At 45.4% G+C, this 128476-nt stretch overlaps 5 protein-coding genes and 1 pseudogene across 11 annotated transcripts in view; 2 read left to right on the forward strand and 4 right to left on the reverse strand.

The window, feature by feature from the left end:
• Window positions 1-2905, forward strand: part of C16H17orf50 (chromosome 16 C17orf50 homolog) — a 4090-nt gene extending 1185 nt beyond the window's left edge. Inside the window, 3 exon segments of the mRNA XM_025362009.1 lie at window positions 1851-2031; window positions 2033-2155; window positions 2256-2905. Of these exon segments, the coding sequence (XP_025217794.1) occupies window positions 1851-2031; window positions 2033-2155; window positions 2256-2448 (497 nt within the window). The 3' untranslated portion in view covers window positions 2449-2905.
• MMP28 (matrix metallopeptidase 28) overlaps window positions 1-33992 on the reverse strand; it is a 40493-nt gene extending 6501 nt beyond the window's left edge. Inside the window, exons 1-9 of one of the 4 annotated variants that reach the window (XM_025362008.1) lie at window positions 33552-33992; window positions 16690-16769; window positions 16334-16521; window positions 10597-10821; window positions 7881-8126; window positions 6039-6188; window positions 5558-5725; window positions 4785-4847; window positions 3692-4727 (exon numbers count right to left, since the gene is read on the reverse strand). In XM_025362008.1, the coding sequence (XP_025217793.1) occupies window positions 4825-4847; window positions 5558-5725; window positions 6039-6188; window positions 7881-8126; window positions 10597-10821; window positions 16334-16521; window positions 16690-16769; window positions 33552-33662 (1191 nt within the window). In that variant the 5' untranslated portion in view covers window positions 33663-33992 and the 3' untranslated portion in view covers window positions 3692-4727; window positions 4785-4824. Of the gene's footprint in view, window positions 1-3691; window positions 4728-4784; window positions 4848-5557; window positions 5726-6038; window positions 6189-7880; window positions 8127-10596; window positions 10822-16333; window positions 16522-16689; window positions 16770-33551 lie in introns of those variants that run through there. The other 3 variants (XR_003116195.1, XM_025362007.1, XM_025362006.1) reach the window with 3 other exon arrangements.
• A 12529-nt stretch (window positions 33993-46521) lies between these two features.
• TAF15 (TATA-box binding protein associated factor 15) lies at window positions 46522-84707 on the forward strand. Of its 3 annotated transcripts, none has more exons than XM_025361443.1 (16): window positions 46522-46637; window positions 54603-54642; window positions 56618-56669; window positions 56758-56842; window positions 56926-57031; window positions 59517-59710; window positions 60836-60956; window positions 70962-70996; window positions 71617-71649; window positions 73214-73323; window positions 75532-75661; window positions 79469-79561; window positions 81134-81215; window positions 81336-81424; window positions 81533-82094; window positions 84371-84707. In XM_025361443.1, the coding sequence occupies exons 1-16, from the start codon at window positions 46631-46633 to the stop codon at window positions 84408-84410; spliced, it is 1779 nt and encodes a 592-aa protein (XP_025217228.1). In that variant the 5' UTR covers window positions 46522-46630; the 3' UTR covers window positions 84411-84707. The 3 variants fall into 3 exon arrangements, with proteins under 3 accessions (XP_025217228.1, XP_025217229.1, XP_025217230.1); XM_025361444.1 differs by having other exon boundaries at window positions 56758-56833; XM_025361445.1 differs by having other exon boundaries at window positions 60836-60857; window positions 84371-84699.
• Window positions 84708-93003: 8296 nt separating this feature from the next.
• Window positions 93004-108846, reverse strand: HEATR9 (HEAT repeat containing 9). 2 transcript variants are annotated; one of them, XM_025361447.1, is made up of 15 exons: window positions 108619-108846; window positions 106404-106453; window positions 104898-105079; window positions 104566-104578; window positions 104185-104241; window positions 103934-103990; window positions 103188-103245; window positions 102681-102811; window positions 96486-96668; window positions 96032-96124; window positions 95800-95919; window positions 94774-94847; window positions 94241-94292; window positions 93722-93808; window positions 93004-93468 (listed from the first exon to the last, which is right to left on the reverse strand). In XM_025361447.1, exons 1-15 carry the CDS (start codon window positions 108704-108706, stop codon window positions 93121-93123), a joined length of 1593 nt encoding a protein of 530 aa, XP_025217232.1. In that variant the 5' UTR covers window positions 108707-108846; the 3' UTR covers window positions 93004-93120. The 2 variants fall into 2 exon arrangements, with proteins under 2 accessions (XP_025217232.1, XP_025217231.1); XM_025361446.1 differs by having other exon boundaries at window positions 104446-104578.
• Window positions 100671-102219, reverse strand: LOC112609192 (annotated as a pseudogene).
• A 3524-nt stretch (window positions 108847-112370) lies between the features above and the next one.
• Window positions 112371-121210, reverse strand: CCL5 (C-C motif chemokine ligand 5). The gene is made up of 3 exons (XM_025361448.1): window positions 121068-121210; window positions 119365-119476; window positions 112371-112892 (listed from the first exon to the last, which is right to left on the reverse strand). Exons 1-3 carry the CDS (start codon window positions 121141-121143, stop codon window positions 112805-112807), a joined length of 276 nt encoding a protein of 91 aa, XP_025217233.1. The 5' UTR covers window positions 121144-121210; the 3' UTR covers window positions 112371-112804.
• Window positions 121211-128476: the final 7266 nt, after the last annotated feature.

Raw genomic sequence — 128476 nt, forward strand, 5'->3', positions numbered from 1 at the left:
AGCTGGGATTACAGGCATGCACTGCCATGCCTGGCTAATTTTGTATTTTTAGTAGAGACAGGGTTTCTCCATGTTGGTCAGGCTGGTCTCAAACTCCCGACCTCAGGTGATCCACCTGCCTCAGCCTCCCAAAGTGCTGGAATTACAGGCATGAGCCACTGTGCCCAGCCTAGAAAAGTTTCTTCACTTTTCCATAGCAAACTCCACGAGTTGTGTCTTCCCTGCCCTCCTCCCCCCTTTCCTTTACATCCTGTGACAGACACAGGATGCAAGAAGCCTGGTGAATGTTTGCTGAATGGGCGGGGGACACCTTCTAGGGGAGGCCAGCTTAGCTTCCATGTCAGTCCAAGAACGTCCTGCTGGGGCTACTGCTTGTGGTATCTGTGCCCTGAACAAAGGCACCAGCAAGAGGGGACAATGGTGGCTGAAGTCTGAGGCACGTTTTCCTAATCAGCTCACCCTAAGGACAGCCTTTTCCCAATTGGTCTGCCCATAGAGGGTCCTTTTTCCATCTCCCTGACTATAAGGCGCCTTTTCTAATCATACAGAGGTGCTGTAAGCCCACCCGCCTGCCCGCCCCACCAGCGGAGATGCTGGGCTTCCTTAAGGCAAGACCCACTTGGAGGAAGGAAATCTCATTCAGAAAATAAAATATTCTACAAATAACCACCTGTTAAAATGGGATCAGCGACCGGGCGCGGTGGCTCACGCCTGTAATCCCAACACTTTGGGAGGCCGAGGCGGGCAGATCTTGAGGTCAGGAGATCGAGACCATCCTGGCTAACACGGTGAGACCCCGTCTCTTCTAAAAATACAAAAAGTTAGCCAGGCATGGTGGTGGGCTCCTGTAGTCCCAGCTACTCAGGAGGCTGAGGCAGGAGAATGGCATGAACCCGGGAGGTGGAGCTTGTAGTGAACCCAGATGGCACCACCACACTCCAGCCTGGGCGATAGAGCGAGACTCCGTCTCAAAAAAAAAAAAAAAACAAAAAACAAAAAAGGGATCAGTAAGCCAGGGGAGGTGGCTTGTGGCTGTGATCCCACACTTTAGGCGACCTAGGCAGGAGAGCTGCTTGAAGCCAGGAGTTCGAGACCAGACTGGGCAACATAGTGAGACCCTGTCTCAAAAAAAAAAAAATTTTTTTTTAATTGTAGAGAAGGGGTCTCACTCTTACCTAGGCTGGAGTGCAGTGGTGCGATCATGGCTCACTATAGTCTCGACTTCCCTAACTCAGCTTCGTCTCACCTCAGCCTCCCAAGTAGCTGGGACCACAGGTGTACACCACCATGCCGTTTTTTGTTTGTTTGTTTTGTTTTGTTTTTTGTAGCGAAATAAAGAGTCTCACCTTGTTGCCCACACTGGTCGCAAACTCTTGAGCTCAAGCCATCCGCCTGCCTCGATCTCCCAAAGTGCTGAGATTACAGGCGTGAGCCACCATGCCTGGACTTACAAATTTTTTTTGAAAAAGTATCCAGGGCCGGGCACGGTGGCTCACACCTGTAATCTCAGCACTTTGGGAGGCTGAGGAGGGCAAATCACCTGAGGTCAGGAGTTTGAGACCAGTCCGGCCAACATGGTGAAATGCCGTTTCTACTAAAAATACAAAAATTAGCCAGGCGCAGTGGGGCGTGCCTGTAGTCCCAGCTACTTGGGAGGCTGAGGCAGGATAATCGCTTGAGCCAGTGAGGCGGCGGTTGCAGTGAGCAGAGATCACGCCACTGCACTCCAGCCTGAGCAACAGAGAGAGACCCTGTCTCAAAAAAATAAAATTAAACATTAAATAAAATGAAAAATTATTCTGGACCCTTTCTCGGGGACAGCAGGACTGCCCTGACCTTCTGGCTCGCAGGTGTGAAGACTCCCTTGTGGAAGAAGGAACCGGAAGAGCCCCGGGCCGAGGAGGCGGAAGAGGAAGGGAAGGAGGGGTCGGAGGACGAGGACGAGGACGAGGACAACCAGAGGCCGCCGGAGGAGAGCGCAGCGGAGGGCGAGGAGCCGCCGCGGGAGGAAGGCGAGGGCCGCGAGCGGCGACTGCCCGCTGCGCCAGGAGTCCAGCACCCAGCAGGTGGCGCTGCTGCGGCGCGCGGACAGCGGCTTCTGGGGCTGGCTCGGCCCCTTGGCGCTGCTGGGCAGCCTGACGGCTCCCACCGACAGGTGAATGTGCGCTCCTCGGCGGGGGCACGAGGGACGCGGTGCCTGGGCCCCAGGGAGGAGGGGCGGCCCTAGGCACTGAGCGCCGGGTCCCCGCCGGCAGGAAGCGGAGCCTCCCGGAGGAGCCGTGCGTGTTGGAGATCCGGCGACGACCGCCGCGCCGCGGGGGCTGTGTGGGCTGCGAAATCCTTTTCTGCAAGAAATGCAGGAGTCTGCACAGCCACCCGGCCTATGTGGCGCACTGCGTTCTGGATCACCCGGATCTGGGTAAGGCGGGGGCCGCTAGGAGCTCCTGAGCGCCCCCACTCCCAGCCTTTGTGCCCTCCATCCTTTCCTAGTCCCAGACTCCATACCGACCTTCTCTCTTCGAACGCGGACTCCTCTCTGACACATTCCCAGAACCGCCCCTTCTCACCTGCTGTCCAGAGCGCCCCCATCCGGCAAGAAGGCCCACTGTTGGTGCTTGGTTCCCACCTGTCACCTAGCGCCCCCAGTGCAAAGCCCAGCATAACCTAGAGCCCACTGTCAACAGCGCCCACCGAGGGCTCCCCGCCCCACGCAGCACCAGCGCCACTGCACACCTGACTCTGTCGGCTCACACAGCCTCACCTTCACCTCTTGGGTATTTCAGATCTGCTCTGGCCCGGTGGGCAGGGGCATCGCCTAGAGAAAATAACCTCCGGGTTCCCTCATCCCTCTTGACAAACCTGCCTCTTTCCCTGAAACCATTCAGTAAAACCTCTGATCAAAGTGTCAGTGCTTTGAGGTGGGGCACGGTGGCTCCGGGTGGGGATGATCCTCCTGGGGTTCAAGCCAGAGGTAAAAGTGTGGGCAGGGAGCCGCTTCCCTCTCTACCCCAGAACAGTACAAACATTTGTATCCAAAGGTAAATGCCCTTCTGCTCGCCGCAGAGAAGAAAATGAACGGGCAGGGCCAACAATGGCCCTGGGGAGCTGAGGGCTGAACCCTTGCCAGACCATTCTCCCCTCCCCTAGACGCCCTGGCTTGCTGAGGTCAATGCTGTGCATATGAGGCACTAGCAGGTGTGGAAGGGTGGGGGAAGCCTGGAAAACCAGATGCTAAAATAAATGCTGGCATGGGTGGAGGCTGAAGACAGGGAGGCTGGGGAGCTGGTTCCTTCTCCAGGAATCCCAGCTATTCTTGGCCAGACAGCAGGAGCTTTGGGAATGCCGCGTGTGTGGCCTGGAGAATGCGGCCATTGTGAGAGCACAAGGCCACCCCCAGCCTGCAGGGCTGCCTGTTGTGGAGGCTGCATCCCCAGCGCCTGCAGCGTTGCAGACCCCCAGGAAGGCCCCTTGACCTCTCCCTGCTGCACAACATTCTCCATCTGGCCTGGGGGGCAAGGACATTTTGCTTTTTGAGGAGAGGCAGGCACCCTCTCCCCATCACAGCTCCACACACACACACACACACACACAGCTGGCTGGTCCTGGCTTGGATGGAAGAGCATGGCCTTGGCCTCCCCTGCACCCATGCCCACCTGCTCTCAAAGCAAAGGATGGAAGAACTGCTCCAAAGAAGGCTGCTTCCTGCCTCTCGGCCCACCAGCTGAAGGCCCCTCTTTATTCTAGCCCCGGACAAAAAGCCAGGGACTGGCAGGCCTGCATCAGTCTCCCTCCCACTCTGCGTCCTGACCCCACAAAGGGCCCCTGAGGTTGGAGACACCTATGCCCTCATCCCCATCCATGCTTCCTGGGGGTGCGGCCTCTGACTAAATATGACACCGTTTTCTAAGAACTGAGCCAGGAGGTCCTGAGGAGAAGGGCAGTCTTGCAAAATGGTCTCTAATCTCTCTGCTGAGTTTTTCATCCCGCTGTTTGGATCCCAGTGCTGTCACCTCTTGAAAGGAACTGTACCTTTAGCAGAAGAAACAAAGGCCTGGGGAGGACAGAAGTCCTTGAAGGAAAGGGCCAAGGGATCTGGGACCCTTTTTTGCTTTTCCTAAGATTGATCCCACCCCCACCTCCATGTGGTGGGAACAGACAAAGACAATGCTGCATTCTTCAAGGAACAAAGGCACACAGACTTCCAGATGGGGGCTTTGCTGCCTGGTCTTCTGCAGAGGGACTCAGAGGCTTCTAAGACGGGTTCTGCCCCAGGGGTGGGGAACACGATTTTGCCCTGAGAGCACCACCAGTTTCTGAGATGAGGAGGTGCCTTCAGAACAGGGTACTCCCTGAGTTGGCGTGCCAGCAGCCCATCCAGGGCAGCTCGGTGCCCCAGCGGCCTGAGGTGGTCGCCCGCAGTTTGGCCTGGTCGAGGCGCCAGTAGCGGTCATCTCGGAAGAAGATGATGGAGCCGTCGGGCCTCGGCAGGGCGCCGCTGACCTCCTCAGGGATGCCGCCCCAGTCCTGCAGACTTCGGGGGTAGTAGGGCTCCACTTGCAGTCCCCCTTGGGCCAGCACGTAGTAGCGGGCACCCTTGAAGAGGATGAGGCGGCGTAGAGGAGGAAAGAAGAGGGCGGCGTCCGGGTGGTGGGGCAGGCCCCCTGCACGGCACAGCTGTGGGAGACCCCACACTGGCTTGGGGCCCCGGAACCTCCAGCATCGACCCCCTGTGGGAAATTGGGAGAGCCAGGGTGAGCTCTCTACCCTACCTCTATCCCCCATACCTCTGCTCTCCTTTAAGCTGGAGCCCACGATGGTTGGTATTCATACCAATCGAATGGATTGCACTACTAATTAGTTATAAATAGCAGGGCGGTAGTAGCGACCACTGTTATTGTCTAGACTTCCAGCAGGTGTCAGCAGAGGGCGGATAGCCTCGAAAGGAAAGCCCAGCGCTTTCTCCACTGCCATCACTACTAATAATTCTATGAGGGCAAGGATTTTTGTTTCGTTCACTCCTGTATCCCTAACATATCCAACCGTGTCTAGTGCATACAAGGCACTCAATATTGGTTGAATGAATGAAAAATGAATGAATTCTATTTACCTAAGTATTACCATGTATCTAGTAAGATATTGTACACTCTTCAAGCAATATTCTCTTTTCATACTCCTTCCTCAAAAAATCTGAGGTATTGTTTTCCCCATTCGAGAAATGCACACTCCAAAAGTTAAGCGACATGTCCAACCCCACATGGCTAGGATTCCAAGGAAGATCCACTCTTTCGGTGGAATTGCAGAATTCTAGAGCCGTCCTCTGCTTCCCTCTAGACTCCTCTCTGAAACTGTCCCTGGGACCTTGACACTTGCTGCTCCCTAATCCATCCCTGAAAGGTATCTTCTGATAGAGTCTCCCCTGGGGTCACAGGTTCAAATTGGAATAGAGACTCCACGATGGACTCGTGTGAGAGTCTTCCCCTCTTTTGTCCTTTTGACCTTGGGCAGGACACCTCCCCTCTCTAGGGCTCAGTTTTCCCAGCTGCCCTAGAGCCAGTACCTTTGAAGAAGTAGAAATCTCCATCCTCCAATGACACTGCAGCAGCCTCAATGTTGGGGGGCAGCCCGACCCACCTTTCCTGTAGTGGACGGGGCTCTGAGACGTTGCCATCAGGTGCCACCTCCCAGAAGTGGCTCCCTTTAAAAATATATAGTCGCTGTTGCCTGTCTGCCCAGAGACAAGAGAGAGTTGAGGTGTGACCATCAGCTTTCTGCTGGCTTTCCAGGGAAGATGCTGTCCTGGAAGCCAGTTTCCCAAATGGACAAGGGTAGGGTATGGTGTGTACAGTTGACGCAGAGGGGAAAGTGGGCAGGAAGAAGCAGTGTTTTGCTTGGTGTGGGGTTGCTACTTGCAGCATGCTTGTGGCTTGGGATTTCTGGCTTTTACAATCCATCCCCCCACCTTGTACTCCAGCTCTGGAGACCCTAAGAGATGTGGAAGGAGAGAATAAAGAAGCAAAGCCCCAGTGGGACCTTCTTACCTACAGTGATGGCATCGAAGGAAGAGTGGCAGTATTTAGGGCCCTGGGTTTCAGGGTGCCTTCCCTGGGGGCTGTGGGAGTCCCAGGCCTCAAAGTCAGTGAACAGCTTTCCTGGGAGCTGGACGGCCATCGAGCCCCCTAGGGGCTTCCCTTTGTGAGTAAGGAAATGAGAGAGAGAGAACACACATAGAGTGGAGGGTATGCTGTGCACTCAAGACCTTCCCTTGGTTACTTTCATGATTATTTAATATGAGGGGCAAGGAAGGAGAATGGGAGTGGGGGTTAACAGTTGTTGCTGGGCCAGGAGGGGTGTTTCACACCTGTAATCCCAGTACTTTGGGAGGCCGAGGCAGGCAGTTCACTTGAGGTTAGGAGTTTGAGACCAGCCTGGCCAATGGTGAAACCCTGTCTTTACTAAAAATATAAAAATTAACCGGGCATGGTGGCCCACACCTGTAGTCCCAGCTACTTGGGAGGCCGAGGCAGGAGAATCGCTTGAATCCGGGAGGTGGAGGTTGCAGTGAGCCAAGATCATGCCACTGCACTCTAGCCTGGGTAACAGAGTGAGACTCCATCTCAAAAAGAAAAAAAAAAAAGAGTTGTTTCTGGTTGTCGGTGCTAACCATCAAACTAAACTCAGGAATCTTCTCCTACCCAACATCCTGGGACAGAGGAACCTCCTGAGATAAAATTGGAGTGGGGTATCAAGCAAGGGTTTGGAACTAAAAGGGGCAGGGAGTCCTCTTCCCTGATTCCTGGGCAACACAAGTGTCATGAGGGCAGAGTCCAGAGACCCAGGCTGTGATAACTACAGCAATTATAATAATTACATCACTATCCTTCACTTATGAGAGGAGTGAAGCAGAGTCCAACCAGCTTCTTATTTGGTGCCATCACCTGAATCCCAGTCTGCAATTTCCTAGCTGCATGACCCTGAGCAAGTTACCTAACCTCTCTGAGCCCCATTATTTTGATCTGTGGACAAAAAGAAGCATACTTCATGAGTGTGTTGCATGTCAAGTGCCTTGCCCACAGTAGGTACTCATGAAATAGTAGCTGTTCGTATTATGGGGCATAAGTTTCTCACGCTACAAAGCATGCACATACCCAGTAGCACAACAGCCCTGTGAGGTAAGCAGGGCCTCAATTGTTATCCCTTTTCACAGAAGGTGAAACTGAGGGCTCACAGAGGGAAAATGCCCAAGAGCATCTGCTAATCAGGGATGGAAGGTGACTTGAACCCAGGCCTCCTGGCTTTGCCCATGGCACTCTGAGAGAGACAGCCCTGCGCTGAGATAGGTCCCAGGGCAGGAGCACTGGCCCACCCTGGGAAAGAAGACCTGGTCTGAGCCCATCACCAGGCAGAGGTGGGCAGGTTTTGGGGGTAGGGGGCATCAGCGTCATGGTGAGAGAAAGGCTCGGGGAGAGCTAGTGGCTGGGGCAGGAATGAAGGCTTTGGGGTCTGGGATGGGGGAAGAGGTGGGCCCGAGGATTGGGTATGGGTGAGGGGGCCGGGACATGATGTGAGCGGGAGCTCCGGAGGCTGGAGGTTGCGCAGAAATCCAGTAAGTGGAACGCAAGGGGCTGGGGCTGGGGGGACTGTGCACAGGAATTGGTTGGGACTGATGGAGAGATGAGGGCCATGGACTCGGGGGAGCAAGAGTCCGAGGTTTTTCAGATTTGAGGGGGGCATGGGGCTTTAGAATTGGGACGAGTCGGCGACAGGGAGGCCAGATCTATGCGCTTAGGATGGGAAATCATATTTGAGGAGCTGGTGTTCAAGGACAGAGGGCCCGGGGGGCAAGGGTGGGACCAAGAGTGGGGCATGTCCGGAGGCCTTACCATACAGGCTCTGCACGGCCAGCACGTCGTCCCAGCTGAGCAGCGCGTCGCGGCCCAGCCTCTTGTAGTAGGGCGCCATGAGCGCGCGCGGTGCGGGCGAGTGGGTGAGGCCGAGCGTGTGACCGATCTCGTGCGCCAGCACCACGAACAGGTTGCGCCCACGGCGGCGGCTCAGGGACCACCGCTCGTCTTGGTCGAAGTGCGCTTCGCCGCGGCGGGGCAGGAAGGCGTGTGCCAGGGCGCCCCCTGCAGGCGGGGCAGAACGTCAGGGGGTGCCACGGGCCCACGATGCCCCCAAGTACTCGCGGCCCAGCGCAAATGCCACTGGGGTGTGTGTGGCTGTTTTCTGCTGTATAGTTTCCCTCCTAAAGTCTGACAGAACCTGATGTGTGCAGAGGTGAACAGATGACTAGGCTGTGGAGGCCTAAGAGGCACTGTGGTGCAGATACGGCATGGGCCCACCAATTTGGGTGCCATACCTACTTTTACAATCTACTAGCTGTGTGACCTTCAGCATTTAGTTTAACCTCTCTCTGTCTTAAATTCCTGATCTGCAAATGGGAATGATGATGGTGAGCTTCTTCCTCACAGAGTTGTTCTGAATAATAAGTGTGTATGTGCGTGTGTGTGTGTGTACATGTGTATTACAAATCATGCAGCAGGGTGCGGTAGCTCACGCCTGTAATCCCAGCACTTTGGGAGGCTGATGTGGGAGTAACACTTGAGTCCAGGAGTTCGAGACCAGCCTGGGGAACAAAGCAAGACCTCCTCTCTGCTAAAAACCAAGAGCATTAGCTAGGCGTGGTGGTGTGCACCTGTAGCCCCAGCTCCTTGGGAGGCTGAGGTGGGGAGGCTCTCTTGAGTCCCAGGAGGTCAAGGCTGCAGTGAGCTGTGATTGTGCCACTGCACTCCAGCCTGGGTGACAGAGTGAGACCCTGTCTCGAAACAAAAACAAAAACAAAAAACCAAAAAAACATGAAACAACAACAACAAAAAAGTGATCCTTGGAACAGTGCCTAGCACATAATAAGGGCTACATAAGAATTACTTTCAAAAATATCTAGAAGTAGGTAGAGTATAGTTACCCCTAAAAGGAGGCATGATGGGACCTTCTGTTTCTTGATTTGGGTGCTGGGAGTGTTCAGTGTATGAAAGTTCATCAGGCTAAACTTGAGATAATTCACTTCTATATTATGTATATTTTCTTTAATAAAAAGTATATATTTTTATTATTTTTATATATAATTATAATTAAATATAATATTTATAATTATAATTAATTATATATATATATATATATTCTTGCCCTCCTCTGCCAGGGCACCTCTGGGGGGCCTCTCTCTACTTATAATAGGAATGAGCAGAGGGAGTTGGGCTGGATCAGTGATTTTCAAGCTTTTAGTGTGCCCCAGATGGAGCTTATTACATGTGCAGGTGCCAGGGTACCACCCCTAACGATTCACCTTCCACAGGGGCAGGTGACCCTGACACAGGAGTCAGAAAACTGCGCTAGGATAGTTTGCATAGAAGCTTGTTGAGGGTTCCTCCAGCTTTGCCTTCTTGGACCCCAGGCCAACTGGGACTGACAAAAATAGGGGGGCTGGACTAAAAGGAGAGCCTCCTGGGGGCATGGAAGGTCAGCCGTGTGTAGGAGGAATACATGCTTATTTTGAATACGCCTCCAGCTGTTTCAAGCACTGTTCACTCTATTCAGCTCTCACTGGGAGACAGATGGGCAGCTTTGGGAGAGGAGAAGACCACTATTCAAAAAGACAAGGTATCTGTCCCAAATCAGAGAGTTGCTTGGGGATCCCAAAGTCCTCACTCCCAGTGCAGTGCTGTCTTAACTAGGTATGGATAGAACCATCTCAGGTAGATCACATGGATGAAGTCAGTTACAAATAAGTGCATGTGTGCACTACATGTGGATTCTTGCAAAGCCTAGATTTCTCTTGGTCCTAATCCAGGTCCCAGCAGCAAGGCCTGGATGTGGCCTTTGCTGTAGGTGGGCTTGACTGAAAGCAGGAGGGTGCGAGGGAGATGGGGGCTCAAGTTCCCAGGCCATACAAGGGCTTAAGTCCCCAGCCTGAAGGGGTCTGATCAGGTTTCCTTTCTTCGTTAGGAGAGGAAATATGCAAATAGCCTATATTCAGGTTCTGAAGGCCAGCGTTGGGCAGAAGGGGAAGAGAGTGGTTTAAATTGCAGCCAGAACCTTCAGGTTGGGGACAAACAGAACTATCTGTGGTGTAGGTATATAAAGCACTTCCCTGTCGGGGTTGTCAGGAGTAGGGTGCCTCTTGCCCTGTGGCAGCAGCTGTGGTAGTTGGGGGTGGGGGAGCAGTGATGGGCAGTGGATGTGTTTTAGGGCTCTGGAGTGAACATCCACTCTGGAGAACAAGAGAAGCACAGGACTGTCTAGAGGCAGAGGATGGATGATGGGACCTTGGGAGATTCTCCCAGAATGCATAATACTCTTTAGAATTTGCAAAGCATTTTTCTTGCAGAGCTTTATCTGACTGTCCGTTCAGACATGTGACACATAGTAGAGCAGGGACCACTGTTCCCATTCTAGGATGAGGAGACTGAGGGTTTTTTGCAGGGAGATGTGGCTCTGCCAAGGCCACAGGGAGGGTGAATACTTCATTGCCACCCCCAAACTGCCTCTCCAAGTTGGGTTCCCCTCCTGCTGTGTGGGAGGGAGGCTTTGTGTCAGCACCTGGGCCATCAAAGGCATTCCCCAGCCCATCGTTGTGGTCCCCTTGGAAGAAGGTGAGCCGGATGTCAGCGGGGCCTGTGGCTGGGGCCTCCCAGAACTCCAGCGCTGAGACGTTGCTCCACAACTGGAAGGCGGCACGCACGGCGCCCCGAACTGCCGGCTCCGGCAGGCGCTCAGGCCAGTTCACCAGGCGGTAGGAGAGGTGCTGCTTGTACCATTTGTTACCTGCCACCCAGAAAGCCCACGTCAGTCACACCTGCTGCAGAGCCTGAGCCTGGTCCCCACAGACCCAGTATGATGGCGAGGTGTAGGCCTTCTCCCAGCAGCCCCTGGTCTGATGGGGAAGACATAGTTTTTGCCCTGGGCAGCTCAGGCTTTGACTAGGGCAATACTACCTTGCCGAGGGCAGCCCTCAGACTGAGAGGACTCCCCTTACCCTGGACAGTCCCCAATACAGTGGCTTGGACTGTGGAGGTCCCAGTGTGTTGGAGGGGATGCAGCCTCTGCCCAGGAGAAGCCCCCAGTCTGAAGGAGTCTGTCTGAACCCTTGGTCTAGGGTCTTGTTCTTCCCCACAGCCTGGACTGAGTCTGAAAACAGTTCTGTGTCTGTTGCTACCAGCAAATCCCAGCCCCCGCCTTCAGTGTCAGAGCGGAGGAGAGTGGGGCCACAGAGGCCACAGCTGTGACTCCCCCAGCTCCCCACCATCTCTCTTCAGGCCTCACACCCTCCTGCCACCTCTAGACACTTCACTCTGCCCTTTCCAGGGCCTGGGGTCTATGGCCAGCCAACAACCACAAGACTCATTCATTTGAGGTTCTTTCCTGCCCCTCTCCTCTTCACTTCCTCAGGGACTCTGGAGAGCTCTGAGGTGAAAACAAATAAGAACAAAGGGTGTGTTTTGTCACTGACTGAGAGAAAGTTTTCCATCTCTGCTTAGTTAAGGGTTTTTCTCCCTTTGCTCCAAATTACAACTCCTCCCTGAGGGCTGAGACTCTGGCCCCTTGCCCCAGCCCCCGTCAACTGAGTCTGGGCCCAACTGCAGCTCAGCATGAACCCGGCAGCAGCATGGCTGGAAGGGCCAGATCCCGAGTTTCTTGTGGGCTATTTCTGAGCCCTGCAAATCCCAGGGGCTGGGATTGTAACCTCAAGTGGAAGACTCATGGCTTGGAGGCAGGACTCTTGGGCCAAGGGTGTGATAACTGAGACCTGAGACCCCAGGACAAGGGGCCTGCCCAGGGTCCCAGAATGAGTGAGTAGCTGAGGCAGGCCCTGACACCTAATCCAGGGCTCTTCCATTATCCCACATAGACAGGCAGGCACATTTGCCAGGACTCCAGGCTTATAAATCTGCCCAAACATCATTCCTTCTGGTCAAAGCACGAGCTGAGATTCTCCAGATGTAAGGGAGGGTCTTGGAGAGCAGAGGAACTGGATTCCCTTCTCCTCACCAATGCAAGTGGGGGAGGGGCACATCCCTTCTCCCACCCCTGAGTCAAGCTCCATTCAAGGCAATGCCGCCTCCCTGGGCCTGTTTGGCCTGGCAACCACCCAACCTCTGCCTCCCAGCCAGTGACCAACCCTTAACGAGGGGAGAGGGAATGGCTCTAAGGAAGCGAGGGAGACAAGGAAGGCAGAGGGAAGGCCTGGGGTCCAGAGGTGCAGCTGAGGGTTTGTGATGTGCCAGTCACACTTCTGCTGGGCACACTGTGAGTCTTCACTGGGCACCAGACTGTCTGGCGCTGGGCTCTTTCACACCCTGCTGTGGGGACAGACTCCCAGGCTCTTTCTTTCCCCTCACAAACCTTTAATCCACTAGCATAGTGTGAGATGGCTCCTTCCGCCTCTTTGCAGCTAGCGGGGCCCCTCACTTCCCAGGCAGAAGAGGGGGTGGTGGGCAGTTTTCTCATTCTAGGCCGCCAGTGAAGGTGACAGGTCTCAGAATAAAATCCTGTAGGAAACTCTGAGTGTGTGCATGTGTGTGTTTGGGGGAAGGATAGAGAGGATGAATAGGAATGGAACTTGAAAGAAAATGACTGTTTTCCTGAGAGAGGAGCAGGGTAGGGGGTGACACTAGTGTGTCTGCCAGGAAGAAAGGACCTGGCCGGGGGCCAGCAGCCTGAGCCCTTGCCCCTGTCTCCCTCCAGATTTGCTCCCATGGAGAAAGCTAACCGCTTCAGGCCCTGTCCCAAACTCCTGGCCAGGGAGGGCTGGTTTTCGTGGTGACCCCCAGGCCCTAGTAGCACCTGGCATTGTACCCCCTGACACCCTTGCTCCACAGTTCAAAAAGGGAAGGAAACAGTATGGGAAGGGGGAGGAGAGCTAAAAGCTTTGCCTGGACAGAACCCTGGAGTTCTGACTCCCAGCAGGGAATTGACACTGTAGAAAGAACATGGGTTAGAATCCCAGTATCTCTACTTGCAAACTTACATAACAAATTATGGAATCTCTCCAAGCCTCAGTTTCCTTATGTGCAAAATAGGGTTGATAAGACTTTCCCCATAGTAAGATGTGAGGCTTAAATGATATAGCAACGTGGAACTGCTGGGCATGTAGTGCATACTCAATAAATATACATTCCCCTCTTCTTTCCTTTTCTACCCAGATACACCCTGGTGCCCCCAGCCTCTGCCAGCTCAGTGAAGGAACAGAAGGCCTGCAGGTAGGTAGGAAGAGCAGGTACCTGCAATGAGGTTGTCAGATGAGTTTCTTTTTTCTTTGTTTTGAGACAGAGTCTCACTTTGTCACCTAGGCTAGAGTGCAGTGGCACAGTTTTGGCTCACTGAAACATCTGCCTCTCAGATTCAAGGAATTATCCTGCCTCAGCCTCAAGTATCTAGGATTACAGGTATGTGCCACCACACCAGGCTAATTACTTTTTGTATTTTTAGTAGAGACAGGGTTTTACCATGTTGGCCAGGCTGGTCTCAAACTCCTGACCTCAGGTGATCCACCCGCCTCGGCCTCCCAAAGCGCTGGGATCAAAGATGTGCACCACTGTGTCCAGCTGCCAGATAAATTTCTTTTTTTAACTTTAAAAAACTATTTGTTGTTCATCTGAAATTCAAATGTAACTGGGCATCTTATATTTTATTTGGCAACTGAGTAATACTATCCTCTATCAAAAAGAGATGCTCTGACTGGGCACGGTGGCTTGCGCCTGTAATCCCAGCACTTTGGGAGGCCTAGGTGGGCAATCACCTAAGGTCAGGAGCTTGAGACCAGCCTGGCCAACATGGTGAAACCCCGTCCTTACTAAAAATACACACACACACACAAAATTAGTCTGTCATGGTGGCGTGTGCCTGTAATCCTAGCTATTCAGGAGGCTGAGGCAGAAGAATTGCTTGAACCCCGTAGGTGGAGGTTGCAGTCACCCGAGACTGCGCCACTGCACTTCAGCCTGGGCAAAAGAGCGAGGCTCCATCTCAAAAAAAAAAAAAAAAAAAGAGAGAGAGAGAGAGATATGCTCGAAATTGTATAGTGATGAACTCTATTAGATCTAATACCTTCCTTTGGGGCATGAGAAGGTGAGATACAGCCAGAAGGAAGCAGCCCCAGAGCTCAGGTCAAAGTATAGCTGTTGGACTGTTTCTGGGGCTGCCCCACTTTCCACTGCATTCTCACAACAAGCCCCTTCCACCTGGTAATCAGGGACCATCTCTCCTTTGCAACCTGTAAGGGCCTATGTCTCGGATGAAGGAACGGAACCTCAGTGAGCAAAGTGACCTGGCCCAGGCCACACAGCTGAGACTTGAACCCAGGGCCTCTGGCTCCAGGGATGCTGCTCTCTATTCTACCAGTGCCTCTTGAACTCACAGCTCTCTGCTCTTCTACTTCACTCTTCCTCTCTATTGCCCAGAAACATGGTGGGACACAGAACATGTTGACACCAAGGGCATCTTGACTCTGGAGCCGGACCCCATTGCTGACTCCTTGCTTTACCAGGAAGGCAAGCAGTCAGTACTGAGGACCTAGAGTGGCTGGGCATATAGGTGAAGCAGAATTGGGTTGGCAAACACCTGGAAACAGCTGCCCTCCAACAGTGAAGGGGAACTGCCCACAATTTCCTTACAGGTTAGTTAAGAAATGAGAACAAACTATGTGCCTTCTGTCCTGTTCCTAATGAATACTATCAGTGAAAGTAGTCAATTAAACACATTAAAAGTGGCAATGGCCCAAAGTGTTCACAGTAAAATTGATGATAGATGAAAATCTGGTTAAAAACCCCCATCTTGTTAGAAATCTTGAAAGCTGCAAAAATTGAGCAGAGAAAATTAGACTTAGTAAAAACAATCAGGTTGTTAATATTAGGCATGGTAGGCCAGGCGCGGTGGCTAACGCCTGTAATCCCAGCCTTTTGGGAGGCCGAGGTGGGTTTGAGACCAGCCTGGCCAACATGGCAAAACCCTGTCTCTACTAAAAATCCAGAAATGAGCCAGGCATGGTGGCATGCGCCTGTAGTCCCAGATACTTGTGAGGCTGAGGCAGGAGAATCGCTTGAACCCAGGAGGCGGAGGTTGCAGTGAGCTGAGATTGCGCCACTGACTCCAGCCTGGGCGACAGAACAAGACTGTCTCAAAAAAAATTATGCATAGTAAAACTCGCTATTTGTGAAAAACTGACAAAAGAATCAAATCTTCATAAATCTTAGATCTGTACCATTTAACCCCTGGAATATTAAATTTGGCTAAAAGAAGGAGGAGGAGAAAAGGAAGAAACAAAATAAAGCTACAAAAGGAAAATCATGACAGCAGAAACTGTAATGTGCAAACTGTGCTATGATGAAATGTTCAAAAGAGGCAAATCCACTGAGACAGAAGTGGATTAACGGTTGCCAGAGGCTAGGGGAAGGGGAGAAGGGGGAATGACTGCTAATGGGCATGGAGGTTCTTTTCCGGGTGATGAAATGTTCTGGAATTATATTGTGGTAATGGTTGCACAATTCCACAAATATCCTAACCACTGAATTGTACACTTTAAATGGGTAAATTGTATGGGATGTGAACTATAGCTCAACAAAGTGGTTAAAAATATGCTATGGACAAAGTAAATCTTATGAATCACAACTTTGTTTAGTAACTGTTTGAAAAAGAATGAATTCTAATCCCAGCACTGTGGGAGGCCGAGACGGGCGGATCACGAGGTCAGGAGATCGAGACCATCCTGGCTAACACGGTGAAACCCCGTCTCTACTAAAAAATACAAAAAACTAGCCGGGCGTGGTGGCGGGCGCCTGTAGTCCCAGCTACTCAGGAGGCTGAGGCAGGAGAATGGCGTAATCCCAGGAGGCGGAGCTTGCAGTGAGCTGAGATCATGCCACTGCACTCCAGCCTGGGCGACAGAGTGAGACTCTGTCTCAAAAAAAAAAAAAAAAAGAAAAAAGAAAAAGAATGAATTCTGATGAAAATAACTTCAGTAAATATAAATGAAAAATGTTAGCAACAATTTAACTGCCCTGCATTGAAAATTGATCAAGGAATTACGTGGGTTTTGTGGGGTTTGATCTGGAAAAATACTTGTACAATGAAAATTCATCAATGTAGGTGTCATTCCGACTTAAATGTCTGTATTCACAATCATGGTCCTCAAGCCAAGAGGTCCTATTCACCCACTCCTCCCGTGCCCTAGGGAAGAGAGGTTACCAATAAAGTCCAGTCCCAGGCTCAGCTGTTTTCCTAGCCATTGGCTTCAAGACTTTGGGAAATCTTAGCCTAGCCAGATTTTAACAGTGCTCACCTTGCTTTGCAAAGCGTTTCTTACGCCTCATTTTGGTCCGGTGTCTAGCAAACAGGTCACTGATCCTCTCAGCCCAGACCGCATAACTGTTGGTATCTGCAACCCCGCAGCGGGGACGAGTCATCTGGCGCAGGGTGGCGCGGTCCAGCACACCGCTGACAGGTAGCTGGGACACCCACTGAAACGCTCTGTCAGGAGGAAAAGACCACAAGGGGAAGGTGAGTGGTAAGGGTGAGGGCAGGGAGGTCTGCCTCCCTGGGGTGTGGCCAGCCAGGCTTCCAGAAGGAGGGAGGAAATGGCCAGAGCTTGGCATCCTAGCACCCCTACCCCAAGTCCTCCACATCCCTCCACCCTACCTGATGGCATCGCTGAATTGAGTGGAGGTGGGAGCTTTGGGGACCTGTTCATTGAGGTATCCATACTTCTCTAGGAATGCCTGCGGGAGAGAGGAATATCTGCTGTTTCCATAGCATACTTTTCCTTTCCTTGGTCCCCAAGGGCCCATGGCGTATACATCCTGCCCAGTCTCACCTCTTGTCTTTTGCCCAAGAGGGTCTATAAGCTATAGCAGAATCAGTCCTGGGATTAAAGTCAAAAGGACTTGGACTCAATTCCAGGCCACCACTAACTAGCTGATGATCTCAGGCAAGTCACTCAATATTTCTGAACCTTTGCTTCCTTATGCCTAAAACTGGGCCACTAGTACCTGCCCTGCAGTACCTACTGGGCCAGTGGTACCTACCCATATCTTATGGCATCGGTAGGAATCTAGCAGGACATGCTAGACAGTAGAGTAACAGGCTCTGGAATCAGGCCCACCTAGGTTTGAATTCCAACTAGTAAGATACTTCTCTAAACCACAGGTTTCTCAACTGTAAAGTGAGCGCAATACTAGTACTTACCTTACAGGGGTTTTTTGTGTGTGAGGACTAATCACAAGAGTGCTTATAAAGCACTTAGCACAGTGCCTGTCACATAGAAGGGACTCCATACAGAGTAGCTATTATAATATGTGTTATGTGCATATACACTATTCATATGCATCCTGAAACAACTACATTCTCTAGAATATCTTCTGGTATTGATTAGGAGCTAATCAGGTGCTAGCTCTGCCATGGCTGGGTTGTGAATTGTCTAATTCTGGCTTTAAAAAAAAACAGTTATCTTCCCCACCAATGTAGATATATTTATTTTGTTTTTGTTTTGTCTGAGATGGAGTTTTGCTCTTGTTGCCCAGGATAGAGTGCAGTGGTGCCATCTCGGCTCACTGCAACCTCCACCTCCCGGGTTTAAGCGATTCTTCTGCCTCAGCCTCCCAAGTAGCTGGGATTACAGGCATGCGCCACCACGCTTGGCTAATTTTTTGTATTTGGTAGAGATGGGGTTTCACCATGTTGGCCAGGCTGGTCTTGAACTCCTGACCTCAGATGGTCCACCCACCTCAGCCTCCCAAAGTGCTGAGATTCCAGGCATGCGCCACCGCACCCGGCCCAAATGTAGCTCTATTAAAGGTCCTAGAACAAGAAATGCACTTACCACTAACCTTATAATTGATATAAAAACTTGACTCTCTAAAAGATGTATTTTTTGAATTAGAAAGCTTCTTTTAGTCATTCATTTGTTAATTAATGCAGTGTACTAGGTACCCTGCTAGGTACAATAAAAAATAAGACATCCCTAAGCCAGGCGCAGTGGCTCATGCCTGTAATCCCAGCACTTTGGGAGGCCGAGGTGGGCACATCACCTGAAGTCAGGAGTTCAAGACCAGTCTGGCCAACATGGCAAAACCCCATCTCTACTAAAAATACAAAAATTAGCTGGGCGTGGTGGCGGGCACCTGTTGTCCCAGCTACTCTGGATGCTGAGGCATGAGAATCACTTGAACCTGGGAGGCAGAGGTTGTGGTGAATCAAGATCACACCACTGCACTCCAGCCTGGGCGACAGAACGAGACTCTGTCTAAAAAAAAAAAAAAAAAAAAAAAAAGGAAATAAATAAAGGACATAAATTGGTACTATGAAGAAAAGAAACCAAGTGATGTGACTGAGAATAATTTAGAGAAACTTCACATCGGAAGGTCAGGAAGGGGTCGAGTCTCTAAGGAGCTGATACATAATCTGAGTCCTAAAGAATGAGAAGCTTGCCATGCAATGAGGTGGGAAAGGGTGTTCCAGACAGAGGAAAAGGCAAATTCAAAAGCCCGAGGCTAAGAATGACGGTGTCATGTTTAAGGAACAGAAGGAAGGCTGGAGCACAGTAAGTGTGAAGAAACAGAGTGTGAGATGAAGTCAGAGAGAGAGGCAGGGCTGTCAGCCAGGACAAGAAGTGTAGGTTTGTTTTAGTCGTGCTGATGGATTAATTGGTGGGGAATGAAAGAGAGAAATCCAGGATGCTCCTAAGTTTTTGGCTTGGAAGGTGATGCCATTTAATGTATGAGGAAGTCTGCAGGAGGTACAGATCGGGGTGCCTGGGGATAAGATTACCCTGGAGATTTCAAAGTGGCACTGGCTGTGTGATCCTAGAGCTCAAAGCAGCAGCCTAAATATTTCAGCATGTGGGTGACATAAAGCCATGGACCAGGACGAGCTCCTCTGGGGAAATTGGTATAATCAAGAACATCTCAGCGTCCAGGTGCCTTTGACTCTGCCTGCCCTAACATACCTGGAAGCTGTTGTCTCAGTAATCAAGTGATTTGAAGCCAGTGGAGGGAAAAGTGTGACTATTATTCTCACCTGTCACCAGTTCTACCCTTTGGGCAGACGATGCACTTGGCTCTCTGCTTGCCCTTCTCACTGATAAAGTTACATAAATGTCACCTTGGATGAAAAAAGAATGTTACCTCAGCTGCATAATTCCACACGGAGAATTCTTGTACCTACATAGTCTCAATTTTTACCCCTCCTTGTTGTGCTACCTATACAGAAACAATTTTCTGTCTTCTTCTCTTACCCCCACTTTTCTTTGCTGTATTTATTTTTTCTTTTCTTTTTTATGTTTTGTGTTTTAGAGATGGGGGTCTCACTATATCACCCTGGCTGGAGTGCAGTGGCTGTTCCCCGGCATGATCATCGCGCACCACAGCCTCAAAGTCCTGGACTCAAGTGATCCTCCTATAGCCTCTTGAATAGCTGGGACTACAGGTGCTGCATGCCACCATGCCTACCATGCTGTCTTTCTCTCTTTTTTTTTCTTTTTCTTTTTTTTTGAGACGGAGTCTCACTGTGTCACCCAGGCTGGAGTACAGTGGCTGCGATCTCGGCTCACTGCAAGCTCCGCCTCCTGGGTTCACGCCGTTTTCCCGCCTCAGCCTCCCGAGTAGCTGGGATTACAGGCACCCACCACCACGCCCGGCTAATTTTGTTTTTGTATTTTTAGTAGAGACGGGGTTTCACCGTGTTAGCCAGGATGGTCTCGATCTCCTGACCTCGCAATCCGCCCACCTCATCCTCCCAAAGTGCTGGGATTACAGGCGTGAGCCACTACGTCCGGCCACTATGCCGTGTTTCTTAACTTAAAATAATTCCAGTCATAGCTGCTGTCTTAAGGAAAATGCACAAGTTGGCAATGAAGCTAGATACTAAGACCAGCAAACCCTTAAATCTTTGCAAGTATCCAACCTCCCCTTGTGGATTTAACTCACATTCATTTTCAGCAACCTCCACATCCTCTTCTCAATAAAGTAACTTTTCATAGACTCCTCTTTCTAGATAACTTTCCCAGTCCATTTCATTGTTTTTCTACATTAATTCATTAGTATTTCAGAACTATTGTTTCCTTTTTTCCCTTTGCAAATGTACACTATTTTTGGATGCATAATGGATAAAAAGTGTTCTAGTGGCTTAATTTGGGAAGTTATTTCCTGCTCAAAATCGTGTGGCATCACGGTATAGCCGCCAGGTTTGGGAATGAAAATCTGTTCCCAACCTTGACTCTGCCAGATAACTGGGGACAAATTATTATTATTTTTATTTATTTTTATTTTTTGAGACGGAGTCTTGCTCTGTTGCCCAGGCTGCAGTGCAGTGGCGTGATCTCGTCTCACTGCAAGCTCCGCCTCCCGGGTTCACGCCCTTCTCCTGCCTCAGCCTCCCGAGTAGCTGGAACTACAGGCACCCACCACCACGCCCGGCTAATTTTTTGTATTTTTAGTCGAGACGGGGTTTCACCATGTTAGCCAGGATGGTCTGGATCTCCTCACCTCGCAATCCGCCTGCCTCGGCCTCCCAAAGTGCTGGGATTACAGGCATGAGCCACCATGTCTGGCCAGATGGGGACAAATTATTTAATCTCTTTGAGCTCCTCTTTCTTTATCCACAAAGTGAGAATAAGTTCAATTTATTCTTGATCTTATTCAGGGTTCTCAGAAGGACTAAATAAAAGAATGCACATTTAGCATAGTGCCTGGTACATAGTAAATGCTCAATAAACAATTGATCTGGTTGATTTACCTCAGAGGGAACATTAACTACAGACTTTTGGAATGCAATCCATCTGTAAAAAGGGAACTGCTTTGAACATGGCAGTTACACCTCTGTTCTCAATTCAGGTGCTTCTATCTCGGACTTGCCTGACCACATCTGGATGCCTGGTTCTCTTCCTTGTCTCCTCCCTTTCCCTCGGGGAGGATGGACAGAGGACTTTCTAAAGGTAGCCAGGGAATTAATGTCTCCTTAGAGGCAGTTGTGCTAGGTGAGTGACTTGGGAGAGACCAGGTCACAGGTCGGCATGGCTGGCACTCCCTTGTGCCTCTCTCCACAAACACACCCAGCCCTTATCAGGGAGTTGGCTCTGGTTCTGGAACTCTGAAGCCTTGGCCAGAGTGGGAGGGAGGGGAAATTAACTGGCGGCGTCTCCTGTTTCCTGGCTGGGCTGCTGTGCCTAGTACTCTGGCAGGCAAGGTGGGGTGGAGGGCAGGATGGGGGTTGGGAGTGAGGGCCTTTTTCAGGGGTCGCTCAGAGGGGAAGTCCTGGGCCTTTCTTCCTAACTCGCCTCTGGGACCCTGTAGGGTTGCAAGGCAGAGTTAAAAGTCTCAGTAAACAGAATGAGCATATGCCTGGGACACCAGCCAAGCAGAGCCACTGAAAGAATGAGAAAAAGAAATTTTAAGCATTTGACATTTTATATTTCTATAAAAGCACTGAAGTGGCTGTGCGCAGTGGCTCATGCCTATAATCCCAGCACTTTGGGAGGCCGAGGCAGGTGGATCACCTGAAGTCACGAGTTCGAGGCCAGCCTGGCCAACATGGTGAAACCCCATCTCTACTAAAAATACAAAAAATTAGCTAGGAGTGGTGGCCAGTGCCTGTAATCCCAGCTACTTGAGAGGCTGAGGCAGGAGAATCGCTTGATCCCAGGAGGTGGAGGTTGCAGTGAGCTGAGATCACTCCATTGCACTCCAGCCTGGGGGGCGACAAGAACAAGACTCCATCTCCACAAAAAAAAAAAAAAAAAAAAAAGGCACTGAAGTATTATAACAGGGATTATCAGGATTTATGGGCTCTCTTATATTTTTATACTTAACGTGCGTATATTCCAAAAAATTTCAAACACATGCAGGAAGGGGCTCCTGCTCCTTACTGATGTCAGGGCTGAGTGCTCTAACATTCTGTGGGGTGGAGGCAGATCCACATCCCCGGGTGAGGAGGTAGTGGGGCTGAAACTCCCTCTGCTCCTGGAAGTGTCCCTAACCCTTTTCTGTGAAGCTTTTTTCATGCCTCAGTTTTCCCCTGCAAAGGCGAGAGAAATGGTCTACTCTGCATGGGAGAAGGAGCAGGGCTGTGGGGTCAGGGTGGAAGAGTGGAAGCATGACAAAGGGATCCCAGGAGAAGACACAAAACTGGCAGGTGGAGCTCCAGTTCTCATCCCAGCTTGACCACAAACCCTCTTGGGGGTCATTTTCCTTCTAGGCTTCCATTGTCCTGGGGACTTGTTCAGTGGTTCTCTTTAGGACTCTCTGAGTTCCATCTGGGATCATCCCTGCCCCACTTCATGGAGGCAGGGTCTAGACTGCTCCTCCTGGCCTTGAAGTTCAAGGACCAGGTTTTCTCTCTTCTCTATTTTCCACCCGTCCCCTCTCTTAGGGAGCCCAAGCCTTGAGCTGAATGGAGAGGAAGCTGGAAGGCTGTGCCCCTTAGGTGACTCACCCTACTCTGGCCTAAAAGCTTGTGCCAACATGCCTTACCCCCTTGGTTAGGGCTGGGACCACTTTCCTGGGGAGTCACCTCTGAAAGTCCCTGGGAGTGGCTGTGGAGTCTGGGTAAAATGGAACTAGTTCTCCCGGGACCCAGCCAGCTTGGTGGAATCACACAGTGCTAGGGATTTTATGCCTGCATCAGTCCTGACTTGTTCTGGGAGGGTGCATACAGCCAAGCCTATTTAGTGCCTGAGGGAAGGGAAATTTTGGCCATTTCTGCGCAGGGCAGGACCAATGATGAGGTGTAGCAAGATGAACCCAAGACCTGAGTCAGGAAGTCTGCATCATTGAACTGGCAGGGCAAGGGCACTGGACTGAGAGTCTTGAGTTTTATTCCTGGTACTATGGCTAACTGTGTGTTCTTAGGCAAGTCCTGTGCCTCTCTGGGCTTCAGTTTCCTCCTCTATAAAATTAGGAGTTTGGATGATTATTATCATTTTTGAGATGGAGTCTCGCTCTGTCACCCAGGCTGGAGTGCAGTGGCGAGATCTCAGCTCACTGCAAGCTTCGCCTCCTGGGTTCACGCCATTCTCCTGCCTCAGCCTCCCAAGTAGCTGGGACTACAGGTACCTGCTACCACGCCCGGCTAATTTTTTGTATTTTTAGTAGAGACAGGGTTTCACCGTGTTAGCCAAGATGGTCTCGATCTCTTGACCTCGTGATCTGCCTGCCTCGGTCTTCCAAAGTGCTGGGATTACAGGCGTGAGTCACCGCGCCCGGCCAGGAGGTTGGATTATTAGAGCTCTAATATATATTTCAGCTCTATTCATTATTCTAGCCCTGCTTCTGCAACTGACTAACTGTGTAAGCTAAGACAAAGTTACTTAATCTCTCTGTGCCCCAATGTATAAAATGGGAGAAAGAACACTGTTTACCTTTCTCACAGGAGCATCGTCAACATCTAAGAAGATGGTTTGGGAAAGCTTTATGACAGTTGCCCTATTAACAATGTTATTTTTACCTCTATGGTCATGGAGCTTTATTGCTGGAAGGGACATTTGGTAGGTGAGTGTGTAGTACTCACCTTCTTTTTTTTTTTTTTTTGAGATGGAGTTTTGCTCTTGTTGCCCAAGCTGGAGTGCAATGGCGCAATCTCAGCTCACTGCAACCTCTGCCTCCTGGGTTCAAGGGATTCTCCTGCCTCAGCCTCTCGAGTAGCTGGGATTACAGGCGTGGGATTACAGGCATGTGCCACCATGCCGGGGTAATTTTTTGTATTTGTTGTTGTTGTTGTTGTTTGTTTGTTTGTTTGAGACGGAGTCTTGCTCTGTCGCCCAGGCTGGAGTGCAGTGGCCGGATCTCAGCTCACTGCAAGCTCCGCCTCCCGGCTTCACGCCATTCTCCTGCCTCAGCCTCCGGAGTAGCTGGGACTACAGGCGCCCGCCACCTCGCCCGGCTAGTTTTTTGTATTTTTTAGTAGAGACGGGGTTTCACCGTGTTAGCCAGGATGGTCTCGATCTCCTGACCTCGTGATCCGCCCGTCTCGGCCTCCCAAAGTTCTGGGATTACAGGCTTGAGCCACCGCGCCCGGCCTATTTTTTGTATTTTTAGTAGAAATGGGGTTTCACCATGTTAGCCAGGCTGGTCTCGAACTCCTGACCTCAGGTGATCTGCCCACCTCGGCGTTCCAAAGTGCTGAGATTACAGGCGTGAGCCACCATGCCCAGCCAGGACTCACCTTCTTAGACATCCTCCATATCATAGAATTTCAGCAGCAGAAATGAAATTAAGAATTTAAAAATTGCCAAATGCATGCAGAAACTGTCACTTTACCTATGATATACTCCATCTCATGTTACATTTTATTATTATTTTAGTTCTCATAGTGACTATTTGAGATTGTGCTTATCATTTAAGTGTATCTTTGGCATTATTAGCCAAGTCAAGATGCAGAGAATGGCAAGGGGTAGTGGCTCACGTCTGTAATCCTAGCACTTTAGAAGGCTGGGGCGGGAAGATTTCTTGAGGCCAGGATTTCGAGACCAGCCTGGCAACATAGTGAGATCCTGTCTCTACAAAAAAAAAAAAAAAAAAAAGAGACGAATGATAGCTGGTATTGTGCCTTGATGTGTTCTATATATGAAAATATCGGGGCTGGGCACGGTGGCTCAAGCCTGTAATCCCAGCACTTTGGGAGGCCGAGGCGGGCGGATCATGAGGTCAGGAGATCGAGACCATCCTGGCTAACACAGTGAAACCCCCGTTTGTCTCTACTAAAAATACAAAAAATTAGCCGGGCGTGGTGGTAGGCGCCTGTAGTCCCAGCTACTCAGGAGGCTGAGGCAGGAGAATGGCGTGAAGCTGGGAGGCGGAGCTTGCAGTGAGCTGAGATTGTGCCACTGCACTCCAGCCTGGGTGACAGAGCGAGACTCTGTCTCAAAAAAAAAAAAAAAAAAAAAAAGAAAATATTTTCTGGTAGTCAGGAACACAATAAGCCCTAGACAACTGTAGAGCTTTTTGAAGATATCACACCTTCTTTGAACCTCACAATGACCTTGCAAGAATATAGACAGGACAGGTGTTGCTATTCCCACTTTAAAATGAGGAAATTAAGTCTCAGGGGAGTGTAGTGTCTTACCAAAGTGACCTAGTGTGTGACAGAACCAGTACTCTAATCTGAATCTTCTGATATCTACCCTAGGATGTTTTATTTTACATTTAAACAAGTGACTCAGAGGCTTTAAAACTAAAGGGGCAAGGGCCAAGCTGCTGTCTCTACTGGCGAACTGATTCTCAAGAAAAAGGTCAAACTGGGGTGTTTCTGGCTGGATTTCTCTTATCTGCTTTACAAGAAAGTCCAGGGTTAGAGCAGAGAAAAGAAGTTGCTCAGGCAGTGGGCGCTGGCTTTCAAATAGGGGCTGGGATCCTGTTTTCCATCACACCCAAAACAGGTTGTTTAACAGGCCACAGGCATTGGACTGGACTGAAGCATGTTTCTGCGTAAAGACAAACATCTGCTACCAGAATGATCTGCTTTCACTCTCTAGCTCCTGGGAGCTAGTGAAGACCTCAGGGCAGTGGGGTCAACTCAGCTCCTTTCCTTTATTTTGGGCAAAGGCTTCCCCTTCCCTTCCCTCTGCCTGACTCCCTTTCTTTTCTCCTTCTTTCCTTTGTCCTTCATTTTTCTTTTCCTTTCTTTTTTTTTTGAGTCAGAGTCTTGTTCTGTTGCCCAGGCTGGAGTGCAGTGGCATGACCTCGGCTCACTGCAACCTCTGCCTCCTGGGCTCAAGCGATTCTCCTGCCTCAGTCTTCCGAGTAGCTGGGATTACAGGCGTGCACACTGTGCCCGGCTAATTCTGTATTTTTAGTAGAGATGGGCTTTGCCATGTTGGCCAGGCTGGTCTCAAACTCCTGACCTCAAGTGATCCACCTAACTTGGCCTCCCAAAATGCTAGGATGACAGGTGTGAGCCACTGCACCCAGCCCCTTTGTCCTTAGTCTTATAGTCACAAAGTTCTGTCTGGGTATAACCTAGATACCTCTTGCTATAATCCCTGCTCCTTCTTCTTTCTCTCTCTCTGTCTCTCTTTTTTTTCTTTCTTTCCTTTTTTTTTTTTTTTTCTTTTGAGATAGGGTCTTGCTTTGTCGCCCTGGCTGGAATGCAGTGGTATAATCACAGCTCACTACAAACCTTGACTTCCCGGGCTCAAGTGATCCTTGTACCTCAGCCTCCTGAGTAGCTGGGACTACAGGCATGTGCCATTGTGCCTGGCTAATTTTTCAATTTTTATAGAGATGGAGTCTCTCTATGTTGCCCAGGCTGGTCTCGAACTCCTGGCCTCAAATGATTCTTCTACCTTGGCATCCCAAAGTGCTGGGTTTACAGCCATCATGAGCCTTTGTGACCAGCCCTCCTTTCATTTTCTGTCCTTAAGGAAGATGGAAAACAGTAGCCAGTTAGTCTTTATCCAGACCACATCTTGTACTCTTTCTCTAATGCCAAATAAATATACTGTGTGGACTCATGGTTCTCACTAGACTTGTGGGGCTAAGTTTAGGGCACAAAATAATGCCTTGATCAAGGGTGGGTTTAAGGAGATATTTTCCAACCATCTCTCGCTGCTATTAGGGTCATGCTTCCACTCCCCAAATCCTGGTAATCGGCTAGACAAGTGCTTTTCCACCAACTGTGGTCCTCTAGAACCCTTCAGAGCCTCTTCTGCACTTCTCTTCACCCTGTACCCATGAGTCACTGAGCCGAGTTCTTGGGAACAGCTTCCACACCCAGGCTTCTGGGTTTCTGACTCACGAAAAGTCAAATGAATGGCTCTGGGGTATGAGAAACAGACACTGCATCTGGGGGTGGATACTCCACAGAAGCTCCAGTGTCTCCCTGGAGAAACAAACTATCCAGCTCCTTGTACTGGCACACTGGGAGTAGCTGTACAGATATAGCTAGACCACCCAGTGGAAGGCAGGTCCTGAAACTACTGCCTGGCTGTTCTAAAGAAGGTCCAAGCAAAGCAAATATTAGATAGATCCCTTAGGAATCTGTGTCACCCAAGCACAGGACAGTGTCTGGCTTGGAATGGGAGTGGGGGACAGGGTGATGATGTCATCCGTTAATTCTCAATCTTGCAACTCAGCAGTGTATGCTCTTCCTACTTACTAGTGCTGTCAGCAGCTCTAGTTTTCCTAAGTGGGCAACAATGAACTTGTTTGTTCACAACACAGCTTTGTAAGCAGTTAGTCTCCTCCCTGGCAAAGCCCACTCTGGAAAGGCCTCGACTTTGTTACATTGTGTGCACACAGGGGACACATAGAGCCATGTACACAGGGTACAGGAATACACCCAGAGACTTGAGAACACAGGCACATCCAGACAGACAGACATGGACACAAAGGCAGATGATGTAAACACACACACAAGCACACACATACATAGAGGCACAAGCATACAAGCACACCAAAGCCAAACAGTGTTAGAGCTAGAGAGAATCTTAGAAGTCATTTAAGAAATTTAGCCCTCTTATGTTACAGGAGAGGAAATTGCAGCCAAGTGAAGGAACTACCTATGATCACACAGCTGCTTTTTATTATTTCTTTCTTTCCTGTGCCCTTTTGGTTTAATTTGTTCTTTCTTCAGATTCTTAAAGTGGAAGCTTAAATCATTGACCTACAATTTTTCTTCTTTCTTACTATAGGAATTTAAAGCTGTAAATTTCATTTAAAGCTCTGCTTTAGCTGCATCTCACAAATATTGATATAAATGTTGTATTTTCATTATTATTTAGTTTCATTGCTCTGATGATTTCTGAATCAACTCATGAGTAATTTAGGAGTGTGTTGTTTAATTTCCAAATATCTGGGGCTTTGCTAGATGGCTTATTGCTACTGATTTTAAAATTAGTTCTGTTTTTGGTAAGAAAACACAATTTGCAGCATTTAATTTTTTTTTTTTTTGAGACGGAAGTCCCGCTCTGTCGCCCAGGCTGGAGTGCAGTGGCCAGATCTCGGCTCACTGCAAGCTCCGCCTCCCGGGTTTATGCCATTCTCCTGCCTCAGCCTCCCGAGTAGCTGGGACTACAGGCGCCCGCCACCTCGCCCGGCTAGTTTTTTGTATTTTTTTTTTTAGTAGAGACGGGGTTTCACTGTGTTAGCCAGGATGGTCTCGATCTCCTGACCTCGTGATCCGCCCGTCTCGGCCTCCCAAAGTTCTGGGATTACAGGCTTTAGCCACTGCGCCCGGCGTTTTTGGGTTTTTTTTGTTTTTTTGTTTTTTTTTTGAGACAGTCTCGCTCTGTTGCCCAAGCTGGAGTGAAGTGGCGATCTCGGCTCACTGCAACCTCCGCCTCCCGGTTTCAAGCAATTCTCCTGTCTCCGCCTCCCGAGTAGCTGGAATTACAGGCACACACCATCACGCCCAGCTAATTTTTGTATTTTTAGTACAGACGGGGTTTCACGATGTTGGCCAGGCTAGTCTCAAATTCCTGACCTCAGGTGATCCACCCGCCTCAGCCTCCCCAAGTGCTGGGATTACAGGCATGAGCCACCGCATCCGGCTTTTTTTTTTTTTTTTTTTTTTTTTTTGAGACAGAGCCTGGCGCTGTTTCCCAGGCTGAAGTGCAGCAGCGCAATCTCCGTTCACTACAACCTCTGCCTCCTGGGTTCAAGAAATTCTGCCTCAGCCTCCCGACTAGCTGAGATTACAGGCGTTTGCCACTATGCCTGGCTAATTTTTACTATTTTTAGTAGAGATGAGGTTTCACCATGTTGGTCAGGCTGGTCTCCAACTCCTGACCTCAAATGATCCTCCTGCCTTGGCCTCCCAAAGTGCTGGGATTACAGGCATGAGCCACCATACCTGGCCTTTTGCAAAATTTAAATTTTTTAAATGAACTGAGACTTATTTTATGGCCCAGCCTAATGGTCTCAGTTGGTAAATTATTGATATGCACCTGAAAAGAATGTGTATCTGGAGTTCTCAAGTGTGGTTTTCTATCAACATCAATTAGGTCAAGAAGGTTTACAGTATTGTTCAAGTCTGCTACATCCTGACTGATTTTTTTTTGTCTATTTTTTCTATTCTTTATTGGGAGAGTAGTGTTAAAGTTTCCAACTATCCAGTTCCAAAAGGCCACATATAATATGATCCCATTTATATGAAATGTCCAGGATATCCAAATATATGTACACAGAAATTAATCTGTAGAGGCTGAGTATGGTGGTTCAAGTCTGTAATCCCAGCAATTTGGGAGCCCGAGGCAGGCAGAACATTTGAGGTCAGGAGTTCAAAACCAGCCTGGCCAACATGGTGAAACCTCCATCTCTCACTTCCCACTTGACACATCCCATTTCCCACTTCACACTGACATTCCAATTCACAAATGTATTAATTTTTTTTTTTTTTAATGTGTAGAGACAGGGTCTCTCTATGTTGCTCAGGCTGGTCTCAAACTCCTTGGCTCAAGCAATCCTCCAGCTTTGGCCTCCCAAAGTGCTGGGATTAAAGGCATGAGTCACTGTGCCTGGCCACAAATGTACTAATCTTACAATAGCAGAATTCCATTTACCTGCCCCCGCTTGCCTTGTGCCATTGTCATAACTGTTACTTTTACATGTGTTTTAAAGTCCAATTATGGCCATAAGGGGGCATAGTCATAAGTTGGACTTTAAAATACACATAAAAGAAGAAGTTACGACAGTGGCACAGCACCTGGCCAAGGGAAGCAGGGGTGGGTAAATAAAATTCTACTGTTGTAGAATAGTAGAATTCCAGCCTGTAATCCCAGCACTTTGGAAGGCTGAGGCAGGAAGATTGCTTAAGTCCAGGAGTTTGAGACCAGCCTGGGCAACATGGGGAGACCTCATCTCTACAAAAATATTTTAAAATTAGTTGGGCATGGTGGTGCGTGTCTGTAGTTCCAGGTACTCAGGAGGCTGAGGCATGAGAATCACTTGAGCCCAGGAGACTGAGGCTGCAGTGAGCCACGGCTGTCTCAAAAAATAAAAATAAAGTCCAATTTACAATGTTATTATTTTGCTTTAAGCAGCAAGTTGTCTTTTACAGAAATTATGACGAGGGAAAAAAGTGTTTTATGTTTACTCATTTCCAAGCTTTGTTGGAGTAGGTCTTACTCTAGTTCATGGTGCTTACACCTAAAGCATGGCATTGCTGTTGTTTCAGATAGATGCCCAGGGTGCTGAAGAGGTTTCTCCATTTTGGCTGGCCCAGACTGCCGATATCTTCCAGAACTGCTCAACTTCTCCAGTTTTATTTCCTGTTCTCAATCACATAGCAGCTGTTCTCTGGTAAGTGTCACACAGTCTCACCCTACACGTGCTAGCACAGTCCCCAGGCAAGGACTTGCAGTGAACCCCATACAGACTTATGGGAACCCCCTTCAGTATAGCTCCCTCCTCTGTAATGCACCGCTCCACGGATTCTAGCTACTTCAACAGCCCTGAACTCTGAGCTTTGTCCCTCAGCACGGCAGGACTACTGTGCTCTGCTTGAGGTCTAGTTCCCCGCACTGCAGTCGGGAATTGTCTCCAAGCAAAGGACGGGGGCAATTGTGGGGCTCACTTTCTGGGTTTTCCTTCTGTGGATGGTTGTTCCCTAAATGACACAACAATATCTCCCATTCCTACATTCTTCTCACAACATGACTTTAACACTCCTCCCAGCAATTGTGGGGTCTACTTTCCCTACCCTTGAACCTGGGAGGGGGCTGTGACTGCTCTAGCCAATAGAGAGCAGTAGAAGCAATAGTAGGTCATAAAAAGGATATAGTTCCTCTCTCTTCTCCCTACTCCCAACACTCATCCCCAGGGGCCAGACACCATGTTATAAGGAAGCCCAAACTAGCCCACATGGACAGACCATGTGGATAGGTCCACGTGAAAAATAACTGAGGCCACCAGCCAACAGACAGCATCGACTGCCAGATATCAACACACTTCAGATGATTCCAGTCCCAGACACTGTAGAATAGAGACAAGCTGCCTTGATGTGCCCTATTTGAAATTTCGACTAACAGTATCTGTGAACTCAATAAATGGTTGTTTTACTTCACTAAGTTTTGGGGGTAATTTGTAATGTAGTCATAGTAACTAAAATACTCTCTTAAGGAATTGCAGCTCTGTGCTGTCTGCTGTCCAATGCTGAAAATAATCGCCTTACATATTTTGTCCTGTATTATTGTCATGAGGGAGCTAGTCTTCAAGCCCAGACTTTAAGCTGAAGCTGTATTCTCTAAAGTCATGATAAGGTAATAACAACATTGAGAGCAACTTCCTTTTATAGACTGCTTTCTATATCCTATGAACTGTGCTAGGCATTGTACATATGTTATTTCAGTGAAACCATACAACAATCCTGTGAAATAGGCATTATTAACCCCCATTGTATGGAGAAGAAAACTGAGGTTCATAGAGGTTAAATGAGTTATCCATGGTTTACATATGGGTTTGTCTGGCACTGAAGCTCATGCAATTACCCATATAAAAAACACATATAGACACATTCCAAGTTGTGTGTGTATATATGTAATATACGTATACATACACACACATGTGTACATGCATAGGCATATAGAGACACACACACACCCATTACACATTCCAGAGTTTTTATGCTTTTAAAATATTTTCTTGTTCTCAGAGTTAAAAATCCCCTTCCCCCCAATTTATGTTAAATAGACTGAAAGAAAATCTGCTGGATATTAAGTTTCCCAAGCATACCCCAAGATGAAATTCTCTCCATCTGGGGCCACCACAGGCATGGGCAGCAGAGATATGCCTCTGTTCCCTTGCCAGGGATTGCCTGGGACCCGAACTTGCAGGGAGGTGGGGTGGGACTCTTAAACAAGACTTGGCTTGGCAGACAGAAGCCTTCTCCTGGGGCTGCAAGGACTCTGTACTTGATGTTGTAAGAGTCTCAATTCAGAGAAACAAAGTGCTTCTCTGAATGTGCAGAGAAAGCAGAGAGCCCAGAGCAAGAGCCCAGTGCTAGGAAGGGAAGGAGTGGAAGGCGACGAGAGATAATCCCTTGTTGAAGCAGGGTCATTTCCAAATATTCCCCAGTAGTGATGGGAGCTGGCTGATGGAAGGATGAGGCATTCAGAGAGGGCCCTCTTCATTCTGCAGTTTCCCCAAATTCAGCTTGCCCTTCTAGGGAAGGGGAGTAGGGAGGATACTGAGAAGCTCTCAATGGGCAGTTTGAGGGCAGGAAAGAAGCTCTTAGAGGAGCAAGAGTCTCAGGGCAGAGCGTTGAGCTCAGTAATTCAGAACCTGTTCATATTCCAGCCGGGCGCGGTGGCTCGCGCCTGTAATCCCAGCATTTTGGGAGGCTGAGGCAGGCGGATCACTTGAGGTCATGAGTTTGAGACCAGCCTGGCCAATATGGTGAAACCCCGTCTCTACTAAAACAAAGCAAAACAAAACCTGTTCAAATCCCTTCTCCTTAAAATAGTGTAGACCCTGGTCGTATTCTTGAGAAGTAAGAACACAGGCAGACATGCTTCTCTAGGGGGAGAAAAGAAACGATACTGTTGTGTTATTACAATCATTTTGTTTTGTTTTGCTTTGCTTTGCTTTTGAGACAGAGTCTCGCTCTGTCGCCCAGGCTGGAGTGCAATGGCAGGATCTTGGCTCACTGCAACCTCTGCCTCCCGGGTTCAAGTGATTCTCCTGCCTCAGCCTCCCGGGTAGCTAGGATTATAGGCGCCCGCCACTACGTCCGGCTAATTTTTGTATTTTTAGTAGAGACGGGCTGGTCTCGAACTCCTGACCTACGGTGATCCGCCCACCTCAGCCTCCCAAAGTGCTGGGATTACAGGCGTGAGCCACGGCGTCCGGCCTACAATCACTTTTATCTAGAAAATAGATGCCCCATATTGATCCCCACCCCTACCTCACAAAAAAATTCCCCTTGCACAACCTGCAGCAAGCAAGTTGGGTCCAAAGCAAGAAAATGGAAAGGGAGCTCTCTAAGGTTCTTGCCCCCTTTTCTCAAGTTCAGTCCTGAAGCTCCGTTTAAAGCTCCTTAGAAGCAACTCTTGAGAGTATACTGCTCTTGCATTTTACACACAAAGAAACTAGTTCTGAGCAGTTTCAATGGCTTGCCCAAGCCTGAGGTCAGCGGCGGTCCCCGGCCAGGAAGCCAGCGCTGTGTTCCGCGTCCCGGCCAGCCAGCGGTACCCTCTCCACAGCACCAAACTGAGGCTTCCACACCGTTCGGGGGCACCCGACGAATGAACGTCATTCTCCCCAGCCTAGGTGGTAAGGGAGAGTGGCCCCGTGCCAAACTAGGGTAGGAGGTCCCCTCTGGGCTCTTGTCTGTCTGTCCGGTCTCGTCTCTGCACCCACCCCAGCCCATCAGTGCGGATCCGCGTGCCTGTGTGGTTCCAGCCCGGCACGGGGAAAAAACTGCCCAGCTCTTTATGTTCAAGTGCGAAGGGGGCGGAGGACGGGGGAGGGTAACGCAGATTGTCTGCTCACAGGGGACTGCCAGGTGGCCTGACTGCCGAGTTCTGACAGGTCTCAAGCACGCGCACCGCTCTGCGCCAGGTACACACCGCGTACCTCCGCCTCCTTGCGCAGCTCCTGGCCTCCGCGCTCCGCGGGCTGGGCGTCCAGGCGGTCCCATAGCAGCAGCGGCAGGGCGCGCAGCAGGAGGCCGACGCGCGCGACCATCTCGCTGCCTCTGGTGCAGCCCGACTCGAGGAGCTACTGCGCGCAGGGAGCCAGCCGGCAGTCAGCCGCGTCCGGGACCCCAGGGATGGCAATGCTCTGCGCCGACCCCGCGCGGAGTGGGACTGTTCCGGGGTTTCGCCAGTGCCCCAGCTCCGCCTGCTGGGCCGCTCCTCCGCCGCGCTTCGCCGGGAGCCGGCCAGAGGTCGTCCAGCCTGGGCAGTGCCTGCCCGCGGGTCCGCCGGCCCCGGGGACCGAGGGAGGGAGGAAGGAAAGGCAGGCGGAGGGGGCGGAGGCCCGGCACTCCCGCCCCACCCACCCCGCTCCGCCGCTGGAACGCGCAGCGGTCCCAGAGCCTCTTCCGTTCGCTGCACGGCCTCGCCCTGCGCCCGCCACCGCCGTACGGATCAGTCCTCTCGCCCGCCACCTCCAGTTGACCCGGATCTGTCCAGGGAAGGTGAGGGAAGAAAGGCCTTCTCCTGGCAAGCGTGGCTACCTAAGACTCCGATGAAGAGAGGTCTTGGTCTACCTGAGGGTCGTTGATTGTTTCAGCTGGGTGGGGAGCGAGGCCCCCCACCCAGGGTCGGGGTGTAAGAGAAGGAGCACAGGGCTGGGCTCAGAACTGGGTTTGAGTTCCAGACTTGCTCCTTTGCTAGCCCTTTGAGTCCTGCCTCAGCCACCTGCTGGCTGTGTGGTGTTGGACCAGTCACTCACCCTCTCTGAACCCACTTTTCTCATCAGTAAATGGGATAATAAGAATATCGTTATCCTGTGACTGTTGGGGAGATTTAATGAGATAATAATGCCTGTAAATTACTGAGCAGGGTGCATGGCATCATGAAGTGTGCACTTAATAAGGGGTAGGCTGCAGCTGTGTGATCTTTGGTGAAGGATTTAACTACTTCGAGCATCAGTTTCCTTATCAATAAAATGACAGCATACGATATTTAGTGCCCAGCGTTGCATGAGGATGAAAAGAGAAAATGAGTGTAAAGTGCCTGATTTTATATACCCCACAAGGATGGAGTGAAACAGTTTACGCGTAAGCCTTTGCTAAACTCACATTGAGCAAAAAGTAAACTGTTTTCATTATCTGTCTGTGTAACTGAGAGCTGGTTGCTGTCTCACTTCTACTCAATTCACTACTTTGTAAAATGCAAATGGAAAATGATACTGAGCTCTGGGGGTCATTGTGGATTTAGATGAGTTCATGTGTGTAAAAATAATCTGGAATCCCTAAAGTGCTGAACAAAAATAATGCTGTGTTCCAACCCTAAGGCTCAGGGCCTCGGTATCACACAATGTTTTCATACTATTTAGAAAAATACACCACTTGTGTGGAGGAATTGGAAAAAGCCCCCCCATCCCCACTTTTTTTTTTATGAGATGGAGTCTTGCACTGTTGCCCAGGCTAGAGTGCAGTGGCTCCATCTTGGCTCACTGCAGACTCCGCCTCCCGGGTTCAAGCAATTCTCCTGCCTCAGTCTCCTGAGTAGCTGGGATTACAAGCGCCCACCACCGCGCCTGACTAATTTTTGTATTTTTTAGTAGAGACAGGGTTTCACTATCTTGGATAGACTGGTCTCGAACTCCTGACCTCATGATCCACCTGCCTCGGCCTCCAAAAGTGCTGGGATTACAGGCATGAGCCACCGCCCCCAACTGGAAAAAGCCCTTTTAATAGACATTTTATGTGTGTATATATGTACATATGTATTTTTAAGACAGGGTCTTGCTCTGTTGCCCAAGCTGGAGTGCAGTAGCACGATCACAGCTCACTGTAGCCTTGACTTTCAAGGCTCAAGCAATCCTCCCATCTCAGCCTCCTGAGTAGCTGGGATTGCAGGCACGTGTCACCATACCCGACTAAATTTTTAATATTTTATAGAAGAAGGGATGGAAAGATTCTGCCTGGAGAAAAAATTGGCAAACCTAGGTCTGACTCCAGCTTGGTCCACAGTGTCCTTACCAATTGATGATCATCAGAGCTCCCTGCCCAAAGCAGGGCTATCTGGCCTGTCAAAATTCATCTATTGGTAAAAGCCACCATATGTCATGCCATACCTATAACCACCCACCCACACACACACACACACACACACACACACACATTCTCTCTCTCTCCCACTTTCTCTCTAAGGTTGCCAGGTGAAACAGAGGATGCCCAATTAATCTTGAATTTCAGATTAATGATGAATAAGTTTTTGGTATTAACTGTCCCAAATATTGCATAGCACCCATTTACTTTTTAAAATATTCATTAATCTGAAATTCAAGTTTAACTGGAGTCCTGTATTTTTATTTGCTAAATCTAGTAATCCTATCTCACTCTCCTTCAGAAGCTCCCTCCCCAAGGTCCATTGCAGGGTTTTGCTTGAATCGGCAGCCATGTTACAGTCTGTTCTTTTTGGGGGGATATATGTTGAGTATAGGGTCTTGCTGTGTTGCCCATGCTGGCCTGAAACTCCTGGGCTCAGACAATCCTCCTGAGCAGCTGGGGCTACAGGCATGCATCACCACACCCACCTCACAGAAGGAAGGAGAACCTTCCTACTAGTTGCCTGACAAGGCTGGAAGCTCTCTAAAAGCAAGGGGCAGTTCAGCCTCATATCCACTATCTCTGGGGCACCAACCCAGGCAGGGATGCTTCTTACAAATGTGCACAGGGCATCCTCAGAGAGGGGGCATAGATGGCAAAGAGATCCATCCTCAACTCCAGACACCCTACGGCTCCCTGATGGGGATGCATCTGCACATCCTTTTTCTCATTGGTTTGCCCAGAGAAGTGCCTTTTAAAAATTGGTATGCCCAGGATGGATGCCCCTTTTTCATTGGTTGGTTGGAAAGTGAACAGGGCCTGTTTCCAGTTAGTCTCCCTCAAAGGAATGCCTGTTTCTTTTTATTTCATTCTTTAGAGACAGGGTCTTGCTCTTATTCTCAGGCTCGAGTACAGCAGCATAGTCAGGGTTCACTGCAGGCTTGACCTCTCAGGCTCAAGCCATCCTCCCACCTGAGCTTCCAGAGTAGCAGAGACTACAGGACACACCACCACACCCGGCCAGGAATGCCTGTTTCTAAAATGTTTATTCTGGCTGGGAATGCCTGCTCTAAAATATCTATTCTGACCGGGCGCGGTGGCTCATACCTGTAATCCCAACGTTTCAGGAGGCTGAGATGGGAGGATCATTTGAGCCCAGGAATTCAAGACCAGCCTGGCCAACATAGTGAGACACACTATGTCTGTGTCACATCCCAGAGGTTCTCCATTTCAGCTTCACTGGGAAGAGAAGGTACGAGAAGTCATGGTTCTCTGGAGGGCTGAATGTCTGGGAGGAGACAGGCTTGGCCACTTGGAAAGCTGATCCTGCCTGTCTCTGCATCCCAGCGTAGCTCTGGTCCCTGAACCCCTCAAACTAGCACCACTGTGCATTTGAAAGTTGACTTTCTCTGTTTTCCTTTTGTGTTCTTGTTTGGATTATTTCATCCCATCCTTTCCTCTCCCTATGCCATCTCTGCTTGTGGTCACCTTGAAGTGCCATCCAGACTTGAAACTGCCTGCAAGAATTTATGCAGAACAAAGCTTTCTCCACCCATACGCTTACCCCAGACTTCAACCCTGCCGTTGCGTAGGATGTCGCTTTCCCGGGAAGATAACATATTTCCATGGTTTGAATTTGGGTAGCAGGAGGTTCCGGTTCCCTTCTTCCTCTGAAGATTACTCATAAATCCCAGAGCACCAAATTCTGTGATCTTCAAAATCCATGGGGCTGTGAAGCCCCACAAGTGACTTGCTGTATGTTTTCATGTCTAGTACATATCCTGAGCCAAATTCACTTTGGATGGGGTGGGGAGGGTGGGCAGCAGTTTGCTGTGTGGATGCTGGGAGGATGGGAGGGGGTCCAAGGAGAAAAGGAAGATGAAAGCAGGGCAGTTTATTGACAAGAGACTCAATTCACAGGAAGGGTACCTGGAGAGTGACTGGAGAATGGCTTTGGATCAGGGATTCTCAAACCATGACCCAAAGATTACCCACATCCAAAAGAATACTGTGGTGGCAAGTCCCTACGTTAATCCAATACCATTATTTCCTCCTCTGGTAGGAGTGGGTGTGGGCATGGGAATGAGGAGTTGGAACAAATGATAGTGATTAATACTTGTTGGGGGATTAACATGGGCCACATATGTGGTATGTACTTTACATAAATCATGTCATTGACTCATTGCAACTTCCTTATGAGAAAGCTACTATTATAAGCATCCTAATTTTAAATATGAGGAAACTGAGGCACAGAGAGATTGTATCACTTGTCCAGAGTCACAAATCTTATAATGGTTTTTCGTGTTTTTTTTTTGTTTGTTTTTTTTTTTGAGACAGAGTCTCGCTCTGTTGCCCAGGCTGGAGTGCAATGGTGCGATCTCAGCTCACCACAACCTCCGCCTCCTGGGTTCCAACAATTCTCCTGCCTCAGCATCCCAAGAAACTGGGATTACAGGCACCTGCAACCACACCTGGCAATTTTTTTTTTTTTTTTTTGTATTTTTAGTAGAGACGGGGTTTTGCCATGTTGGCCAGGCTGTTCTCAAACTCCGGGCTTCAGGTGATCCACCTGCCTCAGCCTCCCAAAGTGCTGGGATTATAGGCGTGAGCCACTGCACCCGGCCGCAGATCTTATAATGGAACCTGTAATTCAACCTGGATGCTGTAACTCCAGATCTAGGGCCTATAAATACTACACTATCCTGCCTCAAGTCAAATTTATAAAATGTGATTCTTAGATCACCTGCATTGAATCACCTGAAAAATTCAGATTCCAGAGCCCTATTCCAGACCTACTGAATTACTGATTAGTAAATACCAACTTCCAGGAGGAAGATAGGTTTTCCCAGGGTCTGTTTCTCTCCTTCCTTCTCTCCCTGTTTTGGCTGAGCAGATTCCTGACCCAGCTTGGCTGGTAGTTCTCTTCACACCTCCTCTTCAAAGAGAGCTGCTTCTCCTGCTTCCCTCTCTCTGCATTGGGGCTTGGCTTAGATCCACAGTGCCTCCCAGCACTCCCAGAGTGGACAGGATCCTGTGGAACTCATGCCAGGGCCTGGGCACATTGCCTGCCCAGGGGAGTGTCTGGCAGCTGCTGCTTCCCAGTCCTTCCTCCTGCTGACAGAAGACAACAGCAGAACCCCTTGAATCAGGCAGGATGTGTGAACCTGGACAAGGTTCCTCTGGGCCTCAGTTTCTCACTTTGTAATATGGGGAACAATCAGCTTTGTCTCTGCCCCTTCCTCCTCCCCAGGAAGCATGTGGAACACAATGTAGATTTTCTCAGGAAGAATTCTGAGCTCCGGAGACAGGCACTCAAGAGTGCCTGTCTCAAAAACACATAAGCAGAGGAATAATTAGCGGAATAATGAAGACATGAGGTTAGGTTGGGAGCACTGACGAGGAGGCTTTCCTGAGTAGTGAGGACTTTTGCTGTCAAAATTTAAATTCATTTTTGACCATAGCCTCTGCATTTTTAGCTGTGATTCAATTCCAGAAGCCCTGACTAACAACCGTCTCTGCCTCTGGATGGGAAATGTCCTCTCTCTGGCACCGGGGGATATGGTCTCAGCAGTCTAGGTCACACTCACAGGCATACATCGCTGTCTGCTCCCCCTGTACATGTACACACACGCTCATACGGGACTGGAAAAAGTAAGAAATTTGGAGCAAGATAAACCTGGGGTTGAATCTCAACTTTTTCACATTCTGTGTGACTTTTGCAAGTCAACTAACCTCTCTGAGTTTCTGCCATTACAAAATGGGAGAGAAATAACTCCTGCCTTTTCTGCTATCCCGTGTGTAATGGGGAACAAGCTAGACAATCAGAAAGTATTAAATACAGCCGGGCGCGGTGGCTCAAGCCTGTAATCCCAGCACTTTGGGAAGCCAAGGAGGGCAGATTACTTGAGATCAGGAGTTCGAGACCAGCCTGACAAACATGGTGAAACCCCGTCTCTACTGAAAATACAAAAATTTGGCCAGGTGCGGTGGCTCATACCTGTAATCCCAGCACATTGGGAGGCCAAGGTGGGCAGATCACCTGAGGTCAGGAGTTCGAGACCAGCCTGACCAACATAGAGAAACTCCATCTTTACTAAAAAATACAAAATTAGCCGGGCGTGGTGGCGGCGCATGCCTGTAATCCCAGCTATTTGGGAGGCTGAGGCAGGAGAATCGCTTGAACCCGGGAGGTGGAGGTTTTGGTGAGCTGAGAGATCACGCCATTGCACTCCAACCTGGGCAACAAGAACGAAACTCTGTCGAAAGAAAAGAAAGTTAAATCCTACAAAGTGCTGGATATTGGGTGCACAGACCTGAGAGCACAGTCATGCATTCTGTGCACAGGTTCACACTGGAGCACGCTCACATCCAAATGACATACACAAACCTGCCCCAGGACAGTCACACGAGCATCTCCGCTCCTGGCAATGATCTCTGTCTCAGAGCAGCCCCGTCTTCCCTAACTCTCATCATGGTCTAGCAGGGCGTCAGCCTCTTCTTGTTTTTTACTCACACCAGGACCCAGGGGACTTGCAAGGAGCACAATAAAAGCCTGGCCAATCTGGCGCTGTGCCCCACTTCCCTTCCACATAAAGGCTGTCTAACCACCAGGCATCTGGCCTGAAAGGCTGGGCCAGGACCTACTCAGCATCTGCTGCTTTGCTTAAAAGACCTGCTAACAGGAAAGTGTCTGGTTCCTTTCTACCCCAAACAGGAAGCGCCTGCCACTGTCGGGAGGATGGGGTAGCCTGGTCATTTACAAGGAGCCTCCCTCTCCTGCACTGGAGCCTCAGAGTAATTATCCTGGCAGGGCCGCTCTCTAGGAAGGCCAGGGGAGAAGGGCTTCAGGGACGCCTCCACTGGGGTGGGGCTGGGGTGGTGACAACAGCTACACACTGCCTGTGGCAATTGGCACCAGGTGGTTGTCGTTCTTTCAACAAACACTCACTGAACACTTACTCTGTGCCCCGTGGGAGACATAGGGAAGTCCTAGATAAGGCCTTTGAGCTTGAGGAGTTTAAAGACAAGACAGAAAGACAAGTCATGCTCCTTTTTTTCCCCCATTTATTTATTCATTTATTACATGCCATTGTTTTTTCCTTTTTAAAAATGCCTAGTGTTAGACTGGGTGTGGTGGCTCATGCCTGTAATCCCAGCACTTTGGGATGCCAAGGCAGACAGATTGCTTGAGGCCAGGAGTTCGAGACCAGCCTGGCCAACATGGTGAAACCCCATCTCTATTAAAAATACAAAATTGGCCAGGCATGGTGGCTCACGCCTGTAATCCCAGCACTTTGGGAGGCCGAGGTGGATGGATCACGAGGTCAGGAGTTCAAGACCAGCTTGGCCAAGATGGTGAAACCCCGTCTCTACTAAAAATACAAAAATTAGCCGGGCACGGTGGCAGGAGCCTGTAATCCCAGCTACTTGGGAGGCTGAGGCAGGAGAACTGCTTGAACCCAGGTGGCAGAGGTTGCAGTGAGCCGAGATTGAGCCACTGCACTCCAGCCTGGGTGACAGAGTGAGACTCCGTCTCAAAAAAAGAAAAGAAAAGAAAAGAAAATTAGCCAGGTGTGGTGGCACATGCCTGTAATCTTAGCTACCTGGGAGGCTGAGGCAGGAGAATCTCTTGAGCCTGGGAGGCGGAGGCTGCAGTGAGCTGAGATCACCCCACTGCACTGTCTGGGTGACAGAGTGAGGCTCCGTCTAAAAAAAAAAAAAAAAAAAAATGCCTACTGTTTCAGGCATTGTGCTGGGACCTGGATGTTCAGAAAGGAATTATGCAACCCAACTAGAGAGCAAACAGGCAAGGCATGCAAGCCTTGAATTATGCGGTACAACTGTGAGTTCCAGAGGATTTCAAAAAAAGCAAAAAATCATCATGATCCGGTTTTTACTTTGGTCAGAGCAATAACCTTTCCCTGCCCTCTAGAGTCTATGTTCTAAACAGCAGGCAGAGTAATCCTGGTAAAACAGGTCAGCTCTTGCTGGGCCTCTCTGCTCAAATGGCTCCCTCTAATGGTTTCCCCTTTAAGTGAATCCTTACAATGCCCTTACAAGGTCCTATACCATTGGTAGAAGGGTTAGGGGAAGCCAAGCAGGGGATGGAGGCAACTCAGAAATGATCAATAGCAAGATGACTATAAGCTGTAGGTGGGGGGACAAAGGGAGGAGGCAAGTTACTAGGGCCAAGGAGCCAGGGTCACCAATGGAAACTGGAGCTCTGAGACTTCCCTGAGGCAGAGTGGGAGGGGGAGAGATAACCCTCTTCTTTCCTTTCTTCCTCTCTTCTTCCACCTAATTTCCCACCAGGTCTCTCCTTGGCCAATTCAAGCTGAAAGATACCGCCAGAGGAACTTTCTGAAACTGAAACAAGGCAACCCTGTAGGGGTCTGCTCCCCTGTGAGGACAGGAAGAAGGGATCCAGGGCCAACAGGCCCAGTACCAAGACTCTATTTTTTTTTTTTTTCTTTTGAGATGGAGTTTCACTCTTGTTGCCCAGGCTGGAGTGCAATGGCATCATCTCAGCTCACCTCGACCTCTGCCTCCCAGGTTCAAGCGATTCTCCTGCCTCAGCCTCCCGAGTAGCTGCGATTACAGGTATGTGCCACCATGCCTGGCTAATTTTGTATTTTTAGTACAGATGGGGTTTCTTCATGTTGGTCAAGATAGTCTCAAACTCCTGACCTCAGGTGATCTGCCCACCTCGGCCTCCCAAAGTGCTGGGATTACAGGCGTGAGCCACTGCGCCCGGCCTGAAGACTTTCTCAGATACATTCTGCTAAAACTGATGTGTAAAATGTACCTGCTGTCTTCCCTAAATATGCAGATTGAGGCCAGGAGAGAGGATGTAGAGGGAGCAGGATCCTGCAGCATGAAGAATGCCTGGATGATTGCCGGGCACAGTGGCTCACGCCTGTAATCCTAGCACTTTGGGAAGTCCAGACGGGTGGATCACCTGAGGTTGGGAATTTGAGACCAGCCTGGCCAACATGATGAAACCCTGTCTCTACTAAAAATACAAAAATTAGCTGAGTGTGGTGGCCCCACACCTGTAATCTCAGCTACTCGGGGGGCTGAGGCATGAGAATTGCTTGAACCTGGGAGGTGGAGAGCCAAGATCATGCCACTGCACTCCAACCTGGGCAACAGTTGAGACTCCATCTCAAAAAAAAAAAAAAAAGCCTGGGTGATGGCAAAAGTTTGTTGCAGATAACCATTCCAGTGGAATCACTCCACTACAGGAGGGCACAGGAATCAATCTATGAGTCAGTCTGTGGTAGAGAAGGACCCTTGGAAAGAGGCCCCAGAGCAATGCAGACCTGGAAGGAGTTCTTTGCATCAAGTGTGGGAGAACAGGGACACTGCGAAAAGAACACTGAGCATTATCCAAAGGCCTGGCCATGAGTTCTCATCAGCTTTGTGAACTTGCTCAAGAATTTCACCTCCCTGAGCTGCAGTGTCCTAACTGACCAAATGTGGATAGCAGCACTACCTGTTTCACAGGCCCATTCTAGAAATAATGGATATAGAAAATGTCAGTCCTTTGATTATATTCCTCAGAAGTTCCCCATTGTTTTAAATTTAATGTTCAAACTCCTCTGTAAGGCACACATGGCTCTTTGGAACGTGGCTTCTGCCTACTTCTTTCATTCCATTTATTACAACTCCTCACTCCTGCAACTCCATAGACCAGCCAGACTGAACCACTTGCAATTCCCAGATCTTTGCTCTCTACCAATCTTTGCAAATACAGCCCTTTCTGCCTGGAGCATGATGTTCCTAGTATATCCTTGCTGCCTAATTCCTGTACTTTCTTCAAAGTTCAGTTTAGGGGGCATCTCCTGCAGGAAGCCTTCCTTGATACCCCCACCCTTCGTGTGGGCAAGGTGTCCTGCTTTTGTGTTTTCAGAGCACACTCTGCATCCTCCAATCCCAGCACATCCAGCAGTTGATTGAAATCACAGGTTTGGGCCGGGCGTGGTGGCTCAAGCCTGTAATCCCAGCACTTTGGGAGGCCGAGGCGGGCGGATCACGAGGTCAGGAGATCAAGACCATCCTGGCTAACACGGTGAAACCCCGTCTCTACTAAAAAATACAAAAAACTAGCCGGGCGAGGTGGCGGGCGCCTGTAGTTCCAGCTACTCGCGAAGCTGAGGCAGGAGAATGGCGTAAACCCGGGAGGCGGACCTTGCAGTAAGTTGAGATCCGGCCACTGCACTCCGGCCTGGGCGACAGAGCGAGACTCCGTCTCAAAAAACAAAAAACAAACAAACAAAAAAGAAATGACAGGTTTGGCAGGACAAGATGGAGTTAGTGCAGGTCCTGATGTGTGGGTGGCAGCAGGTCAGCAGACACGCAGCCTCTGAGATGATCTACAGACTTTTTTCAGGGCAAATGATGTGAGGGTTGGTACATTAGTAGGGGAAGGCAAATACGGAAACAAATACTATGAAGACAACAAGAAACTTTTTGGAACATGGATGGAACCGGAGGCTATTCTCCTTAGCAAACGAACAGGAACGGAAAACCAAATACTGCATATTCTCACTTATAGGTGGGAACCAAATGATGAGAATTTATGAACACAAAGAAGGAAACAACAGACACTCGGGTCTACTTGAGTGGGGAGGGCAAGAGGAGGTCGAGGAGCAGAAAAGATAACTATTGGGTACTGGGCTTAATACTTGGGTGATGAAGTAACATGTACAACAAATCCCTGTTACATGTGTTTATCTGTGTAACAAACCTTCCCAGGTACCCCCAAACCTAACATAAAAGTTAAAAAAAAAAAAAAAAAGAAATCACAGGTTCACACTGTTCCTGTTATGAGACTGTAGTTCCTGGAAGGCAGAGGCTCTCCTTCCTATTTTTGTCTCTCCAAGGCCTTCCAGAGCCTGTCACATAGTAAACCTCCAGAGATGGCAATTGAAGGAGGAATGAATGAATAAATGGTGGTACAAACTTAAGGATTCGATGAGTAACACTTTTGGTGTTTCCTTCTTTGAAAAAATTCTCAAAAAAAGAAAATAAATAAAAAAGAACAACCCTCTAGGTCCCTCTAGGGATCTTCTAGAATTACCTCTTCCCCTCCCCTCCATAACCCAATTCTCTTCTGTTGGACATGCCCATCTTCTCTGCTGGGCTGCCTTCCTCAATATATATGCTAAACAGTTTAATGGTTTTCAGTCATGAAATACTTTTTAATTCCTTTAGTCTTGCTTGTTTGAACTTATATAGAGCGTTCTGTGACCCTCTTTATCTAGAGTTGAGGGCACAATCACTGCTGGTATAATGGTGGAGAGATGACCTCATGTCTTTTTTCTGACCTGAAAGCATTAATTCTGAACTTCCCTTTTCACCTCCATTGCAACCTGCTCCTCTTTTTGTTCTCTATCACAGTCAATGACACTACCACCGGGACCCCATGTCTACGCCGGAAACCCAGAGTTCACCCCAGACTCTTCTCTCTCCACTACCCTCTCCAACCCAGCTCTTGTCTAGTCTACCCCGGGGTATCTCTGGGATCGCTTCACTTACCTCTGTCTCCGGAGCTACTACCTAAGTCCAGGGCACTATCATCTCTCACCAAAATTACTGCATTGGCCACCAAATTGGTCTCTGCTTTTAAGCGCCTCTCATCTCCGTGCATTTTTCATTTGGCAGCCAGAAAATACAAATCTGATATAACTCCTCTCCTACTAAATCTGGTGAGTGGTTCTCATTTCCTTCAAGATAAAGTGCAAACTCTAATGCATTTGACAAGGCCGCAGCTATTTAACCCCCTCCTTTTCGGGCATCATCTCCTTCTACTCTCCCTCTGAACAACTACTTGTTCCACAACTAGTCTGCAAAGTACTTTGCTCACTTCTTCACTCGGTCAACTTCTGCACATCACTTACGGTTTGGCTCAGATACCATGCCCTCCCGGAAAAAGTCTTTGTTGGCTCCCTGAGCTTTTCCAGCCCGTTTTCTGCTACAGAGCCCAAGCGGCCTTGGGCCCACCCCTCTGGGCCGTGCAGCATTTTGATTAAACTCACATGCAATGGCGTCGGGTTACCAGGCTTCACATTCCGCCTTGGCCGTTTACTAGCTGTACGACCTAGGTCAAGTGAATTCTGTCTTCTCATCTGCAACATGGGGAAAATATTTCATCAGTCTGCTGTGAGAATTAAATGAGATGATGTAAAGTGCCTGACAAGAGTCAGCTATTATTACAGTGCTGAAAATAAAAGCTCGATCCCTCCGCCCCGCCACATTCTCAGGGTCAGATTTGTGTACGATTTCGTCTTAAGGCACCCTTTTGTTCCAGCATCCTTGTTTGCTACTCGGCGAGACAGTTACAACAAACCGGGAGGCGATGAGGTACGCGAGCTGGTCACGACTCGCTGTCCCCTAGCTTGCCGACTCCGAACGCCCCCAGGTGGCCCAAGCACTCTGCAGCAAAAGCACGCCAGCTAGGACGTACCATTCGAAATTGTAGGGAAAGAAAAGCTTTGCATAACCAAATAGTCTGTGTTTATAAGGTCCCTCCTCTTTCGTTTCCTAACCGCAAATTCCATCAGACCCACTAAAGTGAGAAATGGGATTGTAAATAAGACGGAGCGAGAAGGTTCCGTCTCCTCCCCGATCGTGATCTTGGCATTGGTACTTTCTCTTCTCAATTCCCTCTCAATAATGGTACGGCTAGCGGAGGGGGGAATAGAGGGGCCTGAGAAGGCCTCAGGGCTCGGCGGCTAGTACCAACGCAGAAACACCCCTCCTGCCGCGGCTTTGTGGTACCACCCGCTGTCCGCTGATTGGCTGCCGGAGCGCCGCAGTCCGCCTCAGCCCGCCGCGCCGCCCTCAGTACAGCTCCGGCCGCCGCGCCGCCTGGCTTTCGTATTCCTTGTTCTCGGCGGGCTGTGGGGCCTTCGCGCCGCGGCCGTTAGTCATGTCGGGTAGGTGACTCCTTCAGCGAGCAGCGGCAGCGACGAGAAGGGCCTGGCGGGGTTGGGCTGTCTTCCCGCCCACCGGAGGGCCCTGAGGAGAAGCCTCCGGCCCTGAGGGAGGCTTGGGGTGGGGGGGCGGCCGCTGCCGCCGCCATGTTGGACTGGAGGCACGCACGCTCCCAACGCTCTCCGGCTGCAAATCACGGCGGGAGCGCCTCGGGCCTCTTGTGTTTTGACCCTGTCCTTGGAACCCGAGGAGACTTACCGTTCCCGGGGGAGGGTGTGTGTGAGTCGGGGGGCGGAGGCCGTCTACGCCATCGTAGGGGCGGGGGGAGCCGAGATCAGAGCATCAGCCTAAGAGAAGCGGTGCTTCTGGTTCTCCGCTCCGCCTCGGATCTTTCAGCGAGGCCTCGGGCCAGTCATCTCGCCGCCTCGTACCTCAGTTTTCCCATCTGTGAAGTGGAGCTGGGCCTGCCTGACTCACCCATTCATCAGGTGGGGGCCTTGACGCTCTGGGAGCCCTTTCAAAGGACGTTGCCTTACACCAAATCGTACTTATCGTTATTCACTCTGCAGTAACCACCCGGACTGGAGTTGGGGGTGTTTTCCTAGTAATTCAGCTTCCTCTTCACCTTCCTGCCATTCGTCTTCCCCTCCAGTTTGTCTCCTGAAAGAGTTTGAAAGTGAGCCTTGTCTGTCTATTATTGAGAAGTTCCTGTAGGTGTATGTGGCATTTACCTTAAAACATGCAGACCGAAGGAAAGGCAATCTTTTTCCTCCCACGAAGCAGTTAACTTGGCAGAGGCCACCCATTGTGTGGAAGAGAAAGAGAGGCATTAGTCTCTTCAGGGCAGCCAGTTTGGATCCTGCTAAACCAGAATAAAAAGTCTAGAACATGGATGTCCTCCTGCTTTAGCAGACCTAGCTGATCACACAAGGTCCTCTACTGTTAGACTGCATCACGGGCCGCAAAGACCCAGGTATCTATCCACTTGCTAGAAACCCTCATGAGAGTTAGATACCTCTTTTCTGCTGGAAATACAGAACATTTCCTGAAACCATATGGTTGAGGTGAAACAGGCCTTTTGCAGTCTTGTGTTTTGAGTAAGGCCAAACCTGCCTAGTGTTATAAAACCAGGCAAAAAACCCAGGTACCCAGTCTTGCAGGATAGAAGTGTGTGATCAAAATGAAGCATCGATCTGAGAAGACTACAGCTTAGCGGGAACGTTTGGACAGGAGCATGCCGTACATTACTTAGATTAATGTTGATACTTAAGGAGCCAGGATATTGGTTTGTTTTTGAGGGGTGCCCATCTACTTTATGTAAGAGGCTATAAACTGCACTTCTTTCAGTTTCTGCTTAATCCTTGTTCAAACAAGTAATAATTTCTTATTCCAAGTAGACATTGGTATATCTTTTACTAGGTACATAATTTGGAATGAATTCTGATAAAGCTGCTTAGAAGTACTTACAGTACACCCTCACAGAGTGTGTCATAATCTACCCATGGTTTAAACAGAAATTAAAATTCTACCCTTGTGGAGAAATTTACCAAGTTTTAATGGTTTGTTTCACTGCTCATTAAAAACTTTTAGCTTGTATTGATCTTTAACATAATCATTGATATAAAACAATGGCTTCTGTGGAAAGTTAAAGTTTTAGTGGTTTGCTCTTTGTAAAATACAGGCTTTTTCATGTATCATATTAGCATATAAGCTGGCTTAATCGTTAGTACTGATCTTGAAGCTACTAAGACACCAGATATTTGTTATTTTGTAATTTGAGTTTTTTTTTTAATACGAAATTGGCTTTTCGATGTGTGAAAAGGACTACTTATTAGATGTGTGTTTTTAAATTAACATTCAGTTAATTAAAACTAGACTTTATATTCTTAGGCTTGGTATACTATTTATATGTTTTGTAATAAGTGTATAAAAATAATACCTTTGACTTTGTATAAAAATAATGCTTTTGACTTGCTCTTTGATGCATGTTTATTAAAATCCCCCAAAACAACTAATGCCATTAATAATTTTAGTTAAGTCCTTTAAACATTCCAGACTACATATGTTTGATATATCCAGTTTAATATATCCAATTGACTCAACCACTCCAAAAAACCTAATAAAATATAAGCACTTAAGTAATCAATAAATCAAAATTGTAGAAATTATAAGTCAGAGTCTTATATTCAGATACTGTTTACAAATGTGAATTATCTAACACCTTACAAATTCAGATTAGTTACACACATAAAATTACAAAGTCAAGATACCTTCTCATTCTGGCAGCATGGCAGACCACGATTAACTTGAAAATCTATCTACAAAGATTTTTAAAAATGCGAAAACTAAGGACAAACCCCCAGTACCAAAAATGAAGTAGGAGGCAGCATGGTAGGCAAAGAGCTAACTTGACAGTTACACTGGAGAGGAAGGTGTACACCTCTTTTAGAGACCTGAGTTTTATTGCTCAAGTAACTGCATAAGGACCAGAGATAAAACGTATGGACCATTAATGACAGGTAATGGGAACTGAGACTCTTAACACAAATTGTAGACTTAATGTGTTATGGAGTCGAAGGACTGCACGTTTTGTGAAGGAATGAACTGGAGAAAACCTTAGTACCAACATAAGAGATAACAAGGTAGCATGGACATTTAGGCTCCAGGAAACCTTAAGACAAATTAATGTAAAAATGGTTTCTGGGCTGGTAATACTCTTGGTGTTTCTGTTAAAAACATGAAAAACGGCCTGACGTGATGGCTTACGCCTGTAATCCCAGCACTTTGGGAAGCCGAACTGGGTGGATCACCTAAGGTCGGGAGTTCAAGACCAGCCTGACTAACCCTGAAGAAACCCCGTCTCTACTAAAAATACAAAATTAGCCAGACAGGGTGGCGCATGCCTGTAATCCCAGCTACTCAGAAGGCTGAGGCAGGAGAATCGCTTGAACCTGGGAGGTGGAGCTTGCGGTGAGCTGAGATTGTGCCATTGCACCCCAGCCTGGGCAACAAGAGAAACCCATTTCAAAAAAAAAAAAATCAAAAACATTTTCTGGAGGACATTTCACAGTTTAGGTGACAAGGAATTTCAGATAAAGCAAGCCTTGCAAAAGATGTGTTCATAGTAAATTGCAGAGCTTTAGGAAACATTTCACCGAAATGAGAGTCAATGACAGGATTAGAGCCTCTAACATTATCTGAGAGAATATTTTTATGTTTAAAATTGTTAAAAAAAAAAAAAAAAAAAACCTAAAGGAAGGAATCAACCCTAAGATTAAGGTGTTGGCCGGGCGCGGTGGCTCACGCCTGTAATCCCAGCGCTTTGGAAGGCCGAGGCAGGTAGGTCACCTGAGGTCAGGAGTTCAAGACCAGCCAGGCCAACATGGCAAAACCCCGTCTCTACTAAAAATATAAAAATTAGCCAGGCGAGGTGGCAGGCACCTGTAATCCCAGATCCTTGGGAGGCTAAGGCACCAGAATCGCTTGAAGCTGGGAGGCAGAGGTTGCAGTGAGCCGAGATCGAGCCACTGCACTCCAGCCTGGGTGACAGAGCAAGACTGTCTCAAAAAAAAAAAAAAAAAAGATTAAGGTGTTAATAAAACAAGCCACATAGATTTGAAAAAGAATAAAGTAAAACGTTTAGAATTAGAAAAAGTGAGTAAGTTGGATAGCAGACCTAGTAGAAGAAAGAATTACAGATATAATGGATGTGATTTATCTTTCAGATGTGGAAGGTAGTTTTCAGAGGCTGAGGTGGGTAGATCGCTTGAGTTCAGGAGTTTGAAAACAGCCTGGGCAACATGATGAAACTCCCATCTCTACAAAAAGTACGAAACAGATCAGCTGAACGTGGCAGTATGCGTGTGTAATCCCAGCTACTCGGGAGGTTGAAGTGGGAGGATTACTTGAGCCCAGGAGTTCGAGGCTGCAGTGAGCTGTGATTGTGCTAAGCACTCCAGCCTTGGCAACAGAGCAAGACTCTGTCCTGCAAAAAAAAAAAAAAAAGAACAACTATGGGAAATAGATTTAAGAACTCCTGTCATACATCTAATAAGAGGTTGAGAAGGATAAAATGGAGGAAGAATCAATAATTTCCAAAGTAAATGAACATTTTGAAGTGAACACTAGTTTAAAACATGAAACAAATTCATACCTAGATACATTGATGTGAAAATGCAGGTTATGAAATACCAATAATCTACTAGAGAAAATAGGAAGCAGTGGTATGATTGATAACAGACTAATTAAATATTTTAAGAAGCTGGAAAATAATGAAATGATCCTTAGAGTTTAGAGAGAAAGTACTTTGAATTTTCTTTTTTCTGGGTTTTTTTTTTTAATGGAGTAGCTGGGACTGACAACAGGTGCACACAGCCTTACCTGGCTAATTTTTAAAGTTTTTTGAAGAGATAGGGTCTTTCTGTATTGCCCAGGCTGATCTTGAACTCCTCAGCTCAAGCAATTTGTAAACACCAACTAAAAGGTGAATTTTTTTTTTTTTTTTTTGAGACAGAGTCTTGCTCTGTTGCCCAGGCTGGAGTGCAGTGGTGTGATCCCTGCTCACTGCAAGCTCCGCCTTCCAGGTTCACACCATTCTCCTGCCTCAGCCTCCTGAGTAGCTGGGACTACAGGTGCCCACCACCACACCCAGCTAATTGTTTTGCATTTTTAGTAGAGACAGAGTTTCACCATGTTAGCCAGGATGGTCTCATCTCCTGACCTCGTGATCCGCCCACCTCGGCCTCCCAAAGTGCTGGGATTACAGATGTGGGCTACCGCACCCAGCTGATTTTCTTTCTTTTTTTTTAAGTTATGTTACTAGCCAAAATAAAGTTCAGATGTAATGTTAAAAGGAAATTCACCAGGAACATAGGCCTATACTTTTATGTGCCTAATAATATAGAAAACAGGCCAGGCTTGGTGGCTTAGCACCTATAATCCCAGCACTTTGGGAGGCTGAGGCGGGTGGTTCACGTGAGGTCAGGAGTTTGAGACCAGCCTGGTCAACGTGGTGAAACTCCATCTCTATTAAAAATACAAAAACTAGCCGGGTGAGGTGGTGGGCACCTGTAATCCCAGCCATTCAGGCGGCTGAGGCAAGAGAGTTGTTTGAACCTGGGGAGCAGACGTTGCAGTGAGTCAAAATCCTGTCACTGCACTCCATCCTGGGCGATAGAGCGAGACTCTGTCTCAAAAAAAAATATGTGTGTGTGTGTGTATATATATATATATGAATACACTATATGACAATAGATCAGGTAAACAGTAAGAATATGACCAAACATTATTAAGACTAGACCAAACATTAGTAAAATATGAGTGATACAGCTAATGAGCATAATGTTATAGTCTGATAGAATTCACTTGAAATTTAGAAAATACATAATTCTTTTCAGGCACACAGGGGACCTGCCAGGGGGGAAAAACAAAACCAGAAATCCGAACAAATACCAAGAATAATAAAATAACTTTTCTGGCTGCAGTGGAGTATTAGGAAAAAACACAAAGAGAATCAAAACTGTACACTTTTGGAAATTCGAAAGCACTTTAAATAATTCATAGGTCTAAAAAAAAAGCACAAGTGTCAAATAATCACAACAGTTGTTTGGAATGCCCTAATTTATAAACTGATTTTCTCTGGTGAATATAAAACGTCTACACTTTATCACTCAAGAATTTATACCAAGGATCAGATTTACTAGTCAGTATGCTTATTTCTAGATCATCTTGGAGTTTTTAAGCTAGCCAGCTAAAGAAGTTAGATTTATAATTTCAGAGGGCTGAAATGACTAGGTTAAGATTAAGGACCTTACTGTTAGATTTGAGATAGGGTTACAGGACCTATGAGCTGTACCCTACTAAAACTTTGCCTGAACCTAAAGAAAATATGCTACGATTATATACTTTGTCACTGGGAGAACCTACATCCATGCTTCAGGATATAGTTTAAAGCTTCATGCATCCGCAAATATCTTGTTTTACTCATTGTTTTCCCCCTATAGCCCTTTTGATCCTTTGATTTAGGAGAATCTGATTTCCTGTCATTTCATAGAGGCATCTAATCTCTTAATGTCCTAATTAGATTGTGTATTCTTCTGTGATTTTTCTTATTTGGTTGTTAGCTACAACTCTAGCTATCTTTTCACGGGACTGGCAATGATTTTAGCTAGTTTTATGCCCTCCATATTCCTAGTAGTAGTTGTGTCAAGATTTCATTTAATAATCTTTTTTTTTTTTTTTCTTTTGAGACAGGGTCTCGTTCTGTCGCTAAAGCTGGAGTGCAGTGTTGCAATCTCGACCTCCTGGGCTCAAGCAGTACTCCTGTCTTGGCCACCCAAAATGCTGGGATTACAGGGATGAGCCACTACATCTGGCCTTCATTTACTATTCTTAAAATTAAGCGTTAAAATCTTGTTTGGTCTAATTGGAGAGCTATACTGCAGAAAAGTGGCAAATTTGGTATCACCCACTTATATTCGGTGGCAATATTTTCATATTGTAGCTTTTTATAAATTGGATGAAAAAGTTTGTTACAGGGACATATTGTATAATTAAATTTTAAAAAGAGGAAGTTACTGAGACCCTGTCTCTAAAAATTAAAAATAGCTTGGTGTGGTGCTGCACACTTGTAGTCCCAGCTATGCAGGAGGCTGAGGCAGGAGAATGGCTCAAGTCCAGGAGTGAGCTGTGATGGTGCCACTGCACTCCAGCATAGGTGACAGGAAGACTTCATGTCTTAAAAAGAAGAAAGAAAAAGTTACCAATTTCATTAGGTTTTGGTGAGTTTTAGAACAATTTGACAGCAGTGATTTTTTCAAATTGAGTGAGGTTGGGCCTGATGGTCAACAGTTTGCAACTTAGAGCCATTTTCTGCGGTTGCAAAAGTGTTTCATATAAAATTGCTTTTATGCATCACATACTTAGGTCATTCATTTGAATCTGAGTAAAGCCTAAAGGATAGATAAATAGAACCTCTTCACTAATTTTTGATATGATCGACACTTTGAAGTATTGAGAACAGCTCAGAGTTCAAATTCTGTATTTATTTTTTATATGTTACCATCCCCACCCCACCCCACCTTTTTAAAATTTTTTTTGAGAGTCTCTTTCAGTCATCCAGGCTGGAGTGCAGTGGCACAATCACAGCTCACTGCAGCCTTGACCGCCCCTGGATCAGGTGATCCACCTCAGCCTCTCAAGTACCTGGAACTACAGGCACATGCCACCATGCTCAGCTAATTTTTGTATTTTTTGTAGAGATGGGGTTTCGCCATGTTGGCCAGGCTGGTCTGAAGCCATCCACCTGCCTCAGCCTCCCATGGTGCTGGGATTGTGTGAGCCACCATGACCGGTCCCTTGGTAGTTTTTTTAATTGCTCAATTGAAGCTACAAGCAGATATTGCTGACTTGCTATGCCAATTGGCTGAATCCCTGAAAGCTTGGTAAAATCAGAATAGAGCAACTAACTTAGCTGCTTTTTTTTTTTTAGCAAGTCTTTGGAAATATTTTTGTTGGTGCTGACAGCCAAAGCAGTCCAGTACAGAGGAATGGTGTATATCTTGGGGTGGTAAGGATATACAAGTAGATGTAATCCTGAGGATGTCATAGTGCATGTCTTTCCCTTTTTTGGACCTGATTAGTTTTAACAGATGTCTTTTTATATATAATAATATTGCTTAAGCTCTTGAGTCTGTTTAAAGAATGGATTTTCACTGATTTACATTTGTTCACTGGCTTCTTGTGACCCTCAGCACACATGTAGAATAGTAGTTTGCAAATATGTCGTTATTGTAAAAAGTAAATACTATTTGTACAAATTTCTCGTTTCATAGTATTTAACTTGGGTTAGTTTTTCTTTCTGCAATTCTTCACGTTTTCTTACCATATTTCTTCTATATGAGCTAAAGTCATCCTTTGAAGGAAGCATAATTTTAAGTAAGATTTAAAATTCTTTTTATGTGTTCTAGATTCTGGAAGTTACGGTCAGTCTGGGGGTGAGCAGCAAAGGTAAAGTATACATACATTTTAATAATATGAAAGGGTATAACTGAGGTGAATTTTGTCAAGCTTCTCTTGAGACTTGATGTCTGGATGTCATAAGTTAATTAAATATTAACTTGTCACAGAGTGAAGAGGGTCAGTGTAAATAGGTGCTGTAAAACATTTATTCCTTTTCTGTTTTTCTTTATGTTTTGAGACAGTTTTGCTGTGTTGCTCAGGCTGGAGTGCAGTGGCTATTCATAGGCAAATCATAGTGTACTACAGCCTTAAATTCCTGGACTTAAGCAATCCTCCTGCCTCAGTCTCCCAAGTAACTGTAATCTCCACTACAGACGTGTGCCACTGCGGTAGGCTTCTTCGTTTTCTTAAATCTGTCTGCATCAATGAATATACCTCCTAGAGATTAAAACAAATTTCCTTGATATTGTAAAGTTTATGTTTTATTTAGGAAATCTCTTAGAAGAAACAATTATTAAAGAAATTTAATGCCAGACACTATGGCTCATGCCTCTAGTCCCAGCACTTTGGGAGGCCAACGTGGGAGGATTGCTTGAGGCCAGGAGTCAGAAACCAGCTTTGGTAATATAGCAAGACCTTGTCTCTAAAAAAATTTTTTAAATTATCCAGACATGGTGGTGTGTACCTGTAGTCCTAGCTACTTGGGAGGCTGAGGCGGGAGGATCACTTGAGCCCAGGAGTTCAAGGTTGTTACAGTGAGTTATGATCATGCCACTGCACTCCAGCCTGGGTGACAGAGCGAGACCCTGTCTCAAATAAATAAATAAATAAAATTTAAGCAATTGGACTCAACAGTTTTTTAGAGAAAGCGTTTTATGATGGTGTGTAATATGTTAATGTGTTTATTCAGAGCATATGTTTTTTAAATACCGTAAAATAAATATTTAGCGTTGTTTTTTAGTGTGCTTGCCATGCTCACAATAAAAATAAAGTTCTATTTTTATGTGAATGTATATATGCAGTGGGCTTCTCTTATGAGAAATACAGACTTCAACTTACAGGATAAATGTTTTATAGCTCAGTGTGAGGTATTCAGAATAGCACCTCAGATATCAAATTTTAAGCTTCTTGAAAAACAAAACTGATTTGACTTTTTTGATCTCATGAGATAGTGCTAACTTCCTAGTAGGTATCTAGCAGAATGTTTATTTGATGAAATATATTTTCAGAAGTTAAGGAATCTTGTTAGCACTTGATACCTTTAAAATGATAAAAAAAAAAGTTTTGCAAATGTTTTAGTTTTCTTTGGATATTAGGAAGTCATAGTATAGATTCAGAAAGTTTGTTTCTGACCTGTTAGAGCTTATATACTATAAAATTAAAATTCAAATCCCAGGAGGGTACATTTATTTAGTCAGTCAACAAATATTTATTGAGCTATGTGCCAGGCCCTGCTACAACACTGAGGATACGGCATAATTTCATTCTATAACTGTACTCTAGAGATAAACATGCCTCTAATTATTGAGGCTTTTAAACTGGACTTCTAGTGCCTCCCTGTGCATCTTTTAGGAAGTTAAAGACATTTAACTAAGGCAAATGGTAGGAAAAAGTTAATCTGTCAAGATGTAATTAAATTGAGTAAGGTATTCATTTTTTGTGTAGTCATCATTTTTGTGCTTCAGATATTTATTATAGGTCTTGCTATGTAGTTGTTATTACCCCACACCCAAGCATAGTTCTCTTGGAATTTTCTAGCTCTGATCAAGTTTTGTTTCTGCGAGACTGTCAAAACAAAACTTTGGGGTATTTGACATTCAGGAGATCTGGGAGTGACTTCATATATTTCTTTAACAGTCTTTGGTCATCACCTTTCAATTTAGACTCTAGAGACAGGCAGATTGATGATTTCTCAGCAAAGAAGCTTGTATTTGAGTTGAAAATTGAAAATGCAGGCAAGGTCTTCATTTAAACTTTTAAATTTTAACACGTTTCTTTCAAGTACTACATTTTTCTTTTGCAGTTATTCTTCCTATGGAAATCAAGGCAACCAAGGCTATGGACAAGCATCACAAGTAGGTTGAAATATAAATTGTATTCTTCATAAGTAGTTATTTTTATCTTAAGTAGGTGATGAAACTTGAGTATTTACCTAAATTTCAGAGCTATTCTGGCTATGGGCAAACGACTGATTCCTCTTATGGACAGAACTACAGCGGTTACTCCGGTTATGGACAAAGTCAGTCAGGTTGGACTAGTTTGTTAAATTTGTTGTTTCAGAGATTGAAAAATCAGAGCCTTCACTAAATGATATACTCATCTAATCTCTAGGTTATTCACAGTCCTATAGTGGTTATGAGAATCAAAAGCAGAGCTCATATGGCCAGCAACCATATAATAACCAGGGACAGCAGCAGAACATGGAATCATCAGGAAGGTAAGGAAATAGTAAAGTACTGAGATTGTTTTGGGCAGTGGGAATAACACTGATATTAAACAGATTTAACCAACAAAATCCTAGCTTTAGACTTTTTTTTTTTTTTTTTTTAAGGAAAGTTTTAATGAAGTGTGGATTTCAAAACTGTATATTATGGAGAATGTGGAAATAGCATTGTCATTTGATTCTTATTATGTATTTGTGAAATCATTGTTTAGCTATACATTGATGTCCTTAAAAATGTTAGAAAATTTTGGACCTCTGCTTTATACCTGAGATTAAATAAAAACCTGCCTTTAGAATGAGACTTCTCAATATCTGTTTTTAAATTTCCATTTTATTTTTGAACCATTTGAATATATTACCTTTTCTGGGACAAAAATATTTTTTAAAAGGGTCAAAACTTACACATATATCAGATATCCTAAAATGTGTTTTATTTGTTGATATATGTAGGTGAATATTTACTGATAAATTTCAGGTTTTATAAAGTTGTTACCTTTCAGATTTGAAGAGCTGGTACTTAATTTTATGCTATTTACTTAATAATAGCAAGTTACTTTTTGAAAATTGTGCTTTACATTCTGTGAAATGCTTTTGCATTATCTAATGTAATTGATCTTCAGATACCACTATAAAATAGTGTCAGTAATTATTCCCATTTTACAGAGGTAAAGAAATTATTTGGCCTATCAAGTGACGTGGCTAAAAACTGAGGTCTCTAGTGTTTTCTCTCTACGATGAAGACATTTATTCTAAGTGAAAATTAAATAATAATCCCAGCACTTTGGGAGGCTGAGATGGGTGGATCACGAGGTCAGGAGATCGAGACCATCCTGGCTAACACGGTGAAACCCTGTCTCTACTAAAAATACAAAAAACTAGCCAGGCGAGGTGGCGGGCGCCTGTAGTCCCAGCTACTTGGGAGGCTGAGGCAGGAGAATGGCGTGAACCCGGGAGGTGGAGCTTGCAGTGAGCTGAGATCTGGCCACTGCACTCCAGCCTGGGCGACAGAGCGAGACTCCATCTCAAAAAGAAAAAAAAAAAAGAAAATTAAATAAAAGCATTGAGGAAAGATTTGTGAGGTCAAATTACCACCTTTACAGATGTGAGAGTGTTTTGAAAAGTAGAAAGTAGAGTACAAATGTGGGGAATAATACTCAGAAGACATACTACATTAAGAGAATTAACTCCTCAAGCCTTATTGGTTAGTCTTAAATTTAAGGAGAATCCTTTTATAAATGATGTATTTTTGGAAGCATGACCTATAAATGTGGTCTGAAAAGAAATGTTAAGTTTGATTTGACAGCCATTTTAAAATGCTAGGGTTTGGACTGTGGTCGTGTTGTGCTTTCAATAGGGAGTTAGGGAACATACTGATCTTTTATTAGATTGTTCTGATCCTCTGGTAAAGAATAAAATGTAACTATTATGAGATCTTTTTTGTCCTCCCTCCAGCCCATTTTTTAAATAAGTAAACCTATTGGAACTCAAATCCAATTAAATGTTGCCTTTTAATATTCCCACCCTGAGAGCATGTAATTAATACAGTAATATTGTTCTGAAGATACTTAGAATTTTCCTTTTGAATTGATGGAATAAGCAGTCTCATTACCTGATAGACTTCTTTTCAGATAAAAAAATTGCATTACAAAGCAAGTTCCTTTACTGTTTTCTAAAATGTACTATCACTGAAGATGTTGAGAAGACTATACTGTAGGTTCTAAAGATAATTCTAAGAGAAAAGATCTAAAAATATTTTAAGAGATGACGCTTGTTAAAATTAAGTGATATAGAGTATTTTATTGTAACTATTAAAAGGACTCAACTCTTGTGGCATGTTTATTAAAGAGTCAGACATATTCCTGTACTTTGTAGCATCTTTTACTTTTTTTTTAATTCTAGGAGACAGACTGAGCGCGGTGGCTCACGCCTGTAATCCTAGCACTTTGGGAGGCCAAGACGGGTAGATCACCTGAGGTCAGGAGTTCGAGACCAGCCTGACCAACATGGAGAAACCCTGTCTCTACTAAAAATACAAAATTAGCCAGGCGTGGTGGCGCATGCCTTGTAATCCCAGCAACTTGGGAGGCTGAGGCAGGAGAATTGCTTGAACCTGGAAGGCGGAGGTTGCAGTGAGCCGAGATCACGCCATTGCACTCCAGCAGCCTGGGCAACAAGAGTGAAACTCTGTCTCAAAAAAAAAAAAGTTCAGGGAGATAGTAAAAACTGTAGTAATTTTTTGCTTTACTACAGTTTTCAAAGATACATTTTTTTTTTCATAATATAGCACCTCTTCAATGTTAACAGAATTGTCTTTTGAAGGGAATTCCAGGAGACTGCAGATAACTATTTACCATGAGAAGGTAGTCATAAATATGGTTAATGTCTAACTGGTCAGGACCCTTAACATCAGTTTCAGTCAACTTGCTTCAGCAAATGTCATCTTCCTATGAAGTCTCTTAAGTTCTCCATTTCTATTTAGCCAAGGTGGAAGAGCACCTTCCTATGACCAGCCAGACTATGGTCAACAAGATTCCTATGACCAGCAGTCAGGCTATGATCAACATCAAGGCTCATATGATGAGCAGTCAAATTATGATCAGCAGCATGATTCCTATAATCAAAACCAGCAGTCCTATCATTCACAAAGGGAAAATTACAGCCACCACACACAAGGTAAGATTTACTGACCTCTATTAATTATTTTTCCCCCTCTCAGATTTATTTGTATGAATTTCTGATTAAAAGAACCACGGAGGATTTCACCTGTTTGTCAAAATTTAGGGTAACTTTAAAGATATGTTCCCTCTCATGGTAATCAAAATTAGTTTATCAGATTTCTACTTCTGAACTTGGAGACCTCCAAATGGTCATGACTTTTGATGACTGATTACATGAATTTCCTTTTTGTCTCAGTGAACTCTGATCCTTTGACAGTACTGCTGGTACCAGTTCTTTTGGTGTTGGTGGTGTGCTTGATTTGGGGCACTTATTTTTATACCTTTAAGGCCTAGTACATGGTTTGGTTCATAACAAGTGCTTAGTAAACATTTGTTGAATAATTGAATGAATAAGTGAATGAATAAAAGTGGAAGCACATTCACTAATAATCTTCTCTCAGTTTGAAGATTCAGTTATTCCTTGTCCATGCTCAATTTACATTTAAACGTTTCCGAAGTGAAGAAAGAAGTAACTTTTAAGATTGAGGGGCCGGGTGCGGTGGCTCACGCCTGTAATCCCAGCACTTTGGGAGGCCAAGGTGGGTGGATCACAAGGTCAGGAGATCGAGACCATCCTGGCTAACATGGTGAAACCCCATCTCTGCTAAAAATAGAAAACACAATTAGCTGGGCGTGGTGGCGGACGCCTGTAGTCCCAGCTACTTGGGAGACTGAGGCAGGAGGATGGTGTAAACCCAGTAGGCGGAACTTGCAGTGAGCCGAGATCGCACCACTGCACTCCCGCCTGGGCTACAGAGCGAGACTCCATCTCAGAAAAAAAAAAGAAAAAGATTAGTGCTTTTCATCTAAGTTACGAAGGTTCTTGTAGCTAAGATTGTATTTTAATTCATACTGTTCCACATTGCTGTTTTGCCATATCACTTTAGCAGAATGGAATTTGACACAGATATAATTCTGAAAAACATGTAATTCCAGATGATTTTATGATGACTTGCATTTGAGTTGTGTGCACATATGCCATTTTCTATAAGGATATGTGTGGCCTAAAGAGCCATGTAAGATTATTTGAAGCCTTAGAAATGAGAGTGGTTATTTGTGTGTAATATTTTCTTTTTTGTAGATGACCGTCGTGATGTGAGTAGGTATGGAGAAGATAATAGAGGATATGGCGGGTCACAGGGAGGAGGTAGAGGGCGTGGGGGATATGACAAGGATGGAAGAGGTCCTATGACAGGATCAAGGTAAGTATATAGATAAAGATACCTACATTTTTTATTATTCCTCTTTTTTTTTTTGGTGTTACTTGGCTGGATCAATTCCAGCATCTAATTTAGTTAAGAGACTTAAAAAAGGGATTATGTATTGGAGAAAAAAGCAGAAATTAAAACTGTATTTTCAGTCTTAAGATCTCACATAAATGACCTTAGAATTGGCTATGTTAGCAGTTAGTTTATGTGGTACATGTTAAACACTAGTAGAGAAACAACTATGGTTGTGATTAACCACTTGACTTTCCTGCCAGAGCTAGAATCTAAACTCCTTTAAAAGACAACTCTGGGAAATCCAGTGTTTGTATGTAAAAATAAAAGGTAAGTTAATTCTAGATTGAAGGGCAATGGCTATTTCTTAATCTCAAATCTCCTTGGGAAGGGAAAGTATTAGGAGGCAGTAATGGAGTAGAAAGGTGGGGATGGCGAATAAGAGAAAGATTTAATGTAACGAAACTGTTTTGTCCCTCTTCTTAAGTAAATAATTATTGGAATAATTAGTGTAACATCACATAGTAATGTGTGTTTTGTCTTGACTAAGTTGTGTAAAGGAATGTCTTTCTAATTCAGCTTTTCTTTTCTCCATGCTAGTGTTACCAGGTTTTGGTATTTATTTACTTACAGCATATGTTATGAAGCTGGTTTTAAAATTGGTTTTAGATACATCTGTAAGTTTACTACTTTGACCATAAAAACAAAAATGAAAAAGTAGTTGACATCTGTCCTCAGAAGAAGTTTGCAGGTTGCATATTTGTGTGTAAATACACAGGCTAAAAGGTAATTTATGTTCCTTGGGAATTGAAATGGTCAGTGGCCTGTTGCTGAAACTTATCAGTCATATATCAGCACCGGTTCATTCTTTTGCACCTTAGGGACCATCTGTCCCCTGAGGTGACCTGAGAAACAACCAGTTGCCCACAGACTGTTACTTCTTCAAGCCAGGATTTGATTTCACTGCCTTGTATTTCTCTATTTTTAGTGTACAGTGGTTTGATTTTATGGAAAACCTAAATTTTAAACATATTTGAAAAATGTTATAAGACTTGGACATTAAGTCTGTTGATTGATAGCCAAAGTCAGTTTACCAAAGTAAAACAAGTAGGTTCTATGCCTCTTCATTGTCGAAGAGCAGTCTGCCATCATGTGGATATGAATGGACAATGTAAAGTGACATGGTGCTTACTCTCTACCTAATAATAGCCTCCATCCTATCCCAAACAAGATAACCAACAGGTATATTTAATTTACCAGTTAATATGTTTTGGATAATTGGCTGCCTTGAAATGCTTTATGTTTTATAGTATATCATAGCTTTAGTTTTCTTCATAAGGAAATTACAGTTATATCCTCATCGATTATTAAAGTATCACTGTGTCTAAGAACGGAGGAAAAAGATAGGGAATAGGTAGGGAAGTCATTATAAATATATTTTCATTGGCCGGGCATGGTGACTCACGCCTGTAATCCCAGCACTTTGGGAGGCCAAGGCGGGCAGATCACGAGGTCAGGAGATCAAGACCATCCTGGCTAACACGGTGAAACCCCGTCTCTACTAAAAATACAAAAAATTAGCCAGATGTGGTGGCGGGCACCTGTAGTCATAGTCCCAGCTACTCAGGAGGCTGAGGCAGGAGAATGGCGTGAACCCAGGAGATGGAACCTGCAGTGAGCCGAGATTGCGCCACTGCACTCCAGCTTGAGTGACAGAGCGAGACTCCGTCTCAAAAAAAAATTTTTTTTTAATGTATTTTCATTTGTGACTCATCTTGTGACTAGAAGGTTGAAAGGACTTTGAATGATCCTCCTGACAAAGAAGGGAAGGAGTACCTTAACCAACTGTGGGGTCCAATTAAGTACTTTTATAAACTCCTGGCAACATACTTCATATAATTTGTGGCCTAGATACTGACTTATAAACTAAGTTTTTTATTTTCGTTTAATACCCCTTCATACAAAATCATATGCAGAAGTCCAGTATGTAGTTGGTCAAAATGATGCTGATCTGGTTTCAGTGGGGGGGAAAGATTGGCTGAGGAAGGGATCTTCAGTCTTGCCTTATACTCTGTTATTTGTTGAGATGTTCATGAAAGGCCTTTTTTAGAAATCCATGTGGATGCCGATTACTCTTATATTGAGTTGGCAAACTGTGTGAAAGGCCAGATAGTAAATGTTTTGGGTTTTGTAAACCATATGGTTTCTGTTGTAACTATTCATTTCTGCCCTTGGAGCACCAGAGCGGCCGTAAATAATATGTAAATGAATAAACAGGGTTGTGGTCCAGTAAAGCTTCATTTATGGGTACTGAAATTTGAAGTTCATATAATTTTTTTTTTTTTTTTTTGAGATGGAGTCTCGCTCTGCTGCCCAGGCTGGAGTGCAGTGGCACCATCTCAGCTTACTGCAGCCTCCACCTCTGAGGTTCAAGCAATCCTCCTGTCTCACCCTCCTGAGTAGCTGGGACTACAGGCATATGCCACCACGCCTGGCTAATTTTTTTTTTTTTTGTAGAGATGGGGTTTCACCATGTTAGCCAGGATTGTCTCAATCTCCTGACCTCGTGATCTGCCCGCCTCGGCCCCCCAATGGTGGGATTACAGATGTGAGCCACCGCACCTGGCTGAAGTTCATATAATTTTTATGTGTCATAACATATTTTTAAAGATGTGCTTTTTAGCTTATTTATTGGGATAAAGTGTTTTGAATTTGAATGTAAATGACCTGTTTTAAGATTTATTTTTTCCACACAATTTTGCGCTTAAGTACCAAAATACCCAAACATTTTTCATTAGTCTTCATCAACACTCCCATTTGTGTTCTCAGTCATCTTAAAAATAGCAATTCTTGGCCAGGCGCAGCTCATGCCTGTAATCCCAGCACTTTGGGAGGCCAAGGCGGGCGGATCACAAGGGCAGGAGAATCGAGACCATCCTGGCTAACATGGTGAAACCCCGTTCCTACTAAAAATACAAAAAAAAAATTAGCTGGGTATGGTGGCGGGTGCCTGTAGTCCCAGCTACTCGGGAGGCTGAGACAGGAGAATGGCGTGAATCCAGGAGGTGGAGCTTGCAGTGAGCCGAGATCGCGCTACTGCATTCCAGCCTGGGCAACAGAGCAAGACTCCGTCTCAAAAAATAAATAAATAAAAAATAACAATTCTTTTGGGGGCTGTTTGAAGAATATCTGGCATTAGTTGGTTTATATTAGAAGAAGGGGCATAGACTGGGTGTGGTGGATCACCTGAGGTCAGGAGTTCGAGACCAGCCTGACCAATATGGTAAAACCCTGTCTCTACTAAAAATACAAAAAATTAGCCGGACATGATTAGCTGGTGGGTGCCTATAATCCCAGCTACTCGGGAGGCTGAGGCAAGAGAATCACTTGAACCTGGGAGGTGGTGGTTGCAGTGAGCTGAGATCATACCATTGCATTCCATCCTGGGCAACAAGAGCGAAACTCCATTGCCAAAAAAAAAAGGGGGGGGGCATAATTTGTGGATGAAGATTGGCTGTAAGGTAAAGGATGGGACATTCTGAGACTTAAAGATGGTGTGATTGCCTGGCTAGAAGAAGAATTCCGGTCAAAAAGAAGCCATCAGCTTTCCAAGTGTGAAAGAGAGATAAGTGAAGGTTATAGGGACTACAGGAAACTTAATCTTTTTCTTTGAAAAAGCAATTGTAGCAAAAAAAAGACCATTTCTTAATGTCATCTATAATTAATATGGACATCTTAGTGGACTAGAAGCTAAGGGCATAAATTCTCCCAGTGATTTTTAGTTTTAGCATTGTGATTAACGCCTTGTAAAATTGCCAGAACTTAATAAATAATTGCTTTTCATTATTAGTATGCCATCAAATTTAGTAACTGTTTCAGGCTTTAATGTGTCAAGCCTAAAATTATCCAGATTTCTGAGGATCTTCTCCCCCTTGAAAGGGCATTCAATTAGCTCCCGTAAAAATATGCATGTATACAGGGGCACTGTATACATGGGTCTAAAAAATAAATAAAAATATGCATACGTTCTGGTGAGTCTAGCATTGCCCAATAGAAATACAATAGAGGTCACAAATGTGACCCATATAGTTAATGTAAACTTTCTAATAGCCACATTGGAAAGAAAACAACACAAATAAACAATGAGAAAATATATTTTATTTAACCCAATATATTAAAAATACTTCATCATGCAATCAATATAAAAAATTTCTTTTTGTTGGTCATGATGGCCTGCGCTTGTAATCCTAGCTACTTATGAGGCTGAGGCAAGAGGATTTCTTGAGGCCAGGAGTTTGAAACTAGATGGGCAACATGGTAAGACCTCATCTCTTAAAAATGAAAAAAGTTAGCTGGGCACTGTGGCATACACCTGTAGTCCCAACTACTTGGGAAACTGAGGCAGGAGGATTGCTTGAGCCCAGGAGTTCAAGGCTGCAGTGAGCTGTGATTGTGTCTATGAATAGCCACTGCACTCCAGTCTGGGTAATAGTGAAACTGTCAAATTCCATTTCCCCTCCGCCCCATACCTCTTCAAATGTAACAAAGGGGGAAAAAAAGCGTAGTGTACATTCCTTTTTTCATACTAAAATTTAGAAATCTGTTTTGTATTTTGCATTTAGAGCACATCTTAATTTTAGACTAGCTACATTTCCAGTGCTCAGCAGGCCACATGTAGGTAGTAGATACTGTGGACAGTGCACCTCTAGAATGATAGATTCTTGGCCTCCTGAGATGTTGATAGATGCTGATTCCAGAAAGCCTTTTTACCATGCATATAAGACATAGGAGGAAATAAAATGTAAATACAGCTGTTATTGAGAATAGTACTTAAATCCATTGAGTCACTTAAATGTGGAATTAGTGTTGTTCTTTTCCTCTTTTCCTCACACTCAGAAAATTGTATTCTGGATTTAGTAGTCTGAAAACTGAAGCACAGCATGGGTTTTTAAGCTAATCTTTCTTCATTTTTAGCTAAGCCCTTTCTCTCTAGTTAGTGAAATTTTCTAAGAATAGAGATTCCTGCATTGTCCTTTTACTTCTTGGCAATTTTAGTCCGTAAATAGATGTAGTTAGATTTTTTTTTTTTTTTAATTAAAGATTTGGAGGCCGGGTGTGGTGGCTCACGCCTGTAATCCCAGCACTTTGGGCGGCCGAGGCGGGCGGATCATGAGGTTGGGAGGTAGAGACCATCCTTGCTAACATGGTGAAACCCCATCTCTACTAAAAATACAAAAAATTAACCGGGCTTGGTGGTGGGTGCCTGTAGTCCCAGCTAGTCGGGAGGCTGAGGCAGGAGACTGGCGTGAACCCAGGAGGCAGAGAGGTTGCAGTGAGCTGAGATCATGCCACTGCACTCCAGCCTGGGCCACAGAGAGAGACTCCATCTCAAAAAAAAAAAAAGGTTTGGAGTGGAGGTTCTGTCAAAGAACTTTTTCTTTCTTGAGAAGCATCTGAAATGGAATCTGTTGTCTATTCTAAATATATACTGCTGTAACAGTGAAAGAACCTTCAGAGTATGCCTTCGTGTGGGCTGCTCTTTGTGGTTTTGAACTTGGGGGAACTGTCTCTGTGTTTGGGTCAAGAATATGCAACTGGCTGGGCGCACTGGCTAATGCCTGTAATCCCAGCACTTCGGGAGGCTGAGGCGGGTGGATCACCTGAGGTCAGGGCTTCAAGACCAGCCTAGCCAACATGGTGAAACCCCGTCTCTACCGAAAATACAAAAATTAGCTGGGCATGGTGGCGGGTGCCTATAATCCCAGCTACTCAGGAGGCTGAGGTGAGAGAATCGCTTGAACCCAGGAGTTGGAGGTTGCAGTGAGCCGAGATCGCACCATTGCACTCCAGCCTGGGCAACAAGAGCGAAAGTCTTGTCTCAAAAAAAAAAGGCCGGGCACGGTGGCTCACGTCTGTAATCCCAGCACTTTGGGAGGCCGAGGCAGGCAGATCACGAGGTCAGGAGATCGAGACCATCCTGGCTAACATGGTGAAACCCCGTCTCTACTAAAAATGCAAAAAATTAGCCCGGTGTGGTGGCGGGCACCTGTAGTCCCAGCTACATGGGAGGCTGAGGCAGGAGAATGGTGTGAACCCGGGAGGCGGAGCTTGCAGTGAGCCAAGATTGCGCCACTGCACTCCAGCCTGGGTGACAGAGTGAGACTCCGTCTCAAAAAAAAAAAAAAACAAAAAACAGTATGCAACTATCTGGGGACTGTGGCGTGTACCTGTAGTCCCAGCTACTTAGGAGGCTGAGGTGGGAGGGTCACTGATGATCAGGAGTTCGTGACCAGACTGGGCAAAATAGCAAAATACCATCTGAAAAAATAACAAAAAAGCAGGTAGTTTTCTTATGCAGGTGGTACTCTGCCAATAAAGTTGAGTATACTTATGTCTCTGTTAAATATCTCTGCTACTTCAGGAATTATTTATGTGTACATGTTCTCTCCTTTTTCTGGGAATTAAAGCAAATTTATTGTGTCAACATCTTGACTCATAGATGTTCAAGTACCTTTGTGTCTTAATTTGCCTTAGCATGTAGAAAAGGGATTTGTAACATTAACGCAGATTTTAAAGAAAGATTGTTAACCTCAGGCACATTTTCTGTTAATATCTAATAGTACTACTTGAAGGTTATTTTTTGTATTTAATAAATTCCTAAATAAGGATTATTTTCTATTAAGGAGAGAAAATGATTGAAATGTTTGAACTTGAAAGAAAGCTTTGCATAAAATTACAGATCATCTAGATCAGTGCCTAAACCAAATTTCTAGACATTTTAGACTTAAATGTGTGTATGAATTACTTGGGGGATCTTATTAAATGCAGATTCTTATTCAGTAGGTCTAGAGTGGGGCCTGAGATCCTGCTTTTCTCAGAAGCTTCCAGGCTATGCTTACGCTTCTCTTCCATGACATTTTGAATAGTAAGGATACAGACCCTTATTTTGTTAAGGAGATTGAAGCTTATGGAGAACCACTGACATGCCCAAATTTTCAAGATTGATTAGTGATAATTAAGACTATACCCTGAGTCTCTTGGTTTGAAGACTAGTTCTTTCTCCAGTGTACCATGGTATTTCCAAATTTATGGCCATGTGTTGAAATCTTCAGCTTCTTTATTTGCAAAGGAAATGCTCAGTAAAGATGACATTCAAGGTCAGGCTTGGTGGCTCACGCCTGTAATCCCAACACTTTGGGAGGCCAAGACGGGAGATCACGAGGTCAGGAGATCAAGACCATCCTGGCTAACACAGTGAAACCCATCTCTACTAAAAATACAAAATAAATAAATAAATAAATCGGGCGTGCTGGCAGGCACCCGTAGTCCCAGCTACTCGGGAGGCTGAGGCAGGAGAATGGCATGAACCTGGGAGGCGGAGGTTGCAGTGAGCCGAGATCTCGCCACTGCACTCCAGCCTGGGCGACATAGCGAGACTCTGTCTCAGAAATAAAAAAAATAAAAAAAAATAAAGATGATAATGTTCAAATGTATTATATGGAGGAATAAGAAATCATAAACCTTTTTAAATGTCATTTGTTTTATATCCCTTTATTTTTGCCAGGGGTATGTCCTTTTTCTGTTGTTCAAAGTTATATTGCTGGCCAGAATGGAAATTATAGGAACTAGCTATGTATGAAATTGCATGTTTTCCATCCATTGTGGCCAGATTAAGTATTCCCTTAAGATGACAACAAAGTAAGAGGCATTTCTTCTAGCACTTATTTGTGAACCCAGTGACCTCCAATTTCCCATTTTAAAAGTCATCTTTATCCTCGGAACTTTAACCTACTGGCATAAGAATGTGGGCTTAATATTTTCACTAGTTCTTTTGTCTCACTTTTTGGAGTTAAAAAACCTCTTGAGAGGCCAGGTGCGGCAGCTCACACCTTTAATTCCAGCACTTTGGGAGACCGAGGCGGGCAGATCATGAGGTCAGGAGATCGAGACCATCCTGGCCAACACAGTGAAACCCCATCTGTACTAAAAATACAAAAAATTATCCCGGTGTGGTGGCGCCTGTAGTCCCAGCTGAGGCAGGAGAATGATGTGAACCCAGGAGGCGGAGCTTGCAGTGAGCCGAGATCACGCCACTGCTCTCCAGCCTGGGCAACAGAGCAAGACTCCCTCTTTTAAAAAACAAAACAAAACAAAACAAAAAAACCTCTGAGATACCTTGGTTTCTGATAATAATATTTTCAGCAGTTTAATCTTTTAATCTCAAATCTGTTGGCTTCCCTTTCTTAAAGAGTTAAGCAGCGATATACATGTCATTTAGAAGTATAGGGAGGGCTTCAGTACTATTTGTTCTGAAGTAGGGGGTTTAGAAAATTCAGTGGTAAACTATATAGGAAGGGCCTGAGTTTCATATTGTCTATATTGCCTTGAAATAGCCTTAGACTCCTGCTTAAAAAGGCATCCTGGAAATCATATAAAAAGTAACAACAAGTTAAAATGCATGTGTCTTTACCCAAGGCAGTTGTAAGTGGAAATATTTTTACCTTACAGTGAAATAGAATAGATTTATTAAGAAGGGAGAATTTTTTCTCAGAGTGTTTTATCTCAATGTGGCTCAGAAAAGCCATCTATAGGGAGGGTAATCACTAGAGTTGAGGGTTCCTCCTCCCACCCCCTATAAGATAGGTATCCATAAAGCAGAGATTTGTAGGCAGTGAGAGACTTCAGTATATTAGATTAACTTCTTGGGTTATAGTGGAATAAGATCATTAGTAGTAGAAGATCTGATATCAGAAAACTTTTGAGTGTTTTTATTGCCATATTAGCATATAAATCTTAAAGGATTACAGAATTCAGTTAAGAGAAGCAAGCTTTTATTGGAAGAGTATCTTGATAAGAGAGACCTTAGATTTCTTACATAAAGCCATACTCACAAGGACTACTGTCCTTGTGATTGTAATTTGCCAGATAAAAGTCTGTGTCCTGGAGTGGTGGCTTGTGCCTGTAATCCCAGCACTTTGGAAGGCTGAAGTGGGCGAATTATTTGAGGCCAGGAGCTGGAGATCAATTTAGGCAACATGGTAAAACCTCATCTCTACTAAAAACACAGAAATTAGCTGGGTGCGGGGACACATACCCGTAATCCCAGCTACTAGGGAGGCTGAGGCAGGAGAAGCAACTTGAACCTGGGAGGTGGAGGTTCAGTGCAGTGAGCCGAGATCCCACCACTGCACTTCAGCCTGGGTGACAGAGCAAGACTCTGTCTCAAAAAAAAAAAAGTTGTCCTGTGGGGAGTTGCATTATTGGAATATGTTGCCTTCTGTCTGTAATATGCACTACTGATAGTGTACAGAGCATGTGGCAGCATGAACCTCTGTAGCTCTGATGTGAAGAGATGTAGTCTAGTGGGTATGGAGTAGGAGGGCGGTTTTTAAGTGATGCTCTTTTTAGTCTTTTATAAGGGTTTTGAATGATTTGAAATTTTAAGACTGCTTTTATTCAGTCTCACTTTTGTGTATATTTGTATTTCACTTTTAAAATTCATCTCATAAAATCCACTATTTGGTATCGCAGCAGAACCTAATACTCAAGTTTTAATCCTCTCCTGTTCTAGCATCAAAATCTTAACCTTGCTTTATATTCTTCTAGTCTTTTTTCTTTTTCTCATATTTAGAAAATACCCTTTTGGAAAAAATACTTGCTCTAGTTTAGTATTCTTCATGCTGTGCCTCCAGTTTTATGTTATGGTTTAATAGTATCCCTTTGGCTTGGGGTTGGGGAAGATTTCAAAATAAGAGTGTATTAGATATGTAATAAGCTTGAAAAGACATCTTGTGGAAATAAATCCTTGGGAAAACACTTAGATGGAAACAACATTTAGAACTCTGTGAAATGGAATTTACTGAAAACTTAGAGGTGCTACTGTTTTCCTAAGCACTCTACTTGTGACAGTTAAGTGTAGATTGAGCCCAGGGCTCAGCACATTAGAGACTTAAGGAAGAAATCATTTCTTCAATTTTTCCTCTGCAGTGGTGGTGACCGCGGTGGCTTCAAAAATTTTGGTGGTAAGTGCTGAGTATCCCAAAATGTTTCAGTGGAAATGCTATATAAATCTAAAAGCCACCAATATCCCGCAGATGTAGTCAAAAGTCCTTTCTTACTCTGTTGAGGCTGGTGTGTGTTGTGTGCTTTAAAAAAAAATTTATATATATATATACACATATATATATCAAAGTAAACATTAAAAAGCCAGAGCTGATCTCAAACAGTACAATGGGTTTCTACACAGTGAATTTGCATGAAAGAGTCTGTGGTGACCAATGAATGACACCTTCACTGGATTTTGACAGTTTGTTTTTATAGAGGTAGCTGACATGGTGTTTTTAAATTACTAGGGTTGTCCAATCAGCCTTTACAACCAGAGCTTAACAAACGTGATACTAGCATAATGCTAAAGTGGCAGGTGCTGTCTAGGACAAGTTAAAGGGAATGTTGACATTCATCTCGATTTCCTAAACTTTAAATAAAACATAATTTATATATTTACTTTGTAAATCTCTGATGGTTGACTTTCAAGGATTTTGGAAGTATTGACTTTTCATGCCTTGGTTTATTACTATTTTTTTGGTTAATGATTTTAAATGAATTGCCTTAAATAGCTCTCTTTTCTTTTCTTTTCCCTTAGGTCACAGGGATTATGGACCCAGACCAGATGCTGGTAAGGTTTATGGTGGTTTGTCACTTTGCCATTAAGAAAATGTTAGTTTTCCATTTTTTGGTGGGAAAAGTGTGTGTTTGGAGGGCTTAGTATGGGAGGAAGATTTAATTTGATAGTGGTGCCAGAACTGGGGAGCTTTCTTTCTTTTCTTTCTTTTCTTTTCTTTTCTTTCTTTTCTTTCTTTCTTTTTTTCTTTCTTTTCGATGGAGTTTCGCTCTTGTTGCCCAGGCTGGAGTGCAGTGGCGCAGTTTTGGCTCACTGCAATACCCACCTGCTGGGATCAAGCAGTTCTCCTGCGTCAGCCTCCCGAGTAGCTGGGACTGCAGGTGCACACCACCATGCCTGGCTCATTTTTTGTATTTTTAGTAGAGGCGGAGTTTCACCATGCTGGCCAGGCTGGTCTCGAACTCCTGACCTTGAGATCCGCCTCTCTCGGCATCCCACAGTGCTGGGATTACAGGCGTGAGCCACCACGCCAGCCGGGGAGCTTTATTTCTAAAGAAATGTCAGAAAAATTCAGGAGTATTGATGGGACAGTTTGCTAGGGAAAATTGCTGTTTGTGCTTTCCCATATTCTTCTGTGAAGAAATATTTGAATTTTTACTGCTAGTTAGCATTAATTATTGAAAATTATTGCAAATCAGATTTAATGAAAGAATTTATATCATTGTGGAATTAGAAGTAGAAAAACTGTTTAAGAAAGAAAATCCTACGTTGGATTGGTAGTCTGCTTAAGTGTGCTGACTTAGTGAATTCAAGAAACGTGAATTCATACATGAGAGAACTGTCTTGTTTTGGGTAGAGGTCACTAATTTTATGTGGCTTTTTATTTAAATGAAATTCAAGGCTACAGATTTACCTGTGGAGCCTGTTGAAAGTTATAATTTAGAGGTTAAAAATCTATTTGAGCCAAAAATTTAAAATCAGAACTTTTGTTTTTATTAAGATGCCAAAGTATTCTATATGGATGGCAATTCTGAATTATCCCTTCATGGACTGAATTTTTATACATCTTTCTTACTTTGTTGTACTAATCCAAAAGTGTGCAAGTAAGGTAAGGTGTGTGTACAAGGTGCCTCTGCCCTCTGGTATATACAAAGCTTATTGCAATGAATGGGAAACCAGCAGTTCTGCTTGGTGGCTTGCTTGGAAGTTCAAAGTATCAGATTTGGAGAATTTTCTACTAGAGAATCTTAAAAAATGTTTAATCGTAAAGAATTAGAGTTCTCCAGAGAAAGAAATGCTAAATTAACTCCATCTCTTCATGACCTTTAGCTCTATGTCTGATCTGAAGAGTGAGGTTTGTAAGATATCCTTAATTGGTATATAGGTATTTCACATAGTGTGGACTTGATCCACATTACCTGAAATTTAGTTGTAAGCATTGATCAAATAATTATTGTGAATACTTTGCATGTTTATATAAGATTGTTCTTATATTAGTCCTCTCCTTTTTGTCATAGAAACAATTGAATATTGGACAATAAATTATTGTCTTTGATTACTGAACAGAATGTGATAACCAAGGAATATGTAAGATTAACCATCACTTTTTTTCTCTTAGATTCAGAATCTGATAATTCAGATAACAACACAATCTTTGTGCAAGGACTTGGGGAGGGTGTGTCTACAGATCAAGTTGGGGAGTTCTTTAAACAAATAGGAATTATCAAGGTGAGTAAAAATATATGTTGAAAATCTCATAATGTTCTGATTACAATACATAGACTGTGTAGTAAGCCTATATACTTCAATAAGCCTTGTCTCTTAAAATTTTATGATGCACGTGCTCATTTATGTCTGTAGACTTTTGCTAAATTTGTTGAATATATGAAGATTTTATTTCTTGCTTGTGTTTACCTTTCCACAGTCTACCTGTGCTTTAGCTTCCATCCTAGGACTCTAAAATTAGTCTCTGCTTAGTTCTTATAACTGTGAGAAATAAAGGAGTTGCCGAAAACGTTTTATAGACTGAAGTACATGCAAACTCAAGTTGTTATAGCTCTTGGGAGGGGTTATTTCATGTTTATGCTGGAGATAATACGTTATCTTGTAATTACTCGTTCACTAAAGCGTCTTGTGCACTATTAACTTCATGCATGTGTTTTTCATCTCTTCAACTAGAAAGCAGCCTTAGTAGTATTTAGATAGTAGCAGTTTCTTGAAATCAGTTTACATCTGCCCTTGTTTTGGTGGTTTTGGTGTCTATGGAATTACCCACCATTTTTTTTTTTTTTTTTTTTTTAGACGGAATCTCACTCTTCCACCAGGCTGAAGTGCAATGGTGCGATCTTGGCTCACTGCAACCTCCACCTCCCAGATTCAAATGATTCTCCTGCCTCAGCCTCTCAAGTAGCTGGGACTACAGGCGTGTGCCACCATGCCCAGCTAATTTTTGTATTTTTAGTGGAAATGGGGTTTCACTATTGCCAGGATGGTCTTGATTTCTTGACCTCAAGTGATCTGCCCGCTTTGGCCTCCCAAAGTCCTGGGATTACAGGCATGAGCCACTGTACCTGGCCTACTCACTTTTTTCTTTCTGTGGGAGTTATAATTTGTTAAGGAATTAATTACACACATAATACGTAATTTTGTTGTTGCTGTCTTGAGACACAGGGTCTTGCTCTATTGCACCCAGGCTGGAGTACAGTGGCATGATCATGGATCACTGCAGCCTCAATCTCCTGGGCTCAAGTGATCCTCCCACCTCAGCCTCCTGAGTAGTTGGAACCACTAGTGCATGTCCTCATGCCCAGCTAATTAAAAAAGTTTTTTTTATAGAGATGGAGTCTCCCTGTTATTGCCCAGTCTGGTCTTGAGCTCCTGGACTCAAGTGATCCTCCCACCTCAGCCTCCCACCGAGTGCTAGGATTACAGGCGTGAGCCACCATGTCTGGCCTAAATTCACAGAGTTTTGAAAAAGTAAAAATTCTCCCTTGTCTTATCCCAGCCAAATCCCAGTGTAGTGTTTTAGAAGTTAACGTATTTACGGCTGGGCATGGTGGCTCACGCCTGTAATCCCAGCACTTTGGGAGGCCGAGGCGGGCAGATCACGAGGTCAGGAGATCGAGACCATCCTGGCTAACATGGTGAAACCCCGTCTCTACTAAAAATACAAAAAATTGGCCAGGTGTGGTGGCATGCACCTGTAGTCCCAGCTACTCGGGAGGCTGAGGCAGGAGAAGAACCCGGGAGGCGGAGGTTGCAGTGAGCTGAGATTGCACCACTGCACTCCAGCCTGGGCCACAGAGTGAGACTCTGTCTCAAAAAAAAAGTTACATATTTACATGAAGCATTATCTACATTTAATTTCTGTGGATTTAAAGAAATTATAAACTGGGTATGGTGGCTGATTCCTATAATCACAGCACTTAATCACAGCACTGTGGGAGGCTGAGGCAGGAAGGTCACTTGAGGCCAAGGGTTTGAGACCAGCCTGAGCAATATAGCAAGACCCCATCTCTACAACAACAAAAAAGCTGGACGTGGTGGCACTCGCTTGTAGTCCCAGCTACTCGGGAGGCTGAGGTGGGAGGATCTCTTGAGTCCAGGAATTTGAGGCTACAGTGAGTATGATGGTGCCACTGCATTCCAACCTGGGTGACAGTAAAATCCTGTCTCAATTAAAAAAAAAAAAAAAAAAAAAGCAATTATACATACATAACACAGTATACTATATCATTTTTATAGCTTGGTTTTCACTTAGTGTAGCTTGGAGAGTTAATGCTTGTCCAAACCTACAGGTAACTTTATATTAGGTGCACAGTATTTTATAGTATGAATGTGTGAATGCCTTGCAAAAAATAAATCTTTGATTATCTAAATGATACATGATTACTTATTTTAAAAATGCTAACACCAAGTGTTTTTGTTTTTCCTCAGACAAATAAGAAGACTGGAAAACCAATGATAAATCTTTATACAGACAAGGACACAGGAAAGCCAAAGGGGGAGGCAACAGTGTCATTTGATGACCCTCCTTCAGCTAAGGCAGCCATTGACTGGTTTGATGGTATGCCTCATTCATACAGTTTTCAGCATGAAGTCTGGATAAATGTTTTCTAGTCTGGAAGTCAGAATATGCTCTGGGTGACAGTGGTTATATTCATGTTTACTTTTACTAAAAATACAGGCCAGAATTTTTATGTACCTTTAGAAATGAGATGAGCTCTATCCTTGCTGGTCTAGCATATTTCCTTATATCATGCCTTGTGCATGAAGCTACCCTGATACAGATGTAGAGAGTTGGCCTGGTTGACTGTATGTTATTTTTTCTTTTTAAAAAAAATAAATTTAAGAGGTACAGATGGCATTTTGTTACATGGATATATTGCATAGTGCTAAAGGCTGGGGTTTTCCTGTATCTATCACTTGAATAATTTACATTTTACCCATTAAGTGATTTATCATCCCCTGACTTTATAGTTTGAAATTTAGGCCAGGTGGCATTGCTTACGCCTATAATCCCAGCGCTTTGGGAGGCTGAGGCAGGAGGATCAGTTGAGCTCAGAAGTTGGAGACCAGCCTGGACAATGTAGTGAGAGCTTGCCTCTACAAAAACAGAAAAAAAAATTTTTTTTTTTTTTAAATAACCTGGACATGGTGGTGTGTACCTGTGGTCCCAGTTACTTAGGAGGCTGAGGTGGAAGGATCACTTGAGCCCAGGAAGTTGAGGCTGCAGTGAGCCATGATTGAGCCACTGCGTTCCAGCCTGGGCAACAGAGCGAGAACCTGTGTCAAAAAAAACAAAAAAACAATAAATAAAGTAAATTTTAGGCTGATTTCCCTTCAAATATAAAGTTAATACATACTTAGAAGAAATAGACTTTTTTTAATGGAAAGTAGAAGAAATGGGTAAAACATCTATAGCCCTCTACTCAAAAGTAGCCACTGATAATATTTCTTTTTTTTTTTTTTTTTTTTTGAGACGGAGTCTCGCTCTGTAGCCCAGGCTGGAGTGCAGTGGCCGGATCTCAGCTCACTGCAAGCTCCGCCTCCCGGGTTCACGCCATTCTCCGGCCTCAGCCTCCCGAGTAGCTGGGACTACAGGTGCCCGCCACCTCACCCGGCTATTTTTTGTATTTCTTAGTAGAGACGGGGTTTCACCGTGTTAGCCAGGATGGTCTTGATCTCCTGACCTCGTGATCCGCCCATCTCGGCCTCCCAAAGTGCTGGGATTACAGGCTTGAGCCACCACGCCCGGCCGATAATATTTCTTAATAGTTTTCCTTCTAGTGTTTTAAAATGTATCTTACATCATAATACTCCAAATAGAGTTTTGTCTTATGGTATTTTTCATTTAACATTTAAACATAGTCATTTCCCCATGTTACAAATTCATCATTTTTGTTGCACCCTAATTTAATAGTAACTAACACTTACTGCATGTTTACTGAGGTTTATGAGCTAAGCACAACTTTAAGAGCCTTACTCGCATTAACTCAATTTAATCTTCATAATAATCTTATGAGACATACATCCTGTTACTCCCATTTTACAGACAATGAAACTGATGCATAGAAAAGCGAAGTAATTTCCAAGATCACAGAGTAAGTGGCAGAGTCAGGATTGAAACTCAGGCATGCTGGATCTACTCTCTCCAAAGTACTTAACTATGCTGGATTGACAGACACTTGCAGTTCCTTTCAGTTACAAGATTATTGTACCTCTGTCTTCCAAAACATAGTTGTGTTATTTTACTTTTTTTTTTTTTTTTTTGAGACGGAGTCTCGCTCTGTTGCCCAGGCTGGAGTGCAGTGGCGCTATCTCGGTTCACTGCAAGCTCCGCCTCCTGAGTTCACGCCATTCTCCTGCCTCAGCCTGCCAAGTAGCTGGGACTACAGGCGCCTGCCACCATGCCTGGCTAATTTTTTGTATTTTTAGTAGAGACAGGGTGTCACCGTGTTAGCCAGGATGGTCTCCATCTCCTGACCTCATGATCTGCCTGCCTCGCCTCCCAAAGTGCTGGAATTACAGGCATGAGCCACTGTGCCTGGCCAGCTGTTTTACTTCTTCAAAGGTGAGATTGTAGGCCGGCACGGTCGCTCATGCCTGTAATCCCAGCACTTTGGGAGGCCGAGATGGGCGGATCACGAGGTCAGGAGATCAAGACCATCCTGGCTAACATGGTGAAACACCGTCTCTACTAAAGAATACAAAAAACTAGCCGGGCGAGGTGGCGGGCGCCTGTAATCCCAGCTACTCGGGAGGCTGAGGCAGGAGAATGGCGTAAACCCGGGAGGCGGAGCTTGCAGTGAGCTGAGATCCGGCCACTGCATTCCAGCTTGGGTGACAGAGCCAGACTCCGTCTCAAAAAAACAAACAAACAAAAAATGAAATTATAATACCCTATCTGTTCCCATCTCTCTATTCTTTACTTTTTTAGACTAATTGTCAGGCTTCATCACCTTGCTGTTGAAGTCTAAGTCCATTCTTTCCTACTTTTCTGTTTTCATAAGAATGAGAGAAATGAATCATGAAGCTATTTCTTTTGTGTATGGTATATTCAGAAATTATAGTGACTTGTGCCCATAGGACGTATGAGCCTTTTAAACCTAACTCTATAGTTCAAATCTTGCCAATTCTTATTTACTACTATTTTTTTTCAAGTTACTAATTATTATGCTACTTTGGAAATGATCAGAAAATTTCAAATGGTACCAAGGGCATATGGTAAAATAGGAGTTTCTTTTTCACCTTTGAACCCTAGTGATCTTGTTTCCCCTAGTAAGCACAGTAGGCAATGCATATAAGCATATGTGTAGATAAATACATACATGTTATTGCACTTGCACATGTATTCATTCCCTTAAACTGGCTTTTTTTTCCCCATGTAAAACTATTAGATACAGATTTTTTTTTTTTTTTTTTTTTTGAGCCCATTGCCAAGGCTAGAGTGCAGTGGCGTGATCATGGCTCACTGCTGTAGCCTTGACTTCCCGGGCTTAGGTGATCTGCTTCAGCCTCCAAAGTAGCTAGGACTTACCGGTGCCACCACACCCAGTTAATTTTTTTGTATGTTTTGTAGAAATGGGGTTTCACAGTGTTGCCCAGCTGGTCCCAAACTCCTGAGCCCAAGCTTTCCTTGGCCTCCCAAAGTGCCGTGATTGCAAGCGTGAGTCATCATGCCCGATTTTTTTTTTTTTTTTGAGAGAGAGTATCACTCTGTCTTCCAGGTTAGTATACAATGGTACGATGATAGCTCACTGCAGCCTTGAATTCCCAGGCTCAAGTAATCCTCATGCCTCAGCCTTCTGAGTAGCTAGGACTATAGGCACATGCCACCATGCCTACTAGCTCATTAAAAAAAAAATTTTTCAGAGAAAGGGTCTCGCTGTGTTCCTCAGGCTTGTCTCAAACTCTTGGCCTCAAGCGAGGCTCCTATCTCAGCTTCCAAAAGTGCTGAGATTGCAGATACAAGCCACTGCACCTGGCCTTTTTCTCCACCCCTGACACTGTCTCCTTCCCCAGGCTGGTCTCGTGCTCCTGGACTCAGTTGATCTCCCACCTCAGCCTCCTGAGTAGCTGGAAGCTGGTACTGCAGACACACACCACTCCACCTTGCTTTTTTTTCTTTTTTTTCTTTTTTTTAAGCTTGGTAAGAAGTGACTATCTCCCAGTGACAGATGTGCTCTTTTCAGTAGATAATGACATTTTTACCACTGTTAGCGTGACTCTTTGGAATACCAGTGTATTTTAATTTCTGTGAGGACATGTCAGTTACTCCTCCGAAACCAAAAATTTCCAAGACTTTTATATTTTTGTTGATAGGTGAAGATATAGAGTAGCATTGCTTCAAAGCCGATTTCTTTTTTCTTAGGAAAAGAATTCCATGGCAACATCATTAAAGTGTCCTTTGCCACTAGAAGACCTGAATTCATGAGAGGAGGTGGAAGTGGAGGTGGGCGGCGAGGTAAGATCCTTGCTGCGCACAGTCCTGGATACTATCCAAGGGTTTAAATTTGAGTTCATATTCTGTTTCTATTTGTGTGAACTTGGTACTGCTTTTTCTCTCACTAGGTCTTTTTCCCTGTGTCTTAAAATGAGTTCGGGTACTGAATAGATTAGGTAAATGAGATATTGTAATAGCTAAGAAAGTAGTGGGAAATGGTTGTAGATATCCCTTTGGAAAGGTGTATCGTAGTTTGCTGTTCACTTGGAAATCAGGAGGCAATTTTTTTTTGTTTTTTGTGTTTTTTTGAGATGGTGTCTTGCTCTGCTCAGGCTGGAGTGCAGTGGCGTGATCTCGGCTCACCATAACCTCCGCCTCCTGGGTTCAAGCAATTCTCCTGCCTCAGCCTCTCAAGTAGCTGGGACTACAGGCGTGCACCACCATGTCCAGCTAATTTTTGTATTTTTAGTAGAGACGAGGTTTCACTGTGTTGGCCACGCTGGTCTCAAACTCCTGACCTCGTAATCCACCCACCTTGGCCTTCCAAAGTGCTGGGATTACAGGCGTGAGCCACCGTGCCTGGCCGACTAATCTGACCAGTTTTTAAGCTACCTGATACAGTTATTGCCAGCTTTTTTAAAAAATTATTTTCTTTTAATGTTTTTTTTTTTGAGACGGAATTTCGCTCTTGTTGCCCAGGCTGGAGTACAATGGCGCGTTCTCGGCTCACCACAACCTCTCTCTCTGGGTTCAAGTGATTGTCCTGCCTCAGCCTCCCGAGTAGCTGGGATTACAGGCGTGTGCCACCACACCCGGCTAATTTTGTATTTTTAGTAGAGATGGGGTTTCTCCATGTTGGTCAGGCTGCTCTCGAACTCCTCACCTGAGATGATCCGCCCACCTTGGCCTCCCAAAGTGCTGGGATTACAGGTGTGAGCTACCGTGCTCAGCCCAGCTGCTTTATTTCTATTAGATTCATATACTTGTCTTTTTTCTTTTTTTGTTTTGTGGGTGAATGTTACTGTGACCTTTACATTCATACTCTCACATTTGGAGTTTGTCTTCTCACCTAATCTTCATCATGGAGATTCTCTAAGTAGTGTGTAGGTTAGGCATCCTAAGTTTGAAAATCTGAAATTGGAAATGCTCTGGAATCCGAAACTTTGAGCACCGACATAATGCTCAAAGGAAATGGTCATTGAAGCATTTCAGGTTTTGGGTTTTTGGATTTGGGCTGCTCAGCTTGCAAGTAGAAGGCAAATATTTCAAAATCTGAAAAACCCAAAATCAGGGACAGTTTTGGTCCCAAGTATTTGGGGGAAGGGATACTCAACCTGTATTATAGAAAATGGACTTTGAAGTTTTCTAGTGCATTATTTGCACTGTCTTGTGTGCCTAGGGTCTGTTTTCAAGGTCCTCTGTTTACTAAGTACAAGACCCAAATCAAAGAATTACGAAGTCCTGCTATAAGGGGTTAATTTGCAGAGTGCTGCCTAAGTATTGATGGGTACCTACTCTTACGTTATCTGATGCTTTTCTTCTGTTTTGTTAATGTCTGCTGCTGATTTTTCTCCCCTGGCCCCATCCCCGTAGGCCGTGGAGGATATAGAGGTCGTGGAGGCTTTCAAGGGAGAGGTGGAGACCCCAAAAGTGGGGATTGGGTTTGCCCTAATCCGTAAGTATCTTGTTTACTTTGGTGAGAGTAGGGGTTGGAATTGGGGCTGGAGGGTACAGAAAGGGGTTCTGAGTCCATTAGAAACTATCTAGGAGCATTATATTTTCCTCCTTTCTTTAGGTCATGCGGAAATATGAACTTTGCTCGAAGGAATTCCTGCAATCAGTGCAATGAGCCTAGACCAGAGGACTCTCGTCCCTCAGGAGGAGGTGGGTCAGCCTTTTAATGGCATCTGCATCGTGCTTATCTTCTGACTAGCATTTAGGGGGCTTTACGTTGTTTCTGCTGGCCTCATTGTTTGCATTTCTACCTTGCAGATTTCCGGGGGAGAGGCTACGGTGGAGAGAGGGGCTACAGAGGTCGTGGGGGCAGAGGTGGAGACCGAGGCGGCTATGGTGGAGACAGAAGTGGGGGTGGCTATGGTGGAGACAGAAGCAGCGGTGGTGGCTACAGCGGAGATAGAAGTGGGGGCGGCTATGGTGGAGACAGAAGTGGGGGTGGCTATGGTGGGGACAGAGGCGGCGGTTATGGTGGGGACAGAGGAGGCGGCTATGGAGGAGACCGAGGAGGTGGCTATGGAGGAGATCGAGGTGGCTATGGAGGAGACCGAGGAGGAGGCTATGGCGGAGACCGAGGCGGCTATGGAGGAGATCGAGGAGGTTACGGAGGAGATCGAGGAGGTTATGGAGGAGATCGAGGAGGCTATGGAGGAGACAGAAGCCGGGGGGGCTATGGAGGAGACCGTGGTGGTGGCAGTGGCTACGGTGGAGACCGAAGTGGAGGCTATGGAGGAGACAGGAGTGGTGGCGGCTATGGAGGAGACCGAGGTGGGGGCTACGGAGGAGACCGAGGTGGCTATGGAGGCAAAATGGGAGGAAGGTGAGTATTAGAATGCATTTATTAACCTTTTTACCTCACTACACCTAGATTGGGGGGTTTGAACCATATTTTCTTTTTACCAATTTTTTGGAACTTGAATTTCCCATTGGCAGTTCTCTTAGGATGGAGAAGATGATTTAGTTTCCTGCTTAGCAATTTCTAAAATTTTGTTTTGGAACTTTTTATTTTTTAACTTTAATTTTTATTTTTTAGAGACAATAAAAATTAAATTTAGTGACAGAGACAGGGTCTTGCTCTGTCATCCAGGCTAGAGTGCAGTGGTATGATCATAGCTCATTGTAACCTCAAACTCTTAGACTCAGGCAATGCTCCTGCCTCTGTCTCCCAAGTAGCTGGGACTGTAGGTGTGTGCCACCACACCTGGCCAATTTTTAAAAATTTTCTGTAGAGACAGGGTCTCACTATGTTGCCCAGGCTGGTCTCAAACTCCTGGCCTCATTTCTCCTGTCTTGGCCTCTCAAAGTGTTTGGATTACAGGTATGAGCCACAGCATCTGCTGGAAATTCTTTATTATTATTATTATTATTTTTTGAGTCTCACTCTGTCGCCCAGGCTGGAGTGCAGTGGTGCGATCTTGGGTCACTGAAAGCCCCGCCTCCTGGGTTCATGCCATTCTCCTGCCTCAGCCTCCCGAGTAGCTGGGACTATAGGCGCCCACCACCACGCCCGGCTAATTTTTTGTATTTTTAGAATAGAGCCAGGGTTTCACTGTGTTAGCCAGGATGGTCTCTATCTCCTGACCTCGTGATCCGCCTGCCTCGGCCTCCCAAAGTGCTGGGATTACAGGCGTGAGCCACCGAGCCCTGCCACCTGCTGGAAATTCTTACTCATAAATCTTTATTTGTTTGGATGTATCTGTGTGTGTATTTTTTTTTCTCATAAAGATAATTGAGATAGGAAGATAATAACTTGAAACTATATGTAAATCAGGAGTTCCTAAGTGAAGGAACATACCTTTCATAGGGTGGTTCTTTTTCAAATCATATATACTACCCTGCAGTTATTTTTCTGGAGATTCTGGTAATAACTTTTCCAGATGAAAACCACTGATGGGAATGCCTTATGCACATGAATGGTGTAGCGGCAGAAGAAGTTGAAGACCAATGATAGAAAGTAACTTCAATTATTATACTAAGGACCTCTATGCCAGCGGCAGTATAAGGCAGTGAGAATTAATATAGAATATGGTTAAGAGTGTGAAGTTGGGAAACAGACTGTCTGAATTTAAATCCTAACTCTACCACTTATTAAGCTGTGTGATCTTAGGAAAGTTACTTAATTCTTTGGAGTGTTGGAGTGTCAGTACTCTTTTTTTTTTTGAAATGGAGTCTCGCTCTGTCGCCCAGGCTGGAGTGCAGTGGCACGAACTCGGCTCACTGCAAGCTTCGCCTCCCGGGTTCACACCATTCTCCTGCCTCAGCCTCCCAAGTAGCTGGGACTACAGGCGCCCGCCACCACGCCTGGCTAATATTTTGTATTTTTAGTAGAGACGAGGTTTCACTGTGTTAGCCAGGATGGTCTTGATCTCCTGACCTCGTGATCCGCCTGCCTTGGCCTCCCAAAGTGCTGGGATTACTGGGTGAGTGAGCCACCGCACCCAGCCTGGAGTGTCAGTACTCTTATCTGTAAAATGGGGCTAATAAAACATCCTTTTCAGATTTGTATTAGATTACGTTGTACTAGTTGCTGGCCCATAGTAAGCACTATATAATTTTTAGCTATTATGAGTAACCTAATTACCATCTATTGAACACTTCTTTGTGTGTGGCCAATACTGTAAAGTGTTCTTATAGTCTTTAGTTCTAGTCCTTCTGTCATCCCTATGAAGTACGTATACTTCCCATTTTACAGAGTCAGAGTCATTTAGTGTAACTTTTCCAAGGTCACATAGTAAGTGGCAGATCCAGAATTCATACATGTAAGTGCTTGCTTATTCCACTATGCCACTCTCCTATTTAGAGTGCTGGAACTGGGACAGTTTCTGATCTCCTGAAATATTGGTGGTTTGGAGTTTTTATTCTAGGTGGAAAATTTTTAGGAGTGAAGCAAAGCTTCTTCTAGGAATTTTGTGAATCTTAAAGCTGATAAATTAGACATTTAAGTATCTTCTAGGAGTATAGAAATAAATGAGGCATGGTGTCATTCTTTAGAAATTGTGTAGCTGATGCCAATCACTAGCACCCTGAAGTAGTGTCTGATGCTCCCCCGTGGTAGAAAATTAGAATTTAGTCCGGCTCTTTATTTTTCATTCCTAGAAACGACTACAGAAATGATCAGCGCAACCGACCATACTGATGACTGTTTTGAATGTTCCTTTGTCTCTGACATGATCCATAGTGAAATTGCCAGAGTTTTGCCTGCTGCTTTCCTCGTGGCCTCTTCTTGGGTAGTGAAATTAAGTGACATTTGGATTTTTATTTGGGTGGGAGGGCTGGGACAGTTTTTCTTTTAGAAATGTCTGTTGAGAGTTCCCCCTTTAGTTTCCAACCTTCTCCCCAACCCTTGGAGCTAAATGCGTTGTAAAATATTGCCAAAATGAAAAGTGTTTTGTAATACTGCAATAAAGGCTGCTTGTTTTTGTGGACTTTTGTACATATTAGTGCATTGTTCTGTCACACACAGGACTCAGTTACATTAGACTCTAATCCTAAAGAATTAGGAAATGAATTATGTACTTCAGTAAATTAAAATGTTACTTTCAACAATATTTATTGAGCTCCTACTGTGTTTAGTGGTTCCCAGGAATGACTACAAGTCAGAATCACCTGAAGAGTTTGTTAAAATTAGATTCCTAGATTGTTAAATTTAGATTCCTAGATTCCCAGCCCCCTAGGTCTGCTGGATCAGAACTCAGTGAGGTATGGGGAGTTAGGGCTGGAAATACTTATTTATATCAAGCTTACCAGGTGATTTTGATACAGTTGTTTAGTATCAGTTGACAATCATTTATTTAGAGGAGTGTACTAGATGCTGGGAATATGAAGTTCCAAGGAAGAGAAAGGATTTACAAGCCAGGGTTAAGATGGCAACATATGTTATGTTATTTGCTGTTTATTAGAGAACTATTTATTCTACTCTTTTTTTTTTCTTTTTGAGACAGAGTCTAGCTCTGTCGCCCAGGCTGGAGTGCAGTGGCGCGATCCCTGCTCACTGCAAGCTCCGCCGCCCAGTTTCCAGCCATTCTTCTGCCTCAGCCTCCCGAATAGCTGGGACTACAGGCGCTTGCCACCACACCTGGCTAATTTTTTGTATTAGTAGAGACGGGGTTTCACCCTGTTAGGATGGTCTCGATCTCCTGACCTCGTGATCCGCCCTCCTTGGCCTCCCAAAGTGCTGGGATTATAGGCATGAGCCACCGCGCCCGGCCTATTCTACTCTTAACTGTGGGTAAGGCACTGGATCAGATTCTAGATACGTTGCTGGCCAAGTAAACGGAAAACATAGTCGATAAGTGCACCAGTAAAAAGTACAAGGTGCTTAGAGGGCCAATTTGAAGGATACTAAATTTAGTCACATGGGAGTAGGGAAAGGCGAATGTGGAGGGAAGACGAGTTCACTAAGTACAGAGACTGAGAAAATAGTGTTCACTAAGTACAGAGGTGAGAAAATAGTGTTCCCAGAAGGATATGACATGAATAAATCAGGAGTTAAGACAAAGAGTGGGGAGCAGGATCTGCACTTGAGAATTGTATTTCTTTGTGACTGAAGGGAAGAGTTCAAGGGTGGTCATGCAAAAGAAAAGACTGGAGAGGTAAACAAGCTCTATGACAAGGTCCTTGCATTTCACTTTTTATCTCCCTCCAAATAGGGAGTCATTAAAAGATGGCAAATCGGTGTGGCATGATCTGAGTGGCATCAGATGGATGATGATTATGACTGCCTTGTGGGAAGGCTGGACTGGAGACAGCCAGGTGAGGGATTATATTGGCCTGAGGCTCAGAAAGTGACTAGAAGAAAGGAGATAACTAGATTTGAAAAATCAAGAGGGAAATTTGACAGGATTTAGTTGAATGTCAGAAATAGTGGAGAAGGAAGAGTCTGGTTTCTGGCCTGCGTGATTGGGTAGATACGTTGTTCATTGGGAAAGGAACAGCTTTGCAGGCAAGATGGGAATTAATTCCATCTTGAATATGTTGAGTTCGGAGTACTCATGAAACTTCTAGATAGAGACATCCTCCAATTCTGCAACTCAGAAAGTAGCATTTAATACCATGTTCCCGTGATTATCATGCCTTACTGAATTACATGTCTACCTTCTCAACTCGACCTCTACATGTTGGAAGTTTCTCGGGGCTTTTTCTAAGCCCCTTTCTAATCACTTTTATCCTGGGCAAGCTTATCCAGGATATGGCTTTACCATCTAATATGGTGATAACTACCAAATTTACGTCTCCAGTCCTGACCTCTCCCCTCCCAGTTGCCTACTTGACCCTTGCACTTGGATGTAAAATAATTGTATTAAAAACATGTGGACTGAATAGAACTTTTGAGCTTCCCTTCCAAATGTTTCTTCCTAGTGTTCCTAACCCACTCCAAAACAAATCTGTGAATGAGGCCTGGGCATTTTTTATTGTTTTGAAACAGTCTTGCACTATCACCTGGGCTGGAGTGCAGTGGCACAACCTTGGCTCACTGCAACCTCCGCCTCCTGGGTTCAAGCGATTCGCCTGCCTCAGCCTCAGCCTCCCGAGTAACTGGGATTACAGGCATCTACCACCACGCCCAGCTAATTTTTTGTATTTTTAGAAACGGGTTCACTACGTTGGCCAAGCTGGTCTCGAACTCCTGACCTCGTGTTCCGCCCGCCTCGGCCTCCCAAAGTGCTGGGATTACAAGTATGAGCCACCGTGCCTTGAGGCCTGGGCATATTTTAAAAGAGCCCCAGGTGATTCTAGTTTTCGGGGACAGTATATGGAAAGAGAAGAGCCTAGGAGGAAACTTGGAGAAATACTGACATTTAATAGATGAGCAGAAGAGGATCCTAAAACAGATTAGAATGGGCATGGCCAGTGAGGCGTGGTCAGTGGAACCAACGGAAGAATGAATTTTAGGAAAGGAGAAGCTAATAATACCAAGTACTTAAGCCAGGCTATGTCATGTAAAGGATAGAAGGCATTCATTACATTGATCAACATAGTTATACATTATTTTAGCCCAGGGTTTCTCAACCTTGATAATATTGATATTCTGGGTTGGAAAATGCCCTGTGGGATGCTGCCCTGTGCATTGTATGATGTTTAATAGCATTCCTGGCCTCTACCTACTGGATGCCTGTAGCAGCCCTTACCTCTCCATGCTGTGACAACCAAAAAATGGCTTCAGATGGCCACTAGGGGGCAGAATGGCCCACTGTTGAGAACCACTGCCTTAGCAAAAGTAGTTTGGGTAGAGAATTGAATTCTGAACTCAAACTGCAGTGAGATAATAGAAATGTATAATAGAAAGTTAATAAAAATTGGAGAAATGGATACAGGACAAAGAATTTTGATTATGAAGGGTAGAGGCATGATGTGAGAGGAGGAGGTAGCTAGATGGGGATACTGGCTTGTGGAAGGTTATTTTTAAGATGGGTGAGAATTGAGCATATTTATACACTACATGGAAGGAAACTGAATAATTGATGTTCAAGTCCCTTGAAGGGATGGCGTCTAGAACGTCGGTGAAGGATTTGCCTTAGGAGAATGCCTCTTGCATTGCAGTTGGAGGTAAAAATAGGTGTGAATGCTGATAGTAGTAAAAACATGACTAACGTTAATTGGGAGCTTACTGTGTGCCAGGCACATAAGCAGTCTGTGTATTATCTCATTTAACTCAGCAATCCTTTGAAGCTAGGAGGTATCGGAAATAATTCACAGAAGAGGTAGATGGTGTAAATGATTTTGAATGCCGTTGGGAAGGGGCTTTTTTAGGGGGTACAGTAAGGAACAGAGGCACTGAGAGATTGAGCAACTTGCCCAGATCAAATCTTTAGTAAGTGGCAGAGCCAGGATTCTAACCTAGGCATCTGCCTTAGAGCCTGTGCTCTTATCTACTCTTGTGCTATAAACAAGGATAAACAAGCGTATAGCTGAGGTGTCAGGAGGAAGTTGAGGTAATTCCATCTGATGTCTTTTTGTTTTCCTGATGAGAAAGTATAATAGTCTGCAGAGTTTGGGGAAGTAATACAATAGAAAGTTTGTTTTTGTTTTTGTTTTTTTTTTGAGATGGAGTCTCTCTCTGTCGCCCAGACTGGAGTGCAGTGGCACCATCTCAGCTCACTGTAAGCTCCGCCTCCCGGGTTCACTCCATTCTCCTGCCTCAACCCCAGAGAAGCTGGGACTACAGGCGCCCGTCACCATGCCTGACTAATTTTTTGTATTTTTAATAGAGACAGGGTTTCACCGTGTTAGCCAGGATGGTCTCGATCTCCTGATCTTGTGATCCACCCACCTCGGCCCCCTAAAATTCTGGGATTAAAGGCATGAGCCACCACACCCAGCCGAAAGTTTAAGAGATTGCAGGATATGTGAGGTTAGAAGGGAAGGCTTGACATATAACCACTGTGGGGATCAGGAAAGTGTGTGCCTAGGAACCCATACATCTGCCAGGTGACAATAAGGGCTCAGTTAAAGTAGGAGGCAAGTAGGCCAGGCGTGGTGGCTCATGCCTGTAATCCCAGCACTTTGGGAGGCCAAGGCGGGCGGATCACGAGGTCAGGAGATCAAGACCATCCTGGCTAACACGGTGAAACCCTGTCTCTACTAAAAATACAAAAAATTAGCCGGGCATGGTGGCAGGTGCCTGTGGTTCCAGCTACTCAGGAGGCTGAGGCAGGAGAATGGCTGGAACCCGGGAAGCGGAGCTTGCAGTGAGCAGAGATCATGCTACTGCACTCCAGCCTGGGTGACAGAGCCAGACTCAGTCTCAAAAAAAAAAAAAAAAAGGCAAGTATTTAGGGGTACCAGTCTGTATGGATATGTGATTTTTTTCAACAGCTTTGATAGCAACGTGGTTATAGGAGCAGAGGCAGTTTGATTTAGAGTAGGGGTTTTTCTCATCAGAGATGATCAGAGATGAAAACAGTGAGGGTAGTGATTAATGAATGGGATCCAGGTTGAGTAAGAAAAAAAGAGGGAGTAATAGGGAGGATGGAGGGAAGTCAGGACTTTAGTGTTGATGATGAGATTCAAAGAACTTGTGTGGATAATAAGAACGGCACAGATTGAAGGTTGGGTCAGAAAGTGAGATGTGAACATTTTAGAGATAGAGCAATTCCTAGGATGACAAAGGTTAGGTGTGATGTTGGAGGTGGGTAGCTGAAGTGAATGGAAGGGAAATGTCTTTGTAATTGAGACGGACTGAGGGGCTGGAGTATTGAATGGTTGTCCAAAGGGATGCCATCAACGAGGTGACAAGATTAAGATTCAGGCAATGAATGAGAGGAAATGGAGAAATGGACCAGTGGTAATTGCTGGTTGGAGAGCAGGATCCTCAGAGAAACACTGATTTTCTTTTTCTTTTCTTTCTTTTTTTTTTTTAAGATGGAGTCTCGCTCTATTGTCCAGGCAGTGGCATGTTCTGGGCTCACTGCAACTTCTGCCTCCTGGGTTCAAGCAATTCTCCTGCTTCAGCCTCCCAAATAGCTGGGATTACAGGTGCCTGCCACTGCACCCAGCTAATTTTTGTATTTTTAGTAGAGATGGGGTTTGTTCTGTTGACCAGGCTGGTCTCAAACTCCTGACCTCAGGTGATCCACCTACCTCGGCCTTCCAAAGTGCTGGGATTACAGGCGTGTGCCACCACGCCCAGCAGATTTTTCTTTTTATTTTCTTTCTTTCTTTATTTATTTATTTATTTTTTTTTTTTTTTGAGACGGAGTCTCGCTCTGTCGCCCAGGCTGGAGTGCAGTGGTGCAATCTCGGCTCACTGCAAGCTCTGCCTCCTGGGTTCACGCCATTCTCCTGCCTCAGCCTCCCGTGTAACTGGGACTACAGGTACCCGCCACCACACCCGGCTAATTTTTTGTATTTTTAGTCGAGACGGGGTTTCACCGTGTTAGCCAGGATGGTCTCGATCTCCTGACCTTGTGATCCGCCCATCTCGGCCTCCCAAAGTGCTGGGATTACAGGCGTGAGCCACTGCACCTGGCCTCTTTTTTATTTTTGAGACAGAGTCTTACTCTGTTGTCCAGGCTGAAGTGCAGTGGCACGATCTTGTCTCACTGCAACCTCCCCCTCCTGGGTTCAAATGAGCCTCCTGCCTCAGCCTCCCAAGTAACTGGGATTACAAATGTGTTCCACCACATCTGGCTAATTTTTGTATTTTTAATAGAGACGGGGTTTCACCATGTTGGCCCGGCTGGTTTTGAACTCCTCACCTCAAGTGATCCTTCTGCCTCAGCCTCTCAGAGTGCTGGGATTACAGGCATGAGCCACTTCACCTGGCTGAAACACTGATTTTTATATAAATGTGCAAAACAGTGGTGATATTGGGAGGGATTTAGGAGAATCAGCAACACCTGAGCGATTTCAGAAAGGGGCCCAGTCAATAGCCAGATTTCAGTTACAACCTGAAAGATAGATGAGAAGGTTTGAAGGAGAGTGGAGGGTGTGAATGCTTTTTGTTTGCCATCAGAAGAAGCATCCAGAGATCCATTAGAAAAGTTTGGGTTAGAAGAGAGAAAAGAGAGGGACTTACATTTTGAATAGTGTCTAAGGATCAGTCCCAGTATCTGAGACCAGTGGGTATCTTTGGACTATGAGAGAAGCCAGCTATTGCTTGGATAAAGTAGACTTCTAAGAGTGATCTAGATAGCTTTGGTACTGGGAGGGCTCTAGTACATTGGTAGTGTACCAGATGGTGAGTGCTCTGTGAAAACCTTTATGCCCCTCACTGCCATCTTAAGTTTTCTTGTGGGAACTGGTGAAATTAGGATTGAGGTGCTACTAGGCAGATATTTGTATCTGGTTGAGTAATAAGACGTCCTCTGGAGATACCTAAAAATATGGAGGTGGAGTGGCTGGGGATCTGTGGGCAGGATTTTGCAGAAGTTGAATTTGAATTATGTAGTTAGTAAGGCCATGTCTTGTACTCACAGGCTTTTGAGGCACAGGGAAATTTGGGTTATGTTGCTCATGGACCCAAAGCAGCAGAGTAGGCAAAAGAGGAACATCTTTCCTATTATTGGACTTTGATGTCACAATATTAGAGGGGTCCCCCAGGCAGTGCTGCATACACTCAAAATAGTGAAACCACTTTGGTTTTTACTTACAGCTTGCTCTCATGCAAAACATGAATCTAGAAGTGATGGGGTAGGTTAGGAGATAATTCTGAGTGACAAACTATACAGGTTTAGTATCCCTTATCCAAAATGCTTGGAAACAAAAATGTTTTGGATTTCAGATTTTTTTCCCCAGAGTTTGGAGTATTTACATTATACTTATAGGTTGAGTATCTCTAATCCCCAAATCCTAAATGCTGCAATGAGCATTTTCTTTGAGTGTCATGTTGGTACTCAAAAAGTTTCTAGTTGGAGCATTTTGGATTTTGGATTTTTGGATTAGGAATGCTCAGCCTGCACTGAATTCAGAATAATTGTTGGGACTACTGTAGAACCTGGGATGTGGGGAAGTAGAAGGGAGCGTCTGTTTTACTTTGACTTTTCTATGCTTGAGGGGAAGAACTTGACCTCCCAGTAAATCAGTAGGACTCGGGGAAGAAGAGGAGGTGGCAGGAGACAGTCGTTTTTAACCTCTGATGGTCACAGGCTCACATGACAACATTAAAGAGGAAAGGAGAGAAAAGTTCATATTTGGTTGTTTACTATGTAATGACAGGCACTGTTAAGCTTTATGGTAATCCTCATGGGAGCTTTCTGAGGTAATAGGCATTATTCTTTTCATTTTATAGGTGAGGAAACAAAATCACAAAGGTTAAATATTAACCTTTAATAATAATAACTTGTTCAAAGTTAAAAGTGATGAACTGGCCAGGCGCAGTGGCTCACGCCTATAATTCCAGCACTTTGGGAGGTTGAGGTGGGCGGATCACGAGGTCAGAAGATCGAGACCATCCTGGCTAACACGGTGAAACCCCGTCTGTACTAAAAATACAAAAAATTAGCCAGGTGTGGTGGTGGGCACCTGTAGTCCCAGCTACTCTGGAGGCTGAGGCAGGAGAATGGCATGAACTCGGGAGGCGGAGCTTACAGTAAGCCGAGATTGCGCCACTGCACTCCAGCCTGGGCGACAGAGCGAGACTCCGTCTCAAAAAAAAAAAAAAAAAATAAAGTGATTAACCTTAGGATTAGATATCAGATTTGTCTGACTCCAAAGTCTGGGCCCTTCCTTCTTGATAGGGGTTGTAGCTTGTTGGGATTGGTGTGGTAGGTCCTGTTAGCGAAGGGAAACTAAAGCTTCTTCCGCAGAAATAGGGGAGAAATTAAGGCAGTGTTAGAGAATAAAAAGGGTCTTTCAAAGGGAATGACCTAGAGAGTAAATAGGGTCTTTCAAAGGAAAGGGTAGAAAGCAGGTACCTAGGTAGAAGAGGCAGCAGAGAGGATGGTTGGTTCTGATTAACGCTTAATTATCTCCTGACCACTGGTAGGGAGGTAAGGGGTGAGGGCAAGTTAGTAAGAGGACGTGATCCAAGCTTTCCAGCATTTTCTCCTAGTTTTCTCTATCTAGGCAGAGACTCCTCTCTAGCTTTGCCGTCAAATTCTGGACACAGATAAGCACTTGATTTAGGGAGGCAGGCTGGCCGTCCAGAGAAGCTTTGACTCTGTCCTTCCCTCTTTCCTCTGGTAGAAGGGCATGTGGCTGAGTGGAAAGTATACACAGGCAGGAGTGAGGAGACCTGTATTCCAGTGGAGCTTCTGATGAACAGAAGTGGCAGTAGTGATTCTGAGAAATGTGGTAGGTAGAGTGACACTTGTTTATTCATGGAAGGTAAGTATAGATTGTTTTCTCAGGGGAGCCTGAGAAGCATCTTTAGGGAGGGAGTCAGGGAGTAGACCCAAAGAACTGACTTATTTGGCAATTTCAGCAAGGACCCGGAGCTGTTTCTTGATCCTTGGCTGCCAGGGCCCTATGGCCTGTGGCCTATGTTTTCGTGGTTTCGAGCAGTACGGTGGGAAAGCAGGTGTTTTCTTTTGGCCTACTTTGGTGATGGACTTTGCAGTAAACAAGGGGTTCAGCTTTGCAAGTCGAAAGTCTTGAATAGTTAACTCTTCTGGGTTCTCAGGCTCTTTCCGGAACCTTGTGGGCTCTGCCTTCACATTGGTCTTAGGTGCCTCGTATACAAAGAGAACCTTGTTTTTCAGCTTGTTTTGGATCCAGGGATCAATTGAGGCACAAAGGATTAATGTTTCTTGTAGCTGCGTTGAAACAAAGATCCTAGTGCTGGCTCACTTTGGGTTCAGGCTAGGAGACTCCAGAGAGGGGACACCCAAAGGAAGGGGGAATTCTAGCCACAGGGCACTGTGGCCCCAAGGAACAAGGTCAAGGGACAGTGTCTAAGGGCTCATGACCCTCTCCTCCTGACAAGGAGCAAATGGTGGTGAGATAGGCGGAAGAAGCTTGGAGGAGGGATAGAGAAGAGGAAAAGGTGGGCAGGAATGCCTTACTTACACTCTTCTTCACAGCCTGGTGGTTTTCTGCATCTAGTAAATCCAGGAGCAAGTGGAACACTTGTGGGCTGCGGATCCCCAGGACACCCTGGTAGAAGCAGAGTGAGAGTGCCTACGTAGCCAGCCCCAGGAAGATGCCTTACACTCTTTCCCATTCTAGCCCCTTTGTGAGACTCTGCAGCATAGAGAGCAGGGAGATAGGGTTTCCCAGCTGAGATACTCCTTTCCTTGCCATTTAGGACCACTACATGGGACTTTAATGCCCATATTTGCTAGGAGGAGTCAAGACAATTTCAGCAGCATCTAAGCAACACCCCTCACATCAATCTTCTGTCCCTTAGCCCACCCACCCCCAACCCTGAAGAAAAGGTTATCTTAACTCTCGGTAGGGCTGGAATTCTAAAATAAACAACTTCCCCAAAATTTACAGGCCTTTATTCCCCTCAGTGACTCTGCTCAATCGCCTACTCCGCCTGCCATCAACACAGGAATTGGGTCAGAGAAGCAGAGCCCACCTTACCAAAGAGATGACTGCTTCCTGGCGTGCAGTGGCATCTGGGTTCATCAGTTGTCTGTGTAGAAGGGAGTGAGTATGTTATAGTTGAATTAAGGAGTAGGGGAAGTGGAAGGGAGGCTGGTTGCTTTTTAGGTCCAGAGTGAATTAGGCAAAGTGATGCTAATTTCATTCATTTCCTTCTCTTGTTTCTTGGATCAGAAAAGGGGCTGGGAGAGGAAAAAGAGGCACCACAGTTTGCCAGAAGGCACTGAATGATGATCAGGACTGTCCAGAACTTTTCTTTTAGAAGTTCTTTTCGTGTCATATTTTCAGCTTTATAGCAACCTATACCTAACCTTAGTAGGTATTATTACTCTCTCTTTACAGATGAACAAAAGCTCAGGGGTCAAAGAGTTACTTGGTTAGGGGCACAGGAAAGGGAGAGCTCAGGACCTGCTGCACTGCAGGTTCTCAGCTCTCACTGACCCTCTCACTGACCCTCGAGGGCCCCCTTCCCACACCTAGGATTTGGCCCTGGCAGCTTCCAGACCACTCACGCCTCCACCAAGTTCATCATCATAGGCTTCAACTTGAGTTCTTCCACAGTTTGAGCCACAGCCTGCCTCACAGCCTGCAGAGGGATCAAAATGAGTCAACAGACAGAGGGAATGCATAGGGTACACATAGGAGGGTCTCCTAACTCAGTCTGGGGTACCAGGAAGACTTCCTGGAAGAGGTGATACCTGAGCTGAATGAAACTTGGAAGGTGAGTAGGAATTAACCAGGCAGATGGTTGGGGTTGGTCAGATTTTAGGAGCAGAGGGGAGAGCATATTCAAAAATCTGGAGGCAGGAGAAGGTGCAGAGAGGATGGGGAGCTGAAAATAGTTCAGCTCAGAGAGGTGACCAAATGGACTCTTCCAAGCACTCTGAGTGCTCTAATTACCCTGGGACAACAGGTATAAATCAGGACATGGTTGTTGTAAGCATAGTTGGTGCGTCGTTCTGGCGGGGAGAATGATGAGAGGTGAAGCTAGAGAGGCAAGCAGGCTTGAGCTGTGGAAGCAACATAAGCCATCCACAGGGCATTGGGAGCCAATAGAAAGTCTTATGCAGAGAAGGCACAATCTGATTTATATTTTTAAAAAATGTCTTTAGAAATATAACACCTAGTTTTATAACAAGCTATAGTAAATACAAAAGCAAGGGAACATAGAGGAAGGTAGGATTAATGCTGGTTGGTGATTTGGGAAAGCTTCCCATAGGAGGTATTGTTGGGATTGGTCTTGAAGGAGCCATACAGTATTTTTAGTAGGCAGAAGGGGAGAGGGGTTACTTACTGGTGCGAGTGAATAGTATGAGACAGTTTTTTACCTTATAGAAGGAAGGATGACTCAGATCATTTTAACCTGAGAGAACTGCCTGAGCAAAGGCAAGGTGATATGAAAACATGAACTGCGTTAGTTGAACAGGAGTAGGTCAGGATGAATGTGATACTTTGGGGGAAGCCAGGGGAGGTCTCCAGAAAAGGGAAAAGAGAAAGGTTTGGGTGTCTCTGGGCTTGGGAGCTTTGGTCTCACTTACGAGGAAGGGTTCATTATGCGTCTTCCTCCTGAGCAGGTTAAATGTGAGTTCCTCTAGCCCCTGTGCCTGGATCTGTTCCAGCCCAATGGTCTTGAGCATTTGGGTGGCTTCAAAGCGGTCCTGAGGTCGGGGGTGAGGGTTAGCGGGGAAGTGTGAAAGATGGATTCCCTTCTTCATCCCCTAACCCTATCCTAGTGCCAGGAAAGGAAGGGTACGGCAGTCCAGAGCTTACCTCAAGGACACTGGAAGAACACAGCTGGTCTAGGACGGCCCTGATGACTGGGGCTGAGTGCACATGCATCACCTTGACCAGCATCCTAAGTGCCTATGAAGGGCAGGGTAGGGCAGGGTGTACAGGGCCTATAGGCATCTGTGTGGCCAGGTGGACTTGAGGTCTGAGCCTAGAACTGGTGAGGAACAGCTAAGGTCCTTTTTCCTGCCTCTTGGCCTCTTGAGAACAGAAGTTCATGTGTACATATACATAAATGAACACCCATACCTATCAAATATACACAGACACATGTACACTTATATGTCCATATGAACCCATACTTATACATGGACATAGTTGTAAGCATGCAGAGGATACTGCAGTGCTCCACCACTAGGATGGCAGGATCCAGACCACACACAATTCAGCAGCAGCTTCTGTTTCCCCAGGTATCCCAGCTTCCCGCCCCTCACACCTTCATCCGCTGGGTCTTGAGTCCTTGGCACAGGCACTGCAACAAGAACTCTTGGACCATGTTGCTACGAGGCCTCAGGAAACCCAGGCACAGGGCTGCCTCCAGAGATGCTTCACTGGACGACTTCTTGATCAGTGTCTGTAGTACAGGCACCAGCTTGCCCTCATCCCCGACTTGAGTCCTCTGTGAGGGAGACAGGACACAAAATGGGTAGGGGGAGGGGCTATGTATTTAGCCAGGCTTTGTACTTTATGCTTCCAGACTATATTCACCTTCCTCCCTAAAATGAATCTTGTGCATCAGATTATTTCACCCAATTAACTTATTCTTGCTGTCACCTACTTGCTCCTAGGTCAGATCTCATTTCTCTATAACTATCTCATGGATGGATCACTGTTACTCTCTTCAACACTTCTTCTGTGTTAATTCCTGTCATTTAAAAAAATGTACATGTGAGTGATCCCATACCTCTCCTCCAATATCCTTGTTCTCTTCTCTGCCTCAGCCATCCCACTGAGAGACCTGATCATTACCCACAAATGCAGCTTCTCCATAATCTCCATTTCATGGATCCCACTCTGACCATCACCTCTTTTTCCAGTTCCTGCGGCCAACAATTGTTTGATTCCACAAGGGACTAATAATCCATTGAGCCTGCCACCTTTGCATTCCTCCACACCTCCGTCCCTCTTGACCCAGCTTAAATTCCATGATCCTGCTGTAATCACTCCCCTTCCTCACCCTCAACTTCTTTATCCACTCTTGCTTCATTCTACTCCCTGGACAGAACTACAATCCTGGCTAAATCCAACTCTCCACTTTGTGCCACTACTTCCTGGAGAAAAACACTGTGGCAGTGAATGATCTTATTAAAATGTGTGAACTACAGACCTCATATAGACCCTTAATGCTGCCTGGTAATCATACTGTTTTTCCCTGGTCAGTTCTCTTTCTCACTCTTCTAATTCACATCGTTTCTGGAACACTTCTTCCTCTATTCTTATTCTTGGCTAATGACCTTGCTTTCTACTTCACTGAGAAAATAAAAGCAATAGAAAGGAAGTTCCATAGACTCCTATGACCACTTCTGTCCAACTTCCAATACTTGCACCCATATGCCCATCCTTTCTACTTGTTAACTATGGACTATAACCATCTATCTAAGGCCAGTCTCCACTTGTGTCAGACTTTATCTCTTCTCAGCTGTTTAAGGACATTGTTTAAGAACATTGTTATTTTTCACACTCTTCAAAGTCCTTATTTATTTTTATTTTTATTTTTTGAGATGGAGTCTTGCTCTGTTGCCCAGGCTGGAGTGCAGTGGCACGATCTTGGCTCACTGCAAGCTCCACCTCCCAGGTTCATGCCATTTTCCTGCCTCAGCCTCCCGAGTAGCTGGGACGTCAGGCACCCACCACCACGCTGAGCTAATTTTTTTGTTTTTGTATTTTTAGTAGAGACGGAGTTTCACCGAGTTAGCCAGGATGGTCTCGATCTCCTGACCTCGTGATCTGACCCTCTCTGCCTCCCAAAGTGCTGGGATTACAGGGGCGAGCCACCGCGCCCAGCCCAAAGTCCTTATTTTTCTAACAACTGGATCATTACTCCTCAGTGTGGAAACATGCTGTTTTCTTTTTTCTTGACTCTACTTCTGTGCCAACTACTACCTTTCTAGCAAAACTTGGAAAGTTGTCCATATTTTCTGTCCCTAACTTCTTTCTTCCCAATCTCTCTTAAACCCACTCAAATCAGGCTTTCACCTCCACTACTCCACCAAAATGGCTCTATTAAGATAATCAATGATTCAGCCGGGCGCGGTTGAGCCTGGGTGACAGAGTGACCCGTCTCAAAAAGAAAGATAATCAATGATTCCCACATTGTTAAATCCACATATGAGTTCTCAGTCCTTACATGACTTGATATGTTTGATTTCTCTTCTCTCCTGGATGTATGTTCTTCACTTGATTTTCAGAACACCACACTCTTGGTTGTGTTCCTACCCTATTGGCCACTCCTCAGTATTTACTTGTTCCTTCCCTTCTCCCTGACCTCCTAATATTGGGGTGCCCCAAAGCTCAGTGATCTCATCTAGTGTAGTGACATCATATGCTGACAACTCCCAGATTTCCTTCCCTAGTTCAGACTTCTCTCCTAAACTCCAAATTGTATATCTAACCATTTACTTACCACTTCCCTTGGAGTTCTGGTAGATGTTTCAGACATAACTTATCTAAAACTAGATTTCTGATGCAAACTCCAAACCTCTTCTACAGCTTTCTGAACCTTAGTTGATAATAACTTCATCTTTTCAGTTGCTAGGCCAAAAATCTTGGCTTCATCCTTGTTTCCTCATTGTCTTTTACAACTCATTCAACCTGTCAAGAGTTTTGCTTTCAAAATTTATCCAGCATTTGAGGCCAGGTGCAATGGCTCAAGCCTGTAATCCCAGCACTTTGGGAGGCTGAGGCGGGCAGATCACCTGAGGTCGAGAGTTCAAGACCAGCCTGACCAACATGGAGAAACCCCATCTCTACTAAAAATACAAAATTAGCCAGGTGTGGTGGTGCATGCCTGTAATCCCAGCTACTCGGGAGGCTGAGGCAGGAGAATCGCTTGAACCCAGGAGGCAGAGGTTGCAGTGAGCTGAGATGGAGAGCACTCCAGCCTGGGCAACAAGAGCAAAACCTCATCTCAAAAACTCCCAAAATTATATATATCCAGAATTAAATCACTTCTTACCAACTCCACTGGGATCCCCATGGTCCAAGCCATTATCACATCTCATCAGGATTATTTCAGTAGCTCCTAATTGATCTCCCTGCTTACACTTTTGGCTCCTAACCCCCAGTCTTTATGCAGCATATAAGTCAGAGTGAACCTTTTGAAATGTAAGTTACATCATGTTATTCCTCTGCTCAAAATTTCTAATGGCTCCCTATTTCTTTTTCTTTTTTTTTTTTTTTTTTGAGACAGAGTCTTGCTCTGTCGCCAGGCTGGAGTACAGTGGCATGATCTTGGTTCACTGCAACCTCCACCTCCTGGATTCAAACGATTCCCCTGCCTCAGCCTCCCAAGTAGCTGGGATTACAGACATGCGCCACTATGCTCGGCTAGTTTTTTTTTTGTTTTTTTGTATTTTAGTAGAGATGGGGTTTCACCATGTTGACCAGGATGGTCTTGATCTCCTGACCTTGTGATCCACCCACCTCGGCCTCCCAGAGTGCTGGGATTATAGGGGTGAGCCACTGCACCCAGCTGGCTCCCTATTTCACTCAGAGTAAAAGCCCAAGTACTTAAAACAGCCCAGAAGGCCACATATGACTTAGTCTCCTATTAACTTCTTTAACTTGACCTCATTTCTTATTGCTGTATTCTTACTTCACGTTAACCACACTGGCCCTCTTGCCTTTTTTTTTTTTTTTTTTTTTTTTACTTTTTAAATGGTTTTATGTGCAAATAATGAGCAGATGTTGTACCCATAAATTCTACTTTCCAAAAACGAGCTTTTTAAAAGAAAACCACATAACAACTTTTAAAAGGCACTGGGATTCCTCTGCTTCTAGATCATTGGTAGGCTAGAAAAATAAAGTTTGTTCTACCGGGAATCACAAGTTAGAACTGAATATTCTCCAAAGTGGAAACTCTAGAGTGTAGTGTCACTCCAGGCAAAGATTATTCAGTTCTCATCCCCAACATCCACAACTACCTATCAGAAGGGTTAAACCAGGTCAAAGCAGTCCAGCATAATTAGGCTTCATCAAACAATGTCATTATGCTCTTCTAAGATGCAAATAAACCAAAATAGGAAATATTAAAATCAAAATAATATTTGACAGTGTCATACAGATTGTTAGTTCCTTGATGTGTTCCTCCTTCTGTAACATTAATAAAGAGAATATTTTACTGCAAAGAATATTTTGTTTTATATATCACTAGCCATGGATTTTAGCCATTAGTTATTATATGCTGCCTAATGTCATTATCCAAATGGCATAACCGTTTTACGTCCACAATTCACTTCTGTAGTTATAAGTAGAATTTTCATGATTTACATAAATCTATTAGTGAAGATTTAACACTGACATGAAATCTAACATTCATAATACCTGATGTTTTGTAGATGGCAATGTAGGAAAGATATATTTTAATCACTTTTCATTTAAGTGACCTTATGTAAAAAATAAACTAATAATTTAGCAGTTCGAAGTCTTCAAAGGGCATTTTCAAATGTACATAAAAGAAATGGTTACAGAGATTTTTAAGAAGCATCCTCTTGTCCACATCCTCTTGTAACTGCTGTACCGTTTTCTCTTCCAACTGCTTCGCTTTGCCTGCAAGAGGGGCTCGGATAAGATGGATGTTTTGCTTGACTTCTTTGATATCCTGAACTTTCTGTAGCTCTTTATTTTTCTTCAATCTGTTCATTATAAATTTAACGTGGCATTTCTGTTTGATCTCTTCAACTCTCTTCATTGCATCAATAGTTTTATTCCATCGCTCTTGCTAGCATTTGATAGGTTCATTTCTATGTTTTTAAAATTCAAGTGAATTATCCACTGTAAGCTCTTTCCGGAATGCTTTGGTCCACCTAACTTTGTGAGGATTGCGCTTCTTTTTATAGTTTTTATGACATTTAGATTTACAAAATCTGAACACTTTGCAATCATTGCGGACAAACATCATGTCGTGGCTTGAGGTAGGTGGGCCCCGAAGAGAAGTAACACTTCTTGATACCCTTGTTGAACCTGTGTAGGTCCTCACCAACCAAACGCCATGCTTGAAAGCCCTCTTGCTTTCTTAACCATGCCAAATATACTCCTCCCTTTGCATTGGTCCTTCTGCCTGGAATGTCTTCTCTCAGATATCTGTAAGGCTAACCCACTCACTTTCTTTATGTCCTTGCTCAAATGCACCTTCTAAATGAGGCCTTCCCTGTCTACTATATTTAACATTGCAACCCATCCCTACTCCCACTTGTCACTCCTTGATCACTCTTACTTACCCTGCTATGTAATTGTTTCCATTGTACCTGTCACCTCTAACATACTACATAATTTTCTTTTTCTTTTTTTTTTGAAATGGAGTTTTGCTCTAATTGCCCAGGCTGGAGTGCAATGGTGCAATCTTGGCTCACTACAACCTCTGCCTCCTGTGTTCAAGCAATTCTGCCTCAGCCTTCCAAGTAGCTGGGATTACAGGTGTGTGTCACCATGCCTGGCTAAGTTTTTCTTTTCTTTTTTTTTTTTTTTTGATTTTTAGTGGAGACAGGGTCTCACCATGTTGGTCAGGCTGGTCTTAAACTCCTGACCTGAAGTGATCCACCCGCCTCAGCCTTCCAACGTGCTGGGATTACAGGCGTCAGCCACCATTCCCAGCCTAATTTTCTAAAAATAAATTTATTGGTTATGATGGGTCTCCCCCATTAGAGGGTAACCTCCTCCATAAGGACAGATATCTTTGCCTGTCTGGTTCACTGCTATATCCCAAGGGCCTAGGACAGTGCCCGGCACATGATAGCTGTTTATTTTATATTTGCTGAATAAATGGATGAATGATGGATTCTCTTTTACATAGAGCAATGATGGGGTCAAAGTAAGAGAACACTAAAGGAGAAAAAAACAGTAGGGTCTGAGGACTCTCTTGGGCCCCGTGTCTTCTTGACAGGTTTTACCTTAATAAGTTATTTTAGAGATGATAATGATAATGATGGTTACCACTGAAAGAGCATAGGCATTGTACTAGGTGTTTTACATACATTATCTCATTTAGTCCTCTCAACAGTACTATCAGGCAATTACAGATGCTCCTCTATTTACAATGACATCCCATGGATGAGTTTATCAGGTTGTAATGTCATACTCATGGTAAGTTAAGGAGTGTACTGAATATGTGTTGTTTTTGCACTGTTGTAAAGTCAAAAAATCGTAAGTTAAACCATCTAAATCTGGAACCATCTGTACTGTCTCCATTCTCCATTTTAAATACAAACTGCAGCACTGAAATTTGGCTTTTCAGAAATGGACTAGTAAATGGCCAAGCCATATGCTTCTATTCAACTTCCGAGGGAACTCCTCAAGGACAGTGTCTTCCTCTATCAAAGCTGTGCTAGGTTAACTTCTTCCTCATCCAACCCCCAGCTAAACCTATCAACTACCTTGTCCAGCTTTGCCCCTAGTTGACTGTCCTCCCAATCACCTTGTCTTTAGAGACAGCAGCCCAGGAGTTAAGAGCCATTCGTAGCCCCGTCAAAGTCTCCATCCTTTGACCCTCATTTTTCTCCTTCAGCTGTTTGATGAGAGCCCGGATCACATGCTTATTTAGGCAACCTGGACAGGGAGGGGCCTCAAGTCAGGGCAGAGCCTCTGGTACTGCCCTTCTCTGCAAGGACCTATTGAACTCCACTTTGCTATTGAGACCTAAGTTCCAAGTCCTAGGTACCACGGTGTTGCCCATCCTCCCAGGATACCAGGGCAGCTGACTGAACATGAACACAATTCCAAGCGCCCTCCCTCTCCCTCTCTCTAATCTCTTTTCCCTTTTCACCCCACCTTCCTCTCTTGGTTCGACATAACTGGGATAGTTCTCAGGCCTTGCCAAATGCTAGGTTGGAGTAGGTGTATGCTCCTCACCCATTTGTCCTTACCCAAAGGAGAAAGTGGTTACACTTTCTCAACTCCCCACCAAGGGAGAGGACATACTTACCCAGGATGGCCAGGGTTCGGTAGGCCTCGTACTTTACTTTCTCTGGACCAGATTGGGCCTAATTTAAGAGGCAGGTGGTAGGAACATATAATAAGGTGATGGAATGTCAGAGCTTTAGGGATTGTCTCAGCTTAACTTCTCATTTTACAAAAGAGGAAACTGAAGCCTAGAAAGTGACCTATCTATTCTCAAATACAGAATACAGGCAAAATGGTTCAATGGAAGGAACAATGCAGTTGGGAGTTAGATGTTTGTTCAAATCTCTATCTGGTATCTAGTAGCCACTTGGCCTTGGGCAAGACCCTTGGTCTTTCAGAGCTGTCATTTTCTTTAAAAAAAATACAGATACTAATTCCTGGTGTTGTTGTAAGAGTTAAATGAGATTATGGATATTAAGAATGCATGTTCCCAGTGGTAAGCTGATGTGTACATATGCGGTGTTTCCAGTTAAGGCAGAGAATGTACTCTGTTCTGGTTTTCAGACTTTCCTGGCTTTTCAGTCCAATAATGTCTTTTTGGTTAGACCAGGGGGATCTTCAGATTCTTCCTTCCCCATCTTTTAGATCCAGCCGCTCTTCTAAGAGGCCAAGGACATGAGATGGGGGCATGCTGCACAGTGGTGGCTATGTCCTTACTGGACCTGACCTGCCATCCTAGCACCCTGAGGAGCCTTGTCTATGCCCATGTACCACACATCTCAGACCCTGTTTCCTTCTTTCCTGAACTCCAGCAGTTCTCAGACTCACCACCTGCTGTAGTGCCTTCATGACAAACTTGTCACTGATGCGTAAGCATCCCAGAGCCTGCAGGAAGAGGGATGGAGGAAAGAGAAGGAACCCTGGACACCATCCCCAGGAGTTACCATTCTCTGGACACAGCTGGAGTTTGTGCTTGGAATACCATCCCCACAACCACCATCACATCAAGCAGCTTTTTACTTTCCAGCTAGACCAATTCCTGGCTGTAACCACCCTCCTGTATTCTTGCCTTTTCTCACCTGTGCTGCATAGAATTGCTCATCCTCTCTGGGAGATTCCAGGCTTTTTGTGAGTTCCTGCCCATCCAAGGCAGCCAGTGGAAAGGAAGACAGAGAAAAATACAGAATTTCAAACTAAAGGGAGCTCATCCAATCCAATCCCTTTTCCTACCCTCCCTCTGTTTTTCAGGCAAGGACTGAGGGCTGAAGGATGGTGTGAGCCCAAGGGAAGGGCACCCAGAGGGAGGGAGTCCCCCATGTCCTCTCCCACATGGTCCTGACCCTTAATCTTTGCCATTTCAGGGGGTCCCAGGTAGGCTCTAAGGGCCTAGATTGCATCTCAGATTTTATAGTCAGCTTGCTCATGGGGAGATGGAACATTTGGATGTGGGTTTGATGTACTTCTCTGATGTACCTGTGTGAGAAATTGCATAGGCAGCTTTGGTCCCCTTGTACCTTCCCTCCTCAGGTTGCACCCTCACCTCTGCCACAGGGCTGCGGCCCACCTCAGAAATGGGACCAGAGGAAGACAGATGAGGACTCAGTGATATCCACCAGAGCCGAGCCGAGCCGGCCAAGCCAGGTGGAGCTGAGCCGAGCCGAGCCGCCCTAAGCTCCTCTCTGGGACCTGTAGGCTGACTTGCCTTACTCCCTGGGCCACCCCTTCCTTGCCCTTCCTTACTTTCCTAGAAGATGTGGAGAGTGAGGAGAATATGGAGGCCAGCAAAACACACCTATGGTCATCTCTCATTTTCCTCAACATCTTCTCAGCCTCCCGTTCCTCTCGCTGATCATACAGGTCGTGCCAGTGCGTGTAGATCTCAGGTTTATTGAAGTAGCAGTACGGGACTGAGTTTGGCTTGCTCGGATGCTGCCTCCAGCACTCTGGACTTGGGGGAAACTCTTCCTTTGGCATCTGGGTTTGCAAGTGGCAGAACAGTCAGAGGGGTCCCTTAGGCCCTTACTTGGGGTATGGGGAGGAGGGGTAAAGAGAGGGAAGGGCAGGGTGAGACAGATGCCCTCTAGCCTCTCATCTGAGCTGGAGTCACAGCTACAACTTAATCCATTGCATAACTTGGGCAAGTTACTTCATCCTAGCAAGGTCTCAGTCTTCTTATCTGTAAAACAAAGCTAATAATCCTTGCTCTGTGTCCCTACCAAGATTATTGTAAAGATAAAAGAGATCCAGATTGTGAAGCCACTGGTGATCTGTAAATTGATCTGAACACATAGTTTGGTTAGTTGAGGGTCTCAAAGCACTTTGAAAATGGCATTTGGGTAGGGAAATGAAAAGGCAAGGTGTGGGAAGGATGTGGAATAAAGGTGGGGAAAAGACAGACTGTTGCTCATTCAGATACTTATTTGAGTACCAACTATGTGCCAGGTACTGTGCTGGGTGCTAGGACTGCAGTTATCCTTGCCCTCATGGAACTTAACAGTTTAGCAGGAAAACAGACTTTCTTAAAATAATCTATCACTTAAACAATTGTGAAACTACAGCTCTCACTATAATGGAGGATTTTGAGTGGGTCAGGGGCTTTCTCTGAAGATTTGGCTAGGATTCATCCCTGTCTCTTCTTAAGCCTTTCTTTCACTCTTTGCAACAGATCTGGGCAACAGGGGAGAGGGGCTTCAGCTGTGGTTCCCAACTTTGTGCTGAGAAGATCAGTAAAGGTTCTCAAGTGATTGGCATAAGTTCAAAAAATGGAGCATTGACTCACAGTGAGTAGGGTTGCAGATTTAGGAAGAAAAAAAAAAAAGCTCCCTCCTCCCCAACAACAAAAAAATACTAGGATGTCAAGTTAAATTTGGATTTTAGGTAATGAATGAAATATTCGGGGCACATTTGTACTAAAACACCATTTGTTGTGTATCCAAAATTCAAATTTAATTGGTCATTCTATATTTCATCTGGCAACCCAAACTGTGAGGGTTGCTAACTGTCCCTGTGTTAACTAATAAAAATGACTTCCATTAGTAAGCACTTTCTGCACAGCCAAGGCCTCATAGACTTTGTCTCATAACAACTCCACAAAGGGAGGTGGTCAGGTGTTAACCTGTGACACAGGAAGCTCCTGAGGCTCTGAGGGGGAAAGTGACTTGTTCAAGATCACAGAGTTAATGGGAGCGCCAGAGATGAATGTCAGGGTTCTATGAGCTGGCTTTAACGGGAAGGGATAGTTTGCTGCCCCTCCTAACTTTGATACAGCTCCCAGGATAGCAAAAGTAAGGGGTCTTACCTGGTAGCAGGACAAGGGCAGATGAACAGGAGCCATGGCTTTTCTGAGTTCTGGCAAGAGGAATAAGAGTATGTGTGTGGTTCAAATGAGATAGCAGTTGCAGGCTGGGCGCGGTGGCTCCTGCCTATAATCCCAGCACTTTGGGAAGCCAGGAAGGGCAGATCACCGGAGGTCAGAGGTTTGAGACCAGCCTAGTCAACATGGTGAAACCCCATCTGTACTAAAAATACAAAAAAAATTAGTCAGCCGGGCAAGGTGACTCACACCTGTAATCCCAGCACTTTGGGAGGCTGAGACAGGCGGATCACGAGGTCAGGAGATCGAGACCATCCTGGCTAACACGGTGAAACCCTATCTCCACTAAAAATACAAAAAAGAAATTAGCCGGGCTTGGTGGCAGGCGCCTGTAGTCCCAGCTACTCGTGAGACTGAGGCAGGAGAATGGCGTGAACCCGGGAGGCGGAGCTTGCAGTGAGCCTAGATCGTGCCACTGCACTCCAGCCTGGGTGACAGGGCGAGACTCTGTCTCAAAAAAACAAAAAAAAGAAAAAGAAAAACATTAGCCAGGGGTGGTGGTGCACGCCTATAGTCCCAGCTACTTGAGAGGCTGAGGCAGGAGAATCTCTTGAATCTGGGAGGTGGAGGTTGCAGGGAGCCGAAATCGTGCCATGCCTGGGCAACAGCAAGACTCAAAAAAAAAAAAAAAAAAAAAAAGAGAGCAGTTGCAAAGATGGGTTACAGAATAAATACATTCGGGCATTTATTTATTCAGCATTTAGTGACTACTACTACCAGATATTTCACCAGGCACCGGGGAGATAAGGTATAATTCCTACCTTTAAGTGGCACATAGCCTACTACCTTCCTAACTCAATATGTGATTTGCGGAGCAGCAGCATTGCTGTGCATATTAGAATATTTGTGGGAATTTTGAACATGGCTAGGTCCTTCATCAAATTAATCAAATCAAATTATGTGGGGATGGGGCCTAGGCATTTTGGAAAGCTCCCCAGAAGATTCTAATGTGCAGCTGAGGGTGAAAACCACTGGGGTCATTCAGTGTCTCAAACTAGATTGTGCATTAGAATTACCTGGAGAGGCTGGGCATGGTGCGACACATCTGTAATCCCAGCCCTTTGGGAGGCCAAAGCTGGCAGATTGCTTGAGCCCAGGAGTTCGAGACCAATCTGGGCAACAAAGTGAGACTGCCCCCTAACCCTCAATTAGAAAAAAAAAAAAAAATCACATGGAGAGTTTGTTAAAACACAGATTTCTGGGACTCATACCCACAGTATCTGATTCACTAGATTAGGGGTGGGGTCTGAGAATTTGGATTTCGTGTTTTTTGTTTTGTTTTTATTGAGACAGAGTCTTGCTCTCTTGCCCGGGCCGCTGGAGTGTAGTGGCACAATCTTGGCTCAGGTCAATCTCTGCCTCCCAGGTTCAAATGGTTCTCATACCTCAGCCTCCCAAGTAGCTGGAATTATAGGCACCTGCCACCACGCCCAGCTGATTTTTGTATTTTTAGTTGAGATGGCATTTCACCATGTTGGCCAGGCTGGTCTCAAATTCCTGGTCTCAAGTGATCCGCCTGCCTTGGCCTCCCAAAGTGCTGGAATTACAGACGTGAGCCACCGTGCCCAGCTGAGGATTTGCATTTCTAACAAGATGCTGATGCTGCTGGTCATGGGATCACGTTTTGAGGACCACTGTTCTAGCTGGAGAGACAGAAGTGTTTCTTAGTGATTAACAGAGGGAAACAGATGTGAAGATAGATGTAGACACAGGTGGTACTCTTGAGGGGTACCTAACCTGGCTGGGAGGATAAGTTCCTAGAGTGAACTGCACAAGCTGAGTCTTCAATACAAACAGGAGCTAGCCAGGTGGATAAGGGGGAAGAGCATTAGACATGGAACACCCTATGCAAAGATTTGGAGGTGCAAGAATTGAGGGTAAAGAGCAGGGTGCAGGTGTGGGAGCAGAAACTGGGGAGACACACAGGTGTCCCATCTTAGAGGGCCCTGTAGGCCCTGCTGAGGAGCCTGAGACTTACCTTGAGGACTGTGCAGAGCCATCAAAGTGTCCAAGGGCCTGCCCTGATGTTTCCCATGGGTTTGCTGAACTCACCTAGACCCTTGCCTGGGAGTGAGAGGCAGGTAGCATTTCTTTTTCAGTCCCCTTCTCTGGGCTCCATTTCTGTCCATCCCAGCCTCACCTTTGGTCCTGTCTGGATATTCCAGCCATGGATACAGGAACATTGACCTGGAGATATCAAAGATATCAGTTGATTTTTCATAGGCCATCTTCTCCTGGTGGAGCCAGAGGGAACCTGCAGCAGGGAATACAAGGCTTTTAGGGGAGTGGGGGCACAGCTGGAGGAGACCTCTCCTCTGTGGTGCAAGAGGTACAGGTGAGGTGTCTGGACTTCTGGAGGTAGAAGCTTCCAAGTGCTAAGCAACCAGGTTACTTTGGTAAATAGAACACTCAGGTTTCACTTCTGAGCCCCAGCTCAGGCATTTGAGCTAGTCACTTTATTTTCTGAGTTTCAGTTTCCTCACTGGACAAGTAGGAAAGTCATGTCTGTCTGGCTTAACGAAAGGGCCTGTGGTGAGGCATAAACTGGAGAAGAAAGTCAAACCATTTGGTGAACTGTCAAGCTCAAGTAAGCCCATGTTAGGATCAGGGATTGTTCTTAGGATTAGTCATTGTGAAAATGGCAGGGATGGGAAAGTCCCTTTATTTATTTATTTGTTTGTTTGTTTGTTTGTTTGGAGAGGGAGTCTCATTCTGTCACCCAGGCTGGAGTGCAGTGGCATGATCTTGGCTCACTGCAGTCTCTACCTCCCAGGTTCAAGCAATTCTCCTGCTTCAGCCTCCCAAATAGCTGGGACAACAGGTGCATGCCACCACACTGGGCTAATTTTTGTATTTTTAGAAGAGATGGGGTTTCACCATGTTGGCCAGGCTGGTCTCAAACTTCTGACCTCAGGTGATCTGCCTGCCTTGGCCTCCTAAAATGCTGGGATTACAGGCGTGAGCCACTGCGCCTGGCCCTGGAAAGTCCCTTTTATACACACCCTCTCCCTGTCTTTGGCAGCAAAAGACTGAACTCATCTGTGTGGTAAGGAGCTGCCTTTTTCTTTTCTTTTCTTTCAACTTTTTTTATTTTATTTTATTTTACTTTATGTTCCAGGATACATGTGCAGAAAGTGCAGGTTTGTTACATAGATACATGGTAAATGTGTGTCATGATGGTTTGCTGCACCTCTCAACCCTTCACCCAGGTATTAAGCCCAGCATGCATTTGCTATTTGACCTGATGAAGGAGCTGCTTTTTATACCTCTTACTTTTGCATATTCTGTTCCCTCTACCTGTCAGTCTTTTCCTTTTAAACCTGTTAAACGGTCTCTCAGATCTTTCAAAAAGTCCACTCAAATGTTTTCTCATCTTTGAAGTCTTTATTCTCCCTCAGGGTTCCTGCTCCCCACCCCCTGCCGTGACTCTGTGATAGAATTCCCTCTCTCCACAATGTGACCACAGCTTTTTTACACTTTGCTTTACTTTAAGTCTTTTTCATATGTATAATCTGCTCACAGGTCTGTCTTCCTTACTGGACTATGAGGAATTCGATTATAGACTGTATATTGTGTCATTATTAAGTTTCCTGAGTATGGTACGCATGTTGTGGTTTTATATAATGTCCTTGTTATTAGTAGATACATCCTGACACTTTTTTTTTTTTCTTTTTTTGAGTTGGAGTCTTGCTCTATTGCCCAGGCTGGAGTGCAGTGGTGGCAATCTCAGCTCACTGCAAGCTCCACCTCCTGGGTTCATGCCATTCTCCTGCCTCAGCCTCCCGAGTAGTTGGGACTACAGGCGCCCACCATCACACCGGGCTAATTTTTTGTATTTTTAGTAGAGACGGGGTTTCACTGTGTTAGCCAGGATGGTCTCAATCTCCTGACCTCATGATCCACTCACCTCGGCCTCCCAAAGTGCTGGGATTACAGGCGTGAGCCACCGCGCCCGACCTTTTTTCTTTCTTTTTTTTTTTTTTTGAGACAGAGTCTCTCTCTGTCGCCCAGGCTGGAGTGCAGTGGCGAGATCTCAACTCACTGCAAGCTCTGCCTTCCAGGTTCATGCCATTCTCCTGCCTCAGCCTCCCGAGTAGCTGGGACTATGGGCGCCTGCCACCACGCCTGGCTAATTGTTTGTATTTTTAGTAGAGACGGGGTTTCACTGCATCCTGACACTTTTTAAAAATTTTTAAATTTATTTTTATTTTTATTTTTTAATTATACTTTAAGTTCTAGGGTACATGTGCACAATGTGCAGGTTTATTACAGATGTATGCATGTGCCTGACACTTTTAAGAGTGACATGATATCACATTTGCAACTTACTCTCAAGTGGTTCAGAAAAAAATGTATATACTGACCACACCCTGCCCCCACACACAGATAAAGCAAATGTGGTAAAATGTCAATATTTGACTCTAGATGAAGGGTATGTGGTATATTCTTGCAAATTTCCATACGTTTGGAATTTTGCAAATTAAGGGTGGGAAAAAAAAAGCATGGATTTTGGCATTAGACCTGATGGGTTTAAACTTAATTGTAAAGTTTTATCAACTGCTTTATTTTTCTTCTTCTTCTTCTTCTTCTTCTTCTTCTTTTTTTTTTTTTTTGGAGACAGAGTCTGGCTCTGTTGCCCAGGCTGGAGTGCAGTGGCCGAATCTCAGCTCACTGTAAGCTCTGCCTCCCGGGTTCACGACATTCTCCTGCCTCAGTCTCCTGAGTAGCTGGGACTACAGGCGCCTGCCACTATGCCCAGCTAATTTTTTTGTATTTTTAGTAGAGACGGGGTTTCACCATGTTGGCCAGGATGGTCTCGATCTCCTGACCTTTTGATACGCCCGCCTCGGCCTCCCGAAGTGCTGGGATTACAGGCGTGAGCCACCGCGCCTGGCCCAGCTGTTTTATTCTTCTTTGAGCTGTGGGGCTTTGGGCAAATCATTTCCCTCTCTTGCTAAGGGTTTTCCTGACTATAAACAGGGCTAATAACTGTACCTAACCCTATAGGGTTTTAAGGATGAAAAAGAATGATGAATGTAAGGGGCTGAGCCAATCCCTGTCACATAGTGAGTGCTCAGTTAATGTTAACTATTATTATGACCACATATATTGTCAATACATGTTTACATAAAGGGACAAGCTTGGGAAAGTTGGAATACCCCACCTTATAGGAGCTGGTGTACTAGTGGAAAAACCACAAAATACCTCATTGTCCTTATTTCAAAGACCTGAGGCATTTGGAATTGCCATTGAATCCCATTCCAGGGGCAAGGGTGGTGTTAAAGAAATACACTGGGGATAAGGTGGAGGGTAGGCCAGGGAGGAAGGGCCAACCAAGGTCTGAGGAAACAGGGTGACGCTGTGGCAGGCAGTAAGATAAACTCGGGGACTCAGGGGTGGGGACGTAGTGACTATTGTCTCCCCTCCCCCTCCAGAGTGGATAAGTCACTGATTAGTTTAATTGCTCTGCCTACCCATGCCCCCTTCTCAGAAAGCTTTTGTTTTCAGCCCTGTCATCCAAATCTAGGATGGATATCGGGTGTTTGCAAGCCCTGGAGCCCTCTGTGCTCAATGCTCATGGGGAAGGAGAGTTCCCCAGGAGGAAATCAAACCAAGAGTCAGCTTTATAGTTGCACTGAGAACTTTAATGGAAAGCCGATTTTTCATGTTTGCCGATAAGCTCCTGTGAGGGGTTAAGATGGAAGCTTAGGAGCTCAGTGTTCCTCCCCTCCTTGCCTCTAGAGGCACGTTGACTTCCTTCCTGGTCACAGAGCCCTGGCAAAGCCAAGGGGCTTCAGAGCTCAGAAGCTAGAGACTTCCTTTTGACAAAGCAGTGCCTCAGAAGCTCTTCTAGGCTTTAGATGGGGAGGCTTCTTTTTTTGTTGTTGTTGTGACGGAGTCTCACTCTGTCACCCAGGCTGGAGTGAAGTGGCACAATCTCAGCTCACTGCAGCCTCCACCTCCTGGGTTCAAACGATTTTCCTGCCTTAGCCTCCCGAGTAGCTGGGATTACAGGCATGTACCACCATGCCAGGCTAATTTTTGTATTTTCAGTCAAGATGGGGTTTCATCATGTTGGCCAGGCTGGTCTCAAACTCCTGACCTCAAGTGATCCACCCACCTTGGTCTCCCAAAGTGTTGGGATTACAGGCGTGCGCCACCACATCCAGCCTGGGGAAGGTTTTTATAACTGCTGCTGTGTGGTAGAATCTGGGCCCTTCAAGGAGGGGGTGGGGTAGGATAGTGAGGGGAAGCCTCCCAAGCTAGGACAAGAGCAAGCAGAAACAGGCGAATTTGTGTAAGTTCAGGTTCAAGGGCTCTCCATCCTAGCTCATCTCCAAAGAGTTGATGTACTCCCGAACCCATTTCTTCTCTGGGTTGGCACACACTTGGCGATTCTTTCGGGTGACAAAGCTGTGGGAGAGGAGAAGAGGGAGGATGAGACCTTCCCAGTACTGGGACAGCCAGTTTGGGGGATGAAGTGGATTAAGGTATAAAGGGAAATGATAATGGTATTGGGGTAGGGCATATTTGGAGCTCCATAAGATTTTATCTGTGGCTTTTAAGGAGAGGACATTTCCTCTTCTGTTGGATCAAAGGGCTCCAAGCCAGAAACAAATTTGTGTGCATTTTAACCACCTTCACACAAATATATGTAGCCTGAAAAGCTAAGAGGATATGGAGCCTTGAAACCCAGGGCTGAGCCTGCCAATCACTAGCCTTTTCTCAGCACTTCCTCTGTTCCAGGCCCTGTGCTGGGTGCTTAAGATGCAAAGAGAATAAGGTGTCCCTCAAAACCGAGTCATGGCTGAATAAGTGGGAGATGAGAAGTTCTTTTTTTTTTTTTTTTTTTTGAGATGGAGTCTTGCTCTCTTGCCCAGGCTGGAGTGCAGTGGCACAATCTCGGCTCACTTCAACCTTCACCTCCCGGGTTCAAGCGATTCTCCTGCCTCAGCCTCCCAAGTAACTGGGACTACTGGCGCCCACCACCATGCCCAGCTAATTTTTGTATTTTTAGTAGAGATGGGGTTTTACCATGTTGACCAGGATGGTCTCAAACTCCTAACCTCAGGTGATCCACCCACCTTGGCCTCCCAAAGTTTTGGGATTACAGGTGTGAGCCACCGTGCTCGGCCTTTTTTTTTTTTTTTGAGACGGAGTCTCTGTCATCCAGGCTGGAGTGCAGTGGTGCAATCTCGGCTCACTGCAGTCTCCACCTCCCGGGTTCACGCCATTCTCCTGCCTCAGCCTCCTGAGTAGTTGGGACTACAGGCGCCCGCCACTACGCCTGGGCTAATTTTTTGTATTTTTAGTAGAGACAGGGTTTCACCATGTTAGCCAGGATGGTCTTGATCTCCTGACCTCGTGATCCACCTGCCTCGGCCTCCCAAAATGCTGGGATTACAGGCATGAGCCACCGCGCCTGGCCAAGAAGTTCTTGAAAGAACATCTGATTTGGCTTTAGACAATGCAGTGCCTGGCACACTCAACAAATGAATACATCTGTGCATGGGTGGGTGAATGAAAGAAGGGCATGACCTTGAGTCTTCATTTCACCATTTATTAGTTTGATCATTTTGGGCAAATCACTTAAAGCCTCTGAGTCTATTTGCTTAGCTCTGAAATGTAGATAGAAATAATTATTTGCACAATTACTGTGAAGCTCAAAGGATAATATGCATGAGTAAGTTTGGAAAAATACCATTCATGTGTTGTTACTAGAATGCTCTGAAACTTCTGCTTTAGGGTGGATGAGAGCAACATGAGACTAAAAGTCCTGGTACTAAACATTGTGGCTCAGGGGAGTTGAGGGCCATGAGATAATGGCAATGTCAAAGCACTTCCACCAAGTAACCAGCCAGAATGTGGAGGCCTATGAGAATCAGAGGCCTTATCTCCATGGGCATTGATGATAAAGCTGGAAAAGTTGGGGGTCATGAGGGTCAGTCCAGCTGCCTGCCTCACCTGTCTGCTGGGAGACTGATTCTACCTGTGGGAGACCTTGGGCCTTGCTAGCAGTGCTGCCAATTAACACGTTACTTTAGGGTCAGTCCTGCCTAGTTACCCTTTCCCATTTTGGCTTTTCCTTTAGGAATTTTTCCTGCACATTATTATTATTATTATTTGAAATTTGAACATTGATTTTACTTAAGTTCAAATACTGGATATGTTATTTTAGAGGTTCTCATAGGAAGAAATTCAACTATTTACTGTGCAGCCATCCAGAAGTTTGTTTGTTCGTTTGTTTGTTTAGTTATTTATATTTTTGAGACAGGGTCTCACTGTCACCCAGGCTGGAGTGTAGTGACATAAACACAACTCACTGCAGCCTCAACCTCCTGGGCTCAAGTGATTCTCCCACCTTAGCCTCCTGAGTAGCTGGGACCACAGGTGTACACCATCACATTTGGTTAATTTTTTAAAAATTATTTTTGTCCTGTAATCCCAGCACTTTGGGAGGCCGAGACGGGTGGATCACGAGGTCAGGAGATCGAGACCATCCTGGCGAGCACGGTGAAACCCCGTCTCTACTAAAAAATACAAAAAACTAGCCGGGCGAGGTGGTGGCGCCTGTGGTCCCAGCTACTCGGGAGGCTGAGGCAGGAGAATGGCGTAAACCCGGGAGGCAGAGCTTGCAGTGAGCTGAGATCCGGCCACTGCACTCCAGCCTGGGCAACAGAGCCAGACTCCGTCTCAAAAAAAAAAAAAAAAAAAATTATTTTTGTAGAGACAAGGTCTCACCATGTTGCCCAGGCTGGTCTCAAATTCCTGGGCTCGAGCCATCCTCCTACCTCAATCTCCCAAAACGTTGGTATTACAGAGGTAAGCCACCATGCCTGGCCAGAAGTTTATTTTATTTTTTATTTTTGAGATGGAGTTTTGCTCTTATTGCCCAGGCTGGAGTGCAGTGGCACAATCTCAGCTCGCTGCAACCTTCGCCTCCCGGGTTCAAGCGATTCTCCTGCCTCAGCCTCCTGAGTAGCTGGGATTACAGGTGCGCACCACCATGCCCAGCTGATGTTTTTGTATTTTTAGTAGAGACAGGGTTTCATCCTGTTGACCAGGCTGGTCTTGAACTCCTGACTTCAGGTGACGACCCACGTCAGCCTCCCAAAGTATAGGGATCACAGGCGTGAGCCACTGTGCCCAGCTAGAAGTTTATTTTTTAACTCTTATTGACCCACATGATTACATGGCATAACAAAGGAATTATATGTCTCAAACAACACAGAAATTCCACCTTTGCTTTTGTGATTACTATCACATTTAAAAGAATAGAAATGTATTCCCTAGATGGAAATATTATTCCCAAATATGTTCTGATGTGCTAGGTACCCACCTTATTTAAATATTTCATCACTTATTCATTTTTTTGGTTTAATATTTTCATTCTTTCTATATGCATGTATCGGTGTATCTGTCAAAGTCACTAAGCTCTTGTGGTTCTCCTGATTCTGTGCCTAAGAGCATGAATTTTTTTTTTAAATCGTGGTAAAATATTCATAACATAAAATTTACCATCTTAACCATTTTTGGATGTGTCCTGCACATTCTTGAGCCTAAATGTTTTCAGACAAAGTGAAGCCTTAGATTGTCTGGTGAGAATGAGGATTTCTTGGTTTCTCTTTGGGTTTCCCTTTTCCCAGTCTCATTCAGAGCCACCTGACCATCTCTTTTTCTCCCACCCCAGTGTGCAGAGATAAGAAAGGGAGCGGAAGCAGTATTCTGGCCTCTCATACTTCCTAGAGTTTGTGTTCTTTTTTAGGGTGGTGTCAGAGTTTCACACCCAGACCATGCCCTTGTTCAGCCAGGAGTCATACAGGAAATCCTGCCAGACTTGCTATCACTCTCTCTTTGGCATCCTTGACCTGTGACTAGGAAATCAAAAAGCCAGGAAATCAATACCTGAGGTAAGGGTAGCTCAGACCTCCATTTCCTGCCCCCAAACTCCCCGCAGATTGTGATACCGAAGAACAGCCCCTCCTTGCCAAGTCTTCCCTCCTTACCTCCATTTTTAGCACCCTCTGCTTGCCTGACTTCCTCCTTCTGCCTGCCCCTTAAGAGCGGATGTTCTCAAAGCTGCTGCCCTTTTCTCTTCTTTGTGTTTTTTCCTAAGTCTCTGGCCCTGGGCCTGGCACACAGTTGATGCTTAATGGATTTTTATTGAATGAGTAAGTGAATGAATGAATTGCATTCATTCCTTAAGTTTCACCTGTTACTTTTGTGCATGCAATAATGCATTTAGATGATGATGATAATAATTAGCTAATATTTATGCACCTACTGTGTGCCAGAGCATATTGTAAGCATTTTCATCTTACTGTGACCCAGTGGGGGAAGTACTTCTATTACCCTATTTTGTAGAGGAGGAAATTGGGGTCCCAAGAGGTTAATTGAAAGGCCTACACTCGGCAAGTGTCATAGCTGGAGTTCTAACACAGCAAACTAGCTCTAGAGCCAGTACTCACCAAGGCAGGCTGCATTGCCTTTTTAAAGTTGGGATACCCCTTTTTCCTACAAAAGAATGTCATGTTTTCAGCCCTAACACCATTTCCTCAGCTACCAACCCTTAATTTCACCGTCACCACTGGATATATCCACAGGGTTATCTTGCTGGCGCCTTAGCTCTTTCCTCTTTAAACAGCTCTTCCACAAGGCTTAAGATGGTTCTACATTTCTGCAGCCAGAGGTGGAAACCTCAGTGTCATCCTCAACCCCCATGTTTCTCCCTTGCTCTTGACCTCAAATCACCTGCTAGGGCTTGCAAATTCCACCTTTGAAGGTTTCAAAGGTGTCTGTCTTTGAAACCTCCTGTTTCTCCTTTCCTTCAGGCACTGTTCAGGTTCCAATGCTACTCACATGGAAAACAGTAGCCGCTAAACTGGACTCCTGTTTTCTCAGCTTTCCCTGTTCTAGCTCATTTTACACTAGACAGCTCTAGCACTTTTGCTGCATTTTCCTGACACTCTGTGCTTTCCTACATGGAGACTCTACATTAACCAAAGTAGAATCCTGGGGGACAGTCCCTCTTCCTGATATATCCCATTCCCTAGGCTTTTCTCTGCCGGGCCAAATCTCTCCTCAGACAGCACCATTTGCAGCAAACCTGTAAATCCCTGAAGCTGAATATGTTTCTTCTCTCTTTCCCTTGTCATGTTTTTTTGCTGGGTACTCTAGTCATTGCTGTGTCTGTCTTGCCCCTCTTATTAGACTATGAGCCCCATAAGGTTGGGCTGGGACAGTGGCTTTAGTAATCTGTGTCTGCCCATAGTATGTGCTCAGGGAAGGATTTTCTTCTTTTGAAAAATATTTGTTTTCAGAAATAAAATTAGTAGTTGTTAAATATTACCACTATACTTCAAAAAATTCATCAGACCCAAAGTCTGTCTTTGAATACCTCTAACTTTGACAGTGTCATAAAAATTTTTGCATTAAAAAACTTCACCCTGGCCAGGCGCGGTGGTTCACGCCTGTAATCCCAGCACTTTGGGAGGCCGGGCTGAACAGATCACTTGAGCTCAGAAGTTCAAGACCAGCCTGGCCAACATGGTGAAACTCCGTCTCCACAAAAATTACAAAAGTTAGCTGGGCGTGATGGTGCGTGCCTGTAATCTCAGCTACCTGGGAGGCTGAGGCAGGAGAATTGCTTGAACCCAGGAGGCAGAGGATGCAGTGAGCTGAGATCACACCATTGCACAACAGTGAGCTGAGATCACACCCTGGGCAACAGAGTGAGTGAGACTCTGTCTCAAAACAAAAACAAAAACAAAAACTTCACTGTTATATAGGAAACTCCAGGATTGCACCATTTTCATTTTTGAAGTCTCTGCCATAAATTTCTTAAGCAATTGTCACTAATGACTTTGCTATAGCAGAAAGAGGAGGCTCTAGAGATGGGCTTCATCCTTCATTTACTGTGCAGCCTTGGCTAAGTCAATAAACCTCTCTGAATCTTAGTTTTAATACCTGAAACATGGAGAGAATTATGCATACTTGTCAGAGCTAAGTGTAATTTAAAGATCATGCACATAAGACATTTGACACATAGTAGGCATTTCCTATATAGTAGGGTTTATTATATTTTTCCAAATATACTAGCTTGCATATTTAAAGGTGAATCTTATTTCCTTATTTCTTCTTTGATGGATGGCTTTTTTTTAATTATTTGACTGCAATTATAGATCCCTGACCTCTGACCTCTCCTCCCTAGTTCCTCTGAGGTTTAGGTGGATTTGATTGGGTGTGAAATATGGGGGACTGTAGGATTCTTCACTGAAGGGGATGACTGACTTGATCTTCCCCACACAGTAGCATTCCAGACCATGTTGAAGTAAAGGCCACACCAGTAAAGATTGGAGTCCTAGGCTGGGCGCGGTGGCTCACACCTGTAATCCCAGCACTTTGGGAGGCCAAGGTGGGTGGATCACGAGGGCAGGAAATCGAGACCATCCTGGCTAACACGGTGAAACCCCGTTTCTACTAAAAAATGCAAAAAATTAGCCGGGCACGGTGGCGGGCACCTGTAGTCCCAGCTACTTGGGAGGCTGAGGCAGGAGAATGGTGTGAACCCAGGAGGTGGAGTTTGCAGTGAGCTGAGATGGAGCCACTGCACTCCAGCCTGGGCGACAGAGTGAGACTCCATCTCAAAAAAAAAAAAAAAAAAAAAAAAGACTGGAGTCCTAGGAACATAGTCCATCAGAGTGGGCAGGATTCTCTAAGGACAGCTTGTCTAGTCTTTTTTCATGATAGCAGGGGACTCTGAGGCTAGAAATGGAGGAGCTGTGGCTGCTCGTAGCTGGAGGATGGGTGGGAGTGGGTAGGGCATCCTCTCAGCGGACTCCTGAGGGAACAGGCTCTGGGAGGGCTCCATGGGGCTGAGACTCACACGACTGCTGGGTTGGAGCACTTGCCACTCGTGTAGAAATACTCCTTGATGTGGGCACGGGGCAGTGGGCGGGCAATGTAGGCAAAGCAGCAGGGTGTGGTGTCTGAGGCATCTGGAAGAGGAAAGGAAGGAGGGAGACCCTTTTATTCATTGCTACTGCACACTAGACATTGTGCTGAACACTTTGTATGATCTATTTAGAAAGAACTGTTATCTTCCTTGACAGAAACTGAGGCTCAGAGAGGTAAAGTCACTTGGCCATGGATGAACAGTGGCAGAGTGGGGATTCCAACCCCTCATCTAATCTTTGAGCCAAGCTTGTATCCACTCCTTTACACCATAACCCTCTGCCCTTGGCTCTCAGGGCCTCCTCCTGGCTTGTCCTGGGTCCTCTGGCCTCATTCTTGCCCTTCCAGAATCCTCAATGGATTCAGAACTTAGTTTCTTTGAGACCTAGGGCAGGTTGTGGGGAGGCTTCCAAAGCTCAGGCTCCATAACTCAGCCAGGATCCTAAGAGCAGCCTGGAGATGCATATTGCATCTTGAGAGCTCCTGTTGAGCTTCAGTGAGAAGGGCTCTCAACAGAGAACTTCTTGTTGGTCAGTTAATTCAAGATCACACTGGGAAGCATCAGTTGCCACTTCCCAGCAGAGGAGTAGTTTTTATCTTCCCAGCGAGATGGAACCAGGTTTGAATATCAGTCTCCCCATTTCCTAGCTCTGTGCCTGCCCATGGACAAGTTACTTAACCTCTCTGTTTTCCCATCTGTAAGTCAAGGACAGCTACTCAAAGAAGAGTTGTAGGTATTAAATAAGATGTACAAAAATCGGCCAGGCGCGGTGCCTCACTCCTGTAATCCCAGCACTTTGGGAGGCCGAGGAGGGTGGATCACGAGGTCAGGAGATCAAGACCATCCTGGCTAACACGGTGAAGCCCCGTGTCCACTAAAAGATACAAAACATTAGCCAGGCATGGTCGTGGGCACCTGTAGTCCCAGCTACTCTGGAGGCTGAGGCAGGAGAATGGCGTGAACCCGGGAGGCGGAGCTTGCAGTGAGCCGAGATTGTGCCACTGCACTCCAGCCTGGGTGACAGAGCAAAGACTCCATCTCAAAAAAAAAAAAAAAAGAAAAAAGATGTACAAAAATCAGCACAATGCCTGATCCACAGTAGCCATTTAATTAGCTTTTATTATCCTCTCTCTGTTTTTATTTGTTTTTTAAATGTATTCACTCTAATAAAGCCACATACCCTCTCATAAGCCAATTTTTTACGTTTATGAAAAGAGAGAGAATATGGCTATCTCAGGGTCTCAGGAAGTTTTAGTTTAGTTAAATTTCTTAGAAACCCTGCTGCTGACAGGCATGAGTCAGTCGTGTTTCAAAGTCAGTGTGAGCTACTCATGACTACTAATCTCCCCAACATGAGTCCACACTCAGTGAACTCCTGTAGGCCTTGGGGGTGTAGACCTTGAAGACAGGAAAACTGATCAGGAGATCCCTGCCATGAAGCAGCATAGAGATCCCTCAAGGACAACAGGACATCTGGGTAAGACAATCCACAAGAATGTAAATAATGGGGTTCGGACAATATTCATGCTACAGTTGAAAAGAGGGCAAGGTCTGGGACAGTCATTGGGATGGGGTGGGCATTCTAGGCAGAAGGTCCGACTCCACAGGCGGTGGTGGTCAAGACCAGGACTTACGTGGGGAGGCAGATGCAGGAGCACAGAGGGCTGTAGCAACGAGGATGACAGCGAGGGCAGCCACGGAGACCTTCATGGTACCTGTGGGAGAGGCTGTGGGAGGTCCACGTGCTGTCACAGGATCCTCTGCAGGAATCCTCTGCAGCTCAGGCTGGCTCTTTATAGGGCCAGTTAAGGGGTACCCCCTAAGGGGAGTTTCCAAAATAGCAACAAAGCATTGGCCGGTATCATAAGTGAAATTGCACATAACGGAAAAGAAAACTGAAATAGCCTCCGGAAATTCGAGTCTCTGTCTCCCCCTCACTGCCCTCTCATCTAGAGTGAGCTCATCAGTTTCCCCTTTGACCAAGCACCAATGGTGGAAACCCTTCTTTGCTGACATCCTTAGTTTTACCTTCCAGGGAAGGGGTCCTCCTCAGAGAGCAGTAAGCTGCTTCCTTGGGGACAACAAGGACAGGCAGTTAGAACAGGATCATAAGTCACTAAGTCTTTATTACTCACTGAGTCACTGAGTCTTCAAAGTTCCTGCTTATTCATTACAGATCTTATCTCCTTTCCCTCATCCATGGAAGGATGTTATTTATAAGGTGTTTTATTGAGGAGGGTGCTCTGGATATACAGTCCCCAAAGGAGGTGAGCACACTCTCACTGTACATTGAGGCAGTTGATCTGAGCTGGGCATTGGGGACCTTTTCACCAGATATGAGTTGGAATGAGTCCTCTTGTGGGAATTTCTTTCTTTCATCCTGGCCATAGGGTCTCTCCCATTTACTTGCTAAGTGACCTTTGGGAAAAGTGCTTAATGTCTTTGAGTTCTATTTCCTTGTTTATAAAGTAGAATAATTGATTAGAGGCTTGTTGAGAAGCAGAGAGAGAGAGAGAGAAAGATCTCTTACAGCATACTCTACCATTATTGGCTACCATTTACTGAGGGCTTATCTGTGCCAGCCACTACTCTACCGGCTTAGCGTGTGTCAACTCATTTACTATTATTATCCCCACTTTATGAATGAGGAAACTCAATATAATACTGGGATCCCATCTCACTGAAGGCCTTCTTGGGCACAAAAGTTACAGAATATGAAAGCTTCAAAGGACTTTAGGGATCCATTTTTCTTCCATGTTCTTCAGTTGCACAAGAGGAAATCAAGGCCCAGTGAGCAGGAGTGACTTGCTAAGAACACACAGCAAATGAATGACAGAGATCATTCATCAGAATGATCAGAACGCAGTTGCCCTCGCTCCCACTTGGGTGCTCCGTCCATTAAGTACTGCCCAACATTAAAGGGTTCGTGGTTAGGAGTATCCTCAAAACTGAACCCATGTGGAACTTCTGGATTAGAGCCGGGGTCCTTATTCCATTCCAAAGAACTGGATATAGTAAGTCTTTATCAATTCCTATTTTAGTAGTTAACAATTAGCAACAATTTGATCTGGGCTAGGCTGAAATTGGCATCTGAATTATTATTATAATTATAATTATTATTATTTTTGAGATGGAGTCTTGCTCTGTCGCCCAGGCTGGAGTGCAGTGGCACGATCTCGGCTCACTGCAAGCTCCGCCTCCTGGGTTCATGCCATTGTTCTGCCTCAGCCTCCTGAGTAGCTGGGACTACAGGTACCCGCCACCACACCTGGCTAATTTTTTTGTATTTTTAGTAGAGACAGAGTTTCACCGTGTTAGCCAGGATAGTCTCTATCTCCTGCCCTCATGATCCACCTGCCTTGGCCTCCCAAAGTGCTGGGATTACAGCCGTGAGCCACCGCGCCTGGCTGGCATCTGAATTATTTAAAAGAAAAGTGTTTATTGAGAATGACAAAAGCAAAATAAACAAAATGTAACCCTCTACTGAGATCATTTTCTGTTTGCTACTCTCACACTTGTAACATAGTGGTTGAGGGTGACTAAATCACCCAGAATGGGAAGACTTTGTCACATTTCTTCCTCACGATGACTTTGAGGCAGAGTGGTTATTATTCTCATTTGACTAAAAAGGAAACTAAGCCTCAGAACAGACAGCATCTTCAAGCTCAGGCAGCTGATAAGTGGGATTTGAAGGCAGGTGTTTCTGATGACCATGCCCCAGCTCTAACCAGTGAATCACATCAGTAAGGCAGTTAACAGTTATCAAGGCCTTTCTAGGTTTCAGCTGCTATTCCAAGCGTTTTTTTTTGTTTGTTTTTTTTTTTGTTTTTTTTTTGAGACAGAGTCTCACTCTGTTGATCAGGCTGAAGTGCGGAGGTGCGATCTCGGCTCACTGCACCCTCAGCCTCCCAAGTTCAAGCAATTCTTCTGCCTCCTGAGTAGCTGGGATTACAGGCATCGCCACCATGCCTGGCTAATTTTTGTATATTTAGTAGAGACAGGGTTTCACCATGTTGGCCAGGCTGGTCTCGAACTCCTGACCTCAGGCGATCTGCCCACCTTGGCTTTCCAAAGTGCTGGGATTACAGACGCGAGCCACCGCGCCAGGCCTTGTTCCAAGCTCTTTACAACAATCCTCTCATACCCTCCTTACAGCTCAATCAATTAACAATGGAAACACAATTTTGGAAAGTATGGCCATCTCATTTAAAGAAACAAATTGCAAGCACTTTAGAAACATTCATCCAGCCACATAAAAATGTTCTAGCAATTGTTTCCTTCACAAAGCCATGTTAGGTCTAAGGTAAGTTGCCAAACATGTGAGAGGTTCTGGAAAAGGCAGTGGGTTAAGAGCAGGGACTTGGCAGTTTCTCCTGTTCATTGGCCAGGTGGCCTCAGGTAAGTTATTAATAATCTCTCTGGTCTCAGTTTCCTTACCTATAAATCAGTGATAATAATAATAGTCCCTCACACAACTATCAAGACAATTAAGTCCCTATAAATGTTCTCATGCTTGCAAAGCTCTTAGTGCAACGTCTGACACATGTTGTTAAGTACTTAATAACACTGGCTATTATTATCATGCTATCATTAAGAGTAAGATGTCAGTGCCTTTAAGGATATTCTGTAATTTATGCTTTTCAGCAGTCTAAACTAAACCCCCAGTCAATATTACAAAAAATCTTTATTTATTTATTACAAAAATCTTTTTTTTTTTTTTTTCCCCGAGACGGAGTCTCGCTCTGTCGCCCAGGCTGGAGTGCAGTGGCACGGTCTCGGCTCACTGCAAGCTCCACCTCCCGGGTTCACACCATTCTCCTGCCTCAGCCTCCCAAGTAGCTGGGACTACAGGCGCCCACCACCACAACTGGCTAATTTTTTGTATTTTTAGTAGAGACAGGGTTTCACTGTGTTAGCCAGGATGGTCTCGATCTCCTGACCTTGTGATCTGCCCGCCTCGGCCTCCCAAAGTGCTGGGATTACAGGCGTGAACCACCGCGCCCGGCCTTTTTTTTTTTTTTTTAAAGATGGATTCTCTCACTTTCGCCCAGACTGGAGTGCAGTGGCGCGATCTTGGCTCACTGCAAGCTCCGCCTCCCGGGTTCACGCCATTCTCCTGCCTCAGCCTCCCGAGTAGCTGGGACTACAGGCGCCTGCCACCATGCCTGGCTAATTTTTTGTATTTTTAGTAGAGACGGGGTTTCACCATGTCAGCCAGGATGATCTCGATCTCCTGACCTGGTGATCCACCTGCCTTGGCCTCCCAAAGTGCTGGGATTACAGGCATGAGCCACCACGCTTGGCCACAAAAAGTCTTTTTTAAAACAGATGGGTCGTTGAGGCGTAGAGAGGTTAAGTGACTAGCTTATAGTCACAGCCTACAGTAGTAGAGTTCAACATTGAACCCATGTCTGGGTTCATGGACTTTCTACCACACTTCATTGTTTCTAGAGAAAATCATAAAACGATTGCCAAGGCTCAGTTTTCTCCTGTGAGCTCAATTTCTGTTTTCTTTCCTTGATTGCAGTTTCCCTCTTTAAGGAAGAAAAGAAAGTGTTTTCCTGGATACCAGATATGCTGAGTTGGGACACGAGCTAAGGACAGAGGTGAGAAAACCCGCAGACAACACCGACATGCTCCTCATCTTTGAATCCCAGCAAACCTTTCCACTGTGTGTGTGTATGTGTATGTATATCTGTGTGTAAGTGGTGGTGGGACAGGGGGTGGTGGGTAGGATGGTGGGATGTTGGGATTGCTGAGTGAGAATAGGCAGTGGGAATGTCAAGAGTACTTTTGTTGTTGTTGTTGTTGTTTGAGACAGCATCTCACTCTGTTCCCCAGGCTGGAATGCAGTTGCTGATCACCTGCAGGCTTGAACTCCAGGGTTCAAGAGATCCTCCTACTTCAGCCTCCTGAGCAGCTGGGACTACAGGTGTGCACCACCATGCTGGGCTAATTTGAGATGGAGTCTGGCTTTGTTGCCCAGGCTGGAGTGCAGTGGCACGATCTTGGCTCACTGCAAGCTCCGCCTCCCAGGTTCACACCATTCTCCTGCCTCAGCCTCCCGAGTAGCTGGGACTACAGGCACCTACCACCACGCCTGGCTACTTTTTTGTATTTTTAGTAGAGATAGGGCTTTACTATATTAGCCTGGATGGTCTCAATCTCCTGCCCTCATGATCCACCCGCTTCAGCCCCCTAAAGTGCTGGGATTACAGGTGTGAGCCACCGTACCTGGCCTTTTTTGTTTTTTTTTTTTTTTTTTTTTGAGACAGAGTATTGCTCTGTCACCCAGGCTGGAGTGCAGTGACACGATCTCGGCTCACTGCAAGCTCCGCCTCCCTGGTTCACACCATTCTCCTGTCTCAGCTTCCCAAGTAGCTGGGACTACAGGCACCCACCAGAATGCGTGGCTAATTTTTTGTATTTGTGGTAGAGATGGGGTTTGACCATGTTAGCCAGGTTGGTCTTGATATCCTGACCTTGTGATCCGCCTGTCTCGACCTCTCAAAGTGCTGGGATTATAGGCATGAGCCACTGCACCATACTGGGCTAATTTTTAAATTTTTTTATAGATGGGATCTTGCCATGTTGCCCAGGCTGGTCTTGAAGTCCTGGCTTCAAGCAATCCTCCCACCTTGGCCTCCCAAAGTGCTGTGGTTGTAGGCATGAACCACCACACCCAGCCGTGGGAGTATTTTTCTTCCCTTTCATTGATTCCAATAGATTGTGAGGAGCACAGGAGGGAGGAGAATCTAATTTTTATTTCATTTCTACCATTCATTTTCTCCTATGCAAAATCAAGGTTTGAGCTTGATGGGCTATCTTCAATTTTTTCTCTGGTGCTAATGTACTGATTCCATGTATAAGCAAATTAGAGAGCCCACGTAAACAGTATGGTGCCTGGTACAGGGTGGGTGTTCAATGAATGGCAACTGTCATTATTATTCACCCAGCACATTATATTCCTGAAAACCAGGAACTCCTTCCTGTCTGACCCACAGTAGTGGTGGAGAGGATCAAGGGCAATAATGATCATGGATGTGCTTAGGAGACGTAAGGTGAGGTATACCAGTACACCATCATGGAGCAGTCGCTGCTCTCCCTGTGCCTTCAGTGTGCGTGGTCTGTACCCCTCAGTCATTCCTTACCCACTCTACAGATTTTACTGAGAATTGCTGTGAGCTGGGCACCGTTCTAGGCACTACAGGCACCATGGCTAGTAAGACAGGCAAAGACCTGCCATCTGGAGCTTGTTTGGGTGTAGGGTAGGGGGACGGGGAGAAGGGAGATAAACAAAATACAAGTAAATTTACACTCTTTTATTGTGAATCATCTTTTCACTGGTCTTGTCTTAACTCCATGAAAACAGTGACAGTGTCCTGTGTGTTTTCTATTTATTTGTATTCTCCACCTGCTTTCCAATAAATGTCTTAGACATGCTGTTAAATCAATGCTGATTAAGTCATACTAACTTCTTGTAGCATCTTGATTAAATGGGCTCTCTAGAGTCAGACTTCTAGGTTCAAAATCCAGCTTTATGACTTATTATTTATTTGTGTATTTTTAATAATAACTGTATTTTTAATACACATATTTACAACATGATGTTTTGATATACATATACATAGTAAAATGATTATTGCAGTTAAACAAATTAATGTATCCATCTCTTCATACAGTTACCTTTATTTTTGTGTGTGTGGTGAGAGCACCTGAAATCTCTTCTCTTAGAAAATTTCCAGTATTCGGCCAGGTGCGGTGGCTCATGCCTGTAATTCCAGCACTTTGGGAGGCCGAGGTGGGTGGATTACCTGAGGTCAGGAGTTTGAGACCAGCCTGGTCAATATGGTGAAACCCGGTGTCTACAAAAAATACAAAAATCATCCAGCCATGGTGGCACACGCCTGTAATCCCAGCTACTCAGGAGGCTGAGGCAGGAGAATTGCTTGAGCCAGGGAGACGCAGGTTGCAGTGAGCCGAGATTGTGCCACTGCACTCCAGCCTGGCTGACAGGGAAAGATTCTGTCTCCAAAAAAAAAAAAAAGAAAATTTCCAGTATTCAATACAATATTATTAACTATACAGTAGTCCTCCCTTATCTATATTTTGGTTATTCTGGTTTTGCTTACTGCGGTTTCAGTTACTCTTGGTCAACCATGGTCAGAAAATATTAAATGGAAAATTCCAGATATAAACATTTACATAACTTTTATTACAGTATATTGTTATAATTGTTCTATTTTGTTATTATTGTTGTTAATCTCTTACTGTGCCTAATTTATAAAGTTTATCATAGGTAGTATAGGAAAAAACACACAATGTAATAGTATATAACAGGTACTATCCATGGTTTCAGGCATCCACTGGGGGTCTTGGAACATCCACCACAGATAAAGGGGCACTGCTGCAGTCCTCATACTGCACATTCGATTCTGCATAACCACAACTTTGTGCCCTTTGAGCAGAATCTCCCAATTCCTCTTACAGCCCCACCACTGGTAGCCAAAGTTCTACTCTTTGCTTCCATGTATTTGACTTTTTTTGATTCCACATGTAAGTGAGATCATGTAGTATTTTCCTTTCTGTGTCTGCCTTGCTATTATTAATGATGACTTTGAACAAGTTGCTTACTTTCTCTGGGCCTAAATTTCTTCATCTGTAAAGTAAGATATTGAACCTAACCTGTTTGGGGCAATGGAGCCATTTAAGAATCTGATGAGGGCTGGGCACAGTGGCTTATGCCTGTAATCCCAGCACTTCAGGAAGGGGAGGCGGGTGGATTGCTTGAGCTCAGGAGTTCAAGACCAGCCTGGGCAACATGGCGAACCCCATCTCTACTAAAAATACAAAAATTAGCTGGGCATGGTGGCACGCCTGTAATCCCAGCTACTCCGTGGGGAGGCAGGAGGATCGCTTGAGCCCAGGAGGCAAAGGTTGCAGTGAGCCAAGATCGAGCCATTGCACTCCAACCTGGGTGACAGAGTGAGACCCTGCCTCAAAAAAAAAAGAAAAGAAAAAAAAGAAAAGAAAGGGCCAGGCG

Source organism: Theropithecus gelada, chromosome 16 (assembly GCF_003255815.1).
Source record: "Theropithecus gelada isolate Dixy chromosome 16, Tgel_1.0, whole genome shotgun sequence".
Lineage (NCBI taxonomy): Eukaryota > Metazoa > Chordata > Mammalia > Primates > Cercopithecidae > Theropithecus > Theropithecus gelada.

Excerpts from the sequence above, each read along its gene's own strand:
- TAF15 (XM_025361443.1), top strand. Across the intron at positions 71,650-73,213 it reads TGGACCCAGACCAGATGCTG|ATTCAGAATCTGATAATTCA; the intron begins GTAAGGTTTATG and ends TTTTTCTCTTAG. Across the intron at positions 81,216-81,335 it reads GATTGGGTTTGCCCTAATCC|GTCATGCGGAAATATGAACT; the intron begins GTAAGTATCTTG and ends TCCTTTCTTTAG.
- HEATR9 (XM_025361446.1), bottom strand. The coding sequence starts at position 108,706 with ATGGCCTATGAAAAATCAACTGATATCTTTGATATCTCCAGGTCAATG. Across the intron at positions 102,812-103,187 it reads CCGAACCCTGGCCATCCTGG|GTTGCCTAAATAAGCATGTG; the intron begins GTAAGTATGTCC and ends CTCCCTGTCCAG. Across the intron at positions 96,669-102,680 it reads CTGCTGTCTCTAAAGACAAG|AGGACTCAAGTCGGGGATGA; the intron begins GTGATTGGGAGG and ends TCTCCCTCACAG.
- CCL5 (XM_025361448.1), bottom strand. The coding sequence starts at position 121,143 with ATGAAGGTCTCCGTGGCTGCCCTCGCTGTCATCCTCGTTGCTACAGCC. Across the intron at positions 119,477-121,067 it reads TCCTGCATCTGCCTCCCCAC|ATGCCTCAGACACCACACCC; the intron begins GTAAGTCCTGGT and ends TTCCTCTTCCAG. Across the intron at positions 112,893-119,364 it reads TGCTCCAACCCAGCAGTCGT|CTTTGTCACCCGAAAGAATC; the intron begins GTGAGTCTCAGC and ends CCTCTCCCACAG.